The following is a 135326-nucleotide window of genomic DNA, read 5'->3' on the forward strand; positions in this document are numbered from 1 at the left end:
AGAACATATTATGAAAAATTCAATAAAATAAGGGCATGTTTTTCATTCAGAAAGTATTTGAAGAGTGGGAATATTATCTGCTTTCATTTTTGTGATGAGCATAGGGCCTGGTGTGAACAGATGTACAATGAAGATCCATCTTAGATCAGGCCATGGCTGTATTTTAGCATTTGAGGGGCAAGTGTAAGAAAAAGGAGAACATGAACACTAATTTTGGTAAATGAAATTGTTAACACTTTCTTTTTTACATCCCGGACAATAGAAAATCTCTGAGGAATTTTTCTGTAATGCAGAAAACTTCACATTTTTTCTTCAAGTAACAGACATTATACATGAAGAGATTTATCATGCAGAGAAATCCATAAGTGGTCAGAGAAAACATGATTATGGAGTGCCCACCCCACCTGGTACATGCACAGTGTGACCTCTCCACCTAAAGATCAGAAAAAATCCTTAGAGGGGAAGAGTCAGAGTCAGATGGATTATGGGATATTATGGCTTCTTATGTGAGGGAAACTGAACCCATGAAATCTTAACAACTTGATTGCCTAAATGAGTCTTGAAAGAATGAAAACATACACTGACAGACCAGCATGTGTGGGGATTTTTCCAGGCCTTACACTCAGATGAAGAGCCACAGGAAATGAATGCTTGTGGAGAGAGGGAGATTCTGTGATCTTCAGGGATGAGCTCTTGAGGGGTTATCCATGTCAGTGGATTGGATACACAAATGAGCAACAATAAACAGGCTTAGAGATGTTTGTATGCTTATACATATAGCAAAAATAACTAAAGAAGAAAAGCTAATGTGTTTATGAGGAATGGAGTGGACATGGAAAGTATCTGGGGAGACAGAGAGAAGGAATGACAATGATATAAACCATTACTCATATAAAATTCTAAATAAACAATGCTTCCCACAAGTTAAATTTAATTCCTGTTGCCAAATCTTCCTTACACTTTGGACAAAGGATTCTGAGGATTTGAATTGTATCTGACATTAAAACATCCTCTATTCAGAATAGTAGTTCTTAGCCTGTGGATTGGGACCTCTTTGGTGGTTGATAACCCTTCCAGAAAAGTTGTCTAAGACCATCAGAAACATTTACATTATGATTCTTAGCAGTAGAAAAATTAGAGTTAGGAAGAAGAAATCAAAATAAATTCATTGTTGGGGTCAGTACAACATAAGGAACTGTATTAAAGGGTTGCAGCATTTAGAAAGTTGAGATACACTGGTGTAGACTTTTTATAGTACTAAATACATTCAATAGTTCACTCAGCCTAAGGCCTATGAACCACACTGATGACCAGCATGGTGGGATATATGTAAGGCTGCCATAGTAGCACTTAGATCGTGGTGGTACCCAATGACTGTCTAATTGGAAGGAAGGTCTGGAAAGCATGAGGGAAAATGTACCTGATACTGTAAACTTAGCCAACTCCACAGTAATGTGGTCATGGATACCAGAGGAAGGCATACTGCTACCGTTTCCTAAACTAAACTAACTCCAACTGAATTGTAACAGTCATCTCTCCATCCACAGAGAAGTGTAGATCTCAGCATCGTCAGAGATGCTTCCTCTGCAGGAGCAGGAAGTCTTCTAATTAGTCAATGGGAAGGACAACTGACTGTGCGAGCTCAGAACCAATCAATCCACCTGCAGCACAGCTCCTCTGCCCAGGCTCGTGGGAAATTGTGGAAGAAGAAGGGGAAAGATTGTAAGACCCAGATAACCATGAATACTGATGTGGGGGTGTGGGGGTGTTTTCTGTCTATAAGATTACACCCAGGAAATCATAGCAACATGGCTACCTAATATGAACTCAACAGTTGACATGCCAATGTGAATCTAGGAAATCTCACCACTGTGTGAAGAGACACAAGCAATGAAACACTTTCAGGAGTTATTAGTTTTCCCCATGGGCGAGACATCCGACTGCCTGTGCAATACAAGGGGTCAGTCCTAGAACCATATATAAGCAGGCAACATTGAAGTGGAGAAGCAGATCATATTTATATGTTTATTCATTTGTATGCATATGTAACAAAAATGGCTAAAAAAGAGAAGGCCCTTCATTTGGGAGGGGGACTGACACCTGGATGTGTAGAAGAGAGGAATAGGAGGAGGGAATGATATAATTATATTTTAATTAAATAAAAACATTTTAAAAACCAATTACCAATTACAAAAACAAATTACCAAAAAGGTCTTTTTATCATATACGTGGAGTAGAGACAAGTGTAAATATGTCTTAGATGTTTGTAAGAACATCACATAGGATACATACTTTAAGGCTATTTAATCTTAATATTAAGCAATGAAAACAGTTTATGGTTACAAATATGAACTCAGTCTATCCTCACACTCACCTAGAATTGGGCATGGCGCTTCTTCCTGCCCAGAGGATAACACAGCTGGTAATCTTCCTCTGCATTCTGGGAGAAAAAAGGACAAGAGTCACAAAGAATCTGTTACAGGAGACACTTGAAGTGCACACTTCCTTTCCATTTCTGCATCTCTAAATCTAGAAAATATTGTGGCCAGCAGGCAGGATTCTCCTATAAGAGTTGGCTGCCAATGTGAGGTAAAAGTGTTCAGTTCAGAGGCCTCTGTCCTGTCCGTGAGTCTGCAGAAACACTAAGGACCCTGCTTTCTTCTTCCTGAGGACACAGATCTGAGGAGCCACAAAGCAATATGGCTGTCACTATTTTTTTGACACGATGAATTAAAAAAAAAAAACCCACTTTATTCCTAAGGAAGAAAAAAGCATCCCAAGGCCCCTGTCACTTACTTTACTGTGTTCTTTGGATAACACTGATCTTTGCTATCACATGTCCATGCTTAGACAAATTATTGCCCATGAGCCACACTTGTACCAGGATTATCATGGCTGAGTTAAGTTGCTGTGGGACAATAGTCTTTTATCCTGTCACTTGTATTATTTTTTAATAAAACACTGATTGGCCAGTAGACAGGCAGGAAGTATAGGTGGCATCACCAGGAGGAAGTAGAGGCAGGGCAACGAGAACAGGAGAATTCTGGGAAGAAGAAAGGTCAGTCTGGAGTCATCACCCCAATACATGGGAACAAGATGAAACTGCCTCACTGATGAAAGGTACCAAGCCACATGGCTAAAACAGACAAGAATTATGGGCTAATATAAGTATAAGCGTTCCAAGAAGCCTGAGCTAATAAGGCAACCAGTTTATAATTAATATGACCTCTGTGTGCTTCTTTGGGGCTAAACAGCTGTGGGACTGGGTGGGACAGAAACTTCTGTCAACAATTGGTGCCAACATGGACAGTTAAATCCACTTAAAACCTGAGAGAGTTTGGGAAATAATTCTAGACAAAAAAGAACAGAGTTAAGCATGGCTTCTCGGTAGCATTTTCTAAGGTGAGCTCTGTTTGCCAGAGGCAAGTATGTATCATTTAAGAGAGACTTCCTGACTCAACTTTAGAAGCAAAAATCTTGCAGCTCTTTTAAGAGGCCCCAGAACCAAACAGTTCAATGATGTTTATGAGTAGCCAATAGCAGGCTTCTTAGTGGTGGCAGGGACCTTGAAACACCATAGAGTTGTGTCAATAAACTTGGCTCTGGCCAGTACCTCCATCATGAGGCTAGACTCTCAGAAAGCTTAGGAATGGGATGGATCCAACCGTCAAAGCCATGGCTTTAAATCTAGCCATATCACTTAGCAAATTAAAGGCTCATATGGTCAGAAAAAGAGACATATACAGTAAAGATATATTCAAAGATGAAGAAAATCTCTAAACAGTTTACTGTGTGTTTAAAAATATATGTAGGCTTGGGAGAGAAAATATAAATGATAAAGTCATTAAAATATGAAAGAAAGAGAGTAGTTGGCACATACCTTTATTCCCAATATTTGGGAGGCAGATCCCTGTGAGTTCAAGGTGTAATAAGTAATTTTAGAACTCCTACAGTATCCCAAAGTTGCACTTTGACCGAAGCTTGCCTTTGGGATCCATCCCCATCACCACAACCACCCATACTGCCATTCTTGGTCCTTGATTTTGAAGCTGGTTGCTTGTTATTGGCACTGGGGGCAGACCCTCTTAGTGCATACTCTGCCAGCCTTCCCTAGACTCAGCTGAGTTTTGGGGCGCTTTTCTCTTTGGAGACTTTGATGAGCCCATAATGAATTTAAGTTCTCCCTCCTCCCCCTTCCTCTCTCCCCTTCCCTGATACACAGCAAAACCCATAGTGAAACTGGACACTCTGCAAGCCAGTGCTGCCTGAGAATCCATTTTCCCTTCTTGAGAGAAGCTGGAGGAGAGAAGTAACATTTTGACTTTTCTGTCTGGGAGAGTCCCTCACTGCTTTAACAAATTTGCCTGTCCTAGGACATCTTAAAGCTAGAGTAGGGAAGCCGGGAGGTGGTGGCGCACGCCTTTAATCCCAGTACTTGGGAGGCAGAGGCAGGCGGATCTCTGTGAGTTCGAGGCCAGCCTGGTCTACAAGAGCTAGTTCCAGGACAGGCACCAAAGCTACAGAGAAACCCTGTCTTGAAAAACCAAAAAAAAAAAAAAAAAAAAAAAAAAAAAAAAAAAAAAAAGCTAATCAATCCAATTATAAAATGGGGCACTGAGCTGAACAGAGAATTCTCAACAGAAGAAGTTCAAATGGCCAAAAGATATTTAAGGTCATGCTCAACCTCCTTAACAATAAGGGAAATGCAAATTAAAACAACTTTGAGATACCATCTTACACCTGTCAGAATGGCTAAAATCAAAAACACCAATGATAGCCTTTGCTGGAGAGGTTGTGGAGTAAGGGGCACACTCATCCATTGCTGGTGGGAATGCAAACTTGTGCAACCACTTTGGAAATCAGTGTGGTGATTTCTCAGGAAATTTGGGATCAACTTACCCCAAGATCCAATAATACCACTCTTGGGAATATACCCAAGAGATGCCCTATCATATGACAAAAGTATTTGTTCAACTATGTTCATAGCAGCATTGTTTGTAATAGCCAGAACCTAGAAACAACCTAGATGCCCTTCCATGGAAGAATGAATGAAGAAAGTGTGGAATATATACATATTAGAGTACTACTCAGCGGTAAAAAACAATGACTTCTCGAATTTTGCATGCAAATGAATGGAAATAGAAAACACTATCCTGAGTGAGGTATCCCAGACCCAAAAAGAGGAACATGGGATGTACTCACTCATAATTGGTTTCTAGCCATAAATAAAGGACATTGAGCATATAATTTGTGATCCTAGAGAAGCTAAATAAGAAAGTGAACCCAAAGAAAGACGTATAGTCATCCGCCTGGATAGGGGAAATAGACAAGATTGCCGGGCAAAAACTGGGAACTTGGGGGTGAGGTGGCATGGGGCTAAGGGGAAATGGGGTGAGAAACGTGAGAAGGGGAGGATGGGTGGAGCTTGGGGGAATGGAATGGTTGGGATAAAGGAAGGTGGATATGGGAGCAGAGAAGTATATATCCTAATTAAGGGGGCCATCTTAGGGTTGGCAAGAGACTTGACTCTAGAGGGGCTCGCAGGTGTCCAGGGAGATGTCCCCAGCTAGTACCTTGGGCAACTGAGGAGAGGAAACCTGAAATGGCCTTATTTTATAGCCATACTGATGAATATCTTGCTTATCACCTTAGAACCTTCATCTGGCGATGGATGGAGATAGAGACCGAGACCCACATTAGAGCACTGGACTGAGCTCCCAAGGTCCAAATGAGGAGCAGAAGGAGGGAGAACATGAGCAAGGAAGTCAGGACCACGAGGGGTGCACCCACCCACTATGACAGTGGAGCTGATCTATTGGGAGCTCACCAAGGCCAGCTGGACTGGGACTGAATAAGCATGGGTTGAAACCTGACTCTCTGAACATGGCGGAAATGAAGGCTGATGAGAAGCCAAGGACAATGGCACTAGGTTTCGATCTTACTGCATGAACTGGCTTTGTGGGAGCCTAGCCTGTTTGGATGCTCACCTTCCTGGACCTAGATAGAAGTGGGAGGACCTTGGTCTTCTTGCAGGGCAGGGAATTTGGACTGCTCTTCAGTATCAAGAGGGAGGGGGAATGGAGTGGGGGGGGGAGGGGGAGAGGTGTGGGTGGAGGGGGCAATGTGTGGGAGGAGAGGAGGGGAAATGGGAAACGGGGAGGAGGCGGAAATTTTAATTAAAAAAGAATAAAATTTTAAAAAAGCTAGAGTAAGGAATTCCCTTTCTCTGCAGACAACAAGCAGGCAGAGGTTTTCTCAATTTCCTCTTACTGCGTAGACACCACTCTCAGGCAGTCCTTGCTCCTTTTTTTTTTCTTTTGCATTGGCTTGGACCCTCCCTAACACTGTGCTGATGCTGACTCTCCTATTTACACAAACTAAATAGAAGACCCAAATTCTGTTATCATGCCAAAACAAATGTGTCCTCAAAGCTCCCACTTTCCAGCCAACAAAGGAGAGAAAGAAGAAACACACACACACACACGATGTACTGATGTCATTGCCCCCCCCAAAAAAGAGGGAACCCTAGCTCATTCACTTTCAGCTCTCAAATCCTCTTCAGCCAGAGAAGGGTACAATATTTTTAAGAAATTAAGATCAGGACCCTTCTACAATAAAAGCCACAATTGCCAACACATAGCCACTGTCTTCTTAATTCCTGAAATCAGTTCCTTTATTCTTCATGTCTAGGATATTGTCTTTTTATGAATGCTATAAAATCATGAGGAGTTTTGGGTTTTTATTCCATTCCATATGGCATAGAGTTGACTGGGTTAGGAGATGGGGAGATTCTGGTGGAGTTGAAGGAGGTAAAATTGTGATCACAATATATTGTATTAATGAATTTTTTTAAGAAAAAATAAAAAGCCAGGCATATAAATAGAGACTGTTTTTTTCTTTTTATTTATTTATTTATTTTCATTTATTTTTTTGTTGTTGTTGAAAAAAAATTTCCGCCTCCTCCCCGTTTCCCATTTCCCTCCCCCTCCTCCCATTTCCCTCTTCCTCTCCCCTTCTCCTCGCTCCTCTCCCCCTCCCCCCCCACTCCATTCCCCCTCCCTCTCAAGACTGAAGAGCAGTCCAGATTCCCTGCCCTGCGGGAAGTCCAAGGTCCTCCCACTTCTATCCAGGTCCAGGAAGGTGAGCATCCAAACAGGCTAAGCTCCCACAAAGCCAGTTCATGCAGTAGGATCGAAACCTAGTGCCATTGTCCTTGGCTTCTCATCAGCCTTCATTTCCGCCATGTTCAGAGAGTCCGGTTCAACCCATGCTTATTCAGTCCCAGTCCAGCTGGCCTTGGTGAACTTCCAATAGATCAGCTCCACTGTCATAGTGGGTGGGTGCACCCCTCGTGGTCCTGACTTCCTTGCTCATGTTCTCCCTCCTTCTGCTCCTCATTTGGACCTTGGGAGCTCAGTCCAGTGCTCTAATGTGGGTCTCGGTCTCTATCTCCATCCATCGCCAGATGAAGGTTCTAAGGTGATAAGCAAGATATTCATCAGTATGGCTATAAAATAAGGCCATTTCAGGTTTCCTCTCCTCAGTTGCCCAAGGTACTAGCTGGGGACATCTCCCTGGACACCTGCGAGCCCCTCTAGAGTCAAGTCTCTTGCCAACCCTAAGATGGCCCCCTTAATTAGGATATATACTTCTCTGCTCCCATATCCACCTTCCTTTATCCCAACCATTCCATTCCCCCAAGCTCCACCCATCCTCCCCTTCTCACGTTTCTCACCCCATTTCCCCTACCCCCATTCCACCCCAGCCCCAAGTTTAGGTTAGCTTTTGCCCATGGCTGTGAGGTACTATCATGGTTGGGTTAATAGAAGTGGTAATATCTACCCCAAATTCTTAGCATCCACACCCTGGGCATGGGCCCTGGACTCCTAACAACAGAAGAAGTTACCTGAGTACAAACATTCATCTTCTTCTTTACGCAATGAGATCAGCTTCCTCAAGATCCTACCACCAGATGTCTCTGACATGATGGACTATCCTGAGACTATGAGCCAAGTGCATCATTCTCTAGTTATTTTTACTTAATCAAAGAACTATGACAGCAGTCTTTTTAAATGGTCACCCAAAGAGCCTATTAAAGGGGAGTGAGTGAAGAATGCCAACGATGCTGAGACTGCCTTGAGTTGGAGTTGTCAGCTATGACACATTCCAAACAACAGCTCCCCATAATGATAGAGCCCCCCTTTTGTAGATAGTTGGTCTTTGTTGTCTTTCAAGACCTCTGTGATTCTCTACAAACTTGGTCTTGGGAGATGAACTCTAACCAGAAGACTTTAGAAAAACTGAAGTGAGCAGAAGACTGAAAGCAATGAGTTATCCTGCGTCTGGGATCACTTCCTCTCTCACACAGGGAAAGCTGGGCCATTACGTTGTGTCAGCAGGAAGAAATGATGACAGGATCCAACCGACACACATGTAAGTGACTCTGACTTGAGCTGCTAGGGGAGGCCAGAGAAACTGTCAAACATTGCATCCTTCAAAGACCCAGTGTGAGTCAAGAACACATTCGAGACTGTAAAATCAAACTATGGAAAGAAATCCAATATAAAATAAATAAATGTGCTATACAATGTAAAATATAATAAAGGTAAGACATGAAAAACTATAATATAATATGGTAAGATTGGAAAGACAGAAGATACGTTTTGTAATAATATTTTTCTAGAATATAGAAAGTGGAAGGAAGAAGGGTACACTCAAATGGAACTAACTGGAACCTCAATGGTGCTCACACAAGGCTCGAGTCAAATCGCTAGCCTAAAAGCATCACCTCAGATCCCTGTCTTGGTTCATAGTGGCTGTGTTCAATCTCTTGTTGAAGAATTCTCTTATTTCTGGACAAAACCAGAAAGCTGAAACAAAATTTGTTAAATTCTGTAAGTGGTTTTGGATAAAGGTTTTCAGTAGAATAATGGAGAAAAATGGGAAAGAGAAGTCAGACATAGTTCTGTGGATTCTGGTCTCCAGTTCCTGAGAAGATTATAGGCAGGAAAACTAGTTTGCCAAGTCCAGATATAGCTTCAGGAATCATCCTCCAGTAGTCCGTTATGTAGGACACTGCGATGCTTCATGGTATTTGCTCAGGAGGGTGTTCTGGACTCACTGCTGGATGAAACATAAATATGCCATCTTTATATAAACGTTCTTAAATTATAGCTTTATCTCAATTCAGGTAACTGGGAACAATGAAGGAAAAGATTATCAAGCCAAGGAATGTTAAGAATATAAATCTTTGTTGATTAAGCGTGTCGTAGCCTCTTTTGTTATTTTTCACCTATTTGTGGCTATGAATCCTGTTCTTTTTAATCCATTTGCTAATGCTAATCTTTTGATAAAACTGTATCCATTATTTAGACTTAAAGACAATAATGCTATTGTAGAACTAACTGCACGGTAATAATACAGCTTCTAGAAAGTGGAGCATGGCTTTGTCCTCCAGAGGCCTTGGTGTTAAGTCATTGTTTTTAATGATCCTAAGAAAGAAAGCAAAAGGAAGGAAGGCAGTCATTCAGGCATAATCCAGCACACATATGCTTGTATGCAAGCCTACAGAAACACACACACACACTCATGCATGCACACATGCATATGCACACACACACACGAGGGGGGAGGGAGGGAGAGATAGAGAGAAAGAGAGAGGGGGTGAAAGAGGCAGGTCCAGGCTTCTGACCTCAGGGTCCTATTTATACCTAACTACACAAAAGTGATACTTAGACAAAATTAGTTATATTACATCACACACCAATCACTGTTTACTCTGGAGTTCCCCTGACATCCAGTGTCTGTCATTTTGTGATGATTCATATAGGCCCTTGAATGTCAGGTGTCAGCCATATCTTAGCTGACTCATACTGGATAGCCATATCAATGCCTTGTTGTCTAAACAAAAATATCAGGGGTACTTCGAATAAAAATAGCCCCCATAGGCCCACAGGGAGTGACACTATTAGGAGGTGTGGCACCTACTCCACACCTTGTTGGGGTAGGTGTGGCACTGATGGAGGAAGTGAGTCACTGGGAATGGGTTTTGAGGTCTCAGATGCTCAAGCCAGGCCCAGTTTCATGCGCTTTTCCTGCTGCTTGCTCATCCAGATGTAGAACTCTCAGCTTGTCTAGCACCGCATCTGGCTGCTTCCGTGCTTCCTGCCATGACAATGGAGTAAACTTCTGAAACTCTAAGCCAGTCTCTGTTAAATGTTTTCCTTTATGGAGTTGCTGTGGTCACGGTGTCTCTTCCCAGCAATAGAAACCCTAACTAGGACAACGGCATACCTTTTTAGAATATTTATAGTCAGTGCATTGTTGCAGGTGGATCTCTGTGAGTTGGAGAGCAGCCTAGTCTACATAGTGAGTTTCAGGCCAGGCCAGTAAAAGCTATATAGTTAGTTCCTGACTTTAAAAAGGTGTATGTATGGTGTGTGTGTGTGTGTGTGTGTGTGTGTATTCCTGAGTGTATTTATTACATCACATGTGTGCAGGAGTCCACAGAGGTCAGAAGAGAGCACCAGATCTCGAGGTACAAAAAGTGAGTTGTCTTGGACTGCCCACAGGGCAGGGAACCCTGACTGCTCTTTGGACTGGAGAGGGAGGGGGGACGGGAGGGGGAGGTGGAGGGGAGTGGGGCGGGGGAGTGGGGGGAGGGGAAGGGAAAAGGGAGGCGGGGAGGAGGCGGAAATTTTTAATTAAAAAAAATTTAATAAAAAAAAAAGTTGTGAGTTGCCTTGTAGGTGCTGGAAACTGAACTCAGTTCCTCTGCAAGAGCAGTAGGTGCTCTTAACAGCTGGGCCATCTCTCTAGTCCATAGCATACCTTTAAACCAACACAAAAATGTATACACACACTTGGCAAAGACTGTATGTTTTTGTGGCAGAATCTTAATATGTATCCCTGGCTGACCTGGCACTCACTCTGTAGACCAGATTGAGCTCAGATTCACAGAGATCAGCCTGCATCTCACTTCTGAGTGCTGGGATTAAAGGCGTGCGCCACCACACCTGACTGTTTTAATATTTATTTACCTATTTTGTTATTTGCATATGCCATGTGCAGAAAGGAGCCCTCAGAAGTCAAAGGAGGGCATCAGGTCCCCGAGAATTGGAGTCACAGGGGCTTTGAGATGTCACATGGATGCTGGGAACTAAACTTGGGTATTCTGCAAGAGCAGCAAATGTTTCTAACTAAAGAACCACCTCTTCATCCCCTTTAAAGAAAGTTTTAAATGTCTGCTGAGCAGACCCTTCTACTGTGCTTGTGGGAGTTTATGCTCTGTTGAGCCCACAAAATGAAACTGTATTTAAAAGTTTAAAAAGCTTGTGGCCAATTCTGACATCACAACTGGGGACTTATGACTAGAAGTAAATAGGGAGTGTCTACCTTGAGATGAACGAGTTCCTCGCTTTTCACAGGATGTGTTGAGAATTACCTAAATCTCGTAGGGAGAAGTAATGACCTCTGGGGTGGCAGCTGTGGGCCATCTGAGGCAGTCACGTGGGTGGTTCCTGTTGTGTGGAAGGATGAGGTGATTTACTCTTTTGTGCCAATGAAGAGCACAGACTCACAGCCTGGGAAGACTCACAATGTACCTGCCCCCAAAGGCCTCCTGATCCAAGGAGTGAGAATGCAGAGGGCAAAGTCTTGCCACCGACCTGTGAGGATACACTGCACCTGTCTCTACAGTGGTCTTTGTAATGCTGCTGATGACTGGACTTCTAAACACTGAGTGGAATGTTCCAGGGTGTGATGGCATAGGTTTTGAACTGCAGGAGTTGGGAAGCCAAGACAGGCCGATCTCTATGAGTTTGAGGCCAAGCAGGGATACAAAACAAGATCTTATTTCATGGCCTTTTCTGCTCTGTTAAAGCTTTAAATGCACTATCCCAGGCTCTTGGGGCACTGGACAGGAACTAGAGCAAGGCAGGGAAGCAGTTCTGGAAAATAGGAGCACATGTTAGTTATTACTGGCATGTAACTGCGGGTGGGAAAATTCAAAGAGATGTGCTGTTTTAACTTGTCAGACAAGGCTCAGTTGAAAAACAAAAACAAAACAGTTCATGAGATTGTCTGAGGCATAACGAAGAAGGAGGCTCCTTTGGTACTGACCTGTTCTTTGTTACCTCCTGGGCCCCAAGTATTGCTGGCCTTGGGGAAAATATCCCAATCTCCCCATCCCTGGTACAACTTTCTGTCGTTCTATATGCTGTGCTCTCATGTTCACAGCTCTGTGCCCAAGATACCCTTTGTGTTTAAGGAGCTGAGCAATTGTCTGGACGCTCAGGGGCAAGATGTTAATCCTATGTGACTAGGCAGCAGCTCCTATGGACTAATAACAGTGGGAATGATAGGGACACTGTATATTCTGTATTATTAGGGTTTGGATGTCTTAGCATTCTTTATCATTGGAGAGCAGGCACGCATAATACGGCACACTTACGGAAGTCAGAAGACAGCTTGTGAGAATCAGTTCTCTCTAGCATGTGGGTCTCAGGGATCTGACTCAGGTCATTGGGACTGACACTCCCTAAGCCACCTCCTTGGCTCCATATTCTGTAAGAGCGCATTTTACTAACTTTTGTAGAGAGGAACAGGAGTACTTTATAAGACCACACTTGGGATTGAGGAGATGATTCAGTGAGTAAGCGTGCAAGCTCTAAAAACATGAGGCAGGGAGTTTAATCCCCAGCACCCATGTGGTGGGCATGGCTGTGCATGTCTGTAACCTCATCATTGGTCAAGAGTCAGAAGGCAGGTGGGTCCTAAGAGCTCAGTGTGGAAGAACCTTAACACATACACACTGCTATTTGCTCTGAGTTAACATTAACCTAGATATTCTCCAACTGGCACTGAGAAGGAATACAATACTTGGTGGTGTGACCACTTCCCCCTATTGTACAACGGTGGAGGAGGCTTTGATAATGGAGGAATACAAGACCAAAGGGACAAGACTAAACTTTGAAGGCAGATTTTTGCCCTGCTTCCCAGATGGAGCACACTGAGTAAAATGCACTGTAAGCATATTTAATGTTCTTACGTAAAGTTCTGGGATGGTCAGGATGGGATCTTTTCAAATTCAGTGCTAAAACATTGGGGAAGGCCATGTTTGCCACAGGTATCCTGGATGCTAGCGTCTCATGCTGCCCACACAAGCCTACATGAGGCCAGCCATGGCTTCTTTCCTAACAGTACACAGCACCCCTAGCTTGGCCTCTCTGCTGAGGTTTGATCTCTGCCTCCAAGGCCATTTTCTCCCTGGGTGCCACTTGGCTATGCTGTCCCTGAAGAGAAGGGTTCCCTGGCTTCTGTCTCTCCTCCCTTACACTCATTCTCTAACAGAAACCTCTGTGGCTTCTGTTGTGGTGTGGGTCTTCTGAGCTTCAGACATTCTGTGCCTTCATTTTGTCTATGTCCGTTGAGGCACATTGACAGTTACAGTGGCCCCCACTGTAGTGCACCTCAGTACTGCTGGCCAAAGAAGTGAGGTCTCCTGAAGCAGAGGCCTCAGATCTATTCAAGTTTTCCATCTTTGGGGGCTGAAGAGATGGGCTCGGTGTTTAAAAGCACTGAGTGCTCTTCCTGAGGACCTGGTTTGATTCCCAGCACCCACCTGGTGGCTCACAGTTGTCTGTAACTCCAGTTCCAGACAACCTCTTGGCCTCCTCTGACACTACACACAAGTGGTACACACATGTGCAGGCAAAATGCTCATACACATAAAACAAATAAAATTTCCATCTTTAAAATGATTTACACTTTAAGCCGGGGAGTAGTGGTGCACGCCTTTAATCCCAGCACTCGGGAGGCAGAGGCAGGCAGATCTCTGTGAGTTCGAGACCAGCCTGGTCTACAAGAGCTAGTTCCAGGATAGGCTCCAAAGCTATAGAGAAACCTTGTCTCAAAAAACAAAAAACAAAAAACAAAAATTACACTTTATTGTTGGTGGGAGGAATTCACATCACATATGTGGAGGTCAGAAGAGAATTTATAAGAGTTGGTTCTCTCCTTTACCACACGGGGGGCCTGGGGTTCAAATTCAAGCTATTAGGCTTGGCGGTGAGTGCCTTTATCATGCAAGTGCCATCTTGCCATTCCAGATTTGCCTGCCTTGCTTCTTAATCCTAGAAGCCAGCCCTTCCTCTCCACTCCTGTGCCAAGGCTCTAGTGCAGTCCCTACTCTCTCCAGTCCCGGACTATTTCTCCAGCTGGCACTGAAAATGTCATACTGCTCCATGTGACTGACAGAGTGCCAGAAATGCAAGTCATCCCCTACTGTCACCTAGGAAAAATTTAACTTCTTGTATGTCTGTCGAGGCCAGCCCTGCTCTGCTACCCCTCAACCCTTCTCTGACTCCTCCCCAGGACTAGCCTTCTTCTCTTGGACAGGTGAACTAACCTCAGCCCTCCCCGTTTATACCACCTGGGCTAACATTCCTCTCATCCACCACACCAAATCTTGAGGGCATTCAACCCTAGCATAAAGTAAGTTTGATGAACGAATAAGTAAAGGGGTCTGTGGAGGTAGCTCGCGTAGCTCGGGGATGCACGAAGTCCTGGGTTCAATCTCTAACACCGAAAACCATAGTTTAAAAGATTTGTGTGTGTGTGTGTGTGCGCGCGTGCGTGTGTGTTTTGACAGGGTCTTATGCAGCCTAGATGGGCCTCGAACTCGCTTCTGATCCCTGTTTCCATCTTTCACGGACTGATTACAGACAGGCACCCCTAATTCCCAGCCTTATCTTTTCTGTAAAACTATTTATTTTAAATTTTTAATTTAAAATGTTTTACAGGGCTGGAAAGATGGCTTTGTAGTTAAGAGCACTTGCTGCTGTGGCAGAAGACCTGATTAGTTCCCATCATCCACATAACCATCTATAGGTCCAGTCTGGGGGATCAGACTCCCTCTTCTGGCCTCTGCATATGGTCTGCATATATACATGTACTCATACACATAAAATAAACACATATTTAAAATGTTTTATTGTATTTGCTTGTTTATTGTGCCTTTGTATGTAGGAGCACACGCCATAATTCACCCAGAGGTCACAGGACAATGTGGGGAAGTCAGTACTGCTTCCATAATGTGGATCCACAAGCTTGAACTCGAGACCCTGGGCTTGGTGGGAAGTGCCTTTACCCACTGAGTCATCTCACTGGCCATGAAATGACCTAGATGTCAAGCGCCCCAGCACTACCCCTTCTCCCCCCCACCCCACCCCCGACTCTCACCTAGATTGTAAACAATACTTTGTCTTTTGGAGGAAAGAAAGAAAGAAAGAAAGAAAGAGAGAGAGAGAGGGAGGGAGGGAGGGAGGGAGGGAGGGAGGGAGGGAGGGAGGGAGGGAGGAAGGAAGGAAGGAAGGAAGGAAGGAAGGAAGGAAGGAAGGGGAAGGAAGGAGGAGGAGGGAGGGAGAGAGGAAGGGAGGGAGGAAAGGAGGGAAGGAAGGAGGAAGAGTGAAAGAAAGAGAAAAAGAAAAAGGATTCCCTTTTCCCTGATGGAAAAGTATCTTGGATATATACAAAAGGTTCCTCTAGAAAAATGAACTTATATGATTAAACGGCAGTTCCTTTCCTGTTGTGAAACAGCATATTGTAAAAACAAACAACAACAAAAAAAGAACAAACAAAACAAACTCCTCCCCCCAAAAAACCCCACCCCATGCTTACCCGCCCCTGGTGTATTGTGATTTCTTCCTTTTGACTTAAAAAACCCTACCCTAGCTCTGTGGTGGTGGTGGTGGTGGTGGTGGTGGTGGTGGTGGTGGTGGTGGTGGTGCATGCCTTTAATCCCAGCGGGAGCAGAGGCAGGGATCTCTATGAATTAGAGGTCAGCCTGGTCAGCAAACCAGAAACCCTGCCTAAATACAAACAAACAAACAACAAAAACCAAAAACCCCTACTCTGCCCTGCTTCTGTACCAAGAGTCTCTGAGGCTGAGTCTCAATCAGTCTGCTAATCAAAGGACTCACTGTATACCCTTCATTGACTTGGTAATGATCTGCAGCTTTCTCACGTGGATTATTTCATAACTACTAACCTTCTTCTGCCGGGCTGACTAACCCAGGGCCCAGCTCTCAGTCCACAAAGTTTGCCCTGGGTGAGGAGAGATAGATACTTTCGGGGTCCCCATGAATGCGCCTTTGAGAAAAGGCTTTCCGAGCTCCAGGCTTAACTTTGGTCAATATGGGGCCACAGTCAGGCTTGAGCTGTTAAACTGGCAGTGGTACGCCACTCCGGTAAAAACTTCTAGCTAATGAACTTAGGGAGATGAGCTGACCAACTGACCGGGGCGTGGCAGTCCTCTGAGACCTTCCAAGTTCTGCTAGAACTTCCGTGTAACTAACCCAGCTTGTATGGTTGACTGCAGATCGGATCCACTGTAAAAGCTTTTCCAGGGCAGCTGGGTGTTGTCTCTGTTAAACTGATCTTCAGCCCTGAATACAGCACGAATGCACAGCAGGAAAAGGAGTTTGGGGGTTTTAGAACCCTGGGAGAGGCTGATTGGAAGCTAATGGCAGCTCTTAACGAAATCTGGATTGGTTGTCACACACTTAAACCAGAACAGTAAATGGCAAATGGTGATTAACGGGCTGACTCAAATGTGTTTTTCAGGAAACGTGGCCCGAGTCTTCCCTACAACACCCTACCCATTGCCCCCCACTTCCACCCTGGGCGATTGCGGCGTCCCCTGGCACAGGTTAGCTCTGTTCCTCAACCCCAGCAAAATCCGCTGCACCTGCCACCTACCTGCGCCCAGCTGCAGGAACTGCCTCCCTCTGCAAAACCCAGGTCTGATTTATGAGGTCACATTCGGGGAATGTTAGGGTTCATCCACCCAAGGCCACAGGCAGTTTAAGGCCGCCCGGAGGCCGTCCTTGTGGGGCGCCCGGCTGCGCGGGGGCAGCGGGCGGGCGGGCGCGCGCAGCACGGGCGCGTGGCCGATCGGCATGGCGTGGCCCTGCATCAGTCGGCTGTGCTGCCTGGCCAGGCGCTGGAATCAGCTGGACCGCTCGGACGTAGCGGTGCCGCTGACTCTGCACGGCTACTCGGACCCCGAGAGCGAGGGGCCGGCCGCGGACTGCACCGCCTCGCGTGGGAGCCCGTCTGTCGCAGGCGCGCGGGAGCCCAGTCGCGCCGTGCCGCTCACCCAGTACCAGCGCGACTTCGGCGTGCGAACCGCGCGCGCGGGGACCCGGGATGAGCGCGTGCCCGGGTCGGGCGGCCGCAGGGGCCAGTCTTCGGCGACCCCAGCCCGGGCGGTCTACGTACTACCCGTCGGGGACGCGGACGCAGCTACTGTAGCGACCACGTCTTATAGGTGGGTATCTGGCTGTGACAGGGGAAGGCTTAGAATCTCGACCCGTGTGGTGGGAGGAAACTGAGTCCCAAAGCGGGGTGGCGGAAGGGATGACATGGAGCCTGAATACCTATCACAGGATCTAAAGAGTGGCAGGGGAGCCTCTTGGTTATCTCTTTGGTCTTTTTACACTGCCAGCATGGCCTTGCCTTCTCAGCTGCTCCCTATCCTGGGATCCAAGGTGAATGGCACCTCAAAAGGGAGTCCCACCCCCACCCTCCACCCTACCCCCATTGATCCTCCTTCCCTCCCAGATTGCTGCCCTTTAACTTGGGTGGGATGAGCGCAGAGGGCTGCACACAGGTCAACCCCACAGAGCCCAAGGCCAGTGCACACTCCACGTAGGTCCTTTGCCCCCTTAGCAGCTCGGCTTTGGATAACTAAGGACTTCCTGCATCCTCTTTCTACTCAGAAGAGTAATGCATGCTCATAGTGGGAAAATTAGAAATGACAAAAATAACAGATACCGTCCTTAACACCCTCACGCCACCCCTCCCAAACAGATGGATCTTTTCTAATTCTTAATGTATAAATGCATACACTCGGTTTCTTCCGTGGTGCCATTCTTACTGGCACTTTGTTCAAAAGTCTTTGATATGTGTGTGTGTGTGTGTGTGTGTATAGACAGACAGACAGACAGACAGACAGAGACTCTCTAGAGATGGAGGCAGAGACAAAGAGTAGATCAGAGGACAACTTTAGGATTCCAGGGATCTAACTTGGGTGCCAGGTTGTGTCAGGCCTTCATCCTCTGAGCCATCTCTGGCACACATTACTGTTTTTTTTTTTTTTTTTTAACCAGGTATGATATTAGACCATGAAAAGATATTCTGAATGTTAATAACTGTGCTGTATGTTAGCCTTTTCTTACGTACACTATATGTTCCAATTTTTTTTACTCATTTGGTATTCCTAGTTTAGGACTAAACATTACAGTTACAGGTGTTTAAATACTTTTAGGAATTTTGTCATTTACATTCCTTAAAAGTGGGATGGAAACTTGTGACTAAGATGCACATGGGGGCTGAAGAGGTCTCTCGCTGATTAAGAGAGCACACTGCTCTTACAGAGGATAGGGGTTCAGTTCCAACCCTCCACTCCAGCTTCAAGGAGTACCAACACCTGGGGCATCCACACTCACGGCACACACCCACACATGGATGCATGCACATATGCATACGTAAAAATAAATTTTACAACAGAATGCAAATGGCACTGGTTATGGGACTGTCATAGGATAGGACCCAGTGAAGCTCTCCAAGTACAGATCTTAAATGTGTACATGCCAAAGAAGCAAAGTTAAGGACAGGCTCCCCATAAAGGCCGCGCTCTTTAAGGTACTTAGTGGGCTTGTGTGGTGCAGGGCAGGCCGTGTGCTCTCAGCCCTAGCTGAGCTGTTAGAAGTTGGATGACACCGCTAGAGGCAAGGCAGAAAGTGCCTTATGCTCTCAGCCCTAGCTGGAGTCTCCGACTGCTGAATCCACAGAGGAGAGGTCTCACTGGCTCATTTTTCTTCCAGTGGTCCTGAGTGTGCAGCACCTTGCAATTGTAGTGGTCAAACAATTGGTGAGGCTTGCAGAGGAAGAAAGGAAGCCATCCTTTAATACCATTGAGAAGCTTGGAAATACTGGTGCAAGCCCCTCTTTGTGGGGAATATTCCAGGAAAGGATGGTTAGGAGAAGCTGGCTAATCCACATGGAGGGCATGTGAGGCCCGAATGTCTTGCAGGCCTCTCAGCTCTGTTGAGGGCAAGGTGCTAGCTATTGCTCTCCTGTCAGCATACATGGCTCCACTCTGAGGCCTGTGTTACTGCTGTCCCTCTACAAATGAGGGATTGAGCTGGGATGCAAGACGACGTGACTCTGAACGGCATGGAAAGGCGTGGGACTCAGGCACCAATTTTGTAGTCCCCTCGGACTCTCATTCTTTAACATGGTTTAGACAGCTGGTCTTGGGCCACCTCTTTGGAGCCAGTTTCTCAAAGCCAGCAGTGGAAAAGCATTGACAGATGGGGGCTGGCCTTACCAAGTGTAAATGCTGTCTTTGGAACCCTTTCTTCCCCTGGAGTCGTGGAATAGCAAGATCCTGGCTACCAATCCTCACTCCTTACAAAGCCCAGGAGCACTACTGGCTTTCCCCAGCACCAAGTCATCTGGCCTCTGGGACTGCCAAAGGTAGTCTCTAAGACCAAGCTGGAATAATCACATCCTATATTCCATCTTGTAAGGTGTATTTCATTCAAGCAAATTGCTATAGGCACTCAGAAAACACATCCAGGGATCCTAAAGATACCAGAACAGATCTGTGGTCACTCCTGATCATAAATGCCATGGACCCTCTAGGCCTCCATCTCTCCCTGCTAACAGGTCCTGTTTCACTTGGCTGTTGGTCTCCCTGGAAGGACCGATCTGCCTTGTTTGTCTGACTACATGGGAATAGAAGTCCTATACAGTCTCTGCTCTATTATGTCAGAAGCACTCTGTGGAAACACCTCCTGCCACCACCCCAGGGACTACTCTAGGTCTTCCTGCTTTGAGCCCCTTGCTGCCACCCCAGGGCAGCTGACTTAGGCTGCTTGGCACAGAACTCAGAAATAATTGGGGACATTAGGGCATGCTCAGGGGGAGGTCCTGCCTTCCCAGGAGAAAGAAAACAGCATATGTTCTTAGACAGCTGGTCTTTGGAACCTTGATGCTTCAGAAGCAAAAATTATCTGACAGCCCTGGCTCAGCTCTTCCTTATACCCAAGACTCTTCAGGGTTGGCCACACAGACACCAGCTTCCCTTGCCCATGCCATCTGCCTGCCCAGCGAGGCGAGGTTCTGATGCTGCCAAGAAAAGACTCCTTTGTTGACTTCACAGCAATAACTGGGCCAGCGTAGGGGGAGGACCTGGCACAGCCAGGCACTGGCCCTGGCTGGGTGAGCCCTATGACTATGGTTAGGGGATGCGGGGGGGGGGGGGGGGGGAGACTGCTTTCCTGAGTTTATCATTTAGTAGAGACACTGACAAAATTAAGAGGTCTGGATGACTCCAGGGCTAGAGAAATCGAGCCTTTTCAGTGAGAGGTATTACGGAGCTAGATTAGCCTGTCCTTTCCCTCCAGGGAAATGACTCATGGGAGCTCACACTACAGACCTGCTTGGAGGGTTTTTGTTTGTTTGTTTAGATTGTTACTGTAATTCTTTTAAAAAGTACATTTTATAAGATTTTGGTTTACTCTTAAAAATCATGTATATTTGTATCTGTGCGGGTATCTGTCTGGCCAGAAGAGGTGCGACAGGTCCCCTGGAGCTTGAGTGCCTGGTGGTTGTGAGACTCCCGATGTGGGAGCTGGGCACTGACCTACCATCCTTTGCCAGAGGAACATACGCATAACTAAGTCATTCATCCAGCCCCAGATTTACCTTCGTTTTTTACAACACATTTGTTGATATGTGGAAGTCAGAAGACCTGTGGGAGACAGTTCTTTACTTCCACCATGTGGGTCCTGGGAATTGAACTCAGGTCATCAGATATGGTTGAGTCTTTTCCTCCAATTTGTAAGTGGATGTACCTTTACTGTGCTGGGCACTGTCTAAGATGGCATTTCTTTTGCACCTAAGTGGGCATGAAGGAGGCGATAGCCTTTACTGGTTCTGGGTCCCCTCAGTGGCCTGGCATCCAGGATAGGCTCAGGTCTCAGGAGGGCTTTGAGAACTAGGGCTTGTCTGTCTCTAAGGTGTGTATGTGTGCACGCGCGCGCGCGTGTGGCAAATACTGCCTGATGTTCACCTGCATGACAATTTTCTGCCGCTGCTTTCCCCAGCCTACATGGCTGAGGTTTCTTGGTGGAACACTCAGAATGGTAGGGCAGGCTAGCCCCGAGCTACCTTACTGAGTTGGTCCATCTGCCTGGAGCACCTGGTATTCTGGTCCTGCTTGTGTAGGAGGATAAAGGATCATTAGGAACTGAAGCAGGCCCAGGAATGACACAGGGCTTGGTCTTTCAAGAAGCTGGGGCCTGGGGAACAACTGACCCTGCGCAAGGTTATTGTAGGAATTGTCTGTTGCAGGCAGGAATTCCAAGCTTGGACTGGAGTGAAGCCCTCAAGATCCACAAAGGCCAGATCGGCCAGAGTCATCACAACGCACAGCTCTGGATGGGACCCCAATCCTGGGGCCAAGTTCCAGGTCAGCCTGAGGGTGGCACTTCTGGGGCTGTTCACCAGGTCAGGGGTCAGAAGACAGATTCTGGTAGCATCAAATGGCATGGTGGTTAAGGACAACAGTGCCCAAACAACTGTTCCTAGCAATAGAGAGGCTACTCAGCTGCTGGCTAGGTGGCTTCTCTGGCACTCACCAGAGAGTGCCAGAGTTCAATTCCTGAGTTCAATTCCCAGGACTCACTCTACCCTCTCTGGTGAGCAGCATCTGTCTGCCTCCTAAACCCCAGCATGTCCCCTGACGAATAGAGCTAAAGACTTTCAAGGGTGGGATTGTAGCTCAGTGGTAGACTGCATGCTTAGCACCCACAAAGCCCCAGAGTTCCAGCCTTAGCACAGCCCTGCTCCCTGCAAAAATACTAAAACCTAAGTGTCTTAGGCATAGCTCTGTGGTACAGGAAGACCATGCCACATGTGAGGCTTGGGGTCCCTTGCTGTGACTACAGGACCAGTTAGCATCTTCTCTCCAGCTAAAGGTCAAAGGGAGCTTACGTGACCCACCATAGTAGTGACAGCTCACTTTGCTAACTTTCATTGCCAGCTCCTGCAAGGGACAAGGAATTCTTTTCTCAGAGCCAAGGGTTGGGGCAACTGGAGTTAAGAGTCCACTGATGTGGCCACGCTTTTATTTTAGGTTCCAGAAGTGAGAAAATTCACACCCAACCCCTCAGCCATCTTTCAGACATCGGCTCCCCGGACTCTCAATGTGTGACCAGTGGAAACCGGTGGAAACCGTGGCTGCTGGGAAAGCTGCGGACCTCCAGATCTCCAGAAGGGGAACTGGCTTGGTCCTTCGCTGACTGGAGCAGCATGGCTGCCGGCTCTGCCTGTGGTGTGGAGTGGAGGCAGACGGCACACCAGCAGAACACCACCAGCTGCACATGGCCTCTTCCCCCCTCCTCCTCAAGCAGTGTATGGGGAAAACTTGATCTTTTAAATTGCCATTTGGCGCCTTTCAATTTTTAAATATGAGGTTCAATTCGGCTGTGACCTGAACTGCTCCAGACTGAAAAGTATGCATATATCAAGTCCTTGGTAGACCAGTTACCAACTTTGGGTGGTTTTCCCAAGATGCATGTTAATTTATTTGATAGCCTATGGTAGTCCCAGGCAGTTTTCTCATCTCTTTCTACAGTGCCCCACATGCTTACATTAAGAAATCTTAGCCAGGCAGTGGTGGCACATATCTTTAATCCCAGTGGAGACAGAGGTGGGGAGATCTCTGTGATCTTGAGGCCAGCCTGGTCTACAGAGTGAATCCCAGGACAGTCAGGGCTACACAGAGAAAACTTGTCTCAAAACACATACACACACATGGGGTAAAAAAAAAAAATCAATCTTAAGTTATCAGGAGTGATGCCTTTAATCCCAGCACTCTAGAGGCAGAGGTAAGAGGATCTCTATGAGCTCAATGCCAGCCTGATCTACATAGCAAGTTCCGGGAGGGTCGGGGCTACATAGAGGGGCTGTGTTTCAAAAGAACAACAACAATATCTTAAGTTCTTAAAAAATGCATATAACCACCTGCACATGAGTCTCATGGTGGTAATATATACCCAGGCAGAAATTTCATTCATTCATATATATATATAAAACACAGAGATGGAAATATATCTGTATATATATGGAATACACATAGTGGTGAAATACATCCAGGGAGATCATCCACACGTTTTCACTTTTCAGATGTAATTTTTTATAGCCAAGATGATCATGTTTCCAGGATGAGTGAAATGTTGAAAGCATGAATGGCATTCGCCCCATATTTCTAGAGGCTGAGCCCTGTCCTACTAATTTCAGCTATCTCCCCTCAACTCAAGGACTAGAAGGGACTACCATGCACATCTGTGAGGAGCTGGGAGCATGTCTGGAGAGCATCCCCTACAGGCACCTTGACCCTCCAGCCTGGTGACTCCTCACCTCTGGTTAGGTACTCACTTCCCCATTGTGGGGAACAACTCCTGCCTTTGGAAAACTCGTCTTCATAGGTTTCAGTCAGAATGGCTGTGTGGAACAAGCCCAGTCTCTTTTGCACAACCGTCTCTCGAACACTAGAAAAAGAGAATATCTCAAAGACTTGGCAGTGTTTGGTAAGAACTGTAAGGGTTCGCTTCAAAGCCAAGGCAGGGGCGGCAGCCCAGGCCTCCCACACAGCATCCCCTGCCTCCCTCTTGCCAGCCCAGGAAATGCTGAGTCATTCTGAAGGGAAAATTGAAACCACATGCATATACCAAAGGTCCCATTACTCTAGATTTGTCACTTTGCATGCTCAGTGTACCTGAGAGGGAAGAGACAGCCTGCTGGGTAGCTAAATGTAGGCAATGAGCAGATTAACAATTTACTAAAATGCAAAAATGTGCTGGTTTTAAGCTATAAACTCAAGTATATTTTTTCCAGTCATCTGGTCTCTCAATAGCGACTTTAATGTAGTGTGACTATGCTAATATCCGTGACGCCCTTCTTTTGAGGGCTGTCGCTGGCTCATGTTGCGTGTGGCACACACCTTCACCCCACTTCAGCTCTTGCACCCGTAAGTGGGAAAAGGGACCATCTGTGCCACTGCTGCTTCTGCACTAGCTGGGACAACGGGAGCTTCCATTTCTGCATCTGAAAGTGAGGTTGCTACTGCCTACACCTTGCCGGGCTTGCTAGAAATATCCAGTTCTTAGCACAGTCAAGCCAGCCAAGCATTGGTCCTGAATTGTCCTTTCCTGCTTAACTCTCTTCCAGGTGCTTCTTGGTCCCAACTAAGAGCCTCTGGCTGTACTCTGCCAGTGACCATACGCCATGCCCAGCAACCCTCACCCCCCGACTCGCACTCCATGCATTCATTCTCTTGGTGTGAAATGCATAACCCTGCAGCATCTGGCAAGCATAAAACACACTTGTCCCTTTCTGACACTGTAGCACTGCAGTGGCCATGGAGTGAGGCTGACCTCTGCTAGGTCACAGGTTGTTTAGAATCTCAGCAATGTGCCACATAGCTCTGCCCACCAGCCCTCATTTAAGGATGAAAACCTACTCATTCCAGATGGGAATTAAAACACAAAGCTGCATGGGTAACCCAAGAAGCAAATAAGACCAATATCAGTCATGTTCTCTTAGTCTTGAGTCCATCCCATACATACAATGTGCACAAAGACCAGCGAGATGCACTGGAGGATCAGCAGGGATCATCTCTGACGAGTGTGTTCCCATATATGCAGGTACATATATATATTCCAGAATGCAAGGATGCATGTGTGTTCCTGTGTGTGTAGGGTACACATGTAGAGAACAGGACACCCAAAGTGTTTTTCAGGTATCTTTCCCTTTTCTCATTAGTCTGGAGGTCACCAAGTAGGCTAGGCTGGGTCTATAGCAGGCTCTAGGGATCTGCCTCTCTCTGTCTCTCCAGTACTGGGATTCTGAGTGTGCACCATCATGCCTACCTTTTTTATGTGGGTTCTAATGATTGAACTCAGGTACTGCACACACTTCATCAACTGAGCCACCTCTCCAGCCCTAATTTTTAAAAATACTTTATCATACCTAAAATTACTATAAAATTTAATGATTTTTATATTCTGTAAGTTTTTGAAAAATAAAGAGCAGTTTAATCTGTTAATGTAAGCAAAGAGTGTTCAATATTAATTATCCCATAACCACAGTGACCAATTTGAAAACTGCCTCAATCAGATGTCTGTACATTATGAGGCCGACTAAACCGAAAGTCCTCAAAGTTCTTTCACATGCTGAAGTCTTCCCTCACTGTGCTGTACGGGACAGAACTCCAAGACTCCAGGCTTCTGTTGGATGGAATATGCCACTCACCTGAGGCCCAGGGAGGGGCTGTCAGCACCCATCCTGACCTATGCCCCAGCTAACCTTAGTCTCTGGGGTTCTGCGTTTTCACTGGCTCTCTGTGAAGTTGCTTCCCAGCAGGCTACCTCTGTGGACTGTATTCCTGGCCTCCTTGTAGAAATTCCCTTCATACGCCACAGATTTCAGAGCCTTTAGTTTTGTAGTGTCTTCACCTTTCCGCAATTTTTTAAAAGCCACAATACCAGATGACAATAAAAGGACCGTCACAGGAGTGGCTTTCAGACCCCAGCACAGACCACCTTTAACTCAGCAGATAAACCAGTTTATTCGACTGTCTCTGTTTTTTTTTTGTGAAATTGAACCCATTTACGAATCTTCCTTAAATTGCTTGTATGAAATAATTATGTCCACGGTCAGCAAGCAAAGTGTCTTCTGTTTTGTATGTGACCTAAATGTCTGTGATCCTTTTATATTACATGGTTGCAGAACTTTTTTGAAGTAAGGAGATAGTAATTTAAATTCACAAAGACCCATACCATGGCCACATCCCAATGAGCCCTACAAGTATGGCGCTTCCAGCTCAGAAAACATCACAAATACTAAAAGTTTTATTGTAGACAAAATGATACACAATTATGTTACACATTATAATAGAAAAACACTTGAAACATTAACATACACAGAGACTCTTAAATCATTTTATATTTCTTTAGCAAAAAGCAAATTCTTTAGGTTTTCATCACAACAAATGAATCTGCTCTCATCTGAATAACCTACCATGTAGGTCTCCGTCCACTTCTAAAGAAATCTGTGTGTGGGCCTATCAATCTGCTGGGTGGTCTCCAGACCAAATTCTTAAGGCTTATATACCAACTATTCCGTTAAGCCATGCTCGTCCTACTCCTGCTGGAAAGATCCCTTCTGTACCTGTAGCTCTTAGTCATATTTTATCCAGCTACCTTCCCGCTGATTCCTGACTCACACACCAACCTACAGGACCTGGGAGAACAGATTTTCTGTTGCTGACCTAAGTGTCTTTGACTCTGACTCAGACCTTTTAAGTTTGCTTTGAGCAGAGTAAGAGAATGTTTCCAACTGAAACTAAGGTCTTTCCTTTGCCCCCACGAGAGTGAATAGGACTGGAGAGGCCCTAGTGTCTGCAGACTCTGTGCTGATATACCAACCTCCAATCTGCCCCTCACAGAGCGACTCTAGTACTGGCACACTGGCTTAGAGCAGTTCTTGCCCACGGTAAGGCACTCACAGGTGTTTCAACCCTTTTCATCTCAATAAGACTCTTTGGCAGAGAAGGACAGGACCCTAGGTCCACCAAGGGGACAATCCCAGGAAAGTTTGCCCTGAGGCTGCCTCCCCAGCCCCTAGACTCATGAGGCAGCAGGAAAAGCTTCTGCAGCCATCATGGATATGAGGACCAGTGCTCATATTACCACAGGCCAAGTGCCGGACTCTGTAGATGATGCTTACACCAACAGTGATAGTTTCCTGGGTTTCATGAGCACAGGCTTGATGCCTTCTGATCTCTGCTGGGATTCTCAACACTGTTTTGACACTGGCTGTCACAGAAGCACTGGCATCGGGGTTCCATGAGAAAGTCTCAGTCTGAAGCCGCCTTGGTCTCTGACTTTCCACATGGTATATTACCCCTTTAATAGCTGACTCACACTGGCCAAGAGTGCAGCCAAGGTAGGAGAAGGTACGTCCTTGCTGTTCTTCTTTAGAGTACCCTAGGCCAACGTCAGATTTATCTCCGCCTTCTGGAAAGCGGGCCCCATGTGAACCCAAGCACACAAAGAGGGAGCACCTTGTGTATACGCCTTGTCTCACATGATAAAGAAACACAAGCTGACAAAGCCGTGTCCATTCAGCTTCCCTCCAGAATTGGGAAACAACTCAGTCTTCAAAGGGCCGCACCTGGGACTCAATGCCCTTGTGATACACGCAGTTACACAGAAGGAATGCTATGGTAGCCATGGCATTCTAATGCACAGAAAACCACCTTTCCCCAAACACAAGCGTCACCACAGTCTTCATACTTCAGACACAGCTTCCCGTCCTGCTTTTCGGGGACCATCTTCACTGTATTCACTGATCCTCGTTCAGTCTCCCCATGTGTTTGTTTGTGAGAAAATCCAGAAAAGGAATGTTGCAAATGGCCTGGTGAATATTACTCACTGTGATTTCTTTGGGAACCCTAGTCCAAAAGACCCAAAAGTATAATTAGGTATAATGTGTCAAATGTATTCAATAATCATTTAGTCAGTTAATTCACTAAAAGGACCATTCTCATAGCAGGATGTGACGACAAAGGTCATGCTCTCTCCCACATTTTATGAATTCTTCTCCTTTCTGATCAAAGATATAACTCCAATTACAGTCCTACCCAGGGTTCAAATCTTACCACCGGTTACAGGAACAACAACTTCATGTTGGCTCAATGACTAGCCGACAGAGAAGAAACAGTAGAAGACAATGTTCCTAAGTCTTCTTCTAAATGTTTCTAAGTCTTCGCAGACTCGTTTGCTTCCAAACAGCATGAACATATGGGCTACCTCTCTCATCTTAGAAGACGGGAGGTGAGTCCTGGCTAGCCAAGTGTGAGGTTACAGGCTCTCATTCAAACTACCGAGGGTGCCACATCTCCAGTCAGGAACATGGAGAAAAAGCATGGCTCCTCCTAATTCACAAGCAAGGCAACAGAGAGCAGGCCTGAAAATGTTTATCCCCACTTAAAAAAAAAAAAAAAAAATCAAGACCTCTATGTTGTCTCTGCATTTCTGACCTAATATCCTCGGGTACTGCAATACCTGTCAGGATTCTATGATGGCCTTCAGTGGGACAGGAAGGAAGAGAGGACGTGGACTATTGCCCTTTTAAGGCCCGGGAGCTCTGCATTCCACTCAGAGACGAATGCATCAGAAAAGAAGTGGCAGTGAGCCCAAGGGTGCCCAGCCAGTGAGATGAGTCTAAATGTGGGGCCTGTGGTCTGGGACACTGCAGACGACTCCCTTTCGGAGCTTGGCTTTCCAGTTTCTGAGAGGAATAATGTGTCTGCAATGACAAAAACCTTAGGTAATATTTATCAAACTCGACCCTAAAGTCTCCCGTTGAGAGGTTCCTGTCTCTAATGGAAGAACCTGCTGCCTGCTCTAGCCTGTGACACTACAGACCTGGGTGTCTATGAAGTAACGGCTGGGAGGGTACAGCTAGGCTTTCTACAGAGGCTCTCTCAGAACCACAGGATGAACCCTCTGTCTGCTTCTAATGTCCCAAGCACAGCAACTCTATCTCCTCCTATATTTAAGACAGAACATCTTCAAGAGTAACTAAATTGCAAAGCCTGTGCTATCAGCTGTGAAACAGTACCTGTTGGGAGATGCCGTCTGGTATCCAACTGCCAGTGCCTGTCTCAGGATGTCACTTACCAGCTGCTCCGTGGCCTACAACAGAAGACTGGTATTGACAAAATAGTCACCCGCTTGCTAGTGGAAAGGGTGCAATCGACCTCATCTTTTACTGAAACCTTTGAAATAACTGTCAATTAAATATTACAAAGGTCTCAGGAAAAACTGAATTTTTGTTTAGAGGCCATGATGTAGAGAAATTATAAACTGGATGAAGTGGTTTTCATTAACCAGACATGGTTTTCTAGGGAAAAGTGTTGAGTGAGGGCTGCTACTGAAGCCTCCTTTTGCAGGGGATGCAGAATGGAGAAGAACTGGTGAGGTGAGGACCAGGCAGGCGAAGGAGCTGCTGCTGCTTTTCTAACCCTTTGCCCATGGACAAACAGTTGTGGCTGCTTCTCTGTTGTCAGACAGGGAAAACCTAAGGCTCTGGTTCCCCCCCCCCCCCCTCTAAAATGGTAAGAGCAAAGATACTTCTCATAATAGGATACTTCTTCTTAGTCATTTAAAAAAAAAATCTATTTTATGTATATAGTGCTTTATCTGCATATACAACTTTATGCCAGAAGAGGGCATGAGATCCCATTATAGATGGTTATGAGCAATCCCATGTGGTTGCTGGGAATTGAACTCAGGATCTCTGAAAGAGCAGCCAGTCCTCTTAACTTCTGAGACATCTCTCCAGTCGCTGGGATACTTCTTTTTTTTTTTTTTTTTTTTTTGGTTTTTCGAGACAGGGTTCTCTGTGGTTTTGGAGCCTGTCCTGGAACTAGCTCTTGTAGACCAGGCTGGTCTCGAACTCACAGAGATCCGCCTGCCTCTGCCTCCCAAGTGCTGGGATTAAAGGCGTGCGCCACCACCGCCCGGCTAAAGCTGGGATACTTCTTAATGAGAATACAAAACAGCACTAACAAAGCACTGACATCTGTTGGAGCTCGGGGACTCTGGGGAAGACCAGCTGCCTGGCAAGCATGAGGCCTGGGGTCCACCCTCAACACAACAACAAACCTCAGCTCTTAGAGGGACATGACTTCGTTTACTCAACAGAAAAGAAACTTAAAGCCTAAATATGACAAGGGACTTAAAAGCTGTCCTCTCTGCTCCCCTCGGGCCTAGAATCTAACCTGGTCAGCAGTTAAAGTCCCTCTGCTGGCAGCAGGCACCCACCTTTAAGATCATGTCCTCTACCACTGATGCGTACATGTTCCTGTGCAGTGCCACGGGCTGCAGGGTGATCCCAATCTGGAAGAGCGGAGGTAAGTCATGTGTTCCATCAATATTAGCAGACCTCTTCCTGAGCGAGCAGAAGGGCTCTCTAACCACTCGGGATAACATGGAATCATGTTTTCACCCCAAAGCTCTCATTGTGAAACACGATTGGAGTCTCTGAAGAACTCAAAATGGTGCAAACAATAGTTAAAAGCTGCTAGGTGCCATGGGTCGTGAGCTCTTTCCCAGGTAACAAGGGTGTGCCCTGCAACTGCAGCAAGCTGGGAGGAGACTTCCCTCCCCAGGAACTGCAATGTGATATACCTTGTGAAGGAGAAACGCTTCTCCTGAGGCAGAGGAGCAAAGAACCCAGGACAAAGCCCGTGTCTAGCCCTCGGCATTGCAGCCATGTTCAACACGAAACCTTTCCCCATGCACTTACAGCTCTCGCAGAAGGCTCCGATATGAGAAAGTTATGTGCAGGAGTCAATCACAATCACCCTAGCAGACTGGTGTTTGAGTCTGGACTCTGCACCTGGTCCATGATTGGACAGCTCCACAGCCTTAGTGTCCTACCTTCTGTGTAATGTCACCAACAAATCCCGAGCCTGGAGTCGGCGGTAGGTAGAATCTCATTTCTTCCTGCTTTTCTTCTTGCTCCTTTTTAATGTTCGTCTTCAACGGCTCTGAGAGGCTGAGGACATCCACTTCTTCCTCGTTCTCAGGCTCCCTTTTCTGAAACTGCTGCAGATCCTCCAGCTTCCGGCAGAGGTCGTCAGCAGTAGAGAAGGACGACAGGCACTCTAAAGAAGAGGAAGCAGTCTGGGCTCCGACTCTCTGAGGAGGGCAGAGGCTGCTGGCAGCCAATCTTGTCCAGTTCAACTTCTATAGCTCTCTCATGAGAACCAGAGCCTCATGAAGTAGACATGCAGACAGTCATCCTATTCTGAATGAACTCTATCTGCCAGTAAGGCCAAAAACAATACATAATTCACCACACTGAAAAGAAGGCCACTGCCCTACTTCCTGAATCAATAAATTAATTTTCTTCATTTATTAAAATCTGGAAAACATAGAAATGTGCAGTGAAGAACATAAAGTCATTCCTATTCAGGCTGGGGACGTGGCTCAGTTGGTTAGAGCACCGGCCTGGCATGTAGGAGGTCTTGGGATTAGGAAGTCCCAAGTCTGATTACCAGTACTGCACTGAGTGTGGTGGCACATGCTATAAATCCACAGCTTGGGGAGGTAGAGGCAGGAGGATCAGAAGTACAAATTCATCTTAGCTACACAGTGAGTTCAGGGCCAGCCTGGACTATCTGAGAATTCTGGCTTAAATCATCCCTGTCTCCCTGCTCTGAGGGAAGTGCTGTTGACAGGGTAATGTGCACAGCCTTCAATAGGCTGTGTACCAGGAGTATCAGGACAATAAAGTCAGGTACATACTCCTTTACAACAGAGGATGTGAGGTCCAGGCCAGGTACAAGGTGGGCTTTTATGAGCAACACAATGGTGGTGGCTCACCAGCTCCTGGCTCCCTGTTTTACTGACTCAAGTGTTGGTGACGTGCCATGAAACTTGGGTTATCATGTGGTCTCTGCTCACCAAGGCCACAGACCTAGAAGCTGACAGACTCTGAGCACAGACACTACATGCCACAGCAGATGAGACAAACAACCATTGAGCATCAGGCTCCCAGGAAGTTTTCTGCAGAGAGTAAAACTTACCTAGATGGGGTAGGGACCTACCCACTTGTCTCCAGGTTCCCTCAGATGGATAGGGGACTTGGCTGAACTTATTCTTTAAGGCACAATCAGATGCTGCTCTGATCCTAATGTTATCCTTCAGCAGTTGTCTGTTCCTTTACTATATACAGTTTATATACATGTGTATCACATAACATATACACCATATATATGCATATATACTGATACAAACTGTAGCAGTATATATATTGTTTCTTTCCTACAACTGTTGATTATTCTCACGTACCTCCAATACCCTCCCCCGGGGTTCAAAAACACCCAAGATACTGGCCTTTCTTCATGGGAAAAGGCAGACTTGCCTTTTGGGGGTTCCCTAAGGTCACAAAGAAAGGGAAGTCGCTTCTATCTGAGGGAGAGTGTAAGTTAGGAATCTTTAGAGTAATGCTGAGGAGGAGACTCATGGGAGCAGTGCATGCCTACCAGATGGCATGAAGTAAACATTCCTGGCTGGAAATGCTTAAAACACTTGGGTATAAACATTTCTGAAGGGCCATGTTATCTGGGGTGTCACGGTAAGAAAAACGGTCTTGTCATCTAAAGCAGCTTCCCTGCACCCCTAACTGAAGGGAGGCAAGCACACTTAACACTGAAGCAGCCTACTAAGGCCTACCTGGCTCACTGTCAATTTGGGTCAGCACATCTTCAATGGAGTCCCCATCATGGCGCAGGCTCTCAGGGTCTGGTGGGGTGTAACCGTGGCAGCGGCACCAGTGAGCAATGTGCTTGGTTTTTAGGGGTGTCAGGTGGTGGAATCTTGGATTCTTCTCCAGTATCTCTTGTAACACTTTTCGTACTGTCATTGCTCTTTGCCACTTAAAAAGATTTTGAACCAAAATTAAATCATTAAATTTTAAAATCAATTGCTAGTCACGAAAATAAACCAAGCAATTAAAAAGTCAGATTCTATCATTCTATACCAACAAACGGAGAACATACAGAAGAGCTTCTCTGCGGACCAGTAAGATGCTCAGGAAAGATGCCCGCCAAGTCGGGTGAGCCCACCTTGGTCCCCGGAACCCGAACGGCAGAAGACAACTGACCCCACCTATCCCGTAGCCTTCAGCAGTGTGCGTGCAAACGCACACACACAATGAAACTTAAATGCAATACAAAGAATCTCCACTGGTCTAATGTTTACAAAATAAAAGATAAGCTCCTCGGTTTCTATTTACAACTTTTTATTGGGTCATGAGCTAACTTTTTATTCTCTCCAGACAACCACACTGACGCTACTTTCGCATATGCTGTCCTGTCTTTTCTCATGATTCAACTGCATCTGGCAACACTGTTGTAAGTACTCCATAAAAATCTGGATTTATTATTATTTTGAAATTTACAAGCTTAAAAAATTTAATTTTATGTGCACGTGTGTGCCACTTGCATGCCTAATGTCTGAAGTCTAGAGAAGGATACTGATCTCTTGGAAATGGGGTTATAGACCACTGTGAGCTGCCATGATGATGCTGGAAATGAACCCAAGTCCCCTGTGAGAGCAGCCATCTTGCTGCTGAACCATCTCTCCAACCCCAGAATATATACATTTCTCAAAGAAAGCATCAGATACTTCCTCTGGTGCAGGAAGGAGAGTAGGCCTTTTCAAAGCTCTCTGAGATCCAGAGAATGACATCTGTGATTGAAAAATATATCCATCACCAAGTACCTTAAAGAAATAGATTGCAAATTTGTCTCATTTTTCCTTACAGGTAGAGCACATACAGATGTTGACCCCGCTTTGCTGCCTGGCTTTCGGTGGTGGGCTGAAAATCCAGGCGGCAAACAGCCTTACCTCAGCAGCTCTCCGTTTCCCAATGTTCCAGCCATAATACTGCTCCATGGACTTGGCAGAAAAACAGCTGGCATCTTCACCTAGAAGAAAGATTGTTGTGGTTTAGACAGATTTTGTTTATTGGAGATTGTTGTGAAATATTAGTTGAAGATAATTACATTTGTTTATGCTATGGATGATGCAAAGATGTGTTACATTCTTTTATGTTGCATTTATTTAACTCCAGGAAGCTGTGTTACTCTGCGCCTAAAACACCTGATCGGTCTAAGGGAGGGGTTAGGGTAAAGTAGCTGAGAAGTGAGGCATCTGCTTAGCATGCACAGGGCTCTTGGTTTCTTGGTTACAAGTTTAAAAAAATTAATTTTATGTGCATGTGTGTGCCACTTGCATGCCTAATGTCTGCACCCAAGTCTAACCAGATGTGACCAAGATCCTGTGACTCCCAGACCCCTGCAAGTGGCTGGCTAAGTCACAATCACTGCATCATTCCAAGTACTTTACAGTTTAACAAAATGTACGTGCAGGTTGAGACAACTCTCTTACCTTTTGCAGTAATTAACGGAATCTTCTTGACTACTGCTGTCAAGAGCTGCTGGATAGTCTCCAAATGGTCTACCCTGAGAAGTGTAAACAATGACACTAAATTGTATAGGCTTGTCGAACACACACACACACACACACCCCGACTGTTCCCTCTGCTAATAAAAAGCTTCCTTTCCTTTCTTTGTTTTTAAAGACAGGTTCTCATGTAGCCCTGGCTGGCCTCAAATTTGCAGATGATCTTGAGTATCTGATCTTCCTATCTCTGCACCCCAACCCTGCCCAATGTTAGAATTATGGGTGTGAACCACCATGTAAGGTTCTAGGTCTTCTTTATAAAACATTTTATACTTAAAAAGAAATGTTAAGAACAAACAGATTTTGACAAATTATAAAACCATCTCAGACATTTTATCTACATTTGAAAATTAGAGTAAGAATCTCTGCAAGGTGACTACACATTTGCCTTAGTGTTATTGATTTGATGTCTCCATCTGTCATGTTAAGAGACACAATGTTTCTATTGTTTCTAGAAGCTCCTGGCAACTCAAAGGGAGGTTCCTAATTTGGAAACCAGAAATCTAATGAAGAGGTTTTTTAGAGGAAGCAAGATGACATGGCTAGCAGAGGCAGCTGTGAAGCACAGGCAGGGTTTGTGAATACCCAGGAACAAGATGCTACACGGGGTGATTACATTTGGGTATGCTATTCCCATTCAACAGAGGCTGTACATCAGCAAGCTCAAGGGAGTGCTGGGGCTTCCATGATTACTGGTCAAGTGCTACCCCTAAGATATACCACTGGCTAAAATAAACTCTTTGGAGGCTGGAAAGATGGCTCTGTGGTTAATTAAGAGCACTGATTGTTTTTCCCCAGGACCCACATTCAATTCCCAGTATTGACAGGGTGGTTCACAACTATCTGAAATTCTAGTCCCAGGGGATCTGACACTTTCTTCTGGCCTCCTTGGATACCAGGTACACAAGAAGTGTACAGACATACAACCATACAAAATACCCATACACATAAAAAATAAACTCTTCAGCCCTGAAAGACAATGCCCCTACCCCCAGAGGACTAACTCTCTACGTCCACACACACTCAGCTATCACAATGATTTTGAAAAAGCGTCACAGAGACACCAAAAGCAGAACCCCCCTTAGAAGAAACTAGAACACTTACTTAATGACGTAGGTGCCCAGTTCAGAGCTCTCTTCAGCTTTCACTGCTGTCTGGCCCTCCTGGGAGAGGCAGTTTGGCCCAGGGGTTTCTGGTTCAGTCTTCACTACAAAGGAAGATCAACAAAAAGAACTGCCAGGAGCTAATTGTGCCAGCAAAACAACTGTACTCAACTGAGGGCACTGCCAGCTAAGGTGTGTGGACATAACAAGAGACGCAGATGGCTCCTGTTCTGAGTCTCAGCAAAGACAATTGTAAGCTTAGGTCTCAGGGTAGCCAACTATATTCCACACCACACTGCTCTGTACCGGTAGCTCTCAGCTCCGCCCCAGGACTGAGATTAGCACACGATACGTCTACTCTGGTGTCATCTTTCCAGCCAAGCTTACCGACCTGAGGTCTTACTCTAGTACTCAGAGACACAGGACAGAGAGTGAAAGGCAGATCTGTTGTGCATGGCAATTTTCAAGGTGATTTTATCTGGCTTTCAATACCATAGGCCAAGAATCCTCAATCTGAACTGAAGTACTTCAACAATCACAGTTTCTCAAATGCCAACATGCAACTGCACAGGTAAAACTGTTCATGTATTCAAAATTATTTCTATTATACTGTTTTAGGTATTTTGAGACAGGGTCTTATCAGCCAGGTTGGCCTCGAGTTTCCTCTGTGGTCCAGCTGGCCTGAAACTCACAGAACGCCTCCCAAGTACTGGAATTACAGATGTGAGCCACTATACCTGGCTACCATGTATATACAATTAGTTAAAAATGTATGAAATTATCTTCAGGTTACATGTCTAAGGTGCACATAAAGCATAAATTCTTTATATTTGAGTTTCATTCCCAAAATATTTTATTTCATACATACTTATTTACATGTATGTTTATATATTTATGTAAATGCTGAAAAATTGAAAAACACTTCTGTCCTGACAGATGTATTAACTCTAATGATATAAACATTAATGTCTCAGGAGATATGCCTTTCTTTCCTTAGAGTTTTCTTTTTTTTTTTTTTTTAATATTTATTTATTATGTATACCTGCAGGCCAGAAGAGGGCACCAGACCTCATTACAGATGGTTGTGAGCCACCATGTGGTTGCCGGAAATTGAACTCAGGACCTTTGGAAGAGCAGGCAATGCTCTTAACCTCTGAGCCATCTCTCCAGCCCCTGGAACTAGCTCTTGTAGATCAGGCTGGCCTCGAACTCACAGAGACTTGCCTGCCTCTGCTTCCCGAGTGCTGGGATTAAAGGCCTGAGCCTTTAATCTCTGTAACCAAGGCCAGCCTGGTCTACAGAGTGAGTTCCAGGATAGTCAGGGCTATTCCACAGACAAACCTTGTCTTGAACCCCACCCCCAAAAGAACAGTCCTTTGAATTTGGCTTTTAACAAATTAAAAATATTGAGTATTTTGCCTGCATGCATGTGTATCACACGCATGTACCCGCAGAGACCAGCAGAGGGCACTGGATCCCCTGGTCCTGGAGTTTTACAGAGACAGCTGTTAAAGTGCCATGTAAGTGCTGAGACTTGAACCTAAGGCCTCTGAAAGAATAGCATGTTCTCTTACTACTGAACCATCGCTCCAACTTCACAGATTCGTCATTTGAATAATTAGAGAAATACATAACTACAGCTTTTAGAATCTTCTTATTTTATTTTTTTTTTATTTTTATTTTTTTCGAGACAGGGTTTCTCCGTAGCTTTTTTGGTTCCTGTCCTGGAACTAGCTCTTGTAGACCAGGCTGGCCTCAAACTCACAGAGATCCGCCTGCCTCTGCCTCCCGAGTGCTGGGATTAAAGGCATGTGCCACCACCACCCAGCTGAATCTTTTTATTTTTGAATGAAGGCATCATGCACCCCAGGCTGGCCTTAAACTTGCTAAATAGCTGAGGAAGATCCTGAACCCCTGGCTTTATTTATTATTTATGCATTCATTCACTTGTATCTTATTACATGGATATTTTGCCTGTTCATTTACTTATTTGGATTTTATGTGCATGGATATTTTGCTTGTGAGTAGTCTGTGCAGTCATGTGTAAGTTCCTGAGAGGCCAGAAGAAGGCACTGGATCCTCTAGAACTGGAGTTTCAGGCAGTTGTGAGCTGCCATGTGGGCGTGGGGAACTGAACCTGGGTCCTCTGGAAGAACAAGCCCTCTTAAGCACTGAGCATCTCACTGGCCCCATGGTTTTTCTGCTTCTACCTCATAAATGTTGGGATTACTGGTGTGTGCCACCACACTTGATAACCAATCAAAACATTTTTAGGTTAGGGAAACTGTTGTACAACAGAAATGAAAATGTGTTCTTTAAGATTTATTACCAAACAAACAAACAAACCAATAATTTATTGCTAGCTGGAAGACACCAAATGTTCTCAATGAAGAAAACAAAAATTACAATATATGCCTTCAATGTAAAACCACTGCTAGGCGGTTTACACAAATATGAACAAACCTAAAAAGCAATGAACAAAATCAAGCACAAAAAAAGTGTATGCTTTCATTTTCTCAATCTCAAAATAGAAATAATCTATGATGACAGAAGTTACAATATTGGTTGGCTACAGAGGCTGGAAACTGGATAAGGGTTAAAAAAAAGGGGGGGGGCGGGCGGTGGTGTGCGCCTTTAATCCCAGTACTTGGGAGGCAGAGACAGGCGGATCTTTGTGAGTTTGAGGCCCGCCTGGTCTACAAGAGCTAGTTCCAGGACAGGCTCCAAAGCTACAGAGAAATCCTTTCTCAAAACAAAACAACAACAACAACAACAAAAAAACCACAGAAATTTTCTTATCTTGGATGGTACATCAAGTGGTTATGTTTATTATCTCTTTACCTCACTGCATGTTTTACTTTGCTTAAAATCAAAATAGAGGGCTGGTGAAGTGGCTCAGTGGGCAAAGGTGCTTGCTGCCAAGTTCAGCCCCTGGGATTCACATGGTGGAAGCACAGAAATGACCCCCTACAAGCTGTCCTATAGTGTGTGTATGCCAGTATGCACACATGCAATTAATGTAATAAAAAACAAAACCAAAAGATGCTCTGCCCTAGTCCGAGATTAAATGAATCAGTCTGGTGCAGAGTGGTATCAATGCTTTCACAGCTATATTTTGCTCAAAGGCAGACAAATGCTTCCCTACGCAGGATAATCCATAAACACTGGAGGCTTTATATGGTCTCTACAGGAACCAAACCCAGACCAATAAAGATTTACTAACAAAACCATAACTAGGTCCCTGTCAGTTATACTCTTCTTTGAAGAGGCATTTAGCAAATTACAAATTCACCTCCCAAGACAATGGGAACCAGAACGCCTGAGAGGCAGTCCAGCACAAATTTCAGCTTCCCTGTTTGCTGTATTTGGGAAGTGTATACAGCTCCAAACCCAGTCTCTAGGGTGTGACAGGTATGCTGAAGGACTACCATAAGAATTAGTGTCAGAATTACATACACACAGCAGGAGGTACTGGGGCCTGAGCATATGGAGTCTGTCACTGCTAGAGTTGCTACAGATAAAGGCTTGCTCTGATCCACTGTACTCCACCTTCTAGCCATCTATTCTTACTGCCAGGAATGTTCTGCTGGTGCAGTCTGCTCCCCACTACAGCTCCTTCCTCACAACTATGTTGCCCCAAACTGGTCAATTTCCATAAATAAGCCCTTCAAGTCTTGTCTCTCCTGTTCCCTTAATCCATAACCCTTGACAGCTATACAGATGAAGGGCTCTCTATTCTTTAAAAAAAAAAAAAAAAAAAGTCTGGTTTATAAATGCCCATGAAAGTCTGTCCCCAGTAGGGTGGTGGTGGTGGTACATGCCTTTAGTCCCAGCACTCGAGAGGCAGAAGCAGGCCTATCTCTGTGAGTTTGAGGACAGCCTGACCTACACAGTGAGTTCCATAATAGTCTGGGTGATACAGAGAAACCTGTCTCAAAAACCCAACTGACCAAACAAACAAAACAACAAAAGCCCCACAAAGTCCTGTCCCCAGGAGCTCTGACCAGACATTCTGAACTGCAGTACGTTAGTAATCGCTGTCCAGATCACTTGTCCTGCACTTACCAAGCAGTTTGCTATTTGTGCAACTTGTCTCAACCCAGTTAAAACTGGAGGGCAAAATGATGCCTGATGCCCCTCAACGTCTAATTCCCTTAGTCTATGACATTAAGTATTTATTTATTTGTCATATAGCTGTCAAGTGGCTAACTGACAGATGCTGGAATTTCAAACATTAAGACTACAGGAAGTCCTGTATGCAATTTGGGGACAAAGACTCTGTGAAGTACTACATACCTTTTGCAATAGCTACTGGAGCAGAGAGAGGGGCAGCTGGATTTGGGACACCAATAGGCAGGACGGTAGGCAATTTGCTGGTGGAAAATGACTGAACCACTAAGGCAGAAAGAAAGGAGACAAAATAGTGACAGAAGTTAGTATTTATTCTTCAACAATTTTACACATGCATAATTATTCCGGCCACACTCATTCCACCTTCTCCTATCCCTTTACATCCCCTTTTACCAGCTCCTCTTTCTTCCAACAAGCCCCTCACACTATGGTCTTTTTGTTTTGAGACTTAGTTTAACCAGCAAGCACTGCACACAGACATTGGTATGGCGCTATCTACTGGAGCACCGGCAACTTGCCATTGGTTGAACCACTGAAGACACAACTCCCCCTCTCAGTAGCCATCTGCTGCCAATAGGTGCCCCCAGTGCAGGGTTTGGGCTTGTGAGGCACTCACCCATCCATGACTGAGCACTGACAGAGCCAGTCCCGTCTAGGCAACCACAGCGGCTGCAAGGTCTTGAGTGCAATGGCCATGGTGTGTCAGAGTGTCATGGCCCTACTCCCCAACCTGGGGCTCTTACATTCTTTCTACTCCATCTTCCTTGAGAGACAATTCACTTTATTTGCTGGTGGCAGGGTAACTGAGCTACACTATGGTCATGGGGGCATGTCAGAAAACTAAGAAAATAAAAACCAAATAAACTCAACTCTCACACATGCTCAAAGTGTTCCTTTTTCACTTATCTTTACAAATTGGTAGCTAGGGCCAGCAAGATGGCTCAGGTGATGTGGGATGACCCTCTGTATGCTGGGAATATGTTTTATTATTACTGGTTAATAAAGAAGCTACTGTGGCCTACAGCAGGGCAGAATACAGCAAGGTGGGAAATCCAAGAAGAGATAGAAGAGGAAAGAAGGTGGAGTCATGGAGATGCCAGGACCTTACCGGTAAGTCACACCTTCGTGACAATGTACATATTAATAGAAACGGGTTAATATAAGATGTAAGAGCTAGGTAGGAATATGCCTAAGCCATTGGGCAAGCAGTGCTGTAATTAATATAGCTTCTGTGTGATTATTTGGGTCTGGGTGGCTGGGAAACAAAGACTCTTCGTCTACACTCAGGGGGCATAGACGGTTGCCACCAGGCATCATAATAGCCTGGGTGCGTGTGCGCGTGCACACACCCCCACACACACTATAAATGAAAAGCTAAGAGGCATCAGCACCTGACAGAAGAGTCCCCCGAGTTGGAACTGTGTGAGGACAAGGGTGGGACGCACCTTTATTCACAGGCATCAGGACAGTCTGCACGCCACCGGAGGTGTTGATGCTTAGTGGCTTGAGTTGACTGGGAATTGTCAGGACAGCCTGTTGGGGATTGGACTGACCAGAATGAATCTTCAACAATCCTACAGTAGTTGGGAAGACAAGGCCAAGTAAAGGTCAGACACTTCCTTCACGCTTCTGCCCTCTCTGCCACTCTTAGTTTCTCCCACAAGGAGTTCCTAGGACAATCACCCTTTAAAAATAAAAAGTCGGGTACAGGAGGCAATGGATAATGAAGATTTTACAATGAAACTCTGATATAATAATTTTTCAAGTATCCTTGCCCTAAAATAAATTAAAAAAAAAAAAACGAAAAATAGGACAGAAAATTCTGCAAACACATAAAACAGAACAGAGGAAATTCTGCAAATCTAACAGAAAGGTGCAGAGCGAGGCAAAGGGCCACTCTGCAAACAGCAACTACTGCTGAGACAGGTCCCGGAGACAACAATGATCTGGTCACTTTGTAGTTTTCAAATTCCTATTTTCATGAAAACATTGTATAATAAGCGTTGAAAAGCAAAAAGAGGACAAAGTTTCTGACCAAATACTCCAACGCTGTCCTCATCCAGTGCCTGCTGTCATTGCTTGATTAATTACCTCAACAATTTGTTTTTCATTATTTCAGCGTTTATATAAATAGAGAGAATGTGTGCACTGCAGGCTTGGCTTCTTGGGCCAAAGCTAGGGAGAAAAGTCTGTTTTTGAGCCAGGACTCGGAGTGTAGGAAAAAAGAAAAGGAAGTGCCTCAAAAAGGCTTGTCTCAGTAATGGGAATGGTGGCACACACCTTTAATCCCACCTATCAGGAAACAGAGGCAAGAGGATTTCTTTTGAGTTTGGGCCAACCTGGTCTACATAACGAGTTCCAAGACAGCCAGGGCTACACAGTAAGGGGCACCTGCTGCCAAGCCTGATGACCTGAGAAGCAACTCCTTCAAGCTGCCCACTCACTCTCTCACCCCCTCACACTAAATGTAGCTATTTGGAAAATATTTCTAGATTTAATAATATTTAATAGAAAATATGAATACTTTCTATACACACTGTGGTCTAGTGAAAGAAAGAGAAGGAACATCATGGTACTTACCTGACACTGTGGCTTTCCCAGGGATGGAGCTTGGTGTGGATACCAGGGATGCTGCACTGACAGAGGGAGCTGTGCCTTTGCAAGTGCCCATGGTGGCCTGGCTCACACACACTTGAGGCTGCCCAGGAGTTTTGATTATAGAACCGACAGAGGATGACACAGGGGCTGATGCTTCAGGCTGTTCAGTCACGGAGACAAAAGAGGAATGAGCAGTATAACTTACACAGCGCAGTGGCTCACATACGGCACACTAACAAACAGCAGCTCTCAGTTATCATTATTATTTTAAAAATGCCTGCTTACATATGCAGGCGCGTGCACCGCAGCACTCATGTGAAGGTACGAGAGGGCAACTTGTAGGGGTCAGTTCTCTCCTCCCACCACGTGGGTCCTGAGAATTAAATTCAGGTTGCCAGCAGACACCTTTATAAACTAAACCACCCCTCCTAGCCCATGTTTTTTAAAAAATAGTTCCTTTAAAATTTTTTTTAAGATTTAGTTTTATTTGTGTGTACATGTGTGTTATGTTTGTTCAGGTGCCTGTCTGCAGAATCCAAGAGAAGGCATCAGATCCCTTAGAGCTAGAGTTACAGGAGGCTGTGAGCCACCTTACATAGGTGAAGGAAACTGAACTCAGGTCACCTGGAAGAGCAGCAAGTGTTCTCAACTGCTGAGCCATCTCTTCAAGCCATAAAATGATGATTTCTCGGGGCTGGGGATGTAGATCACCAGGTAGAATACTTTTACCTATTGTGCATAAAACCCTGGTTTTGATTGCTCCCATGACATAAATTGGGCGTGGCACATACCTGTAATCTCACTCACAGGTGAAAAGGATGGTTTCTCTAATTTAGTAGTTCCTGTATTTTTACATTTCACAGACCAGGAAAGTTATTTTTTCAGTTATTAAAGAAAAAAAGGTCCACTAGATAGATAAGATATACTTTTTTTAAATTAAAAAATTATTATTAGTGTGTGTGCGTGTGTGAGAGAGAGAGTCTGAACATGTGGAGAACATTACCTCGGGATCCAACTCAGGCTTCCAGCCTTGCTAACCCACACGCTTTACCTGCTGAGCCATATAGCCAGCCTTATGTAACTTTATAAAAAGCCATTCAATACCAAAAGAGAGAACATATTTTCAGAATGTATAAATGGAATAAAATGACCTTTATTAAAACAACTGAGAGGAAAGGTAACAGTACCATGAAGACTTGAAAGGGACATCACTGCAGAAAGCTTCGACCAGAACAACTGTACGCTGCAGGACCCTCAAGAGTCACAGCAGACAAAATACTTGGATCAGAGAGCATGTAGAAAGAAAGCAGCATGGGTGAAAATGCCCTACAAAGGCTGCAAGGCACAGCAGCACGACCGTGATCAGGCACAAGAGGTGGTCACAGGCTTGAGAAATAGTTTAAAGGGAAAAACAAATTTCTCCAACAAATGATGTTAGGTCAGCTAGGTATTTATACAGACGGAACGAAGCTTGGTTCTAAAATCTGACACCACAAACTAGAGCCAACTCAAGATGGACCAAATTAAAAGAGAAGGACCACGGATTAGCCACAGCTTCTTAGACATGGCATCAAATAAGCAATGAAAGCAAACCAAGTAAACAGAACTTCATCCAAATAAGTGCTGTCTGTGGTTCAGAGGATGCTACCAAGAGAGAGTGGGCTGCTGAGATGGCTGGGTGGGTAAAGGTGCTTGCCACACAAGTCTGCTGACTTGAGTTCAATTCCAAGAACCCGAAGTGGAAGCAGAGAATCAATCTGTATACAGCAGAATGCACTCACCTACACATTACACATAAAGGATTTAGAAAGTGGAACACATCTACTTTGTCAGTTCCTCAAAATATTAGGAGGTACTATAAGAGCCAGCTATTCCACTCCTACCTCTGTAAATAAGAAAAATGAAATGTGTGCATACATGTTTCTAGAAGCATTCCTAACAGTAAAAAAGTAGGAAACACAGATGTTCCATTAAGTGGTAGACAAAAACAAAAAAAAAAACCCCAACTAGATATCCATAAATCTAAGTATTATTCATATACAGAAAAAATAGAAGATTGATAAATGTTAGAATGTAGATAAACCTTGAAAATGTTATGTAAATGCCTGTAACTCCATGAGGCAGAGGCAAGGGCCAGCCTGAGCTACTGTCAAAACAAGACAAAAAACACTAATTAGAACTAGGAAGACATAAAAGGCCATGTGTGTAGCTGCATTTATAAAATTATAAAATTCTTCAAACAGGAAAATCCATTTAGAAAGATCTGAGCAGTTAAGATGGCTCATGAGTAACAGTTGGAGTTTAATGTCAAGATCCCACAGTGAAGGGAAAGAACAGACTCCTCCAAGTTGCTTCTGATCCCTAACATCCTCCCCACCTCCCAACCCTTACCCACAAACACACACCTAAAGTAAAAACAAAAACACAGAAAAGGAAGCTTGGTGTTTTGCATAGGGCTGGAGGGAAAGGGGACTGGTATGAGATAGCTTTGGGGGACGATGACAATGATGTGGAAACAGCTGATGAGAGGAGTTAGCCAGCCCTGTAAATAGAATAAAAACCACTGAACTACATTTTGGAATGGTACATTTCATGCTATGTGAATTCTATACTTCAATTTAAAAAAGAACCAGCATCTCAGGGGTTCTAAAAAGCCCCACTGTTGTGCCTGGGGATGTCCTGTTTGCCCATTCTCATTTTCACAGCAGGCTCTCACCTGATGTGCAGCTCCATTTGCTGAGAAGGTCACAGCAGGGGAGGGAGCAGCCGTGATCACTCCTCCTGACACCCGCAGCATCGTGGTCCCAGGCTTGGCAAGTTGTGAAGCTGCAGGCACAGACTTCAGGGTGTTGTCGGGTAACTTCACCAGTGAGGCCTGCCCAGCAGTAGCTGCCTGCAGCAATCAAAAGGCCAAGTGACAAAGCTGTACAACTTGTTCCTCATCCGCATTTGAAACATATTTAAGCAATCAGGACTGTGGGATGCAGGAGTCTTTCCAACAGGCTGAATTCTACAACCACTGAGGTTCCCTTACACTAAAGTGGAAGAAATAAACAAATGCATTTGCAAATCACCATTTGTAATCTGGATCTTCAAAGCCATCAGGCCCTGCTTTCAAAATAACTGAGTCAAAGTTTCCTTAAATGCCATGGAGTATTTCTGTGATTTCTGTGTGTGTGCATATCTGTGAGCATGTGCACATGTGTGTGCACATGAAAAAGGCTGCAGGAGGCCTTCAGGTGCTCTGCTCTATTAGGTCTTTGCTCATTTCCTAGAGACAGGGTCTCTCACTGACCCTAGGCTAGTGGCCAGTACCCCGTGATTCTCCAGTGTCTGCCCCTTAAAGCACTGGGGTTATGTCAGCATGGCTGCACCCAATGTAAGAAAAAATTTTAATTACTATTATCTTGGGTGGGTGCAGTTGTGCACAAGCCAGTTGGTTCTTTCTTTCCATCTTTTCATGGGCTATGAGGACTGAACAGGTTGCTACACTAAGTGCCTCTACCTCTTTTTACATGGATACCGAGAATCTGAACTCGAGTCTTCCTCCTTGAGTGCTCTTACCTGCCTTTCCAGCCCCACATGGAGGCTTCAAACAGGAAAAATTAAACCTGGGTAGGGTGAGATTCACTCTATTGGTACTCTGGGACAGATACAGAGTCAGAATTTATTTTTTATCTTCTTTATCATTTCAGGAAAGTTAATGGTGCTTCATGACAGATATAGGGCCAACACTTATCTGTTTGTTTGGCTACCTGTCCAACTATTCATCTATCCATCCACCCACCCATCCATTTATTTATTTGATTGTCCGTCCGTCCACATGCCTATCCATCCATCCATCCATCCATCCATCCATCCATCCATCCATCCACCCACCCACCCACCCACCCACCCACCCATTTATTGGGGGGGGGGCAGGGTCTCTCTATGTAGCACTGGCTGGATTCAAACTCATGAAGATCTGCCTGCCTTTCCTTTCCAAATGCTGCGATTAAACATGTCATCATATCCAGTCCAACAATACCTCTGTGTCTACAAATTTCACTCTTTGAATTCCTTAAAACAAGAATATGAAGACCACTGACTCAATCACGTTTGTGTGACTAAACATCTGGTACCTTAACTTCTTATTGAAAAGGTGCAATAAAAACACTACTATATGCCACTCAAACCAGGTTTTTTTTTTTTTTTTTTTTGGAGAAAGTGGTTAATTATGTATGGTTAGTCAGTTTTGAGCTCACTATCCTCCTGCCTTAATCTCCCACGTGTCAGCACTACAGAAATGCAACAGCACACCTAGCTCACTCAACCCCTAAGTAAGTACTATTACTTGCTATTACCATTAGGTTTGGTGCTGAGGATCAAACCCAGGTTCTCAGGAATGCTAGGAAGCTTCTACCATTGAGCCACATATAATCTCAGCACCTCAAACTATAGTAAGATTTATCGAAATGATCACCTAAATTCTGAGACATCTTTAACAAGTTCCCCCTAAAACTAGGCCTTTAATCCCAGGACTGGGGAGGCAGAAGCACTCCTGCTTCTGTGAGTTCAAGGTTAGCCTAGTATACATAGAGAGAACCTGTCTCAAAAAACAAAGTTTCCTCTTCTATAATTCTAAGTTCCCTTTATTTTATTGTTTTTATTTATGTATCTGAATGTTCCTCCTGTCATATGCAGATGTGCCCACAGAAGACAGAAGAGGACACTGGACTCTGAACTGGGATTAGAGACAGTTGTAATCTGTCCTGCGCATGCTGGAAACAAAGCCCAGGTCCTCTGGAAGAACAGCCCAAACTCTTAACTGCTGAGCCATCTCTGCAGCCCCTTTAAGTGTCCTTTATATTGCTATTGGTCTTTGTGCCTTACACATTTTTGCCATCACATAGTTTGATGAATAAATAATTATGCTATTCAATTTTCATTGCAGATCTTTGCTTTGATCCCCCCAAAGTTTATGTTTCATAATGTTGAAAATCTTGATTGTCAACTTAACAGGATTTAGAGTTACCATGGAAACAATCCTCTGAGGAGGTTTATGACGGATTTAAGCAATGGTAACTGAGGTGAGATAACCTACTCTAAATGTGGTTGACACCATCCCTTCATCTAGAGTCCCAGGCTGCTTCCCGACTGGGGAGGCAACATGCCCAGCTGCCTTCTTTCTGGCTGCCATGACTTCCTACCAAGGTGAACTGTAATCTAGAACTGTGAGCTGTAATAAACCCTTTCTCCCTCTTTCCCTCCCTGAGGTTGTGTCTGTCAGCCAGTTTGTCACAGAAATAAAAGTACACAAATTAAGAATTGTGAACTAAACACATCCCACCATAGTTTTCCATTCTTCCCAGTACCAAAATTATAACAATGATAGAAAAAAGTTGGGCAGTGGTGGCGTATACCTTTAATCCCAACACTCAGGAGGCAGAGGTTGGTGGATGAGTTTGAGGCCAACCTGATCTACAGAGTGAGTTCCAGGACAGGCTCCAAAGCTACACAGAGAAACCCTGTCTCAATACTCGTCCCCACCCCCAAAAAAGACAGAAAATAAACACCGTCAACTGACTGTGTTCAAAAGCTCCTCAGTGAACAAGTGATTATGTATGACAACCAAACAAAAACAACCCTAAAACTTCAAGAAGAAACAACCTAAACTGCCGAGCTATTAAATAAGTTAGAAAAATAGTTGAGCAAATCAGACAGATAACTACTACTGATCAATATCTCTTGAAAAATGCTAAACAAAGTCTATTAAATTGAGCCCTGCAAATATACTGATAACGGATAAAATATGAAAACGAAGTGTGGCTTGCTCCAGAATTATACAAATGGTGTAACAGTAAAAAGCAATGTGACAAACTTAAAAAGCTGAAAATCTCATTATTGGCATAAAGGACAAAAAATGTGTCTATCTGTCAAAACAAAAACAGAACCAAGGACCCAGTACCCATGTTCTGAGACGGGGCCTCCAGGCTGCTCTCCACGTCTCTGCTCCTGTGATTTACATCTTCTCACGGAAGACCACAATGTCCCGACCCAGTCAAAATCCTGTGACTGCTTCTTTGGTTTAAAGAATGCTGTGGAAAATGTGTTCCCAATCCTAATCTGCCACAGCATTTACTATGTGGCGTGACGGCTGACGTCATATAGTTTACGAACTGGGGTCTCTCACATGAAATCCCTTCCACAGAAACTTTAAAGCTAAGTGTCGAGGAATCTGTGCCTTCTATGGAAGCAGATGGCCATCCTCTCCATCAGCTGCACCAGGTTGTACCACTCCCATATCTCAACAACCCTTGGCCTTTTTTCCTCATTCTAATTATATGTTCCTAAACCTGAGGTTTATACTCATTCTTCTGAACTGTTTCGTTTAGTTTCTTACATAATCTTAGCTTCATTAGGATTTCCTCCAGTTTGTACAAAGAAAAACAGATTAACGGCATAATAGCCATGCATTAGGTGTGTTAAGTGTGTATGCACTTACCTGTGTAAACAAAGTGGTTTTCTGTCCAGAGATGACTTTCAATGTCTGTTGTCCCTGTGCAGAGGATGAGCTCACTCCCAGTGTTCCTTGAACAACTGATGCAGTAGTCAATTGTTTTCCAGGTGTCTGGGGTGATGGCTGGCCAACTAAGAATGTACCCTAAGTTGGGGGAAAGAATTCATGGAAATACAATGAATCTGATCACTTTCGACTACAGTCTGTAATGACTCAGCTGCCTTCTACAACTCTGAAGTACCTGAAGTGAAAGCCAATTGAGTGTCACCAGGAAGCCTACCCTATGCACTGCAGTTGCAGAATAGGTTTCAACGTGCACCTGAACTCATTCCCATCCTTCTCAAGGAGAATGTCTGGACCAAATCTGACTACACCTTTGGAGGATAAACACTTCAGTGACAAGGAAAAAGAAGGAACGGAGCTTTTCCTTATTAAATCCAACCCAAACACCACAGCCTGATGCTGCCTCTGGTTTTCCTTAAGAGCCGAATTTCAATTGTACATTAATACTATTTATTAATTCATGGATGAATGGGGGCAATTAGCATAGCATAAGCTTTCTCTGGAGAAGCAAGATGTGGATTCAAATGCAAACTCTACCATTAGCTTAGCAGGAAGGTCTTTTTTTTTTTTTTTTTTAAAAAGATTTATTTATTTATTATGTATACAACATTCCTTCCATGTATGCTTGCATGCCAGAAGAGGGCACCAGATCTCATTATAAATGGCTGTGAGCCACCATGTGGTTGCTGGGAATTGAACTCAGGACCTCTGGAAGGGCAGCCAGTGCTCTTAACCTCTGAGCCATCTCTCCAGCCTCCAGGAAGGTCTTACATCAATTATTTAAGTATTTTTGAATCTATCTTTTCACCTCTCAAAACAAAGCAAGCTCAAAATACAGATTTATAACATGGCTAAAAATGTTAGTATTGACCCCTGATCCTAGAATGGTAAAGGGAAATCAACAGTAATTAAAGGCATTTATCAGGTAATTAAATAATTTACAAGATCAGGTAAACTTCCCAGACCTGGGGAGTTTGCTTGAGGATGTAGGATGTGTAAGTCAGGTGCTGGGACACCCCTCCTGGGCCAGTGGTGCTTGGGGTCCCTCCTGCTCCGCTGCCACGGCCGCCACCTCCACTGCCTCCCCCTCCTGCGCCACCACTGCTGCTGCCACTGCCACCAGCAGCAGTCGAGCCAGACTGGAGGTCTGCAAGCACAATGAGTGACAGGAACATCACAGAAAGTAGCTCGACAGAAGAAACAGTTGAGCAGATGCTTTGTCCACACCACCATTCCTCTATAATCTGCTTATCCTATGATGAGCGAGGAAAACTCCCCCAAAGTTTAGAGACGAGACTGAATCTACTTACACCGTGAACACTTGTAGTCTGGAAATCTTAAATTCAAAAACTCTGGGAGACTTAAGTAACACTCAAAGTTCTGGATTATGGAGCACATTAGATTTCAGATTTCTTCTGGATTACAGATGATTACTCAATAAATCTATATAAATATTCCAAAAACTGCAAACTCTGGTCCCAAGCATTCTAGACAGAGGACATTTAATTTGTACTTCCAAAAGGATCGCAGCCAACTGTATCTTAACTCTGACTACAATGACAAACGTCCTTGACAGCATTTTGACTTAATGCTGTGAGATGAGCGTCTGATGCTAACGTTTAAGAGATAAGTGGTTTTAAATCAAATTATCTGTCTTTGGCTCTAAGTTCCCAAGTCTTTTTCAGATCTCACTCCAAAGCTGATGGACTTTTCTCTTCCTTCCGAGTTGGTGAGTAACAGGTAAGATCTCCCTGGACTGTAAGCGTATGTTCAATCTTCCCCAGCTTGGTTACAGTGAGCACAACCCTTCTCAGTAGTCTGTGACCCCAAGGACACTAAACCAGAGGTTCCCCTGCTTCAGCTGTGGAGTACTGAGGCTGGCCTCTCCTTATGCAGTCACTACACTACTTGGGGGCGAGGAGACGAGACCAGACTAAGCGGTAAAGGCCCACTACAGAAATGGCAGTGGCTTATACAGTGCACTGAGTCATTCTTTTCTCCCATCTAAGCATTTACCAGGCCTGATAAAATGGTGCACATTGGAGATAATTTGTCAACAGACTAGGGAGCCTGGCTACTGTAACATTACACTTTAATGCAGAGGAAAATATGTATTTTCAACACCACTCACACTGCCATTGTCAAAGCAATGTTTTACGTAACTAAATAAACTACCTGGTTTCCTTGGGGCTTTAGACACACACTTAGCTTGAACCCAGAATTCTCAAACCTAACAATACAACTAAAAACTAGCCACAGAGACAACTGGCTCCTACCCTTGCACATCTGCTTTAGAAAACAACCCAGCCACTGCAAGCAGATGAACCCTTCCCCAGTTCTTCGCTAACACAGCCTGGGTAGCCAGGCCTCTCCACAACCCATCTGATCCAATCTCCAAAGAGAACAACCCAACTGTCCCTCAGCTGGACGAGATGAACGAGATCCAGGGACCAAGTGATGGAAACATGGACTAACTGGCATTGTTGGTAGCTCGCAGGATGGCTCCTTGAGGAATTAGCAGCAGCTTCCCTTTTCCTGAGGGGTTCTTGCTGTTTGTGGTAAGGTACAGTTTAGTGCCTGGAGGCAAATTTGCCAAGTTGGCCAAATTAGTGGCTGGTAGCTGCAATGTTGCCATTACTAAAACGATAAGAAGGGGGAGGGGGGACAAGAAGATAAGATCAACTATGGATAATACTCTAAAATTAAAACATGGAACAATTAACATACATATTTAAAAAAACACTAACAAAGAGTAAATTTAGTTCATTTTCTAAATGTCTTAAACTAAAAATAATTTACATACTAAAAAAGCCTTCCACAAGTTAATGCTGTATACAAACAGGCTGAGCCTACATCTTAATTTTGCATGCCAATGAGCCTATCTCCCCAGTCCTGACGATTTCTTCTATCTTTTGTCTCCTCCCCTGCTTTGTAAAGAGACTCACTACAGAGATCAGGCTAGATTCGAACTCATGCTTTCCCCACACACCAAGGTTGTTAAGTATGAACCAACAAGTCAGACTCTCACACACTTGCCAATTTTTTTTTTTCTTTTTTGAAGATTCATTATAGGGGCTAGAGAAGTGCATTGGCAGTTAAGAGCACCAACTGTTCTTCCCAGGTTTAGTTCTCAGCACCCACACAGTGGCTCATAATCATCTCTAGCTTCTGGTCCAAAGGATTTGTCTCCCTCTTCTGGCTCCTGAGGGCACTTCACACACAGAGTTTACAGACATTTATGTCAGCAAAACACTCATACACATAAAATAAAAATAATTCCCCAGCTTCTTTTCTCTCTCTCTCTTTTTTTTTTAAACTGAGAACAATAATTTTCCCGGAGAGACTTGGGAGAGTAGATGACACCCTTTTACTGTCACTATGGTACTGTGCATGATTCCTATGGGAACAGCAAAAGGAACCAGCAGAGAGCAGCTACCACCAACGCCAGCAGGAACAGACCCAAACGTCACAGTTAGAGAATTTGTAGACAATATTCAACAAATACTTACTGAAGCTAACTAATTGCTAGGTACTGTGGCCACACGAGGAAAACAAAGTTTCTTTACTGACTGTACAAAGCTTTCAGGTATCAGATTTACACATAAAATAAAAATAAATAAACCTCAAAAACAAAAGCTCTTAGGCATTTTGTGTTCATGCTCTCAGAAACAATGAGGGCGATAGCTTATTCATGTTGTTCAAACTTCTGCTTGGTAGAGTGTTTACTAGTTATACATTTCAAATGTAGCTGAAGCACATCTCAAAGTGGACTAGAATGGCTGAAAATGACTTCAGACCTGCATCATACAATCTTTGATTTTTATTTTACTTGAACAGACATCTACAGTGCATACATAAAATAAAACTTAAACTACTTATAGATCTCTATATAAAACAGTCCAGGTGTAGCGGCTAACAAGCACTTTCCTAATAGTCTGGATTCGATTCTCCTCACCCACACAGTAGATCTCTATGAGTTCAAGGCCAGCATAATCTACAGAGCGGGTGCCAGGACAGTTAAGGCTACCCTACTGAGAGAAACCCTGTCTCAACCCCATCCACCCCCCCAAAAAAATCCATGGAAAGAAACCAACGTTACACTTTTCTAGTTAGAACCTGACAGCAAATTGAATCATAGTTAATTCCATATAGTGAGGCAATTAATTCCCAGTTACCTGAGCCCTGGGAGCCACTCTTCGGCGGCCCAGCAGCTGTGACCTGAGTCTTGGTTAAGGTCTGCACTGGTTGAGCAACAATGGTCCCTCCACCTCCACTCACGATTGCTTTGGCAACTCCTTGGGTGACCACTTGCTTTGGACCAACTGCCTTGGTGACAGAAGAACTGGCCTTGGCGACAAGGATTTGGCCACTGCTGATTGCCACAGCCTGCTTCACTGTGGAAGGTAAGGTAGAGCCGACAGGCACGCCAACAACCTATTCAAAACAAAAGACTATTATTATTTTGCATAGCCCTGTTAAGTTCTCTGGGGTCAAAGCAGGCTCTCTCTGCTCCAGTAAAAACAAAGCAATAGCAGGGGTTGGGGTTGGGTGGTGTCACACAAAAATCTAACTGTCGCAAACAAAGGTGCCAGGACACACAAGAAAAATATCTCATATGGTTTAAGTATTGCCATAAAACAAAAGTTTAGTGACAGTCCCAAAATTTCCACTAGAATAGGAAAGCATTATACATACACAAACTTAGAAAAGATACATACAAAACCCAATTCTCAAAAATATTCCTAATGTAGCTGGGCAGTGATGGCACACGCCTTTAATCCCAGTACTCAGGGAGGCAGAGGCAGGGGGATCTATCTCCCTGAGTTCAAGGCCAGCCCGATCTACAGAGTGAGTTCCAGGACAGCCAGAGATACACAGAGAAACTGTCAGGAAAAGTCAAAAAGAAAAAAAAATTCCTAATGTTTTTATTTCCAATACCTTTCAATGTTCTCTGTAATTAGAACTGGGATCACACTACACATAGTTTTACAACATTAATAAGTAACAGAAGCGTTTTCCAGTGTTATATTTCAAACCATCTTCAGTTGACCAGGTATAGTATAGCACAGGAATACATAAAAACATCTACATAAGCATCCTGTGCTGCTGGAAAGGCAGGGGCTTCAAACTTCATATCATGAAAACTGCAAACCCCACCCCACCCCACCCAGATTGTTCTGTAAATTCTGTAAATTCTGTAAATTCTGTAGTCTGCCCATCTGAGTGACCCTTTCTTTCCTCACCATGTGACAGCTTTCCACCCGATACTAGGGAAAAGAACCTTTTTATTTACCGTCCCTCATCTCTCCCTCCTTGAGGACAAACACGGTTTAAAAAAAAAAGAAAAAGAAAGAAAGAAGAAAAAAAGGAAACATTTTAAATAAAAATACTGAATTGAAAAAAATTTACTCTGGGTTCCATGTATTCCAGGTCAGCCTCAAACTTGCTATATAGTTGAGGGTGAGCCGGAAATTCTGTAAACCAAGTGCCACCAAGTCCAATATATCTGATTCTAGGTACTGAACTCAGGGTTTTGTGAGTGGTGGTGAGCACGCTGCCACTTGAGCTATATCTCCAGCCCTACTTTAAAAAAAAAATCCAGAACCCAATTAAATTGTAACTGTTTCTAAAAGTAACTTCTTTTTAATTAAAAAAATTTAAGCAGCTTATTCTAAGAGAATAAGCAGGAAAATGTTAAATTAGAAAAGATAATTAGGGCTAGTGAGAGGATCCAGTGGGTAAAGGGCTTAACTCATAATCCCGACAACCTGAGTTTGACCCCTGGAGCCCATACAGCTGGAAGCAGAGAGGCAATTTCATAGTTGCTCTCTGGATACACATGCACGCCCTGCCACATACGTGCCCATAAACACACAAATAATAATAACTGAAGAAGGAAACAATATTAACTGAGTCACAAGAAATATAAGCCACCTCCCTTTATTTAACTTATTGTATGTTGAGGTCAGAAGGCTGGAAGACAACTGTGGGGGTTAGCTCTCCCACATGTGGGTCCTATGAGGCTTGGGGTCTAACATCTCTACCTAAGTATCACAATGCCCTCCACTTTCTAAGGCAAACTTGTTTGATGTGGGGTTCCCCTCTGTGTGCTATGAATATGTTTTATTACCATTGGTTACTAAAGAAACTGTTTCAGCTAATGGCTTAGCAGAGTAAAACCAGGTCAGAAATAGAACAGAGATAGAGAGTAGGCAGAGTCAAGAAGACATCCTGTAGCTGCACAAGGAGACAAAACCTGGAACTTAGCTGGTAAGCCACAGCATTGCGGCGATACACAGATTAAAAGAAATGGGTTAATTTTAGATGTAAGAGCTAGCTAGGAAAATGCCTGGACTATTGGCCAAACAGTGCTGTAATTAATACAGTTTCTGTGTGATTACTCAGGTCTTGACAGTCCCTGCCTACAGGCTGTGTGTGCTGGTGCTCATCTACACCTCCAGCACTTGGAAGGTGGAGGTCAGTCTGGACCACATGAGACCCTGTCTTCAAGCAATGGCTGGCCAGATGACCCCTGCTAAGCGTGCATTTACTCAGCCAGAGGACCTGAGTTCACTTTCCAGCACCCACATTGGGCAGCTCACATCCTTGTAACTCTAGCTTCAGGAATTGTGACTCCTTCTAGTCTCTGTTATGGTTTAAAATAAAAACGCTGCAGGTCCCCGAGGGGCACAGCGGCAGAAATTCTGCAGGTCCCCAAGTGGCGGCAATGGGCAGCAGGCATGAGACCACGGTGGGCCACAAAGGCAGCTGGGTACCAAGCCGGGAGCTGGGCAGCGGGTGAAGACAGAGACGAATAGGCATGCCATGCAGTGTGAGATTGGATTATGGAGGAGAAATGGGGGAAGGGAAGAAGGGAGAAGAGCAGAGAGAGAGGCAGAAAGAGAGAGAGAGAAAAAGAGAGAACCAGAGAAGGGAAGGAGCCATGCAGCAGCTACCTCCTTGAGAGAAAGGAAAAAGAGCTCAGAATGGAAGAAGATCCGCCCACATCAGCAGTGGAGGGGGGAGTGGGTGGGGCTTGTCTCTTAAAGGGACAGGACAGACCATTACAGTCTCCAAGCACAGGCAAGCATATGCTACACACACAGGCGACAAAACATCTAAACACATAAAACAAAATAAAGATTTTTCAAAAGGTATGGATGGAATTATTTCTAGAAAGAACAAAACAGACTTCATCTGGAGGAGAAAAAGACCACACTCACGCTAAAGCAAATATGCATATGCTAATATAGGAGAAGGTATCTATTTTATGTGATATATATATATAAAGAGTTAGATAGTGATTAATTATTTTCAATATTTTAGTGAAATATTTGAATTATTAAAAAGTCAGAGGTGCTGGGAAGACAGCTCAGAGACTAAGAACAAGTACTATTCACTCAGAGGACCCAAGTTCAATTCACTGTACCTGTGCAGGCAGCTCATAACTGCCAGTGACACCAGGTCCAGGGGCATTCAAGGCCTCTGGCCTCCAACGGCACCTGTACTCACTTGGACATAACTACACACACACAAAATTTAAGAAAATAAGAGTGGTAAGCAGGGTGTCAGGATGGCTGAGCAGTGTAAAGCACCAGACTAAAGTATCAAGGGAACAAAAAATAAAAAATTGCCGGTTTGCCGGTGGTGGGTGGCACACTCCTTTAATCCTAGCACTTGGGAGGCAGAGGCAGGTGGATCTTTGTGAGTTCAAGCCTAGCCTGGTCTACAGAGTGATATCCAGGACAGCCAGGGATACAAAGAAAAGCCCTGTCACAAAAAAAAACTTAAAAAATAAAGTATCAAGGATGGGGGAGAGGGGGTAGAACACAGTGTTATAAAGGATTAAATGGGAATAATGGAACGAAGGGTTAATTTGGGATGGAGGATGTGAGGGTGGGGGTAGAGAAGAAACTATGGGAAAGGATAACTAACACTAAAGGCCTTCCCCATCAACCCTACAATGGGGGCACAAAATCTCAAATAGACACCTCATACTAGCTAATAAAAAACCCCACTAGCAGGAAAGAATTACCTTTTTGAGTTGTTGAGTGGTGCAGGAGAATTGTCTGTATTCTGTCAATCATGTTTTAAATAAACGCTGATTGGCCAGGCAAGGAAGTATAGGCGGGAAGACCAGACAGGAAGTAGAAATGATGTAATGAGAACAGGAGAATTCTGGGAAGGAAGAAGTTGATTCCTCCCACTCCTGCCCAGACCACCAAAGCAGCAGGATGTAATCTGCCCCACTGAAAAAAGGTACTGAGCCACATGGCTAACAAAGATCAGAAAAATGGGTTAATCAAGATGTGAGAGTTAGCCATTGAGAGGCTAGAGCTAATGAGCCAATCAGCTTATAATTTATGGAGACCTATGTGTGATTTTTTTGGGGGGGCTAAACAGTTGAGGGGTACTGGGTGGGACAGAAATCCAAACAAACAGGCCCAGCCATCATGTTACAGTTGAGCAACTTTGGGGCTTCACTCCCAAAGCTAGCTGGACAACACAAACTGGACTCAATGGTAGGAGATGACACCCTACTCCAAGTTGGGTGGTATGGTGGTTAGCATGAGAATGACACTCACAGGTTCCTATATTTGAACACACGGTTTCCAGTTGGTAAAAGTGGTAAGGATTAGGAGGTGTGGGCTTTGAGGTTTCAAAAGCCAGCTCTATTTCTAGTTAGCATTCTCTGCCTTATGCTTATGATCACATGTAAGCTCTCGGCCACTGCTCCATACTCAAGTCTGCTTGCCTACTGCCATGCTCCCTACCATGGTGATCATGTCATCTTATCATAGCAATAAAAAAATAACTAAAACAGATGGGTAACAAAGGGAATGTGGATATATTGCATAAGAAAAATCATCCACCACGACCATGTAGGCTTCATCCCAGAGATGCAGGGATAGTTCAACATATGAAAATCTGTCAATGTAATCTGTCATATAAACAAATTGAAAGGAAAAAAAAACTACACATGATTATCTCATTAGATGCTGAAAAAGCCTTCAACAAAATACAACACCCCTTCATGATAAAGGTCTTGGAGACAGCAGGGATACATGGAACATACCTAAACATAACAAAGGCAATATACAACAAGCCAACAGCCAACATCAAACTAAATGGAGAGAAACTCCCAGTGATTCCACTGAAATCAGGAACAAGACAAGGTTGTCCACTCTCTCCATATCTATTCAATATAGTTCTTGAGGTCCTAGCTAGAGCAGTAAGACAACAGAAAGGAGATCAAGGGGATACAAATAGGAAAAGAAGTCAAATTCTCACTATTTGTTGATGATATGATAGTTTACATAAGTGACCCCAAAAACTTTACCAAGGAATTTCTACAACTCATAAACACCTTCAGTAATTGTAGCAGGATATAAGACTAACTCAAAAACATCAGTAGCCCTCCTGTACACAGATGATAAATGGGCTGAGAAAGAAAACAGAGAATCAACATCCCTCACAGACAACATAAAATACCTTGGAGTAACTCTAAGCAAACAAGTATGATGAGAGATTTTCAATGATAAACTTTATGAGATGAGAACTAAAACTTTCTGAAGAAGGAAAATGAACACACCAGAAAATGAAATGCTCAAAGTCTTAATAAAAACACTTTATTTTATATGTACAGGCGTGGAGGTCAGAGGGAACCCTTGAGAATGATGCTTTCTTCCCATCATGTGTTCTCCATACCTATGTGGTGAATACCTCTGAGGGGCAATCAAAGAGCTTCTATGAAAAGAAATTCTTAATGCATAGAAAACTGAAGAAGGGGATACAGCAAGACTGTTATTTGAGTCTAAGATTTAATGCCAATACCCACTGCCCTTTTTGTGAGACAGGTTTTACTATGGAGCTTGACCAGCATGAGAAGTTATATAACCCAGGTCCTTGGAGGATGGGCTCAGTGGGTGGCTAGGGAAGGCAAGGTTAGCCCTAACTGGCCTCTAGGCAGCAATCTATGAATAAATGGTTGGATTTCAACTGGATTTTTGTTTCTTACTCAGGGTCCTTATTGAAATGTTAACTAAAGCAGTTAGACAAAGGGAACAAAATAAAAGGGATAAAAATAGGAAAGGAAGAGGCCAAATCTTCCATTTGTAGACAACACAGTACCATAAAAAGACCTTCAAAATGCCACCAGAAAACTCTTCAGATCTGTTAAATACCCTAAGCTAAGCAGTGGGATACAAATCAGCAGCTTTTCTATATACCAGTAACAAACCAACCTGTTAACAAAAAACAAGAACAAAACAAAACAAAAAAACTGGATGGTGGGAATCTTAATTCACAATAGCTTAAAAAAAATCAATTTAACCAAAGAGCTCTACAATGAAAACTTAAAAAGAAAAGCACATACTGTTCTTGCAGACGTCCCAAGTTGGGTTCTCAGTATCTATATCTGCCTGTAATACTAGTTTTACATTATATTCTTGAAGTCATGGATACTGCGTAAGACTGGACTTCTCAATGTCTTATTGGGGCATAAAGGCCTATTCGTCCCTGAGGATCCATAGGCAGTTGGTGGTTGCTGGGGAAGAGAAAAAGATTTTCTTTCTTTTACAGTCACTAGTGAGGTACCCATTCTCCTGTTGATAATACATCACCCTAATTAAACTAAGTTCTCCTGTAAACAATACTAATGAAGCTTAATGAATCAATCACACACATACACACACAGAGAATCATCAGGAGTGAGAAGAGGAAGGTAATGAGTAGGTAAATATAACCAAAATATATGCATGAAAATATAACAAAGCCATTATGTATACTTAGTATATGCTAATAAAAAAATTGGGGCTGGATGGATGGCTCTACAGTTAAAAAACATAGGCTGTTCTTCCAGAGGACCCATACTCACTTCCTGGCACCTACATGGTAGCTCACAATACCTGAAACTCCAGACCCAGAGGATCTGACACCCTCTTCTGGCCTCCATGGGTACCAAGTTCACATGTGGTACACAGACATAAAAAACACTAATACACATTTAAAACAAAAAAAGATAGGAAGGAAGGGGGAGGGAGGGAGAGGGAGAGGGGGAGGGGAGGGAGAGGGAGAGAGGGAGAGGGAGAGGGAGAGGGAGAGGGAGAGAGAGAGAGAGAGAGAGAGAGAGAGAGAGAGAGAGAGAGATCAAACATCCAGGGTCAGTAGTGTACACCTTTAATCCCAGGACTCAGGAGGCAGAGGCAAGCAGACCTCTTTAAGTTTAAGTACATAGTGAGACCATATATAAGGAAAAAAATAAGATTACATTTTAACCTAGCCAGAACGGCTATCATCAAGGTAACAATTCACAACTATTGGCAATACATGGACGTGTCCATTCTTCTGATGCTTTAACTCAACGTTATCATCTACAATGTTCCTGTTCATCAGCCCCAAAATCAAGTTAAGAAGAATTTGCAAAAAGTCTCATGCTAATTTAATTAACTTCACAAGTTCAGATGCAGGCTGCATGCACAGTTATCCGGGTGCACACTTGTTTGGGAGCTGAAGGTTGGACATGCTTAATAGATGCTCAAAGCTATAGCCCCTTACGCCCGATATGTGTGTATGCATGCCACATACAAGATCCATTAGATACTGTTTACTGGTCTCACTATTGCTAATTCTTATTTAGTCCTGAAAGACAGGAGTTATTATTCCTTCCTGGAATATCACATAACCTGGCTGGGTTATAAAAGCAATGAGCCCAGGCCGGGCGGTGGTGGCGCATGCCTTTAATCCCAGCACTCGGGAGGCAGAGACAGGCGGATCTCTGTGAGTTCGAGACCAGCCTGGTCTACAAGAGCTAGTTCCAGGACAGGCTCCAAAACCACAGAGAAACCCTGTCTCAAAAAACCAAAAAAAAAAAAAAAAAAAAAACCAAAAAAAAAAAAAAAAAAAAAGCAATGAGCCCTTAAATTTGAGAATTTCAACAAAAAAGTCTCGACACTCACGTCTGGTTACACCTTACTGCATCTGTCCTATTAAACCTGCTGAGTCCTCAACTCTTTTGTTTAAGGGTAGTACCTCTTCCTATCATTAAACACAAAAACCCTGGTGACAGATAAATCAATTTCTATTGTTCTAAAGTTGTATGGAGTAAAGCTAACCCTTTTGAACCCTCCTGTTTGAGTAGCTTTGAGGGAAGCATTTCAGCAGTCACATGTGCAGAAAGCTCCTCATCTTGAGTCTGATGCATGTATAAACTACTCACACAGGGATGTTTTCGCCCATGCTCTCCCAAGTCTCTGCAGTTCTTCCTCTTGCTTTTCTTTCTCAGGCACCTTTAAGTATTATTCACAGCATCCTTACACAAACCCACCCACTTTCTCAGAGTGGACTGGCTGGATGCAAAAAGGTGGTTAAAAACAGAGGCTAACCTACTGCAGATCTTCTGGGCACCATTGACAATGTGTTAAAAGCCTACACTGGGGCCAGCTGGGCTCAATCAGAAAAGGCAACTTTTACCAAGTCTGGCAACCTGACTTTGATCCCTGGGTCCAAATGTCAGGAGGAGAGAAATGAATCCTACAAATTGTCCTCTGATTTCTACAAGCATGTTGTGACATTCTCTTACCCCACATAAATAAATGCAAAATAAACAAATGAATACAACCTTTTTTTTTTTAACTGGTAAAACCATATATTTCCTTGGTCCAGTGAGACTGCTGACTGGGTAAAGGCACTTGTTACTAAGCCTGATCATCTGAGTTTGATCCCTGGGACCCACAAGATGGAGAGAACTAACTCCATCAAGTAGTCCTCTAACTGTCTCACATCTGTGTCCCTATACACATGGATAAATGTAAAAAAAAGGACAAGGGAAAAAAAACCCTTTTCCCCTATATATAGCACAATATTTTAAATAATGAGTAAGAAGCTGGAGTGATGTCTCAGTGGCTAAAAGCACAGGGCTTGATTCCCCTCCCTCCATCTTGGCTCATAGCTCTCTGCAACTCCAGTCTTAGAGGAATTTGATACCCTCATCTGGTCTCTGGAGCACTGCATGCACATGGTGCACAGAACACACTTAGGCAAAAGACATGCACACATAAAACAAACAAACAAACAAGAGGTTTTAAAAAGTAGCACGTGTAAGACAGCCTGAATAGAAGTTAAGCCACAGAGGCCATCTGAGCAACTCCAGAGGCTAAGGCAGGACTGCAGGCCAGTCTGGGTTACAAGGTTGACCTAACCTCAAAATACAAAGTAAAAAGAAGCTGAGCTCAGTTGCAGAATACTTATCTAACACATGTGAGGTCCCAGGTTCTACTCTGTTGTTGGCAAGCACAGAACAACAGTTACAAACAGCAAATGATTCACTGAAGGGGTGGCAGAGCTCACCTGAAGCCAAAGCAATGCTGCGGCATTTTCTAGCTGCCCAGGGCATCTGAGGCAGCAGGCAGCTTATGAAAAACTAATTCCCACGCCCTTGGGGGAAATTGTGACGCAGTAAATTTGGGACAGATAAGGAATTGCTATGTTTTAAATCAGAAGATGAACTGTCTGCTGAGGTAAGTTTTGGAAACATTACAGATTCTTACAGATTTAAAAACAACCTGTAACACTGAATTTTCATCTTTACCCCAGAGAGACCTACTTATCTAAACTAACGCAATTTATGTAATACCATCTTCCATTTTAGAGCATTCTTCTCAAAACAATTCACTCTCCTAGACAGTCTGGGCTTTGAAGCTGAAATATAAACACCCACAAAACATTCCCAATAGCTTCAGAACATACCGCCAAAACACCAGAATAAGTTAACCATGTGTTCCAAAAGCAAGCTTAGAGAAGACAGCTTATAAATCTCACCAGTCCTGGCGTGGTGCATTTGGAGCCAAAAGACATAAGTTTCAAGTCTCTTGTCACTCCCTAGCTATATGCTGTATGTTCATACATTCTCCAGGAAGGTTCCAAGCCCCTCAAACTCATGGTTTTCACATCATAAAATGGGAATGAAAAATACGTGCTTGAACATGTAGTCTGAGAACTACAAGAAACGTATAAATATGAGCATGGCATAAAAGCAGGCGATAGATTTAATATGTGACTGACGTGGTAGAATATGGATTGTGTACTATTTCAAAGTTCCCTATATGCTTATTCTCTGGTACTTCTAAGTTATTAATAAAATGAACCAAATGGCACACACTTGCAATCCTAGCATTTTGGGATATTGAGATACTAGGGTTGCCTTGAAGCTAAGGTCATCTCAAAACAAAACGAATCACACAGCCTGGACAAATGAACAGGTCAAAACAATGCACCCACTTAGACTGAAGTCAAGTAGAAAGCCGATAGGCCCTGCTATTTTTAAGCTGGAGAGAGACTTAAATATCCCTATGCCCCTTAGATTAGTCCTGGGGCTGTTTAAACACGCCCACTCTTGTCAGGGACAGACAGTACAGGGCACGTGTTACTGAGTCTTTTCTGAATAACCTACATTTGTACCTTGGCACCCCACCCCACCCCAAAAACCATACAAACCTTGGAGGGTGGAATCTTTGGAGACTGAGTCGTCCCTTCTCCAGCACTTATGACCTGTTTTTGAGGGGATACAGCTATCATGTGACCCCCTTTCACAGTCACATACTGAGGGAATGGTGACTGGTTGGCAGCTCCTGTGGTGGACACATGAGGGGCTTCCCCAGGTTCCTGTTTGATGATCACCTTGCAACAAAAAATGACACTGAATAAGTACCCGATGGGGGAGTAGGAGGAAGAACCTGTTAACATTTGAATCTCGTCTCTCTGCAATAATATTAATAATAAAGCTTGGTATTCCAGGATGGCTTCATGAGAAAGGAAAAAATACTGCTTTAATAGTCCTTAAGAGGTAGTAAAGGGGCCAAATAGGCTCTCGACTCGATTCCGTGACTCTTCTGTCACTTGTCACAAGGCTGGAAAGCGGTAGAGAGACACAACCCAGTCTGTGACCTCTGAACTCCCGTTTCACTGTACTCCCAGGATGTGGCCCGCACTAAGTGGAGGCATACCTCAGAACTAAGGCCTAGTTCAGAACAGTGGAAACGGCCCCTGGCCCCGAGGCAACGCTGTGGCACACACTCACCTTTGTGAAAGCTCCGAGTCCTCCAGTCACAGCTTTGGGGCTTTGCACTTTAGGGTGACTACCGATTGGGCAAAGAGGTGGCATAGATGCAAATAAAGAATCCTCCTGCTGTGTGTAAAATCATTTATTACACAATAGGCCAAAACAAATTATTTCAGATATTCCAGTCACTTACACAAAGACAAAAGAAAACAAAAACCCACAATGCTCGTGGATCTTCCAAGTTTCTATAAAGCCACTGTAATTCCCTGCTCAAAGCAAATAAAGAGTGAGGTATACATTCCCACCTGAGCTCCTGTAACACCTCAGCACTCAGGAGGCTGACAAAGGAGGACTGCTAGTTCACATCTAGCCTGTACAACATGGTGAGACCCTGCCTCAAAATACAAAAACAAGGAAACCAAATGCTAAAAGTTTTAACTTATCTATGTCCTGATGAATGTTAGAGTTCTATTTAAATTTTCACTGATTAACTTTATTGTTTTATGACAGGGTGTCATGTAGCCAAGGCTGGTCTCACTATCTAGTCAAAGACAAACTTGAACTTCTGATCCTGGTGCCTCTACTTCCTGAGTGCTGTGATTACATGTGTACACCATCACACTTGGTTTTATGTGGCACTGGGGATTAAATCCAAGGCCTTGTGAAAATTAGGCAAGTATTATACCAGTGTTGTATAGCAGTTTCCTGAAGAATACAACATTCTATCTCCCAGGGAAGCTCTGTTAAATACAAGATAAACAACTCAAAATAGCTTCCGAAGTCCCTGAAACTGAGCAGATTCACCAGGGTCCTTCCTCGTAAGAATAAGTAAAAAGGACTGTAGAAATTCCCTCTCAGATAAGGGAAACTGCAAAGACTCTGAGACCAGACCAGCCTGAAGAAGCAGAAATCAGCCCAGTTGTCGACAAGAGAGTGTGTGTATGTGTGCGTGTGCGTGTGCGTGTGTGTGTGCGCGCACAGAGGCTAGAAGCGGATACTGGAACCCTTGAAGCTGGAGTAACAGAGAGTTGTGGGCTGCCGGGTAGGTGCTGGTCCTCTGCAAGAACAACAAGCAATCTGAATGGCTGAGTCATTTTTTCACCCTCTATAGAAGTAATTTTAATACAACTGTCCCCTCCACAAAATAAGTAAGGCCGCCTCTTTCCCCACATTGAGCTTTCAAATTGATACTGGGTGATCACTTGATAGACATACTGAGAACTGTCTTCTACCCCAGGAAGAAACTAAGTGAGGAAATAATCTTCAAGATAACTGTCATTAGCTGGTACGCCTTCTGAGTCTGCACAGAGCAGGGAGAGCTTACCTTGACTGTAGATGTTAAGAAACTACTTCCATGAATTTTAGGAACAGGGGACCCTGTTCCTTGGGAAACCTGAGAGGCCACTGGGAGCTTGCTTGTAGGACTTCCTGATATGCAAAACAGATTCAACAATTATGTATCAATAAAATAAAGTTTAAAATATATTTCAAAATCATTTTCTACCACCCTTCCCGCTTTCAATTACTAAGGGTTAAAAATTCAGAACTCTAAAAGTCTAAACACACGAGCATACCTACACACAGGCAGACACACAAACACACACACAAAAAAAACCACACTTCAACCCTACAAACAGATCACATTCCCAGCCTGGAAAACAGTGAGAAGCTCCTAAGGACAAAATGAAGACGCGGTGACATGTATACAACATACTCTGCTCCCTATACAAGAAGCGACAGTATGACACAAGGGTGTAGGTCATTTAACAAAGGAGCCAACATGCATACATCCAGGGAATGCCAGCTTCTGATGCACCTGTCTCCAATTGCTACCCTATGGCAAGTTATCCCAACTGCACAATTATCACAGTAAATATTAACTGAAGCTCTAAAGTGACATTCAGCAACTTATTTCACCTACCAAATTTGCCTCTTCAGAGTTGTGGCTGATTATTAAAACTAATATGTAGCCCTAAAATGCTCAGCATAACCAAATATGCTCAAAGCAGTACTTCTCAAATCAGTTCTACATGTAAACAACTCTAAAACTGCTAAGTTCAAAACAAAACACCTAGTTGAAAAAGCCCAGTATATATAGTAATGTGTTAATTCTAATACATGGGGTACAGAAATCATCCCCATTACCTTAATATCATTCATTTTATTTTATTTCTCTTTTCACTATTTCCCTTAATAGGGGAAGATTACACTTTGAGAGCATGTGTATAAACATAAATTAAATAAAAGAAATGGATACAAAGTTAGTAAAAGAATAAAAACCAAACCCAGAAACCCTGACAGGCCCCAGGCAGCTGCACCAGACTACAGAGCAGTGTGGTGACTGCAGACAGGCTCCATGCAGCTGTACTGGACTACAGGGCAGTGTGGTGACTGCAGACAGGATCCATGCAGCTGTGCCGGACTACAGGGCAGTGTGGTGACTGCAGACAGGATCCATGCAGCTGTGCCGGACTACAGGGCAGTGTGGTGACTGCAGACAGGCTCCATGCAGCTGCACCAGACTACAGAGCAGTGTGGTGACTGCAGACAGGCTCCATGCAGCTGTGCCGGACTACAGGGCAGTGTGGTGACTGCAGACAGGCTCCATGCAGCTGTGCTGGACTACAGGGCAGTGTGGTGACTGCAGACAGGCTCCATGCAACTGTGCCAGACTACAGGGACAGTGTGGTGTCTGCAGACAGGATCCATGCAGCTGTGCTGGACTACAGGGCAGTGTGGTGACTGCAGACAGGATCCATGCAGCTGTGCCGGACTACAGGGCAGTGTGGTGACTGCAGACAGGATCCATGCAGCTGTGCCAGACTACAGGGACAGTGTGGTGTCTGTAGAAAAGGCTTCTAATTAAACTAAACTTTGAACTTTCATACACAGAGAATCTTCCTCAGAGAAACAGTATGGCTTCCTTTTCATACACATTTACTTATGGATGGAGGGTTGGTTCATGGTAGGATTTTATCATTAGTAAAAGATCAAACCTTTAGATTGCATGAATATTGCTTATACATACCTGCACTCGGAGCGGAGGCTCCAATAACCTGTGCAGGCTTATCCACAATAACATGAGGGTTATTTATACCAGAGTTGGTAGTACCTTGCTTCACATGAACTGGAGTGGAAGTTGGGGTGCGAGGCAATGGTGATGGACTTGGAGTTGATATTGGAGAACCTTTGTTAATTAAGGAAAGGAGAGAAAAAAGTACACATATAATTTAAGGGCATCAGAGAACAGGAATTTCAGATACTGAGCCAGGCTCAGTCAGCGTAGCTGGGTTCAGGTCCAGCTATCATGTACTTGGAATCAGCCCAGAACAGCAAATTGAGCACCCAATTAGAAACAGATTTTGGGGCTGGAGAGATGGCTCAGAAGTTAAGAGCACTTGGTGCTCTTCTAGAGGAAGTGGGTTTATTTCCCAGTACCCGCATGGCAGTTCACAATGCCTGTAGCTTCAGTTCCAGGGTATTAAAAGCCCTCTTCTGACCTCTACTAGCACTGCTTACGTGTGGTTCACAGACATGTATGCAGGCGAAACACTTCTAACACATAAAAACTTAGAAAGAAAAAGAGAAATAGATTCTCAGACCAGGTGTGGTAGCACAGGCCTTGATGACAGCACTCAGGAGGCAGAGGCAGACAGATCTTTTAATTTAAATCTAGCTTGCTCTACATATTGAGTTCCAGGCTAGTCAGAAACACATGAAACTTTGTCTGAGAGACAGAGAGAGAGAGAGAGAGAGACAGACAGACAGACAGACAGACACACCATCTTTAATGCCTACAGAAAATAAACCCACATTTCAACAAGACCCTCTGGCATGCACATAAGTCTAAAAAGCAGGCCAGGCACATGCTGTTAATCTAAGCACTCAGGAATCACAAGGATTTCCGTGAGCCAGAGGAAAAGAAATCTAGAAAACATTCTCCCTTGTGTCACCGACTGCAAGGCAGTCCAGACTGGCTGGCTCTACTGTGTCCTTTCAGTCTTCACTGTCTGTCTGCTGGATGAGTCTGAATCTGCCCCTGTCTGTCTGCTGGATGAGTCTGAATCTGCCCCTGTCTGTCTGCTGGACGAGTCTGAATCTGCCCCTGTCTGTCTGCTGGATGAGTCTGAATCTGCCCCTGTCTGTCTGCTGGATGAGTCTGAATCTGCCCCTGTCTGTCTGCTGGATGAGTCTGAATCTGCCCCTGTCTTTTTTCTCTCATTCCTGAACAGAAAGCATCATGTGGGGAAGGAATGAAGGATTCTTTATAGAAACCTTCAAGTTTTTCTTTATTTTATGAGACAGAGTTTGTCTTTGTAGCCCTGGCTGTCCTGGAACTCACTCTGTAGACCAGGCTGGCCTAGAACTCAGAGAGATCTGCCTACTTCTGCCTCCCAAGTGCTAGAATTAAAGGTGTGCATCACCACAGCTGGCATAAATCTTCAAGTTTTATAGGGGATTAAGTCACTGACTCCAACTGACTGACAGAACAAATAATACCAAGAAAGATTCAGATATTTTGTTCAGGCATTTATGATGGATACTCATTTTATGTTATTATTTTCAACTAATATTTTGTTTTTGGTAAATGATCATAACATGCACACAAACAACAAACATAGAAACACACATCCAATACTGGTTCAGAGACATGAAAAATACATAATTTAAGATTTCAGTTAGTCATTAGCTTAGGTTGCAAAATTTCAATAGCACGGCTACTTAAACAAGACCTGAAAAAGATAAACAGTTTATATGCCAACACAGGTGGGAAGATCTGCACAGGGCTTCGCCCTAGATGAAGAGCTACAGGCCATTAAAGACTGTCAAGAGAGGGAAGAACTGGTTTTCCCCAGAGATGAGCACCTAAATTGTTCTCTAATCTCAAGTGGTCAGCCCGAAACATACACACAAACAATACTAAACAGACACAAGAGGTTACATTTATATATTTATTTACACATACATGCACAAAACAATAATTAAAAAATAGAAGACCATGAGTTTGAAAGGGTGGGCATGGATACACAAGAAGGTTTGGAGGAAGGGATGAGAAGGAAGACATAATGTAAATGTATTTATATTTTAAAAAAATCTGAAAAGCAATGTTTTATACTAACAATGTGGAACTGCTGTATTTTAGTATGATAAATCTCTTAATACCATAGGCTGATATTCATAATATTGAATATTCAAAGACACTAAAATTGGTAAGTGAATAGCTAGAGGAATTTTGTGTTTTGATTTGGAATATATTTTGAATAGGAAAATGTGAAGCTTACTAACCAGAGACAGAAATCTCTATCAAGACATCATAGAACCCCAAAGATTAGTTCCAAATTTTACTCATGAACTGCTAAACACTCTTAATCACCTATCTCATCAAAGCTGTCACCTGTAAATTTCTGTAAACCTCAAACCAATGTATACAACCTACTTCCACCCCTGAAGCAGGAAACTTCAAAATTCTTAGTAGCAGGTCTGTTAGCCTCTGTTGATTGTAAAGATTCATATTATATTTATTTAGCTTAGCAGTCTGCGTACAGCAGCAAATATTCCCATTTTCCTTTTTAAAATTTATACTGAGGGGCTGAACAGATGGTTCAGAGATTAATAGCACTGGCTGTTCTTGGAGAAGACCCAGATTCTGTTCCCAGTACATATATGGTGTTTCACAATGGCCTGCAACTCCAATTCCAAGGCATAAATGCCTTCTCTGAGCCTCCGCTGGCACACAAAAGATGCACACAACACTCATACACATAAAATAAAAGCACACAGAAATGTATGTTCCCTACTGAGCTGTTTTCAACTGCCCCTTCCTGTCTTCCCTGAAGTACAGCCAACATAAGTATGTTCCCATTACTTTAGTTGGTATAAATGTGAAATTGTCACTAGACAAAGGAAGTCTCTCCTGTAAGATGAACCATTTTCTAGCACGGTCAAAGAAAATAAATGACAATTCAATTCTACACCAATTCAACCCTTAAAACGAAGCCAAAGGCCTCTGTTTTTCTGCTACTTGTTATTCTGGTTTCTACAGACTCTGCAAACTCAATTCCAATCTTAATCCCACTAGAAGAGCACACACTTACCAGGAAATAACTAGAATACCTTGGGCCTCGTTTCTTCCGCCTACTCAGAAATTCTTTCCATACATATAGTGAGCTGTGCTTTTCTCTGTGACAGCCTTGCCAACAAACAGGATTAACCTTTCCTTCGATACACAGGACTGTGTAGAAATACCTCTCTGAGCTGGGAATGGTGGCTTCATCTGTAACCTCAGCATTAGGTTGAGAGAGGAGGAATATTCTGAGTTCAAGGCCAGCCTGTGCTATATAGTTAGTTCCAGGCCAGTCTGGGACCCTACCTTAAAATTCCCAAAACAAACAAAAAAATATGCTAACAACCAGCCAATGTCACCCACTCTGCATACCTGAGACAATCTTACAGCTCATGGTGATGGGCTGAAAGGACTTTCCAGGTGACTCAGGATTGGGTGCCTGGTTTTGGGGCACGATTTTGCAGCTGGATGCAATTGGTTGGAAGGCAGAATTGCCATGTGAACAAAAGGTAACTTTCTGTGCTGTTGTCGCCTTGGTGGGTGTTCTTTCCAACGAAGATGGTAAGGAATAAAATGTAGGGTGTCTCTCAGCTTCTGGGTTGTCTGGGAATCCTGTTTGAAATGGAATGACAAATGATGAAATCAACTACTCTGGAACCTTCCATCTGTGGGAAGAGAACAGAACTGTTATTACATTAGTCAATGTTAGTTCAAAACCCATCTAGATCAACTGCTGGTATAAAATAAATACGGATTACTCCCTTACAAATTTTTGGTAGAAAATAAATCCTCATGTTAAACTCCCACTTAGGTAAAACATTTATCTTAGGGATGTGATAGTTGGTCTTTTTTGACAATCTATCTACATCTGAAGTCACTAAGACACATTTATAAGAATTTCAGTTTAACTGAGAAGACCCATTCTGAATGTGAGTGGTAGAGTTCCCAGGTCAGTGACAACCAACTAATACAAATAATTAGTTCCAGGAGTACCATGTACCAGGAATGCAGTCATTGTTGTGATAAACCTAAACATGTAATTCTCAAGCCTTTGGGACTAGCATTTAAGAGAAATGTGAAAACATTGGGTCTGTGGCTAGAAAAGCTCTGGTAAGCGAGTTTAAAGGGCCATTCTGGTAGACGATGGAGAACCAGAATGATGGCAGGCATAAAGACTGTGTTCACAGAGCTTCAGAGGGGACTAAAGACTGTTGAGAACTGGATTAGAAGCCATTTGTATTATACTGCAGTAAGGAAACACACACACCAAAGCTAAAACAAACTACCATCAACAAAAAACCCTGGCTGCTTGCTGTCCCTGCCCTGGTAATGAGTGAGGCTGAACTTGGTGGGGGAAACTGTAAGGCAGCACAACATTCAGACTGTTCCATAACCATCATTCACTGCTTGAACTCAGTTAAAGTTATAAACAGGGCAAACAGAACAGGAGCTCTCTGAGGCAGTGGCAATTACTAAGGAGGCTGACACCATGAAGGAGAAAGCTCACTCTTGCATTTGGATGACAGGAATGCGGCCTTGAATACAGGAGTAAACCATGGAGAGCTGAAGAAACAAATTCACTGCCAACTTTAAGACCTGAAAAGACAAAGCCTGCACGGATCCTGTTCAAGGACACAGCTGATGGAGCTGTGGCCAAAGATATCAGGCTACAAACAAGTAGGCAGTAGCCACTTGACGCTGATTTTACAACCACGCAAATGCCAAGAGGAAAAGCATCAGGAAACAGGACATAGGACAAGGATGAGACCCAAGGCTGCTGGAGCCCAGAAGACAGACATGGAGCTGCAGGATTTGGTGTTTGCTTTGGTTCAGGCTTTCCTTGCTAGACCTTTATTCCTTCCTTTTGGAATGAGAATGTTCACTTTATACGACTGTTTACTAGAAGTATACATAACTTCTTTTTTGATTATACAGGTCCAGTTAAGAGACTACCTTGAATTTTACAGGAGACTCAGAATTTGGGCTTTTGTGCAATGTTAGAACTGTTAAAATTTCAGAGATTTGGGGTTTGGAGAGATGGCTCAGAGGTAAAGAGCACTCGCTGCTCTTCCAGAGGTCCTCATTTCAATTCCCAGCACCCACATGGTGGCTCACAACCATCTGTAATAAGATCTGGTGTCCTCTTCTGTACTGCAGGATACATGCAGGAAGAACCATGTATACATAATAAATAAAAATCTTAAAAAAAAAAACAAAAAAACTTCAGAGATTTATGGGGCTGGAGAGTCAATGGGTAAGAGTATTTGCCACTTTTGCAGAAGACCAATGTTTGACTCAACACCCAGAGTGGGCAGCTCACAATTCTTGGTAACTCCAGCACTAAGGGATCTGAAACTGTCTTCTAGCCTCAGGGTGTTCCTACACAAATGGGGCAGGCACATATACACAGACATACACATAAACAATAATCCTAAAACGTACTTTGAGGATGCTTGCATTTTCATTCTGAGATGACTGCAAGTCTTTGAGGATCAGGGATATAAGGTATGGTTCAAAAATACTGTGCTGGAGCTGGAGAGGTGACTCAGCAGTTAAGAGCACTCATTGCTCTTCACATTCAGGACCCAGCACTCGCGTGCTGGTTCAAAATCACCTGTAACTTCAGTTCTGGGGGATCTGATACTCTCTTCTGAACTCCGTGGGAACCAGGCACACTTGTGGTGCACATACGAACATATACTCATATACATGAAATAAAACAATCTAAAATCGATGCATTTGGGAGTCATGTTGACCAAGATTGAACTTCTGATGGCTGATTTTCATTGATGACTACATTTGGAATCACTAGAACAAGTATTTCAGAGGTAGTCTTTGAGGGAGTTTTCAGGGGCAAGTGTGTGTGCGTGTACACGAACGTGGTCGATACGTATGCCTTCTTTGGTTGTTTTCTACCTTATTTTTTGAGAAAGTTGCTCACTAAACATGAAGCCCACCAATTTGGGTAGACTGGCTGGCCAGTGAGCTCAAAGAGCCTCCCTATCTCTGGACCCTGGTGCAGGATTACGGATGTACACCGCAGCACCTAATTTTTATATTGGTTGGGCATCTGAATTCGGGTCCTCATTTTTGCATGGAAAGCACTTTATCAACTGAGTCAGCTTTTCTACCCTCCTCAGAAAGGTTTATCTGAGCTCCCATCACCCACCCCATATGCCAGTTACACAATCTAATAGCCTGTGGTTATGGGCTGAATAAAAAGGAAAAAAGAGAAAGGCCTGGCATTTCTCACTTGTGTTTCCTGGTTGGCATGCACCAAGCTGTTCCCACCTCTATCCTTTTCCTCTTGTAATGAACTGTATTCTCTGAGCTGTGAGCCAAAATAAACTCTACCTCGTGAAAGTCAGAAGTTTGCTGGGTCACAATAATGTGAACATAATTGTGAAAAAAATGTATTAACTGGGGGTCTGGAGAGATGGCTCAGAGGTTAAGAGCACTGGCTGGGGCCAGAGGTCCTGAGTTCAATTCCCAGCAACCACGTGGTGGCTCACAATCATCTGTAATGAGATCTGGTGCCCTCTTCTGGCCTGCAGGCATACAAGGAGACTGAATACTGTGTACACAATAAATAAATAAATCTTTAAAAAAAATTGTATTAACTGGAGAACACATTAACCAAGAGCTACACAATACAAAAAATTACAAGTCCATTGTCTCATATTTTAGTATATGAATTTAAAAACCAGAGAAGAGAAAAAAACTTTAAAAAAACAAAAACCATTCTTTTAATGTAATAATATCCATAGAGGATACACTGGAAATCTAAAGACAAATTAGGTTGAAATTTTATATAAAAACTAAAATAGTATCACAATAAAATACCAGTTTGCACATAAAACAAACAACATTTAGAATCAACTTAAATATATATAGCATATATAATTACATATGCTTATATAAAAAACAACACATTTAGTCTTATTAAATGATAAAAATGCCACAGTCAAAATACATTTGTTGATGGTGAATGTCAGTTTTTTACATAGGACTAAGTCTTTGTCGTTCAAGTCTCTTATTTACATAATCAGAATTGAGCCAGAATGTCTTCAGCAAAGAATAAAAACACAGAGACTGGGAAGACGGCTCAGCTATTAAGAGCTGGCCAGAGAACCTGGGTTTGATTTCCAGCACCAACACGGTGGCTTACAACCATCTGAAACTCTAGTTTTAGGGGATCTGATGCCCTCTTTTGGCTTCCATAAGCACTGGGTATGCATGTGGTACACAGACATACATACAGTCAAAACATTCATACATATAAAATAAAGTAAAATGTTCAAAAAGAATAAAAAAAATCCAATGATTTTTGCGGCCTTTTCACCTTTATAAAACGTAAGAATTGTGGGAGGTTTGAAAGGGGAGGGGAGAGGCAGGGAGGGAAGCAGAGAAAAATGTAGAGCTCAATAAAAAAAAAATCAATAAAAAAAATGAAATATAAGAATTTATGAAAAACTTATTTCCAAGAAGAGTAGAAGATCAGCTATTTTCACATTAGAGCTGTATGCTAGAGGGAGCATGCCCATTTATGAAAATGTTTTCCGTTGACTTCAAGCTGCTGAAAGCAGCAATCTGGTGTCATCCACATGAGAAACACACCCAGAGTGACTCCCTCAAGCAAGAGTATCGCATTACCTTCTCCCACAGGGGCGGCAGACGCCGGCTCAGGGGACCGTGCCACTGGGGAAGCTTTCACTGGGGCTGGAATGGTCAAAGATGGAGGGGCGTCAGATATGTCTGACTCAGATGACTGAGGATAAATGTAGTCTTCGCCAAGAGAATGCCGATGAAGCTCAACATCCACTACCTACACAGTTGGGCAACAAGTAGGCTCATGAGTCCATCATCAGTGCTTACAGAGCTCGAGTTCCGTTTCAGAAAACGATGCCCTAAGAGATGAAACCACACCTCAACAGGTGATTTCAACCTATAGATGAGGTTCAACAGCTGGATGCCTCAGTTGAGTTCCTCCCTCCCTTTACTGCTTCTACCGCTCAACATTCTTCCCACCAGTACACGTCAAAGTCACCCTCTCGGGAAGACCTTCTTTATCCACTGCAACTTAATGTAAGACCCCGTCCACCAGCCACTCTTCCACCCAGCACCTATCTGTAGTTGAAATTGTTGTACACCTGTTTAGTGTTTATTGTCTGTGCTGGTTATTTTTGTCAACTTGACACAACCCAGGGTCATTTGTGAAGAGGTGCCTCCATCAGACTGGGCTGTGGAGCGTTTCCTTGATTAATAATTGATGTGAGAGGGCCCAGCCCACTGGAATCAGTACCACCCTGGGCTGGGGGTTCTGAGTTATGTAAGGAAACAGGCTGAGCACACGACAGAGAACAAGACAATAAGCAGCATTCCTCCACTGACTCTGCTTGAATTCCTGCTTCCAGGTTTTTGTTTGAATTCCTGCCCTGATTTTCTTCAATCATAGACTATGACTTGGGAGCTGTAAGAAGTCCTTTCTCCCCAAATCACTTTGGTCATGGTCTTTATTTAGCACAGCAACAGAAAGCAGACTAGGTCACTGTCCTTATGCTCAAAAACACAAAGAGTAGAAATTACCTTGCTCATCTCTTTTCTCCTAACATCTGGACCAGTGAAAGCATACAGGAAGGTACTTAATAGATATCTTCTGGTATCATAAAGTCCACTTCTCTGAGTCCACTTTTCTGAAGAGTGAAGATTTAGCTAGGTGATCAATTCCCAGCTCTCATCGTGTTAGTTAATGACTGTGTGTAAATTTAGTTCCAAGGGACCCAATGCCCTCTTCTGGCCTTTGTGGGCATTGTACACATGTGCTGCATATACATGAAGGCAAAACACTTACATGTATAAATAAAAATTTAAAGATCTTTAGTGGCTGGAAAGACGGCTCGGTGGCTTACAGCATACATTTACTCTTCTAGAAGACCTGAGTTTGATTCCCAGGGCCCACTAACTTCAGCTCCAGGGGTTGAAATTTTCTGGTCTCTTTGGGCACACTCACATATATGGCATACACTCTAATATAAACATATATAAGATTAAAAGTAAATCTTAAATAAACAAAAGAGCACTTATTCTTGCAGAAGACCTGGATTCAGCTCCCAGCACCTACATGGCGGCTCACAACTACCCTTTACTCCAGCTCCAGGGGATTTGACACCCTCTTCTGACTTCCATGGCTACTAGGCACACATGGGGTGGAAATATACAGATGCAGGTAAAACACTCATACAAATAAAAATATAAAAATAAACCTTACAAAGGGGGAATGGTATCCACAACATGGATGGATACTATATGCACTACAAATAGGGCAGATTTTAGGAAGCCAAATGCCGACTCTAATCATACGAAGGAGGCAAGTAGTAGGGGAACTTAACAGGTATGGACTTAGGTGAGGGGAGTTCAGGAGGTGCCAGATATCACCCTGAACATAATTCGTGTCACTGAGCTATATGCTAGATATGGTCCAGACCCTAAAATTTTCTCATGTTTTAAAGCACAATTAGAAAATAAAGAAAACACAATGGTTGGCGCAGCAGTGAAAAATCTAACTTAAAAAAGACCAATAATCATTTTTTTTCCTGTTAAATCAAAATAATAAGGATTCTGGGATGGTGGCAAATGCCAGTGATCCTAGCACTACAGAGGCTGAGGTAAGAAGTCTGGATTTGAGGCGAGCCTAGGCTACAGGGTGATACCCTATATTACACATGTAAGCTGAGCACAGTGTGTGTAAACGTCTCACAAACACACACACACACACACACACACACACGACATACCCCTTGTCCCCCCCTTACAAGGCTGAGGGAAGGTACCTACCGTCTCCGCACCCAGGGTCTGTAAGCCAGTGTAGGTTCTATCCAGCTATTCAAAAGTAAAGGGGAAACATTAGATTTCACTCTACTCAAGAACCTGAGGATACAGGTTTACCTAACACCAGTTAACTGCAAGCTGATATTCTGGAGGAAATTTGAGTAAAGGCAAATTTCCAGCTTATAATCAGAAACCATAAAGAATGTTCCAATAAATCACACCACGTCAATTTTTAAGGTATTATGCGACACCGATGTGAGTTTATAAAAAGTTGTGTGAAAATATTTCAAATGACAGGCTACAGAAATGTACATAACTGCCGGGTGGTGGTGGCGCACGCCTTTAATCCCAGCACTCGGGAGGCAGAGGCAGGCGGATCTCTGTGAGTTCGAGGCCAGCCTGGTCTACAAGAGCTAGTTCCAAGACTGGTTCCAATGTTACAGAGAAACCCTGTCTCGAAAAACCAAAGGAAAAAAAAAAGAAAAAGAAATGTACATGACTAAAAATTTAAGCATTACAGCCAACATTAAATACTTGAAATACATTAGTACCACAAAAGATTTATTTTAAGGCAAGGAACATAAACTGAGGGGATTATGTCACAAACAACAGTTTATTGTTACATGAAATTCTTATTATTGTAGCATTTCAACTTATATCCCCACAATAGAAAAATATTTTAACACCTTATCAGTACAAACACTATACAGTAAGACTAAAAGGAAAAACACTAAGTTGGGAAAAAAAAACCCAAAGAGAAATAGGAATAAGTGAGGCTGGGTAGAGCAGTAGGCAGGGGATGGGTTTTAGGGTTTCTAAGAGACAGGAGTGCAAACTGGAGAAGCTGTGTAGTAGCCCACATAGGCAAGGCAACTGCTCTGCCATATTTTGGTACTCTGACACAATGTTGGTGAGAGGCTGCAGGTGTGGCTTCAAAGGACACTGAGACACAGGTTTATCAATACGAGTTCCTAATGCCACGGACAGACTGGAGACAGGGACTGATATAAGCCCACTTCTCCTGGCAGTCTGCTAGCTAGTCAGATGTCTCAGTAGGGTGCCTATGGGCACCACAGAGAGGAAAGCAAGCACTCTACAGATTCAGTGGCCAACGCAGCACGACTGGTCTGTCTGGATCCCGGCATCTTTAATATTTTTAATATTTAATTATTAACATTTAAGGATGGGGCCAAGAATACAGGACATCTTTAGGTTAAATCCATGTCTCTGTCCTCTAAAGGTAGAAATAAATCTCTCTATAATCTGTATTGTTACATATAAACTAAGAACCAATCTAGTCACTTTCTCATAGCAACTGACAAACCATCTACTGAGGATAGGTCCGTGAATCTGTACCAGGCTCCCAGGTGCTTGGGTTCCAGGGAAGACCAGACTCACCCTTTTTCCTCAGTTGAGTCTGAGATCAGGCTAATACACAAAAAATAATAAAATCATGCTTCAAGGAAGTTACAGGTCAGAGAAGGATCTCTGTAGTATAAGACTGTATACTATTCTTGGAGAGGACCTAAATTTGATTTCCTGCACCCATGTTAGGCAGCTCCCAATCTCTTATAACTCCAGCTCCAGGGGCATCCAGCGTCCTTCAGGGACACATGCATGAATGTGCACCTCTGCTCATACATACACATTATTAAAAAATAAAGTTTTTTTTAAACATACTTTACTATCATTTTAAAGTACTGTGTTTTATGACTGGATGTAGTGAAATAAACCTTTTATCCTAGCACTCAGGAGGCAGAGGCAGGCAGAGCTATTCCTGTGAGTCATAGGTCAGCCTGATCTACATAGTGAGAACCTGCCTCAAACATGAACAAGCAAAACAACCCAAAATTTGTGTCTCAAATAATCTTCCACTGAGAACTGAAAAAAATGTAATAGGTAAGCACTATATAAATTAGGGCTGGGTCCACTCCCAAATAATACACGCAATGACCAAAAGAAAGCAAAAACTGGGGCTGGAGAGATGGCTCAATGGCTGCTCTTGGTTCTGTTCCCTGCACCTACATGGTGGCTGACAACTCTCTAGAACTCCAGGTTCAGGGGATCTGATGCCCTCTCCTGGTCTCTGTGGACACCAGGCAAGCATGTGGTACACACACATACATGCAGACAAAACACTCATTTGTGCAAAATAAAAATAAATGTTTTAAAAAAGCAAAAACTATTTTAGAGCTTTTCTCAAGAAATGGTAAGTGGCCCCTCCTGCTCTTTAATGCTGCTTTCCATTCTTCTCTAACATCAAAGAAGCATAAATAGAAACAGGCAGTGCTGTCTATCATCAACAGAAGTTAAGTTCCAACGTGTCCCAGAGCTATGAAAAAGAGAACTCTACCGAAGTATTTAACTTTATTTAGTTCACTCTTTGGAGTCACTGATGATAACCATAAAGGGAGGGTGACTTGGGGCAAGAGAAACTGTATTTATTAATTAATTTAATTAGTTTATTTAACTGGTTGGCTGTTTGGTTTTTCAAGACAGGGATCTCTGTGTAACAGTCCTGGCTGTCCTGGAACTCGCTCTATAGGGCAGTCTGGCCCACACAAAGATCCACCTGCCTCTGCCTCCCTAGTGTTACCACATCCAGTTGCCAAGAACTTTAAAAATGATTTGTTTTCCAACTGTAATAGTAACATAATTTTTTTTGCAAAAAAAAAAAAAAAGTTTAAAAACAGAAACAAAACACAAAATAAAAAGGAGCAGAAAAACTGGTCACAATGTCATTCCAATTAATCTAACATTTTGGGTTTTTTTTAAATCTTTAAATATCATGGATGATCTTTTTTTTATATGTGCTGCTAAGAATTTCTTGCACATGCTAGTCAAGTGCTCTACCACTAAGCTGCATCATAACTCTAAAAATGTATTTATTTTCAATTGGTGCTAGGGGTGAAGCCTAGGGCTTGAACCTGCTCGGCCTTTTCTGCATGCCATTTTATATTCTGCTTAACATGTACTATAAAGGTAGCTTTTCTCCTTGTAGAGAAAAAAATCAATATGAATTGTAATGGCTGTATAATAAACCACGTAAGTAGACCAGTGAAAGATATTCAATTCAAAACTATTACAACCTTATTTATTATTGTCCAAACGTTCACTCCTCTTAATCTTTATGTATTTTGTGTGATGCTTGTATTTGCAGTGTTAGGGATTGAACATCACAAAGTTTGTGCCTCACACAGAAAAACAAACAGATTCAATGAGAAAGACTACACTATCAGAGTCTCGAGTATCACACTAACAGTGTGTTTGATAAAGAAATGAAGTGCAGTGGTGGCACACGCCTTTAATCCCAGCACTCCTGAGGCACGTGGATCTCTGAGTTCGAGGCCAGCCTGGTCTACAGAATGAGTACCAAGACATCCAGGGCAACATAGAGAACAGAGAAATTCTGTCTCAAAAAACCAGAAAATCGGGAAGGAAGGATTGAGGTGTTGTTTCCTCAGACTTAGTTCACCTTTCTGAAGAGTATACATGTGATGTGGAGTAACTGCTTCCCCAGCTTTGAGGAGAAAGTGCTGTAGCAGTGAGCATCACGTACACAGGATTCCCCTGATTCCACCATCTGCAGTCACAGGCCACAGGTAATGAAAACAGACACCGAGTTTCCAGCGAGCAATGCTCTGCTACAATACCTTCAGATTGTGGATGATATCGATCCGCTTGTTCTGGCTGTCCTTAAAGTGAACTTGCACTCTCACAGGAAACTCACCCCAGCCTCTTCTAGTCAGATGAAAAGGGGGCTCTCTAGGGAGAAGCAGAAATTTACACATTTACCTTATGTTTTACACTCTTGTTCGACAAGAATGTTTCTAAGAGACAAAACAGAACTTCACGTCATCCCAAGAATCAGTTAGGTTGAGTTTCACACACACAAAATAATAAATGGTAAAACTGTAATTCAAGTCTACGTTATTAAACGATCACAGCTAAGAAGTACAGACTGCATGATTCAAGGTCATTCTCTTAAGTGGAACCAGAGTGAGAATGGTCCACTACAGAGTCAGAAACCCTGCTTGACATCTGACAGGCACAGGAGGCAAGTCATACATCCCAAAATAAATCATAATCATATTCGATCTCAAAGGGGTCATTTAATAGGGGTTATCTGCTGAAAGAACGTCATAAAAAGAAAGCAAGTTGTAACTGTGACCTCAGAGCGCAGGAGTGCATATTTGAAACTAACTGGAGTAAAGAAAAGTCAGTCACACTAGGCGGTGCTGGCGCACGCCTTTAATCCCAGCACTGGGGCAGAGAGAGGCAGGTGGATTTCTTTGACTTCAAGGCCAGCCTGATCTACCAGAGTGGGTTCAGGGCTGTTAAACAGAGAAACACTGTCTCTAAAAACCAAAAAAAAAAAAAAAAAAAAAAAAAAAAGAAAGGAAGGAAGGAAGGAGAATAAAATTCTTCAGTTCAGTTACAATATAACTTATGAATAAAGAATAAAAGGAAGTGGGTACGTGAAGGTTAATCCCATTCTTTGCTTTTGTGTATGTGTGAAATGTTCCATAATAAAAAAAAATTTAGACACTTAATTAAGAGATCTTGAAGTATTCCGGCTATATAGCTTAAGGTAACAGACAGGAGAAAGAATGTTTTAAAATTGGAAGTGTCTGAATCTCTGAGTTAGAATTACTGTAGCAAGGTGCTGATTAGACAGGAAAAGGCATTCTCTCTGGGATATACTCTGGAAAACTGAGACAAGAATTCAGTTAGGTCAGAGTCTCAGAACACAGCCCGAGAGGAGTCCAACATGGAAATTAACAAGTAGATCCAGAAACTAAGTGTCCAAGACAGGAACCATCCTGAATTTAAGAGCAGCATGAAAGGTAGAGAAAATGTCCCACACTAATACAGTAAGGCCAGAGACTATGAATCAGAGAAACTCCACTTTGTAGCAGGCTACTACAGAGCTTCTCCACGTGCTAGACGACAGCAAAAGTAGCCGTCCACCAGGCTTGGATGGTGTTTGCCCCAACCAGCAGAATCTCTAAGGGCAAAGATGGAGTACACACAGACAACTTTCCAAGTTTTACATTTATTCTCTTAGCCTTCAGTCACCTCTATGGATGTAACATTAGACACTACAGGTTTACAACCATTCTGTTAAAAACCACAAGCAGCGGCCAGTCTTTCAGTTCCTTCCAGTGACACAGAATGCACTGCTTACTGAAGGCTTCAGCTGGACGTGGCTCACACCTGTAAATAAAGCACTGGGAAGGCTGAGGGAAGGATGGGTTCAATGCCAGTAGGTCTGTCTGCTGCATTAAAGTTCTAAATATGGAATTACAAAGAATAAATAAATCATTCTCCTACATGGAAGGCCTTCAAAAGAACTAAAATGTTTCTCCAAGGTCTTCCTAAAACGGACACTTCTGATTTCCATGGAGACAGTGGCAAATGCTCAGAGTATTTCCATAACACAAATGCTGTTCTAAACACTTTAGATCTATTAACTAAGCCAGTGTTTACAGTCTCACTAAGTATCATCTGGAGGCACAGTTCAACTGCATAACTAACTTGCAAGGCCACACAGCAGCAAGCAGTAAAAACCAGGATTCAAACTCAATCTGGGCTACAGAGCCAGCTCTCACCACCATGCTAGCACAGGTGCTCACGGCACAGATCTCCCCATTACCCAGTCCTCCTCCAGTGCTGCGGTCAGGCTGGTGCCACACTAACCCACTTCAGTCCCACATGCACCAAGGCTAGGGAGGCCACTTAACTCCTCAAGGGCAGGGGCCACATGTTCACTTTTTGTACTCTCCGCGCCGAGTCCAGAATCCAGCGCACTTAGTCACTGGCTGATAAAGTTTACTATCACGGTTCTTAGAAAGTTGGTTGAGATTAATCATGACAAGTGAACCAAGTATGAAAAAGATGGTTTCTATAGAAGAAAATAACTGTATTCTTCATCAGGTAATGTGCAACAATGAGGAGGTTCAGTGATCATGAGAAATACATTTGCGCTTTGATTTAAAAAAAAAATTAAACCGAAGTTCCTTAATAGCTGTTATCAAATTACATCAAAGTAATATGCATCAAGTTAACCCTGACACCAGGCACAAGCAAGCTTTGGAGTACCACAGAGAACATACTAAGGCCAAGACACAGGCTAACTATTTTAACCCACTTTACACAATACCATATCTGGAATGGTATGTTAGGTCTCAGAAGAATATTTTAATAGGATACAGAAATAGGAGTGTGCCAGGGACCATAGCCTAGTGACAGGGGACACAACACAGCTCCATAAAGGACAGCTAAGCTGGAGTGTGCCAGGGACCAAATCCTAGTGACCTGGGGCATAACACAGTTGAATAAATGGACAGCTAGGCTGGAGTGTGTCAGGGACTATAATCTAGTGACCAGGGGCACAACACAGCTCCATAAAGGACAGCTGGCTGGAGTGTGTCAGGGACCATAGCCTAGTGACAAGGAGTACAACACAGTCGCACAAATGACATCTGGAGTAATTGTATCCTGGAGGTCTCAGGACCAGACTCACGAGCCTCTCTCAAATACCCGAACTGCTAGAGAAACACTATGATTACGTCCTATCCAAGGCACAGAAGAATTTACTTTCAGCAGTTAAGAGTGCACACCTGCAATATCAGCATTGGCAGGTTGAGACAAGAGGACTAAATCACATGACAGGCCAATTTGATCTACACAGTAAGACTCTGTCTCAACCCTACCTCCTGAAAAAAACTCACGAAACTAATTTAAAATTTTTGGGCAAGCAGAGTTACTTACAATGTAAGAGCCCACCCCACAAACTCAGCAGCTCATTCTCCATCAAACATGAAATGAGTACTGACTAGTTCCAGAAACCATGTCAGACTTTGGGGATGTTCCTACCAGTAAGAGGTCACAAACAGCAAGGAGCTCAAGCCAAGACCGGGTGGTCTTTAATCTCAGCACTCCAGAGGCAGAAGCAGGTGGTTCTCTGAGTTCTATAGTGAATCTATGTCTCAAAAAATAAAAAGCAGCAGCAGCAGCAGCAGCCTGAATTCAGGACTCAGATGGGGCTCTATGGGCACAGTGTTTGTTCAGCATGCACGAAACCCTGTGCTTGACCCCTAGCACCACACAGACCAGAAATGGAAGTGCTGCCAGTCATCTCAACAGTTGGGAGAAAGAAGTAAAAAGAACATAAAACCCCACCGCCAAAAAAAGTTGGAAAAAAAAAAAAGAAGAAAGCTCAAATTCAAATAAGGGTGACACACACACACACACACATATATCATTAGGTGTAATAACAAACTTGTATACTAGGACTAATCACAGCAAATGGTTTCTCCAGCTACTTTATTTTTGAGACAGGGACTCTACATAGCTCTGGCTATCCTGCAACTTTCTCTGTAGACCAGGCTGGCCTCAAACTCAGAGATCCATATGCCCCAGCCTTTCAAGCTGGACACCTGAGTTCCCTCCTCAGGATTCATAGGGTGGAAATAGAGGATTTTTCCAATTGTAAACTCCAGAAGCATATAGCATTCAGAAGGCACAGTCCTGCAAATCTCTGTGAGTTCAAGGTCAGCCTGGTCTACAGAGTGAGTCCCAGGACAGCCAGAGCTACACAGAGAAACCCCGTCTCAAACAAAAGAGTTGCCATGGTCATGGTGTCTCTTCATAGCAATAGAAACCCAAACTAGCATAACCCCTAAGAAAACAGAAACAGTTATCAAAAGTCTCCCAACCAAAAAAAAGTCCAGGGCCAGATAGTTTTAATGCAGAATTCTACCAGAATGAGAAAAGCTAATGCCAATACTCCTCAACCAATTCAACAAAATAAAAACAGAATGAACACTGCTAAATTCATTTTATGAGCCCAGTCACCCTGATACCTAAGGAACACAAAGAACCAACAAAGAAAGAGAATTACAGACCAATTTCCTGTATGAACAAAGATGCAAAAATATTCAACAAAATACTGGCAAACCGAACCCAAGAACACATCATATCATCCACATGACCAAGTAGGCTTCATCCCAGAGATGCAGGGATGGTTCAACATAGGAAAGAAAATCAGTCAATCTAATCCACCTATAAAAAAAAAAAACCTGAAAGAAAAAAACCATATGATCATCTCATTAGATGCTTCTGACAAAATCTAGCACCCCTTCATGAAAAGTCTTGGAGAGATTAGGGTTAAAATGAACATACCTAAACATAATAAAGATAATGGATAGCAAATCTATAGCCAACATCAAATTAAATGAAGAAAATTCAAACTAATTCCACTAAATCAGGAACAAGACAAGGAACACTCTCTCCACATCTATTCAATGTAGTACTTCAAGTTCTAGCTAGAGCAATAAGACAACTGAAGGAGATCAAGGGGGATAGAAATTGGAAAAGAAGTCAAAGTATCATTATTTGCGGATAATATGATAGTCTACATAAGTGATCCCAAAAATTCTATGAGGGAAGTCCTACAGGTGATAAGCACCTTAAGCAAACTGGCTGGAAACAAAGTTAAGTCAAAAAATATCAGTAGGTCTCCTATATACAAATGAAAAATGAGATGAGAAAAAAAAAATCAGAGAATCAATACCCTTCATAATAGCCAGAAATAATATAAAGTATCTTGGGGTAACTCTAGTCAAGCAAGTTAAAGACCTGTATGACAAACCTTTCGAGTCTCTGAAGAAAGAAATTGTAGAAGATATCAGAAGACGGAAAGATTGCCCAGGCTTATGAATCGGTAGGATTAACATAGTAAAAATGGCCATCCTAGCAAAAGCAATCTACAGAGTCAATGCAATTCCCATCAAAAGTCCAACACAATTCTTCACAGAACTTGAAAGGACAATATCCAACCTCATACGGAAAAACAAAAAACCCAGGAGAACAAAAACAACCCTGAACAATAATAGAACTTCCAAAGGAATCACTATCCCTGATTTCAAGTTAGACTACAGAGCTGTAGTAATAAAAGCCACATGGTATTGGCATAAAAATAGACATGTTGTTCACTAGACTAGAATGAAGGCCCAGACATAAATCCACATCCCTATAGACACCTGAATTTTGATAAAGGAGCCAGAAACATATAATAGATAAAAAAGAAAGCATCGTCAACACATAGTGCTGGTCTAACTGGATGTTTACATGTAGAAGAATGCAAATTAGATCCATATTTATCACCCTAAACAGAATTCAAGTCCAAGTGGACCAAAGACCTCATCATAAAATCAAATACTCTGAGCCTGATAGAAGAGAAAGTGGTGAACGGCCTTGAACACATTGGCACAGAAGACAACTTCCTGAACAGAACAATGATAGCAAAGGCACTAAGACCAACAATTAATAAATGGGACCTTATGAAACTGAAAAGTTTTAGTAAGGCAAAGGACACTATCAACAGGACAAAGAGGCAGCCTACAGAATGGGAAAAGATTTTTACCAACTCCACATCCCATAGAGTATACCAAAAATGAATGAACTCAAGAAACCAGACATCAACAAACCAAATAATCCCATTAAAAATGGGATACAGATCTAAACAGAATTCTCCATAGAGGAAACTCGAATGGCTGAGAAACGGCTAAAGAAATGTTCAACATCCTTGCCACCAAGGAAATGCAAATCAAAACTACTTTGAGATACCATCTTACATCTGTCAGAATGGCTAAGATCAAAAATACCAGCCAACAGCTCATGCTGATGAGAGTGTGGAAAAAGGGAACACTCCTTCACTGCTGATAGGAGTACAAACTTGTACAGTTACTATGAAAATTAATATGGTTTCTCAGAAAATTGGGAATCAATCTACCTCAAAACCCAGTTATACCATTCTTAGGCATAGATCTAACGGAATCTCCATCATACCATAAGAACATTTGCTCAACTACATTCATTGAAGCTTTATTCATAATACCCAGAAACTGGAAACAACCCAGATTTCCCTCAGCCTACAAATGGATGAAGAAAATGTGGTACATTTATACGATGGAGTATTACTAAGTGGCTTTAAAAACAAAAAACAATGACATCATGAAATTTGCAGGCAAATGGTTGCAACTAGAAAAAAAAAACTATCCTGAGTAAAATAACCCAGATCCAGAAAGACAAACCTGGATGTACTCATTTATAAGTGGATATTAGCTGTTAAGTAAATGATAATCATGCTACAATCCAGAGACCCAGAGATGTTAAATAACAAGGAAGGTTTTGGGGAATATTTTCCCAGAAAAGGAGAAATAGAATTAATTTTGCAGGTAAGATCTGGGGAGTGCACAGGGATGGAAATAAGGGTGATTAGGTGTGGGGGAGGTAGAGAGAGAGAGAGAGAGACAGACAGACAGACAGACAGACAAACAACTGGAATTGGGGGCATACAGGGAGTGATGTGGAAATATGGTGCAGTGTTAACATCCTGGAACCTATGAGGGTACCCCTAAGTAGCCAGGCAAGGTTCCCAGTGGTGTAACTGAAGCACCAACTCAGCCATAAAACCTTCGGTCTACAATGTACCCTACTTGCAAGATGCGCTTAGTGGCACAGAACTTGTGGTAATGGCAGTGACTGGTTTAATTTGAGGCCCATGCCACCACAGGACCCCACGACCAACACTGCCAGAGACCTAGAGTAAAAGGAAACACTACTGGCCACAAAAAAGAAAGAGAGAGAGAATAAATAAATCAATGAATTGATTCCTAATGATATTCTGCTATATCCATAGATCAGTTCTGCCTTATCCAGTCATCAGAGAGGCTTCGTCCAGCAGCAGATGGGAACAGATGGAGAGACCAACAGCCTGATATTAGGCAGAGAGACAATTGGAGGTCTCCACTGGGTCTTTCCTCTTGTTAGAGCCCGTGTGGCCCCAACACAGATAACTATTTTCCGTAACTGGGCTGGTACGGAACCGCAAGGGATAATTAGACACAGCTTACACGGTCATCATGGAAGAGCATCTCTCAGAGTTCGGGGAACCCTGAGGAAGAAAGGAAGGAGGAACTGTGAGAGCCAGAGGGGTTGAAGACATTATGGGGGCTCACAGAGACAGAAGCAGCAATCTTGAAGCCTGCATGGGTCTGTGGTAGGTCCCCTGCATATATACTATGGTTGTTGGCTTGGTGTTTTGGGGGGACTCCTGACAGTGGAAGGAGGGTGTCTCTGACACTTGCCTGCCCTTGGAGCCGTTTTTCTCCTACTGAGTTGTCTCACCCAACCTTGATGTGAGGGTTTCTGCCTGGTCTCCATGAAACACACAGGTCATGTCTGGTTAATGTCCCTGGGAGTCCTGCTCTTTTCTGCAGAGAGATGGGGGTGGGGGTGGATCTTGGGGAAGGGAAAGCTGCAGTTGGGGTGTACTCTATGAGAAAAGAACAAATATAAGTTTTTTTTTAAAGGTTCTGCTTATGTAAAGAGCAGCATCAGTAAAACGGGTTCTAAAGCTCAAAGAGGTACTGATATGAGAAATTAACAGATAACCACACTAAGGGGGATGGCAGGCCATGAGGGGCTGCAACAGAACTGAGGTGTTTAAGGCTTTGTTTTTGGTTTTGATTTTTGGTTTGTCGAGACAGATTTTCTCTGAGTAGCCCTGGCCGTCCTGGAACTTACTCTGTATATCTAGCTGGCCTTAAAATCAGAGATCGCCTGCCTCTGTCTCCTGTTTCTGAGTGCTGGGATTAAAGGCATGCGCCACCAGCTGACTCTGGATTGAGGCGCTTTAAAGGAAGTAGGAAAGATGATCCAGAAAGTATAGATATGAAAAAGAAGACACTCCTTTACCGGGAATTATGGTGGTCAGACACTTAAAAGAAATCCCACACTAGCTCAGAAATAAGAAATCTGCATTTATTAAGGGGTAAACTCACAAATCAGAATTCTCCGCTTGACAGGTTGAACCACACAACCCAAAGGAGCAGCCAACCGGGCACGAAGCAAAGGGGAACAAGTGAGAAGGGGTGCACAAAAGCTATTTATTTACCGTAAATAGTAAGAGAGGCCATGCCCCAGTAGGCGGGCTAATACAAGCTGTAATACTTCCTACAGCACCTCCCCTTTTTCTTTAAATAAGAGTTCTAAGCCTAATACAAAATCATATACAAGAAGAACAAATATCCTATTCTAACTAGCTTAAGTCTTGTATAATAAATAACTTGGCTAAGTCATGAGAGGAAAGTAACTACACTTATTTAGTCTTCAACCCCATGGAAGATCCGAGAAGGGAAATAATGTTACTTGAGGGAGTAGGAAGTGCAATCAAGCAACTTCCAAAACGTGTAACAAATGACAGAGACAACTGGCTACCTGGACAATCACCCAAAGTCTCATTTGCAATGTTGAAGCAACCAACTTTGGCTAAGGCCTAAGGTAACTGACATACCATTTTCAAAGGCAAGAAACTTTTAAAAACTATCTTACCCTGTCTTGGCAGGATTTGACAGTCCTGTTTCATCCATTTACGGATACTCTGTATCTCTGTCAGTGGTTGAGGTATGGGCATTTCTTTGCCCAAAGGCCAGTTCTGCCAAGAAGAAAACAACCTCCCAGTGGAGTGTCTTTGGTGTTCAACATTCTCTCGGGAATAGATGGGTGTTGCCAGGAGCAATTGTGTCTCACTACCACAGAACTCAAAGTTAAATTAAATGCCATTTTCTACAGCTCTTTGAAGAGGTTGAAGATTATCTATCTATACAGAATATAATCTCTATGTATCTAAAGAACCCGATTAGTTTAACTATAAATATGAAAACATAGACGACTATTGATCTATAATTCTTAATACCTATATAACTTAAAGACTAAGACAATAAACAACTGTGTAATAAATGAGAACGATGACCTCCAAATGTAAAAACAATGTATGTATCTTGATCAGAGGTAGAAATGTACACTGCAATAGGTTAAAAAAAAAAAAAATATATATATATATATCAATGTATAAGCAATGTCTTAAACAGAGGTAGACGCATACACACAGCACTTCTTCCTAGACCCAATACCACAAAGTAAGGGGAGGGGGAGTAGGGAGAAGGGAGAGAGACACAGAGAGAGAGGGAGAGGGAGGGAGAGAGAGAGGGAGAAAGTGATGTGGGAGTGTCATATATCAATCTGTTGATTTCATTGGTTAAGTAATAAAGAAACTGCTTGGCCCTCATAGGTTAAAACATAGGTGGATAGAGTAAACAGAACAGAATGCTGGGAGGAAGAGGAAGTGAGCTCAGACTCGACAGCTCTGCTCTCTGGAGCAGACACCATGCTCTCCTCTCCAGAGCAGATGCAATGAAGCTCTGACCCAGGATGGATGTAGGCTAGAATCTTCCCGGTAAGTGCACCTTGGGATGCTACACACATGAATAGAAATGGGCCAAGCAGTGTTTAAATGAATACAATCTGTGTGTTGTTATTTCTGGTGTAAAGCTAGCCGTGCAGGAGCCGGGCAGGACGAAAAGCAGGCCCGCAGCTCCTACTACAGAGAATTTGTCACTTAAGTTCAACAGGGCCACGTTTTAGGAGTCAGGAATAAATACAATGTTTTGTAGCACACAGGGATTTCACTGACAATAAACCACAAGAGGATAGTAAAGGTTCTTAGGAGATAGTAACATCATATAAAGATGTCCAAAATGCATCAAAATAACTGTATTTAATAATGCATCTAAATAATTTCACATAACTACCTACCTATTCCATCTTTCTGAAAATAAAAACTGTACTAGGTAAGTCTACATACAGAAGAGTTATCACTGGGATTACATCTGAGACAGTAAAATTATGAGGAACTTTAAACATTTCTGTAATGTTAAACTGATGTATTTAATTATCAGTAACATTTTATATGCACCAGTGCTTCAAGGCTACTAACACAGTACAGTGACAATGACAGGAGCTGACAGGTCCAGTTAGTGAAACCCTGCAGAGGAAGCCACAGCTAAAGCTGCTTGATAACCAAGAGCAGGTACTGAGCAGCTTATTAACAGTAGAAACATCCCTAAGGTGTGCTCACCTAACCTCCACAAGGTCGTTTGGTTTATAGCTCGGATGAAGAAAAAACCAAACTTTCTTGACAAAGTGATTAATGCTGGGTTCTCTCCGGGACCCTCGGACATACACCATCCACTTATGGGTTGACTGGTCATTTTCTTCCCGCTTATCTGGAGGTATGTACCTGGAGAAAAAAAAAGACACAAATTTCTTCCTTCAAAGGTCTAATCATTTGTGCTTGTGAGATGGTTCAGTGGATGAAGGATTTTGCCACAAAATTCTGATGATCTATCTGAATATGATCCCAAGATTCCTTAAAAAGGTGTCCTGAGGCCAGGCGGTGGGGTGTATGCCTTTAATCCCAGCACTCCGCTCTCTATGAGTTCGAGGGCCAGTCTGGTCTACAGGGTGAGTTCCAGAACAGCCAGGGCTACACGAAGAATTCTGTTTCGAAAAACCAAAATAAAAAAAGTTTCCTGACTTCCATGTATGTGCCATGGTGTGCAAGTTCATAATACACAAACGATGCACATGTACATACAATAATGATTAATAATAATGATAAATTTACAACAACCTCAAAACTAGTAATTGGGGCTAGAATGACAGCTCAGTAATTAAGGTCAATGACTGCTCTTCCAGAAGGTCCAAGCTTGATTCCTAGCACCCACAGAGTAGCTCATAGCTGTCTGTTCTGAGCCCTCTTCTGATCTCTGTGGGCATCAGGCACACATGCGGCACACATACATACATGAAGGCAAGACAAACATACACATTAAAAAAAAATCTTAACCACTATTACTAATGAGCTACTGATTAAAACAAGATTAAAACCCCGGGAGTAACAGTGGTCACACCTAGCCAGACTCAGTCTTTACTTTTTCTAAACCTTCCCTAGTCCCCATGCCTACTTATTTCCTGTAATTTTCTGATTATCAATCCCAAGTTAAAAGAGATCAATCACTTGTCTTTTTATTTATTTACTTATTTATTTATTTTACTAAAGATAGCTGTAGCTGTCTGGCTGTCCTAGAACTCACTCTGTAGACCAGACTGGCCTTGAACTCAGAGATTCACCCTCTGCCTCCCGAATGCTGGGATCCAAAGACTTGCATCAGCACTGCCCAGTCACACTTGCTTTCTTATATCAAGTAGGCACCTGAGGAAGAAATAAACTAGCATTTAGGGAGCTTCAGGCTTCCAGTCAGGTTTCAGGTAGGCAGTGTGGGATCCTCTGGTGCCTAATCACTGCAGGTAGCATCCACTGTCATCTCCCTGAACATTCAAACCATTCCATGGAGCATGTAGCAGTGAAAGGAGAGAATGATTCCACAAGGTATTCACACACAGAGTTTTTAAAAAGGTTTCGCCAAGGTTGGCAGTGGTGGTGCACGCCTTAGATCCCAGCACTTCAGAGGCAGGCTAACCTCTGAGTTCAAGGCCAGCCTGATCTACAGAATGAGTTCCAGGATAGCTAGGGCTACAAAGAGAACCCTGTCTGGAAAGAACAAAAACAAACAACAACAAAAATATAAGTTTCCCCAAACTTATATACTTGGCAAAAAATATTTATGCAATAGATCATATTAGAAATTTTTGCCCAGTACAATTTTACTCTAAATCAAAGACTGATTGACACATAAAGGTAAAGTCTTGTACCTTAGGAACATGATTTTTCTTTTGAAGTAACTGGAAGGTTTAGGAAAACTGTTCCTGGAGTCCTCTCCCAACTGTGATACCAGGTTAAGTAAAAAGTATTTATGGCAAACAGGCTTTGGCAGAAGCTGCCATTTTCCTCGGTCTGTATGGCTGGCTTTGATCAGGCCAAGGGATGCTGAGCCTTCTCCACAAACATTCCCACCCAGAGACAGATGTAAGCAGGTACACCCTTTCTTGTTCCTCATCAGCTTCTGGACAATTTCAGAGATTACAATGGGGTTGCTAAGTAGACTCTCGGGCTTCCGCAGTTTGAGTAAGGAGGGTCATGTTTTCTGTCTTGGGCTTGAAAACTAACTAAACAACAAAGGTGAACAAACTTACACCTTCAAATGCTCTCTCCAGAATACAGTTTCAGGACTAAGATCCAACACAGAGAATTCAAACATCCAGTTCATTTTCACAGCTAGGTCAGGTCAAGGAAGACCCAGAAATCTCTGGGAACACTGCTACAATGATGGACAAGTCACTGATTTTGTCACTGCAGTAGTGACAGACTGAGAAGGACCTGGATGTTAAGCTCTATCACACTGCAGTCCTAACCTTTGAACACAAAGGAGAACTTGTGAGATGTAGTGACAGTGTTATGTAAAGTCTTCAGTGATACTAGAGGACAAAGACAAACAGATCACAGTGACACTATGGAAGGACTGCCAAGTGTAGACTCCTGTAGGATCAGACCCAGGCAGGTTCTGGAAACCCAAGAAATACATATGAGGTTAAAAGTTAAACTGAGGGGGCTGCAAAGATGGCTCTGCAGTTAAGAGCACCCACTGCTCTTCCAGAGAACCCGGGTTCAATTCTCAGCACCCACATGCAGCTCAGACTACCTGCAACTCCAGTTTCAGGGGTCTGACAACCTCACAGAGACACACAAAGGCAAACAATACATAAACAACAAACACTTTAAAAAGTTAAACTGAATGTTTTAAAATTTTAAAGATGTATGCACATACAAGAATATTTCAGAACATTCAACTTCCGTTTGTTGACCGAGTCAGTCACTCACAGGGAGCACATATGCCGGGGAGTGCTTGTGGAGGTCAGAGGATGACCTCCGTATACTCAGGTCTGTTGACTTTTATGTGTGTTCCAGGGTGGAGTTCAGGTCACCAGTTCTGCTTGGCAAGTACTTCTACCCACTGAACCACCTTGTCAGCCCTCAAAGTATGCCCCTCTTCCATTTTTAAAGGATGTTTTCAAAGCTATGTACCAATTCCAGCACTGAGAGGTTGAGGTGGGTGATCTCTGTGAGTTCCTAGTCAACCACGGCTACACAGTGAGGCCCTTTCTCAAAACAAAACAAAACAAAAATACATACACACTAAAATTTTCTAAATTTTAGAAATTTAGAGACACTGAAAATAACGCTATGATTAAAACAAAAACTGACTTTAAAGTATTTATGCTGGGCTGCAGAGATGGCTCAGCAGTCAGGAGCACTGACTGTTGTTCCAGACCTGGGTTTGAATCCCAGCATCCACAAGTCTGCACACCCTTACACAGACATACAAGAAGGCAAAACACCAAGGCACATGAAGTAAAAATAAACTATTTTTAAAGAAAGTATTTCTGTTAAATGTTCATCAGGCAGCTAGAAATGAGACCTTTTTGATCTGATGATAAACACCAGTGACTTTATTATAAGTCAAATCTCTTTGGCTCACCTTTCAGAGTCACTAAAATCTTAATATTGCTTTTTGTTTGTTTTTTTGTTTAGTTCTGAGATGGGAGTCTCACTACATAGCCAAAGTTGTAACTCATAGACAGCCTGAGTGTTGGAACTGGGGGATGGGTGAGCAAATCACAAAATGCCATCACACATAAATCACTGAATCTTTAAATTTTATTATTTTTGTGTATGCTTGTTTTGACTTCATGTATGTCTGTGCATCACATGTGTGCAGTACTTGCAGAAGAAAGAGAACCAGAGTTACAAAGAGCCCTGAAGGGACGCTGGGCATTGAACCTGGGTCCTCTGGAAAAGCATCCAGTGTTCTTAACCACTGAGCTATCTCTTTAGCCCCCTAAATCATTCCATTTCACAAAAGAAATAAATGGGCTTTCAGAAAAAAGAATTTGGTTTCAGTTTTGGTGGAGACAATGGCGGATAAACATGAAATGCTGAGACCATGGAAGTGGAGGAGAACGTGTCGAGCAGAGTAGAAGGCAGCGATGAAACCTTACTGCCTTACTGGCTCTCGGAGAACGGCAGTGCACACCCTTCCGCCCAGCATTCCAGACCCAGACACAAGCAGATATCTAGAGTTCTAGCCCTAGTTTTGTTTTCAAAAAGAAAACAAAACAATATATAAAAGCAAAACCAAACAAACACCTAAAAAATACCTTTACAAATTTCACAAGACAGTGTAAGAAGCAACTGGGCATGGTGGTGTGTGTTCAATTGAGTATGAACTATACAGTAAGTTGAGGCCAGCTTGGCAAAACAGCGAGACATTGGCTAAAAAATAAATAAGCAGGGGATGAAAGACAGCTCACGGTTAAAAGCACAGGCTGCTTTTCTAGAGAAGCCAGGCTGGTTCTCAGCACCCACATGGAAGCTCATAACTCTCTGTGGCTCCAGTCTTGGGGAGCTGATAACTTTTCTGGCTTCTGCAGGCACCAGGCATTCATGTGGAACACATACACACAGGCAACTCATGTAAAGTAAAAATAAGTAAGTAAAGCTACGTGTAAAATGTATACTACCCTGTTTCTTTAGTGACATTCAAAATTAAACACTTTACTGATTACCAGGGATAGTCATGGATATGGTCCAAGACAGAGTATCACAAGATCAGGGAAGTTGTAAGATGGAAAGTTCTCATCCGGGCAGTGGTGGCGCACGCCTTTAATCCCAGCACTCATGAGGCAGAGGCAGGTGGATCTCTGTGAGTTCGAGGCCAGCCAGGTCTACAGAGCAAATTTCAGGACAGGTTCTAAAGCTACAGAGAAACCTTGTTTCAAAAAACCAAAAAAAGGGGGGAAATTCTCAGTTCTATTTCTAATTTTGCTAAGTAAGTTGCAATATTACCCTCAGAATGCCTCTGGACCATCACTTACTTTTAAAACAAGAGCTTAGAAGAATCCCCAAGCCTTCCTCCCACTGTAATACCACAATAAAGAGGTAGTGAAGGCAGAATATTAGTGTTTAAGTGGCTAACTGACAGGAGACATTTCATATATACTCACTTGGACACGTTGCCTACTACTATAGTTTTCTTTACAAAAAGCCGAGAAGTCTCATCTCCCGTGAGGTCAGCATTCCGTAGTTCCCTTTTGTGGGAGCCACTAACACTAGAAGTGTCCTGAAAGACATGACAACCAACATTTGTATTCATGTAAACAACATTCAATAGGTCATTGACATAATGAAAGGTAAGAATGAATAACTCAACGTTTTGTCTTTTGTAGCCCAGCAGGCCTGGGGCCCACTATGTAGCTCTCCTCTGCTCTCCCAAGTGCTGGGAATATGGGCATCAGTCACACCTGGCAGGAGGCTGTTTTAGATTATTGTTAAATTTATGTTTTAGATTACTGAAGTTTGTGCTCACACGGATGTTTATTCACCATGTGTGTGCCTGGTGCCCTGCCCGTGGAGTCCACAAGAGGGTGTGGGATCCCTGGTAACTAGGGTTATGATAGCTGTGAGCTGTCATGTGTATTCTGGGAACCAAACTCAGGTCCTCAGGAAAAGTAGTCAGTACTCTAAAGCACTGAGCCATCTCTCCAGCCTGTTTTTCTTTTTGTAAGAAAAAGAATTTAGTGAGTCTAGGGATTTAGCTCAGTTGGTAGAGTGCTTCGCTGGCTTGTAAAAAGCCTTAGGTTCTGTCTCCAGCACCATACAAACATGGTATGGTGCACATGCCTGTAATCTTAGCACTTAAAGAGGAAGAATACTGGTCAAACACAAATAAATTCAAATGTTAGGAGCTCTGATTATGAGGTATCAAACTATGTGTTAATTTAGAAAAGGCCTCTTATTTTTTTCAATGATGGACAAATAAGCTTATAATAAAAACATTTTTATGAATTTTTATGAAAAATTAATCAACTATCAATGACTAAATATATGGGAAATGATTGAAAGTTAACTCTACCACAGAAGCAGTGGCTGTGAAATCAGTGGTCTAACTTGATAAGTGACTCTACACATAAATATAAACACCAAATAACCAGGTACAGAACGGCTTCAATCTGGGCAGTCACACTATCATAGCTGGGCACAGTAGCACACATCTGTGATTCCAGCAGTCGGAGGCAGAGGCAGGGGGATCACTACAAGTGCCAGATCGGCCTGGTCTTCACAATCAGCACTTGGACAGTCAGGGTCTCATAGCCAATCCCTGACAAGAAAAGAACTGTGTATTTTATTTTTTGTATGTCAAACTGCACCAGTTACTACTTAGACCTTCAGCAAGATGTGGAACTCCAATCCTTAAGGGTTCTTTTCCATCTGTACAAATGACATCCAAGAGCTCTGCTGCACTCTGGAGCGCTCTCAAGTCAGAATATCAAAATATACACATACAGGCCAGAGCAGCAGGGGCTTAACTCCCAGCTGTGATAACCACATTCTATCAGCTGGGTATAATGGTTTACACCTATAACCCGGCACTCACAAGGCCAAGGAAGGAGGGCTCAGCTAGCTTGAGACAAGCCTGGTTATGGCACAAGATGCCAAAAAAAGACTCAGTCCAGCCTATACAATGGTTCAATCCTGTTAGTATTACTACTTGGGAGCCAAGGCAAGAGATGCCTCAAGTTTTAGGCCAGCCTGACCCAGGTCAGCTACAGACCGAGAACCTGTCTCAAAGGATCAAAGATTCAGTTCTCTGCTGTTTAAAATATTTATATATCAAACAACTCATTCCTAGAGTCCCCGGAAAATAGAAAATCATGAGAATGCCCACACTTAGTAAACAGTGGGTCCTTTCTCCCCTGGAGCCCATCCTGCTCCCATCCAGCACTATACCCTTCCAGGATTCCGGCTAGATCTCTGCTCTACGGAGCTTGAGAGTCTTTCCTCCACATCCGTGTTGCTGTTATTGTCTTTGTCAGACAGGAAGTCATTGTGTTGAGATAGTGAGTCACTTTCAGAATGATTGGCAGAGGGTGTTTCTGATCTCTGATTGGTAGGAGATGATGACCTAGAAGGTGATTCCAAAAATTTCTTGATAGCAGGGTGATTAAAAGCCATTGTATCAAATGTCTTTAATCCCTAGAAAAAATGAAATAGACAAACTTAATCAAATCCACCAAAACTGATGAAAAACTGAACTCCTGAAAACTTGAAGTTATGTTAAAGTCATGTTAACAGTTCTTCAAAAATCTCTCTGAATCCAAGCTGGAGAGATGACTCAGTCATTAAAGGCTACTAGGCTCACAACACCACCCACACACACACAAAAAAACCTCTCTACACCCATAAATTCTTTTTTTTTTTTTTTTTTTTTTTGGTTTTTCGAGACAGGGTTTCTCTGTAGCTTTGGAGCCTGTCCTGGAACTAGCTCTTGTAGACCAGGCTGGTCTCGAACTCACAGAGATCCGCCTGCCTCTGCCTCCCAAGTGCTGGGATTAAAGGCGTGCGCCACCACTGCCCGGCTTACCCATAAATTCTTTTTTTTTTTTTTTTTTTTTGTTTTTTCGAGACAGGGTTTCTCTGTGGCTTTGGAGCCTGTCCTGGAACTAGCTCTGTAGACCAGGCTGGTCTCGAACTCACAGAGATCCGCCTGCCTCTGCCTCCCAAGTGCTGGGATTAAAGGCGTGCGCCACCATCGCCCGGCCCATAAATTCTTATAAGTAGCCTACATCAAACAAAAACTAGAATGACAAATAATGATCGGGTGTGGTGGCACATACCGGTGAGTGCATCACTCGGCGGCTGAGGCAGGAAAATCTGAAGTTCTGGACCACCCCAGGCTACATGACAAGAAAACATCTGAAAGAGCAAAGTAAGGGCTTTAAAGTAGCTCAGCTGATGGAGTCTAGCATGCACGAAGTCAGTAGCACATAAATGCAGCATTGCAGAACATGCCTGCGATCCTGAGAGCCAAGCCAGTGACACATACATGTAACATGGTAGAACATGCCTGTAATCCTAGCACCCAGAAGGTAGAAGCAAGGTCAGGAGTTCAAGATATGTGCCACTAACCCAAGATTTAGTTTAAAACGTACAAGTCAAGCAGTAGTGGCACATGCCTTTAATCACAGCACTTGGGAGGCAGAAGCAGGCAGATTTCTGTGAGTTCAAGGCCAACCTGGTCTACAGAGCCCTGGTCTAACAGAGAAAACCAAAAGAAAAAGACATACTCTGTTACACAGAGAAAACCAAAAGAAAAAGACATACTAATAACAGTTTTAAAAATTAAAAAAAATAATAAGATTAAAAAGTACACAAAGCCAGGCATTGTGACTTATATCTACAATTGCAAGAGCTCTGGAATCTAAGTAGGGAACTTAGTTAAAGGTCAGTTTGGTTTATGTAGTGAGACTCCAGCTCAAAACAAAAACAGAAGTATACAGTATAAAAAGTGACACCACACAGGAGTAAAAAAAATAGCAATAGAAGCTTTAGAATCAGTAGCATAAAATGTTTTCCCACAGGTTAGTATAGAGGCCTAAGTTTAGTTGTCTTTAAAACGGTATTGGCTGCTCTTCCAGCACTCATGTCAGACAGCTCACACTCCAGCTCCGAGGAAACTAATCAGAGGGATACCAGCTGGCCTCCACTGACACCTGCACTCATGTGTGCATACCCAGACACAAACACACGTTTACAAAATCTCTTAAAAGCAAAACAAAACAAACAACAACAAATATTATTATTGACTGTGCATGGTGCCCTACCTATAACCCCAGTACTTGGGAGAGAGAGGCAGGAGGATTGCAATTTCTAAACCTTCTATAAAGCGAGATTTCAATCTAATACACACACACACACACACACCAGTTACACAGTTATCAAAATAAAAACCCTGTATTATTTAAAGAAAAAAACAACTGGTCTGTTTAATTAATTAATTCAGTAACAAGGCTCTTCAGAGCTGTAAATGTGTGCTCCAAACTTAAGATCCCCTAAAATGAAGTTACTGACAGCTGCAAGCCAGCTGGGAACTGAACCCAATAGAAACCAACTGAACCATGTCTCTAGCCCATCCCTTAGTAAATCTTAATTGGAACATCAGGAGATAAAATCTGTACATTTCTAGACTATCAAACACCAGATTCTAACTCCTAATGGTAAATCAACAAAACACGAACCAGTTTTTCAAGCCAAATAGCTATCACGGTGAGTCAATACTAAGTCATTTAATCAACGACATCAGAATTTGTGCTTGGACTAGATAGTACAACTTGCACAAATTCACATTCACCCAGAATCTGTGGCTTTATTCAGAAATAGGCCCTTGTGGGTATTGCTGAATTGTAGATTATCTACCTATCATATGTGATACCCTGGGGTCAATCACAGGCACAAGCACACACAGAGAATAGGAGGGTAAAAAAAGAGGGTCATTGGAGATGTAAATCAATTTAAAATGAGGTCATAATAGACTGAAGTCAATCCCAACCCAGGAATAAAATCCTTGCCGGGCGGTGGTGGCGCACGCCTTTAATCCCAGCACTTGGGAGGCAGAGGCAGGCGGATCTCTGTGAGTTCGAGACCAGCCTGGTCTACAAGAGCTAGTTCCAGGACAGGCTCCAAAACCACAGAGAAACCCTGTCTCGAAAAAACCAAAAAAAAAAAAAAAAAAATCCTTAAAGGAACCTTAGAAACAGAAAACTCCAGGGAAGACACCTAAGGGATAATGTTTTGCTTGACAACCTCCCCCTTTTCCCCACAGAGTTTTTCTGTATAACCCTGGCTGCCTGGAACTTGCTCTTTAGATCAGGTTGGCCTCAAAACCCAGAAACCCTCCTGCTCTGCCTCCTGAATGCTAGGATTAAAGGCATGTGGCACCACTGTCTGGTGTGGGAGGTCCTTCTGTCTGTGTGTTGCTTTTATTGGTTAATGAATAAAGAACTGCTTTCCGCCTACGGCAGGAAGAACAGAACTAGGCAGGGAAAGGCAGGCTGTATGCTGGGAGAAGGAAGGTGGAAGGAGAGATGCCATGGAGCAGCATGCGGCCAGAGTCAGACATGTTGAAACTTTGCCAGTAAGCCACTGCCACGTGGCGAAACAGATTAATGGAGATGGGTTAAATTAATATGTAAGAGTTAGCCAATGAAAAGCTAGAGCTAACGGGCCAAGCAGTGATTTAATTAATATAGTTTTTGTGTGATTATTTCAGGTCCAGCTAGCTAAGTGGCCGGGAACTAACTAGCGGCCTCCTTGCAAAAACTGTCCGTCTGATTTGGACATTTTTTTCTTACTGATATTTCCTTGTAGATTGTGGTATCCAATTTTGTGTGAGTATGGGTTGTGTGTGTGTGTGTGTGTGTGTGTGTGTGTCTGTGTTTCACTGGCACTCTGGGCTTAATACACCGCTGCCAGGGGGGGAAAAAGGAATAAAAATGTTTTATACCTAGCACTGAAATGTTACGATATCTAGAACTTACTTTTAAATGTTTTAGAGAAAAGAAAACAGTTTTAAATTGATGAATCTACATGGTATACAAATATATTAACTATCATAAAGTGGCATTTGGAAAGCATGGTAAGGCAAACAAAGCAAAAGAGGAAGAACTAGGGCGAGCTGCAGTGAGGTCTCCCTCCTGGATATGAATAGCCTAGTATAACAGTACTAGCGGTCAGTAGGGAAAGGGCAGGGTAACGGCTAACACTATACCTGATGATCTATGTTCCTCAGAAAGGCAGGCAGGCTTACTAAATTCTATTGGACTATGCAAGAAATGTCTCAATGGTAGGGAATCCACACTGGCTTGACTTCTCCCCAGAGAAGGAAAATGGAGGCTTAGAAAAGACTGGGCTATGAATACTTACCTCAGAAACCTTCAGAAGACCGGCAGAAGCGTAGTAGTTTGCTACAATGCAGGCACGGAGCTTATCCATCATCCTTCTGGCTTCAATCAGTCGCTAAAACAAGTGAGAGTTTAAATGTTGCTTAAATATGACAAATAATGACGACATCAATCCACAGAATAAACTCAAACAAGAACTCAGTTCTTGAATCATATCAATAAATAACTTTCACCTAACCAAACTGGCAAAGATAGCAGGTGAAGACACAGTTCAGTGACTGAGAGCTAATGTGTATAAACAAATCCCTGGAGCCCATGCTTCTATCCCAGAGCACAATGGGGATGGGAGTAGTGGGCACACTTCCCTGATCAGTAACATCTTAAAAGAGTAACAACAAGCCGGGTGGTGGTGGCACACGCCTTTAATCCCAGCACTCAGGAGGCAGAGGCAGGCAGATCTCTGTGAGTTCGAGACCAGCCTGGTCTACAAGAGCTAGTTCCAGGACAGGCTCCAAAACCACAGAGAAACCCTGTCTCGAAAAACCAAAAAAAAAAAAAAAAAAAAAAAAAAACTGATACACATGGTGTGTATGTGCTTACTTATCAATATATTCATTAACAATAAAATACTGAGAACAGTATCAAAAAGAATTATTTTAGGGTTGGAAGTTGGTATAGAACATTTTATATTTTCTCCAATTTCATTTATTTATTTTGTTTTTATTTTGTTTTGCTTTTTGAGAAAAAGACTCATGTATCCCAGGCTGGCTTCAAGCTCCCTATGTAGTGCAGGATAACCTTAAACTTCAGGTCCTACTGTCTCCACCTCCCAAGTCCTATCCCTTAGCAGGGTAATTCTTTGCTTGTTTTGAGATAGGGTCTCAACTATGTAGTCTTGGCTGCCCTGGAACTCTTATGGAGACCCAGTTGTCCTAGAACTCAAGAGTTTCATTTGCCTCTGCCTCTGGAGTGCCGTTATGCCCCGCACAGGAAATTTTTTCAAACCCCATCAAACCTATTCTTTTCCCTCCATGGATGTAGTGTTTTCAATTTATCAGTATTATACCTGGTCAATGACGTCGATCTCATGTTCCTTATTCTTCATTTCAAGAGCAAACTGCTCCTTAATAATCGTCTCGATTTTCTGCACAGCTGCATCTCGAGCTACATAAAGAACACAAAGCACACCCCATTAATCATCATTCATCATTAATCATTAACTACCTTGATTTAAATCAGCAGTCAAAGAAACCCAAGGAACAGAAATTACTTTGGGATCATGGGACAATATTCTTAGAAAACACACAGAAGTACACACTTGTATAATCTATTCTTGACTGGTTCCAAGAGAAAAGTATATTCTTTTTCATCTGCACGAAACTATATAGGATGGAGAAGAAAGAGATAAGCTCGCTCTCTCTGGAGGCCAGAAGAGGGTGTCAGACACTCCAGAGCTGGACTTATATGAAGTTGTGAGTCGCCCACTAAATGCTTGAAACAGACATTAGGTCCTCTGGAAGAGCAGTAAATGCTCTTAACTGCTCTCTCCAGCCTCCAAAATACATACAATTTTTGTGTCAGATTAAAAAAAGAGAGATAAATCATCAGTCAAAATGTTAATAATAGTTGACGATTTGATTTTCAACAGATTACATGATAATACATCTGAACCTTCAATCTCCACTAGCAGCCATGAGCAGGGTTAGACTTAATCAATGTTTTCCAAATTCCCATGATTCATGTATGACCCTTAAGACTGCTATTAGATCTAGTCTGAAAGTGTGTTTTCAAATGTTCATGTGCTCAAAGCTTGGTCCTCAGCTGACTGTGCTACTGGAATGTCTTCTTAAGTCTAGGTGTAGCCTGGTTGGAGGAAGGAAGTCCATGCCTTGAGAGATATATCTTATCCTACGCCCCTGTGGCTCACTCTTCCTCCTTCAGCTTCTGGACTGTTGCACAGTAAACAGCCTCCACTACTATAAGAATGATGTCATGATACCCTGCCTCACGACAGGCCCACAGCAATGAAGTCAGCCACCCTCCGACTGAAACCTCTCCTCCTTTGACAGCTAATACACAAGTGAAACACTGAGCACAATTAATATTTTAAAGTAATATCTTATCCTATTTAAGAAACAGTACCCATGAAATAACCTGATAAGGTCATTCTTATTTATACACACATGAAAATAATATGAAACTATTAAAACCTCCATCTATGTATCACCTACAATCACCTCACGTGATTATCCCATAACAGACATCAAAAAAACTTTGATTTTATATATTATTTTTAAAGACTTATTTTCTTTTTAATCATGTGTTATGTGCATGAGTGCAGGTGCCCATGGAGGCCAAAGACAGCATCAACTTCCCTGAGCTGGAGTTCTAGGCCACTTGACATGGATGCTGGGAAACAACCTTGAGTCCTCTGCAAGAGCTTAGGCTCAGCACTTGAGAGCACTGACTACTTTTGCAGAGGACCTGAGCTGGGTTCCTAGCACCTACAAGGGCAGCTTACAATCTCCATCTCCTGTAACTCCAGTTTCAGGGGATTCAATACCCTCCCTTTGCTCTACGCAGGAGATGCATGTGCATCATGCACAGACATACATGAAAGCAAAATACCCATATACATAAAATTTACAAAAAAAAAAAAAAAAGCCAGGAATGAGTGGGTGATGGTGTACACCTTTAATCCCAGCAACCAACACTGGGGAGGCAAGTAAGTTCAAGGCCATCCTGTTCTAAAGAGTGAGTTCCTGCAGGGCTACACAGAGAAACCCTGTCAATCAATCAATAAATATTTTGAGGTCAGGTGTGATGGTTCATGCTTTTAATCCCTTCACTTGGGAGGCAGAGGCAGGTCAATATCTGTGAGCCAGAGCTACATAACAGAGACCTTTTCTCAAAGAACCTAAAGGGGGAGAATTTTTTTTTAAAAATAGAGAGGTATGCATTTTTAACCACTAAGCCATCTCTCCAGATGCCAAAACTCTGATTTTAAGTTATATGTAACAACAGCTAAGACTCACAGCTTGCTTTCCCTCTAAACTACTTGATATGCTCCACATGGCATACTGCAGAGCACTTTGGCTTGTGTGCAAAGACAGATATTCATGTAGATGCTGTAAATCCTGTACATAGGCAACATCAGCGAAGTTGAGTCTAAAAGCAACTCATTGTCTACCTGAACTCTCAATCGCTTTATGCCGCTTATTTGGAAGGGCCACAGACACATCCTCATAATCAGGGTCGGTTTCTTTAATCGTTCGCTTGATTCCAGACATGGTGACATTCAATTCTTCACTGTGAAGCAATAACAAACACATGAATAGTACTATGAAATACTGGCATGTATAAATGTTTATGCACACACACAAAGGTAATCAATAAACACTACAAATACTGGAACTTATAAGCCTGTGCACACACAGGACAAATATAACTGCTCGAAAAGCTTGAATCCAGAAATGCTTCAACCTCAGGAATTTTAGATTTTCTGGTTGGAGATGCTCCACTCTAGATGTCTGTGTATACTTAGCCAACATTAAGTCTACCATTAAGTTTCCAGAAATATTATCAGCATGGCTATTTGTTAAAAAGACCAGATCTCCCTTCCAAGGAAAAATTCTTTAATTGCATATTTCTCCATTGCTCACATTTTCTTTCTTCCTTTTTTATTTTTGATTTTTTTGTTTGTTTGTTTTATTTTGTTTTGAAACAGGGTCTCTCTATGTATCCCTAGCTGTCCTGAAGCCCAGTGTAGACCAGGCTGACCTTGAACTCCAGGGATCCTCTATCCTCTACCACTGTCTCCCAAGTACTGGGATTAAAAGCATATGCCATCATGACTGGTCCTGTTGACACTTTTCAGAAAGAGTCTAGCTTCCGTGTGTGTGTGTGTGTGTGTGAGAGAGAGAGAGAGAGAGAGAGAGAGAGAGAGAGAGAGAGAGAGAGAATAAACCAGACTTTGATATAAGCATATTTCAAAGCATGAACAGTATAGTTCAGGCTCATTCCAATATGCAAACCCTTTGTACTTCTACAGTGCTTGCTACAGCAGTTACTCAATGAAATAATCCCTGATCTTTTAGTATTTTCTATAATAAACACAACTGTGTACTTAAACTACTGGATAACTTTGCAGTATGGTAAATAAGTCAGCCTTACATATAAATGCTTGAATAAAACAATCCCACAAATTCTCTAATTTCAGAATGTTTCATATATTAGCCATTAACTACACATGGCCACTTAAAACTAAATTGATTAAAATTACATAAAGTGGGGCTGGAGAAAGCTCAGCAGTTAAGAGCACTGGCTGCTCTTCTGAGGGACCTAGGTTGGCTTAGCACTCACATGGCAGCTAACAACCAGTAACTACAGTTTCAAAGGATCTGATTCCCCCTTCTAATTTTCACAGAACCAGGCGTGCATGTGGTTCACAGACATACATGCAGGCAAAACACCTACCCATACACAACAAAATTAAGTACAATCATGAATAAATAAAATTAAATAAAATACAAAATTTAATTCATTTTCTTTGGGCCACAGTGCAGTTTTGACATTGCCTGTGCTCAACAGCCATTAGAAGTTAGACACTGCTGAACTGGGCAGCACAGACAGGGATGTTTCTATCACTGTATAACATCTGCCGGACACTGTTCCTCTTCTAAAATGTTTCGTAACATGAGCCAGCTTAAGAATAAAAACAATAACAGCAATAGAAATGTAATAGCAGCCACATAAAGATTTTTTTTGTTGTTGTTTTTTTTTTTTTTTTTTCGAGACAGGGTTTCTCTGTGGTTTTGGAGCCTGTCCTGGAACTAGCTCTTGTAGACCAGGCTGGTCTCGAACTCACAGAGATTCGCCTGCCTCTGCCTCCCAAGTGCTGGGATTAAAGGCGTGTGCCACCACCGCCCGGCTCACATAAAGATTTTTAAGATTTTTAGCAGCAACATATGAAGAGAAATAGGTAAAAGTAGTTGATCTTATTTACCTAGCATATCCAAAATACTGCCATCTCACTAATCTAACAAATATGAACAAGTCAGTATTGAGATTTTACATTACTGCACTTTTACCAGGTCTTTAGGTTTTGTACATACACAGCACATCTTAATTTTCACTAGATGTTTCAAAGACTCGATTAATGGCCTGAGGCTAGTGGGCTCCCTTAGTGGGCAGTCTGAATCACTAAGGAGCAGATAAAGAAAACAGGTGGGGGGAGGGGGGAGAAGGAGCTCAGTGGCAAAGCAAGGCAAAGGGAGACAAGGAGTGCAGAACAAGCAGATCCCTACACTGATGACTTAACACCGAAGACTGCTTCATGAGTCCCAAACCTGTGCTCTACCTCTAAGATAAACTAACCCAAACACACATTAGCCATTTCTTGGGGTGCTTATTTTAAATGAAGGCAGGTGTGGTGGGAGATATCCATATACCTAACACTAAAAAAGTGGATCATCAGATTAAGAACAGCCCGAGCAACATAGTAAGATCCTGAATTGAAAATGAAAAAAAAGGGTGCGGTCCCGTAAAAACATCAATGATCTTAAGAATGTAACATCAGAATCTAGCCTTGCTCAGGTCTCACAGATACTGACTGGTACCCAACTGAGACACTGTTGCATCCCAGCTGGCAGACTCACCTGGGAAGTGAGTTTACATCAGGTCCCCGCCTCTGTTGTCCACCCTGTCCTTTGCTTCCTGCCTGAGAATCAGAGAGCCTGCCATGAACTGATATGTATGCTCACAAGTGTAAGATGGCGCAGGGGACAAGCCCGGTGACCAAAAGTGTTAGCTCTTCTTCCAAAAGACCAGGGTTTAATCCCCAGCACTTGCACCCACATGGTGGCCAGCCAGTCCATAACTCCTGTTCCAGAGGAGTCAATGTCCTCTTCTGGCCTCCACAGACACCGCACAAACATACATACATGCAGGCAAAACACCCACATGCACAAAAAAAGAAAAAGAAATCTAAAAAAAAAAAAAATGGTCCTAGTGTCTCCTTTCTTTATCATGTGGGAGACTCTCAGATGCTGGGGCCTGAACTCCTCTCTTGGAAGGCCCCCACTCCGTCTGTCTGTCTGTTCATGATGCTAAAAATCTTTCAAATAAACTCATTATTCCCCCAAAATCCCTCTCAGTGTCCTCTTAAACTGTCCACCCCGATCTAAGACCTAGCTACTTATTTTATATGGAAATGCCTTAAAACACAAGATAGTAAAATTTACCCAGTTCATTTTTTCACTCAAAAAATATTTTTTAAATGTTGTGTTTATTGAAATGAAAGATAAAAACATCAATTTAAAAGCACCTCAGCTCTTCATTTAGTCCTTACACTAAGAAAAAGAAAACATAGAAAGCCTGCTGTGGGGCTGCTAATCACAGCACTTGAGAAGCCAGGAATGCAGTCTGCTACTGATCAGAATGGAGGCCGACCTAAGATGTAGCAGATCTTGTTTCAAACACTATGCGGGCCGGGCGATGGTGGCGCACGCCTTTAATCCCAGCACTCGGGAGGCAGAGGCAGGCGGATCTCTGTGAGTTCGAGACCAGCCTGGTCTACAAGAGCTAGTTCCAGGACAGGCTCCAAAACCACAGAGAAACCCTGTCTCAAAAAACCAAAAAAAAAAAAAAAAAAAAAACACTATGCGGGGCCAGACAGCTGGCTCTGCACACAAGAGCACCGCTTGCTCTTCCTGAGGACTTCAGTCTGGTTCCCAGTGCCCACATGGTGGCCTGCAGCCGACTGCAGCTCCAGCTCCAGAGGATCTGAGGCCTCTTCTGACCCCTGCTGTCACCAGGCACCCAAATAGTACAGAGACACGCAAACAACACACACACACACAAAATAACAATAAAAATAAAACAGAAAACAAAGAGGGCACTCAAGAGCACTGAATTAGCTTAGGCCAGAGACAGTCACCTGATTCAGGCAAGAGTGAATCATTATATGATAGATACATAAATCCTGGATAACAATTTGTTTTTTTATAAAGTTGCTGTTTTGGGTAATAACACTAAATTTTGAAATATTCCAAAAAGCAAGCAGCATTTATGAGTGTCCTATCATGCAAAGTTTGTTCATAACTATGAGTTATCTGCTGTAATTTAGAACATAAGTACTTTTGGAAGTCTGGGATCTATTATTTTTTTAAAGTTAGTAAAAAAGAGGGGCTAAGTAGGGATGTAGCTCAGCTGGTAGGATGCTGGCTCAGTGGGCATAAAGTTCTGGGTTCAATCCCTAGCACTACATTCAAACAAACCAGCTGACGGCAGATACTTGCAATCACAACACTCAGGTGAAGGAGGGGCCAGCCTGGGTTACACAGTGAGTTCAAAGCCAGCCTGGACTCTCAGAGACCCTGCCTCAAAAGACAGATATACAGTCAGAAAGACTGTTTTGTCTTTGGTTTTGTAATTAAGTTTTGTCAATCTGGGAGTATTTTGGTGATACACAGAAAAAAAAAAAAAAACAAACCTTAAAAAAAGTAAAAAAGAAATAATACAGATTTTTTAAAAAAAACAAGATGCCTAATTTATTTTTACTACATATAAATGTGTTTGGGAGGGGGTGTATATCCACATGAGTGCAGATGCCTACAGAGGCTTTGGATCCTCTGGAGTTGGAGTTAACTATGTGGATGCTGGAAATTGAACCCAGGGCCCCTAGACAATCAGCAGTACTCTTAACTGTTGAACAATCTCTCCAGTCCCTAACCAAACAACAAGACACAAAAATCTACTCGCAGGGTCAATAAATCCCAGCAGCTCTTTAAACCCATTCCTGAACCATACCATTTCCTCAATGGTCACCTAACTTTTGGAAAGTGTGCCATAAAGCATATGGCATTCTTGTAAAGACAAGTCCAGACGGGAAGATTACTTTCACCTATCTATGGAATTCATAATGGGTAGTGTCCTCCTCCCACTTCCCAAACAATCACAAAAAAAAAGAAAGATGGATGAGGACAGGCAAGTTCACTGAAAACAAAGTATGGCTGTTTTATTCTCCAAGGATAAAGCAAACTATGCCCTTGCTGTACAAAACTGAGGTCGAGAAGGGAGAAGTGAACCATGGAAGAGGGGAGTGGTAAGGAAGAAACCCACCACTGGGTTAATTTAAACAGAGGTAATTTATTACATTAAGAACTTGGAAAAAGCTGGACGATAGTAGTGCACACCTTTAATCCCAGCACTCAGGAGATTGATGCAGGCAGATCTGAGTTTGAGGCCAGCCTGGTCTACAGAGCAAGTTCTAGGACAGTCAGGGCTACACAGAGAAACCCTGTCTCAAAAAACAACAAAATCCCCAAAACCTTGGAATGAAGCTTCCCACTGTCATTTTAAAGTATATTTAAGTTTCAGCTAAACATATTAAGGAGTTAGCAATTATCCTGCAATTTTTGGAATAATTCAGGCTCAGAAACAATAAATACTGTAGTAAATTACAGCTAAGGCTAGGCACATCTGCAGAGGCATATTCCCTTACATGGGAGTATAACTGTGTAATTAAGCATAGTTATTATATTACATTTTGAATTTATGGAAGGGACATTCAAGCAAGTTTTTGCTTTGTTTTGTTTTGGAACCAGGTCTCAGTATGTAGCCCTGGCTGGCCTGGGACTCTGAAATTTGCCTGCCTTAGCCACCTGAGTACTGGGATTAAAGGCACAAAACCCACGGTTCTTAGATGAGCCAGTTCAATTGGAAACAAAGTGTTTACTAATCCCAAACTTTCAATCAGCGGAAACTGGAACAAGCACTGAGATAGAGATGTAAATCTTTTATACTCAGTTTGTCTGTGGGAGTGAATTTACTAAACCCAAATCAAATACAGAGAAATGAAATGATGAGACTAAAATAAAACCATTTCTCTCATCAATACCTCCAACTTAATTTCTCCCACAATACCTCTGGAGAGTCAACCCCAGTGCCTCACTTGGAAGGCTAAGTGTGTTACCACACATCTCTGGCCTCCAACTTAGTTTTTATCTCACTAAAACAACATCATCATAGAAAACAAATGTTGCCAATTTAAACTTTAAAAATAAATATAAAAATAACTCTTTTCATAAACAATATAATGAAACAAATGTTACTACTTAAACCTATCCTGTTCATTCAAACAGCAGAAAACAAGTGGGTTTTGACAATGGTAACATTTATTTAGGGGTCTATACTTTGGAAACAAAAAGTGCCGGGTATCTGAGCATGCCTGCAGTCCTACACGTAGAAGGCAGGGCGACTGCTGCAAGTTCATGGACAGTTCCATCTGTAGTGTGAGCTCTAGGCCATGAAGAGACACACAGCAAACCTGTGTCAAAACCCAAAGCTAAACAAACTAAAATAAAAATGTATTAATTACACAATACTGCCACGGAGGTTTGCTTATTTATTTGTCGAGATAGGAACTGTCTATGTAGACCAGGCTGGCCTTAAATTCTTAGCTGCCTGCCTCCCAAGTGCTGGGATTAAAGCATGTGCCACCACACCAAGCCCATTACTGGAATGTTGGGGAATATTATTTTAAGATGTGTTACTTTTGTTTAAGCTGCATTTTATTAACTCTGTGAAGCTGTGTTACTGTGCCTGTCTAAAACATCTGATGAATGGCCAACAGCGACGCAGAGCAAGGATAGGCGGGGCTAGCAGGCAGAGTATAAACAGAAGGAGAACCAAGGAAAAGGAGCAACAGAAGAAACAGAGGACATCAGGGGCCAGGCACCCAGCTACACAGCGTGTTACAGAGAAAGAAAGTAAAGAAAGTAAATCTAGAAGCAAAAGATAGTCAAGGTAATTTAAGAAAAGCTGGCAAAAAAAAAAAAAGCTAAGAATAAGCCTTTGTGTGATTTTTTTTTTTTTGGAAGCTGGGTGGTAGGCACCCTAAAAGTCAAAAGAGTAAAATATCCCAACACTGGCAACTTTGTCTTGTTTTGTTTTTGTCTCTTGAGACAGGCTCTCTCTGTGTAACATCCCTGCCTGTCCTGGAACTCACTTTGTAGAGTAGGCTGGCCTCAGACTCACAGAGATCTACCTGTCTCTGCCTTCAGAGCACGGGAATTAAAGACGTGGGTCATCACTGCTAGACTTGGAAACACTGACTAAAAGGTCTCAGTTCTCGGATTCTCGATTTTTAGCAAAAAAGAAAACAGAAAGGCACATAGTTTTAAATTTTCTCATTTTGTGCAATATAATCTAAATAAACAGACCATTGCATTAAAAAAAAAAAGTCTCAGTTCTCATTTCAGGGAAGACCTAGAAGCCTAGAACCCATACAGAATCCAGCCATCTCACATGAAATGCAGCCAATTTTCAAGGCAAGAAGTAAAATCTGATACATTAAGGCTCTTGGGGAGATCTGCCACAGACTACACCAAGTATCTTGTCAATAATTTTATCTTCGTTAGGGCATGTGAATTTTGGAACTAATGAGATCTGTGCACTCTGTTTGGCAGTGGGGATGTGGTGGGACACAGAACAAACCGCACCCCTAGCAAGCAGGACGTTCCTAAAGATCCAGGCAGCGATTCAATGCTCCTTCGTCCTCCCTTCCAAATTCTTCAACTCAGACAAAACTTTCTGCCGTGTGAACAAGACAACCAGCATTCAGGTAGTAAGTATCAGAACAAGAAATCTATAACCCAATTCAGAAATCTGCACAGAACGTAAAACTTCTACCCTTACTCAATAGTCACTCAAGCAATAAAGATGAATCTCGGTCTTTAAGGCAAGAGAAAGGAACCAAACAAGGGTACATCCTGAAGGATTCTATTTCCTAAATCCCTCAACAGACAAATAAACGCATGGTCAGAGGAACAACTTCTTTTTTGCTTTGTTTTTCAAGACAGAGTTTCTCTGTGTAGCCCTGGCTGTCCTGAAACTTGAAAGTAGCTGGTGGTGACTAACTAGGGAGAGAATAAAGGCTCTTTCAGGTGACCGTGTCTTAGTTAGAGTGTGAATTAAAAGAAAAGTCAGCCCATTGTACATTTAAGAATCTGTTTCACTGTATGCAAACCATACCTGTTAAGCATTATAAAAGATTCTTCTTATCATGTCATTACCTGTTTGCTGTGACATGGTCTGCAAACTTCCATACCCTGGCCCCTTTCTAGTCTTGATCTCAGATCCAGGTACATTGCCCTTCTCTGTCCCTCAAATATTCTCGAATGTTCTGCACTTCTGTGTTTCTGGTTTCTTCTGCCTTAAAAGTTCATCCTCTGGGTTAGCATTCATCAGATCCAAGCTCAAACACCCACTTCATCTGAGAAGGTCTTCCTTGAGCACCTCACCCAACATTTCTTCTCCACACCCTTCCTCCAAAGTGTCTGAAAATATTCACTAAACTGTTCAAAAGTAGCTAAAAGACCAGCCAAGGTAGAAATTCCCACAGCAAACATAACTACTAGCATTCACAGTTCCCTTCGTCACATTTGCAAATCTATATTATGTTCCACCTTAAACACACAACTACTACAGGAGAGCCTGGAGGCACAAGTCTTTAATCCTAGTACTTCAAAGGCAGGGACAGACCAGAGCTCTATGAGTTCAAGGTTAACCTGGTCTAAGCAGTAAGTCAGGATAGCAAGGAATACACAGTGTGGTCGCGTCTTTAAAAGAAAAAAAAACATCAAAATAGCAACAAAATTGAGAGGTATGCTCCCGCCCCCATGAGAAGTCCCAGTCCTGGCCTTTCTAAGTGCTGAGAGTACAGGTGTTGGCATTTTTTACCACCATGTAACTAATAGGTTCCCTTCTTCACTCCTCCGACCAGAAGAATTGCACAGTCCTTGCCTACTGAAAGCGAATTCTACCTCTGCAGAATTAAAGTTCCCATGCCTAACACACAATCCACCTTCCAATGGACTCAGATTTTACTTTGACCTTTCCATATTACAACACTCTTCATCCTTCAAGAATCAAAGAAAAATCCAACTCACCCATGTTGTAAACCCCAACCTTAGAAACTCCTCTGTAGCTTAGGCAGACCTTGAACTTACACAATCCTCTTGTTTTAACTTAAACAGCTAAAGTTACAGGTGTGTAATGCCCAGCCAGAACCTGGGTGAATGCTTCCGCAATCCCAAGACAAGCCAATCAAGTGTTTAAGGTTATACGTTGACTAGTGGCATACGACTCTAAGCCTAGCACTGGGAGGAATAGGGCAGGCTGATTGTGAGGATCCTGAGTTCAAAGCCAGGCTGAGCTGCATATCCAGACCCCTCTTTCTTCCCTAGAGCCAGGCATGGGGACTCACAACGGTAACCTCAGCACTGGGGAGGCGGAGAGAAAAAGGAGAATTGCCAAGAGTTTGTCATACTCAGGGAACTCTAGGCCAGCCAGAGCTACAGAGTATCGGCCTGCCCCACCTCCAACCCCTCCCTCAAAATTCATAAATACGAATTTATAAGCCTACACAAACTCACCAACAACAACAAACAGCAACTTTTGTCTCTTGTACTGCTGCAAAGGGAACCCAGGCCCTTGCACAGTGCTTCACTGAGCTCCACCTCCAGTATTTCCCTCGCCACACAGACCAAAGGATATGAAAACAACCCATTACACATTCTTGTTTTTCTGCGAGGGAAAAGTTCACTGGCCTGATCTTCCAACAGGCAGTAGCATACAGACTGACAAGAGGAGTGGATTAAAGTCACAGTGGCCGATTTAAAGAAGAGGCAACCAAGAGTAAAGATAAAATCTAAAATCCACAGTTGAGGGCTGGAGAGCTGTTTCAGGGGTTAAGAGCGCTTGCTCCTGCGTAAGTCCCAGGATCGAGGAGTCCCAAAACCCACATGGTGACTCACACCACGCTTAAGTACAATTGCAAGGGGTCCTCTTCTGACCTCCATAGGCACCAGGAACTCATGTGGTACACATACATACATACAAACAAAATGCTCATACGCATAAAAAAAAAGCCGGGCGGTGGTGGCGCACGCCTTTAATCCCAGCACTCGGGAGGCAGAGGCAGACGGATCTCTGTGAGTTCGAGACCAGCCTGGTCTACAAGAGCTAGTTCCAGGATAGGCTCCAAAACCACAGAGAAACCCTGTCTCAAAAAAAAAAAAAAAAAAAAAAAAAAAACTTCAAAAAAAAGAATCAAGAAAAGAAAAATCCATGATGGCAGGCTAGAGAGATGGATCCAGGATCCGTGGATCATTTCCTGCATAGCCATTAGGATCAGAAGTCAGATTTGGACCCCAGCAATCATAGAACCTAGGTGTACCACAAATGCCTCTAATTCTAGCTCTGAGGGATTTGATGCACAGGTGTGCACCCGCATGCATATACATTCACACAGACAATATAGAAAATAAATAGTTCTTTAAATGCATGGTTGAATGAGACTAGTCATTCCAAGTGCTTCTGAGACTATACCAAACAGAGGAATGAAATATTCCCAAATGAGGGTAAGGTACAGCCTAGGTGGGCTGTATTCACAGAGCTATGATGTAAATCTTAGTTCTCCACACGTGCACACACATCAGGCATGTACATGACCTAGAGCTTCTCACATGCTATGTAACTGCTGTACCACAGAGCTGTATCTCCCCCATCCCTCCCTCCACCTGGACTTCGTACTTTATTCTGAGACGTGGCTTTGCTAAGTTGCTCAGGCTGACCTTGAACTTACTCACTAGTTTGAGCTACTGATTTTCTGCTTTAAAAAAAAAATTTATCTACACCTAGACTCTTTTAAGCTTTTTTGCTTGTTTGTTTTTTAATATGTATTCATGGTTTGCCTATATGTACATAAGTGTAATGCATATGTGCCTCATTCCCACAGAAGACAAAAGAGGCCACTGGGTCCCTTCAACCTAGAGTTAAGGGTTGGTTGTAAGCAACCATGTGGGTGCTGGGAAGCGAACCCGGATCCCCTGCAAGAACAGCACTGTTCTTAACCACTGAGGCATGTCTCCAAATTAAAGAGACTTATTTTTATTTAAGTGTACACATATAAGCCGTGTGTATGCATATGCATTCAGGAGCCCTTGGAAGTCAGAAAGTGTATAGGATCCTTTGGAGCTGGAATTACAGACAGTTGTGAGCAGCCTGACAAGGGTGCTGGGAACTAATCTTGGGACCTCCAAGTGCTCTTAAATTGCTCGATTGCTGTGCCAACTCTCCAGCTCCGTGACCCTTCTGCTTTCATCATGCAAGTACCTGAGGTTACAGACCTGCACCACCAAGCCTCGCTCTTCTTACAGAAATAAAAAGGTATTCTAGCTGGGCATGGTGATGTCATTTAATCCCATCACATATGCAGAAGCACCAAGTGTTTGCGGCTACCCTTGGCTGTGTGAATTCAAGGCTCCTGTTCCAAGTAACTAAATTAATTTACCAACCCAAAATAGTGTACAGCAAACTACAGCATGCCAAACAATACACAGCAGGCAGCAGTTAAAACTGTATATTTTACAGAGAAGCTTTGACATGCTATTCTCAAGTCAGTCATGTTTAATAGCAAAGAACATTTACCAATGAATCAGAAAACAAAAAAGTAAAAAATAAAAAATAATAAAAAAGTAAAAAATAAAAAGTCACAACTTCAGCGTTGTGACTGCCTAGCATACAAAAGGCCCTGGGTTTAATTTCCAAGCACTCAAAACAAGGTCTTCACGACAGAACAGAAATGTTGGAAAGATGGCTCAGTGGTTAAGGGCATTATTGACTGCTTTCACAGAACTCATCCAGGTCCGAATCCCAGGACCCATGATGGCTCACAACAGTCTGTAACTCCAGTTCCAGAGGCTCTGACACTCTCTTTGGGCCTCTGTAGATGCCTCATGATTGTGGTGTATGATACATGCAGGCAAAACACTCATACACATAAAATTAAAATTCTTAAAACTGTTGAAAAAAATGTTAAAATATGCCAGTAGCCAAAAAGGGCTAGGGATAAGCCTCAGGGGAAGTGTGTGTGCAGACACGTATGGGTAAGTGGCACACAAAGGGAGGTCAGAGAACAATTTAAGCGAGTGGGCTATTTCTTTCTAGCATGTGGGTCATGCGGATGGAACTAAGACCACTTTGCCAGTCCAAAAGAATCAATTCCTACTCTTGGTACTTAAAAAGCCCTCTTGGTTTCCAGAGAGGAAATTCAATTTTGTTTCTTCTCTGTCCTTTGATTAAACTTTTAATTCTGAGTTTTATGCTGTCACATGTAACTGTTTTCTCAACATATTGACCTTGTAACAAATAAGTACTTAGCATTTATTTCATTCAAAATAGAGTTCAAGATTCCCCATCTCAATATACAACACAGTTATCTACCTATTAAGTCGCTCGTACCTATTAAGTTGCTCAAAACAGGAATTAAAGAAGCAATGCAAGGTATGTTGGGAAAAGCCTATAATCTCAGCTCTCAGGAGGTGAGGACAGAAGGATCGGAGTTCAAAGCCAACCTTGGCTACATATTGAGTTTGAAGCCTGCTTAAGCTAAATGAGACCCTATTTCAAAACAAATCCAAAATACACAAAACAAACACACCCACTCTAAAAAGAAACAAATCAAAAAGCATCCCTCAACGTGTGGTGCCTCAAGTTCAGGCTCCCAGCAGCTGAAAAGACAAAGTTCAAGGCCAACATGGGCTACACAAACACCACCCCGCTTTACCAATCCATTTCCAAGTCTTGCTAATTCTATCTCCAAAATATCTTCTTGTGTTTTCACTCTGTGCATTTCCATGGACTTAGTCCAGGCTCCCATGGGCGGCTGCATCCTTGACTCTCCAGTTAGCACTGTTGACTTCTTCAATGTAGTGGTTGGATTACGCTACAACCTTCCAAAACCTTTACACAAGCATCGCACAAAAAGTAAGTCAGTCAGGTGTGGTGGTACATGCCTTTAATCCCAGCATTTGGGAGGCAGAGGCGAGTGAATCTCTGAGCTCAAGGCCAGCCTGGTTTACGCAGCGAGTTCCCGAGAAAATCAGGGCTACACAGAGAAACCTTGTCTCAAAGAAAAAGTATAACATTTAAGACATCCACCCCCTCACGTGTTCTGTTTCGGTCTTACCTTTGCAAAAGTCTACACAAACAAATATATACACCCACAGTAATTATTTGTGAACATTAAAATTTTTTTCCCTGTCTTCATTTTTAAGATGAATACTTGTTACTTTTTAAGAGCAACGATACTGCTGAATATATGTAATTTTATGTTATAGTTTACATTAATGAGAAAATGGCATTTTAAAAGTGAGTTGTTTCAGTAATTAACAAGTGCGCCTAAATGAAAACACTAGCAATATCAAAACCAGTAAGATGTGAGTGAGCTGCAGGCAGGACATAGTATTTTCTGTTTAACATAAATACATGCATAATGGAGATGAGCTCTAAGCCTTATTGTCCTCTGCAATCTTGCTACAGCCCACCGAGCCGTCTTTCTGGTCAAGTCCTCACTTTTCGAAGCTTCCTTCGGGACCCAGCACCGTCGCACGCCCTCAGGCAGACTCCTCTCAACCTTCCCCAGCCTCGGCAGATTTTTTTTTTTTGGCAAATCCAAACTTGCAGAGGCCACCTCGTCTCAGGACCACCCGCAGGTCATCGCGCAGGCTCAGCTGCCGCGCCTGCAAGGAGCCTCGTCTGAGGCTGCGCGGCGGGAAGGACCCTCCCCACGCCGGACCTCGCACCCCGCGGACCAGGGCGCCCACCCGTCCGCGCCGCTGAGTTGTCCACGCGACCGCGGTGGGGGAGGGGTGCACGTGCACGTGCCCGCGCCAGACAATGCCCCGCACGCGACGCGCGCCCGCGCGGACACTCACCCTTCCTGTGCGTCCGGCTGCAGCGCGACCCCGCCGGGACCCGGAACCCACACGCGGAGGGAAGGAGCGAAGGGGCCGAGCTCGTGGAAACGCCGCGCGAGGCCCGGGACCCGCCCGCGCGGAAGCTCACGACACACAAGCCCGCCCGCCGTGCGGCTCCGCCCCGCACGTCATCTCGGGGGCGGTGCGGCGCGGGCGCGCGCGGCGGGGGCGGGGCCGGGACCGGCGCGGCCCGGGTAGCGGGAGCAGCCCCTGAACTCTGACCCCGGGCTTCGGGCTACTTCGCACCGTGAGGGGGTTCGACCTCTCGTGAGCTCGTCGTCCGTCGTCCGTCGTCCGCTGTCTTTACACGGAACGTTTGAGAGAATACTGGTTCACTCGTAGTCATGGCAATAGTAACTATGGTGACTGTACTGCTGAGCGTGCCATCTTGCGTCAACTCTGCTAAGTGATAGGGGTGTACATAGCAGCAGTAACCTGGCATGGTGCAGTAATACTTGGAGTCTGGGGGCTGAGGCAGGAGCATCACAAGTACAAAGCCTGCCTAGCAACATTGTGAATTCAAAGTAAAAATTGCTTAGAGCAATGCCGCGGGTCTAACCTCCAGCACCATAAAACATTTAAAAAAAAAAAACAAAAAACAAAACCAAAAAGGAAGTAAGGAAAGACAGGAGGAAGGAATTAATCATTATAAACCCATTTTACTAGATGCAAAAACTGACTGGAATGCAGTGATTTCCCTTCCCCTGGCCCCAGATGTTGGATAGGCTGAAATCTACAAGGAAAGAAAACCAATGAGGAAGGAAGTTTGGAAATGTTAAAAACAGTGACAATCCATCAAGCCTGGGCTTTCCTTTTAAAATCACTTGAGACCAGCCATCTTCTATACCAGCCACCCAAGTCTTTGTAGCCTCCAGGCTGTCCCAGTGTTAGGTATATTTCTTAAGACAAGTCTCTCCTGCCGACACTAATAATTCCAATCAGACCAAATTAGACCGAATTAAAAATGCCCATGTTCAATAAATGCAGCGCTGCCTGGTGGCCATGAGCATGGCAAGGAAAAGAGAGAGAGGGGAGACCAAATGAAATCCAGAGACTGCAAGGTCCCTTTCTGGGCAGCATCCTAAATGGCCTGTGGGAGTGGTCACCGCTTGGAGACAGAGGCGGGTGGAGTTCAAGGCCAGCCTGCTCTACTTAGTGTAAGCCCGTGACTCTGTTGGAAAGGGATCCTGGCACTCGAGAGCCAAGGAATACTGAGTGTTACAGCTTGGGTGAAAAAGTATTCTGGCAGTCGGGGGACAGGGAATATTGAGTGTTACAGCTCAGGTGGAGGAGTGTTCTGGCAGTTGTGAACCAGGGAATAGCAGCTTACAGCCCTGCTCTTGGGAAAGCTTTCACCAATATAACAGCTGTGCTCCAGCAGGAGAGGGCTTCTGCAGCAAAGTTGTTACAGTTAGGCTCCAGTACCCCAGAGTTTAACAACTCATCTCTGCTAGGGTAAAGTTTTCCCAGAGAAAGTATTACTGGCCCGATCCCCTCTGTCTCTGCTCTGGCAGAAGAAGGTCTCACCCAAACCTCGTTCAAGAGATTTATTGGGAAGGAAGAATCCAGGAGAGTGGCAGCCTCTACCAGGGTGGAGGAGGAGCAGTAAACTGAACAGATGCAGGGCTTATATAGGGTTCCTTAGGGGTGGATTTTCCCAGGGAGAAAAGGGGTTGGTTAGTTTTCCCTGCTCAGGGATTGGTTAGTTTAGTTGGTCAGGGGCAGAGATGGCTCTGATTTCAGGACCAAAGTGTGTTTCTTTCACTGGCCTTTTTTAGCTTTTGGCTCTAGTTCTGAGGCAAGGGCATATTTCTTTCACTGACTCTGATTGTAGAGCCAAAGTGTGTTTCTTTGGCACTGGTTTCAGAGTCAGGGTGTATTTCTTTGGTTCTGGGTTCAGGACTAAAGCATTTCTTTCAATGGCTCAGGTCTTTGAACCTGAGTGTGTTTCTTTCACTGGCTTTGTTTTCAGAGCCAGGGTGGGTTTCTTTGGCTGGCCCTTTTACCCTACATATAGTAAGTTCCAGGACAGACAAAGCTGAATTATGAGACCTGCCTTAAAAGAAAAAAAGTTCACTCATGACATATAGTATTGATTCAAAAACTCTGAACACCAGGCAGTGGTAGTACACACTTTTAATCCCAGCACTCAGAGGCAGGTAGATCTCTGTGAGTTCAAAGCTAGCCTGGTATACAAAGTAAGTTCCGGGACAGCGAGGACTGTTACACAGAGAAACCTTGTCTCAAAAAACAAAGAAACAAACAAAACAAAACAAAACAAAAACCAAAAAACTGTGTGAACAATCACAAAATACTAGAGACATTTTATCTTGCCTCTTGCCTTCTGACTTTTAGGTTTATCAGAAGTAAGATGCATTTATTTTCTCAAGAACATTTATTGCTTTTCTATTTTTCTGAAACTCTGTTCCATTAGTTATGTACTGAGGATATAGAAGCACACAAAGCAGAATCAGGCCTGAAAAATTTGCACCCTAATAATTATTATTTTATCCTTTTGATAAAATAATTTTTATCAAGTTTTTATCCTATTTGAGAGAGAATCTTGCTTTGTAGCCACATTGGCCTTGAGCTCACACTCATGCTGTCTAACCCCCTAAATACTAGGGATATTGGCACATGCAGCAGCCTCAGCAGAACTATCACTTGACAGGGAATCTGGATCTAATCTAAATTTAGGTCAATAAATGCTTCCTTGAGAAGGAAATGAAAATTCAGAGAATAGGAGTTTGGAAGATAAAAATTGAGTTCATGGGGATAGGTGTATGTAACTCAGTACATGTGTGAGACCCTGGGTTCCATCCCTAGCACCTATGACATCAATTAATTCCATGAAATTGAAGGAGACTGGCTCCCAGTGGTTCATATTGAAATGTTTGGTCACTAACTAGTTGGTGGAACTGTTTTGGAAAGGATTAGGAGGTGTGGCCTTGTTTGGAGGAGGTGTGTTACTGGGTGTGGGCTTTGAGATTTGAAAATTCCATGCCAGGCTCAGTCCCTTTCTCTCTGCTTTCAACTTTTGGATAAGATGTAAACTCTCGCCGGGTGGTGGTGGCACACGCCTTTAATCCCAGCACTCGGGAGGCAGAGGCAGGCGGATCTCTGTGAGTTCGAGACCAGCCTGGTCTACAAGAGCTAGTTCCAGGACAGGCTCCAAAACCACAGAGAAACCCTGTCTCGAAAAACAAAAAAAAAAAAAAAAAAAAAAAAAAGATGTAAGCTCTCAGCTACTGCTCCAGTGCCATGCCTGCCCTGCTGTTTGCTTTGCTCCTCACCATGATGGTCACGAACTTACCCTCTGAAACTGGACTTGCTTACAAGTAAGCAAGCAAGTCCATGGTTTTCTTTTTAGCCGAGGACTGAACCCTTGCACTTGCTAAGCAGGCACTCTACCACTGAGCTAAATCCCCAACCCTGCAATCCATAATTAAATGCATTCTTTTATAAGCTGCTTGGTTATGGTATTTCTTCACAGCAACAGAACAGCGAGACATGGGGGAAAAGGTTAAGGTGAGGTCAGGATAAGTATTTTGGAGGTAATTCACAGTTTACATTTTGGTCAAACTCCAAGGCAAGCACATAGAAATATCTAAGTGCCCGGGAAGCTAGAAGCCCTCTTCCTTTGGTCTAGTTGGAAACTGCCTAGAATAGAAGTCACAACAGTGGCATTGAAAGAAGGGGTAGTCTGTGATGGAGCTGCTGCTCTCAACTGCTTGCAGATGGCATTCCAGAAACCCAGATTTTGGGTAGAATATGGTAGTGCATCCCTATAATCCCAGCACTTGGAGGGCAGAGGCAGTAGGATCAGGATTCAAGATAATTCAGATACATGGTGGTTTTAGGACTCAAACAACTATAGACATTCATATTTTTCTGAAGAGATCATTGCACAGCCCTTTTCCCGGTCTTCTGGCTGCTTCATTCTTTGGTGATGCTACCTGAGCTGTAGAGGAGGTGTTGCAAATGTCCGCTTTGGACTCGGTGCTCAGTCATCAGTTACTCTCAGCACCTTGAACAGCCACAATTCTGTATTCACCACTGTTCTCTGCAAGAAAAGTTTCTCGGATGAGGCCTGTGTCATCTGTCTGTGAGTATAAACGTAAACATTTAGAAGGCAGTTTGGTGCCATGTCAGTTCAACTACACAACAGTCAGTTCCCCTTCAGTACTCATATCCTCACCAACCACGGCTTTTTGACTGGCTTTACCGTACCAGGCACATGTTTCCTTCTGCCGATCCAAGAAGAGTTGGCTACCCCTGTGATGGCAAACCTTGGTTGTCATCTTGACCACATCTGGAATCAACTAAAACCCAAACAGCTGGCCATCCAGATAAGGGATTCTTTTAAATTGGATTGAGATGGGAAGGCCCACCCTAAATCTAGACTGTACACGGTGGCAAACCACAGAAAAGGACGCAGAAGAAGGAAGCTTTTGTTTTTTGCTACTTGCCTTCACTCTCACTGGCAAGTTCACTTGTCCTATTATGGAGGCATTCCTTCACTGGTATTTGAGCCTACTTCTTTGAGATTCTAGTGTAGTCTGAGGACCCTCAGCCCTTTAAGAATCCTCTGGATCCAGCACCAGATTGGGTTTGCTAAAATATCCATTCTGTGGCCTGAACAACCACCAGATTCTTGGCCTTTCTGTCAGGAGACAGCCACTGTTGAGATACCCACACCACAGATTAAAAGGTATTCTAATGATCTAATGAATCTCCCTCTCTGTCTCTGTCTGTCTGTCTGTCTGTCTGTCTCTCTCTCTCTCTCTCTCTCTCTCTCTCTCTCTCTCTCTCACACACACACACACACACACACACACGTGCGGGCGCACACACACACATTCCTCGGTTCTGTTCCTTTATCAAACCCTGACTAACACATTCTGTAACAGCTGTGGCTCTGTTGCACCAGCAGGCACATCTCTCCTGGCCCAGTTTGTGCTGTGATTCTCAAGGTTTGTAGAAGAGTACACTATGAAAACCTGTCAACTGGGAGGAAACATTCAACTCAGTTAAACCTTGATTTCTCTATCCCTAGTATCCAAAGTGTACAGTGTATTCAGCAATAGTGTCTGGTCATCTGGTTCTATATAGTGGGAAACCAAAAAGAATGCAAGAGACTGTATTATTTTGGGTGTTTCTGTATGTCCCTAACAACATATAGGGAGGTATCTCATTTCTTGAATTTCTGTTTAATGTACAGCTGCTTCTAGGAGCAGCAGCATCCAGCCACATCTCCCTTCTAGCTGCTTTTGTAAGCATGCACACTTGCACATGCATACTTCTTCTCTTTTTAAATTGACTTACAAAGTAGTAATCTCTTCATATATATTGGTTAGCCCCTATATCTGCCCTCTCATCTCCCCAGTCCCTCCACTCCAATCCCTACTTAATCCCCTCCACTCCCAGCTGATCAATGGTGGCTCACAACTTTAATCTCAGCACTCAGGAGGCAGAATCAGGTTATGTATTGAGGTCCTTAATCCATTTGGAGTTGATTTTTTTGTTTGTTTGTTTTTTCGAGACAGGGTTTCTCTGTGGTTTTGGAGCCTGTCCTGGAACTAGCTCTTGTAGACCAGGCTGGTCTCGAACTCACAGAGATCCGCCTGCCTCTGCCTCCCAAGTGCTGGGATTAAAGGCGTGCGCCACCACCGCCCAGCTTGGAGTTGATTTTTTTTGCAGACTGAAAAACAAGATCTAGTTTCATTTTGTACATGTGTACACCCAGTTAAGTACCATTCATTGAAGATGGTGTCTTCTCCAGTATGTGCTTTTGCCTTTTGGTAAAGAACCAGGTAGCTGTAGTTGCATAGCCATTTATATGGATCTTCTAGTCTATTTCATTAACCTAAGTACCTATTTTTATACCAGTACCATACTATTTTTATTACTATAGCTCTACCATATTACTTTAAATCAGTTATGATGATGCCTTCATATTGCCCAGTATTCCTTGGGATCTGAGGAGTCTTTTGTGCATCCATATAAATTTAATTTTTTTTCTGTTTCTTTTAAGAAGGTCACTGGAATTTTTATTGGCATTGAGCTTGTTTTTGGTAGGATGGTGTGCTGGTTTTAAGTCTACTTGATGCAAGCTAGAGTCGTTTTAGAAGAGGGATCCTTAATTGAAAAGAATGTTCCTACCACACTGATCTGTGGGCAAGCCTCTCATGCATTTTCTTGATGATTGATATGGGAGGGCCCCGATCACTGTGCCACTCCTAGACAGATGGTTCTGTTAGGTGATATAAGAGGCAGGCTGGGGAAGTAGAAAAAGACAAGATCTCTTGAGTAAATTGGGAGCACTGGGACCTTGGGAGAGGGTTGAAGGGGAGGGGAGAGGCAGGGAGGAAAGCAGAGAAAAATGTAGAGCTCAATAAAAATCAAAGAAGAGTAAGAGAAAGAAGAGGAAGAAAAGAAGAAGAAGAGGAGGAGGAGGAGGAGGAGGAGGAGGAGGAGGAGGAGGCTGAAAAAAATCATTGGGAGTAAACCAGAAAGCAGCGCCAGCTTCTTGGCCTCTGCATTAGTTCCTACCTCTGGGTACCTGTCCTGTCATTTATTTATTTTTAAGAGAAGGTCTCTCAATTTAGTTCTGGCAGTTTTTGAACTCAATATGTAGGCCAGGCTGGCGCCTGACTCATAAAGATCCTCTGTTTCTGCTACTACAGTGTTGAAATTAAAGGCCTTCACCACCATGATTGGCTCAGGTACCTTGCCACGGACCGGCTCAGGGGAGCCACTCAGACTGTGGGAGAAGCAGGGTCTTGGTAACAGGAAGGCACAAGTTCGGCGAATGACAGACAGACACAACACACAAGAGAGTGGTTGGAATCTGCTGCGATTTTACTGAATTCATGTTTTCATTATATAGTATTCAAACAAAGAACAAATCAGAAAAACAAAGGTCATGTATCATTGGTTGGCACAGTATGAAAGCTTCTTTTAGTCACATCAGTGATATTATAAGAAAAGTACATTATCAGGGACAGGTGTTAGACATAAAGCATCCTTAGAAGAGGAAATCTTGTCCTTGGGAATGTAAACCTCAAACAAGTGGTTTCATCTTATGAATAGAAAGTTTCTGTCTCATTATCACTATCATGGCCCTTCCACTTTCTAACCCTTTCTTCATTTCATCTAGTAACCAAATATACCTAATCAGTTCTCTGCACCTGCTGAACTATACTTTTTAGTACCTTCTTATGCAGCAGACATCATGGGGGTTGGGATCTAGCAAGCCTATCCATAAAGTTCAAAGTATAATATAACAGTCTTTGTCCATCAACATTAACCCATCTATTCCCTTGCTCAGCATACACCCCGTGTATGACAAAGGTTCTGCTGTAGTCTTATACATTCCATACTGTGCTTCCCTATCCCAGAGCTGTTCCTGAAGAGATAATCTTTGTCTTGTAGATATATAAAGACTATCGTTATTATGAAATTGTGCAAAGCCCATATCCCGCATAGCCAGCTACTCGAGAAACCCGTCTATGCCCCAAGGGCGGCCAATATCAGGCCGTCTGCTATTGACCTCCAGGAAGCCTGGTCCCATGGGACAACTAGCTCCCGTCCGGCATAATGACATATGTCGTGTCACACAGACGACACTGGAGTTGGTGTGGCAGTACCTGCCTTCAGTTCCTGCTCTGACTTCTCTCAGTGATGGACTATGATGTGGTATAAGCTAAAATAAACCCTTTCTTCCCCAATTTCCTTTTAGTCATTGTGTTTTATCACAGCAATAAACCCCTAAGATAGATGACCATTTCCACAATATCAATTTTTCTGATAGATAGCATAGTAGGGCTTTATGCCCTGTGCCCTTCCCATCAATCACTAATTAAGAAAGAAAATGTGTGTGCATTTGTGTGAAAGGAGAGAACTTGCTGATTTTTAAAAGGCACCCCTGACACATACAGCATCTTGAGAGATGCCAGAGAGCTGGCTCAGGGGTGAAGAGCACTTGCTGCTCTTGCAGAGGATCTTAGTTCACTTACAGCACCACAGAGTTGCCCATAACCATCCACAATTCCAGTTTCAGGGGATTCAACATACTCACCTAGTGTCTATGACACCAGACACACATGTGGCACACAGACATACATGCAGGTCAAAAGGCTTGTATACATAAAAAAAAATAAATAAACTATCCAAAGGCAGTGACAACTAGGGTGAGACTGGGGACGAAAAAGAACCTGGAGGCAGGAACTGAAGCAGAAGTCATGGAGGAAAACTGATTACTTGGCTTCCTCCTCCATGGCTTGCATGGTCTGCTTTCCTATACAACGCAGGATCACCAGCCCAGGAGTCACACCAACGTTTGTGGGACAGGCCCATCCACACCAATCAAGAAAATGCCCTATAGACTTACCTACAAGCAATCTGATAGAAGCATGTTCTCGGTTGTGATTCTCTCTTCCCACATATGTCTCCAAGGTGACAGAAGCCAACCAGTACACCTTTTTATTGCGATGAAAAATACCATACCATGTTCAAACCAACTTGGAGAGGGAAGAGTTTGTCCTACGGGTTCCAGTCCGTCATCAGGGGAGCCAAGGCAGGAAGGAACTTAACCTGGAGGCAGGAACTGAAGCGGAAACCAGGGAAGAATGCTGCTTACTTGCTGGCTCCTTGTGGCTTGTGCAGCTTGCTTTCTTTTACATTCCAGGACATCTGCCCAGGCCTCCCTCCTACATCAATCATGAATCAAGAAAATGTCTCATACTTGCCCGAAGGCCAGTCTGATGGAAGCATTTTCTCAATTGAGGGTCCCTCTTCCCAGATGACCCTGGATTGTGTCAAGTTGACCAAAACCCAACAAGCAAGCTCACATACTTTTCCTTTTGTTTTCTGTTAAGAGCTCGCCCTCCTTTGCAACCCTAAATTCTCAATCATTGGGCTCTCTTATTGCCATGAAGATAATTACCACAGACAATATTCTCTCTCCTTCACTCTTCCCTCCCTCCCTCCCTCCCTCCCTCCCTCCCTCCCTCCCTCCCTCCCTCCCTCCCTCCCTCTCTCCCTCCCTCCCTCCCTCTCTCCTTCCCTCCCTCCCTTTCTGTAATACATACATGGCACAAAAGTGTTTTTTTTTTTTTTTTTTTTTTTTTTGGTTTTTCGAGACAGGGTTTCTCTGTGGCTTTGGAGCCTGTCCTGGAACTAGCTCTGTAGACCAGGCTGGTCTCGAACTCACAGAGATCTGCCTGCCTCTGCCTCCCGAGTGCTGGGATTAAAGGCGTGCGCCACCATTGCCTGGCTGGCACAAAAGGTTTTTAATTTTTTTACCATCATACAAAAATGACTTTCTTTTGGGAAAATCTACTTCTAATTTATGGCAAGCTTTACTTTCAGGGCTAAATCCATAGAACAATATGTTCTATTTCACTCTTAATGACTGGTGTGCAGAGCAGGAACATTCTTATTCTTTGCAGGAGTTTCTTCTTACACTGTCAGGTATCAGGACTCTGCCTTTTGAGATGATTTCAGCCACCAAGTCAAGAGGAACGTGTTCTAGTCCTTTTTCTTTCATTGCTTTTACACTGTGCTGTCAACTGATCCCACCGTACTCAGTTTGCTTAGTTCTCAGCTACTGTTTGGGGTTTTCTCCATTTTCTATGAACATTTGGTCCATCACCGCTTTCATGTGCACATCTTCATTCTTCTTGCTCACCACCATCACAGGGCTGTCCCTTCCCAGAGACAATGACCCCTGTGCTGATGACTGCCACCACCGCCCTCTTTGGGGACTCAGACTCTCAGTAGCTCCTTAGATATATTTTGCCTACATGTTTTGTCTGCACACCACCTGTATACCTGCTGCCTTCAGAAGTCTGAAGAGGGCATCAGATCCTTTGAAACTGGAGTTAAAAACAGTTGTTAGTTACCAGGAGGGTGTTGCGAATTAAATCTGGACACTCTGCAAAAGCAGCCAGTGCTCTTAACCACTGAGCCATTTCTCCAGCCTCTAACCTGCTTTTATAGCACTGTTTATAGGTGTTTGACACCTCTAAAAAGCTAAGTGTTCTAGATCCATATATACCAGACTGGGGGCATATCTCAATTAATAGATTGCTTTCCTAACAGGCACAAGATCCTGGGTTCAATGCCTAGCACACTGCACAGAACTGAGTATGGTAGCTGATGCTAGAATCACAGCATATGGGAGCTGGAGGCAGAAAGCATTCAAAGTCATCTTTGGTTACATAAAACCCTATCTCAAAAAAGATAAAGATCAAATGCCATCTTCTACAAATTTCTGTTGTTTGGTTATTTTTAACAGATGTGTGTGTGCACGCACATGTGTGTGTGTGTGTGTGTGTGTGTGTGTGTACAACTGTAGGAATCTGTTCTTTCCTTCTACCATGTAGGGCCTAGGGATTGAATTCATATTGTAAAGCTTGGTAGTTTTACTCACTGTACTGTCTAATCAGCCTCATCTTTTCCCTTTTAAAACCATTTTATATTTTATAGGCATGGGAGTTTTTTGCCTGCATGTCTGTACATGTACATGTACCAAAAGAGGGCACTGGGTCGCCTGGAACTGGAGTTACAGATGGCTTAAGCTGCCATGTAAGTGCTGGGAATTGAACCCAGGTCCTCTGGAAAAGCTGCCTTGCCGGGCGGTGGTGGCGCACGCCTTTAATCCCAGCACTTGGGAGGCAGAGGCAGGCGGATCTCTGTGAGTTCGAGACCAGCCTGGTCTACAAGAGCTAGTTCCAGGACAGGCTCCAAAACCACAGAGAAACCCTGTCTCGAAAAACAAAAAAAAAAAAAAAAAAAAAAAAGCTGCCAGTGTGCTTACCAGCTGAGCCATCTCTAGCCCCAGTCTCATTTTGTCTGTCTACCTCCCTACTCTCTTTCCATCATCCTTACCAGTTCAGGTCTTTATCACCTCTTATGTGGGCGAGTTCCTAAGTGGGGGGCCTGAGGGCAAAGCTCCTTATTGAAATGCAACTGAAAACAACTCTCATAAGGAACTTATCAAAAGATAACAGGTCTCTGGACTTGATGAAAGAGCCAAATATCAGTTACACAGTTAGACGGTCACCCCTGGCTGAGGGGAGGACAGGAAATTCAGTGAACTTTATAGGCAAAGAGAAAGGGTTGGGGAGCTGGTCAGTTCTTATTACCGTGCACGAACTCGAGTCAATGGGAAAAGAGGAACCCTCAACCAAGGACGTGGCCTGTGGGCATGTCTGTGGGGCACGTTCTGGATTGCAGATTGATGCGGGAGGATGAGTACACTGTGGGCAATGCCATCCTTGGGTAGGAGCTTCTAGACTGTATAAAAGGGTAGCTAGCTGAGCAAGCCAGTAAGCAGCATTCCTTTGTGGATCTGCTTCAGTTACTGCCTTCTGGTTCCTGCCCTGATTTTGCTCAATGACTGACTATAGCCTATAAGCTGAAATAAACCCTTTCCTTCCCAAGTTGCTTCTGGTTAGTGTTTTTATCACAGTAACAGCGAAGCAAGACAGTTGGGAATGGGTGTTAACCTTGCCATATCTAAAAGAAAAAAAAAGCCAAACAGGGAGAACGAACAAACAAAGGGCAGAGACGGGGCTTCTTACCCTATACTGACATATACATCTTTTATAAAACTACAGATGTCATCATCTGAAAAGATGATCATAAGATCTCTCTTCTAATCTCCCAAAAGACTTCAACTTAGACAGAAGCAAACTGCCTTGTACCAGTTAACAGTAGAGAAGCAGAAGAGGGTATATTACATTTCCTCTTCATTTCACTGAGAAAATAGGTGATTCAAAAAAAAAAAGATTTCATTTTTACGTGTATGGATGTTTTGCCTTGCACACCTCTACCAATGCATTCCTGGTGGCCCTGGAGACCAGAAGAGGGCACTGTATCCCACTGCATTGTAGTTACTGGTGGTTGTGAACTGCCACGCGGGTGCTGAGAATCTAATTTGGGTCTTCTGCAAGAGTAGTCAGTGCTTTTAACCTTTGAGCCATCTCTCCAACCTCAATTAAAAATTTTGTGAGAAGGCCTCCTGGAGTTGGGGAGAAACAGAAAGCGGCAAAAAATACCCAGGGCCAAGAAGACAGCCTCTTCAGGGCCAAACTGGCATGCTCCCCCAACCCCAGCGTGTGAGACTCTTCTCTCATACACTGCACCAAAGCCAACTCCAAATGGATTCAGGACCTGAACATAAAACCCGAAACTTTGAAACCATTAAAGGAAAAAAATAGGAAATGAGCTTTAAGACAAAGGCACAGAAGGGAACTTTCCAGATAGGACCCTAGTCACGCAGGAAATAAAACCCAAATCAACAAATGGGACCCAATGAAATGACCGAGCTTCAATACTGTGTCTGATGAGACCACTGACAAGATGGGACAAAATATTGGCCACATGTACATCTGACAGAAGATTAGTGCCAATAATACACAAAGACAAAAAAAAAACCTAAATAATAGAATCTGGTTCAAAAATGGGCTAAGGAACTCAGCAGTGACCAAAACAAGACATACAAATGAGAATAAATATTGAAAACACTCTTCCACATACATAGTCACCAGAAAGCACACAAACTCCTTTGCTGTCCCATGTAATTCCCGTGAGAACGAATATTAGAAGAAACAGATGACAAATGCAGGTGAGGATGGGGGAGGGGAACTTTCACTCCTCACTGATGGGAATGGAAATTGGTACAGACACTAAGAAAATGTGGAATTTTCTTTAAAAACTAAAATACAAAAATCACACTAGATGTCCTAATCAAGATGCCCTGGAAGAGAAGTAGAAAAAGCAAATATTCCTCACATTCCATGAACCTTCAGGACCAGAACAGGCCACAGTGGAGTTCAAGAGTCTGAGGGAATTCTCACCAAACTTCCGTCCTCATAAGCCAGAACCCCACCGGACACTGGAGCTGCACAGACCATCACTCCCACTCACCTCTTCCCTACACAGCACCAAGTGGAGCCTGCTAAAAGCAGAAGGATCTGAGAACTTTACCTTTTAACTCTGAGCCGCTGTGCCAGCAATCCACTCCATACAACGCTGTTCATCTCTTATTCTCCACTAGTCAATCTCCACCCCGTGCCCATTATCTCATGAGAGTTTGCTTTTCTTTTCTTTTTATGGTTTTTCGAGACAGGGTTTCTCTGTGGTTTTGGAGCCTGTCCTGGAACTAGCTCTTGTAGACCAGGCTGGTCTTGAACTCACAGAGATCTGCCTGCCTCTGCCTCCCGAGTGCTGGGATTAAAGGCGTGCGCCACCACCGCCTGGCTGGAACTAGCTCTTGTAGACCAGGCTGGTCTCGAACTCACAGCACCTGCCTCTGCCTCCCGAGTGCTGGGATTAAAGGCGTGCGCCACCACCGCCCGGCGAGAGTTTGCTTTTCATCACTGCTGTTATGTGTCTTTTGATCTAAACTCATTCTTTACTGCTAACCTGGATCTCATTTACTTCTTCCTACTTTTCTGTTCTCATCCTTATCTCTTCCCGACCACAACCCTTTTTTTGAGAAAGAGCCTCAGTAAGTAGCCCTGACCTGGAACTCACTATGTAAATAAGGTTGGCCTGAAACTCACAGGTCTCCATGCCTACCAAGTGCTGCGATGAAAGGTATGTGCCATGGTTTTCAGCCAAGTATTTTTAATGTAAAGTCACACAATAACCCCAGTACAACAGCGGGGGGTGTGTGTGTGTGTGACTTCAATACTATACTCTCACCAATTAATATGCTTTCCCAACAAAATCCAGAAATAAACTAATTGAAAGCACAGATCTAACAGGCTTGACTAGACAACATTCCACCCAAACACTGCAGACCTTTATTTTAAAGATAGGGTCTCATCACATAGCTCTGGCTGGTTTAGAAATAGCTATGTAGACCAGCCTGGCCTTGAAGTCACAGAGATTTGCCTGGCTCTGCCTCCCAAGTGCTAGGACTACCATGCCTGGCACCACCAGCTTTTGACCAGAATTAAAGCATCGCATGTGTATTCTCTCCATCAAGGTGGACCTCGGAGCCAACCAGGCAGCAGCCATCACTCCTGGAATAGTCATGCTACTGTCACAGGCGCACCTTGCTCGGCAGGTCAGTATCCGGGGCCCAATGCTGTGTTCGATAATATTCTCTGTGTCTGCCTGCAGGCCAGAAGAGGGCACCAGCCTCCATTACAGATGGTTGTGAACCACCATGTGGTTGCTGGGAATTGAACTCAGGACCTTTGGAAGAGCAGGCAATGCTCTTAACTTCTGAGCCATCTCTCCAACCCCATGTGTTCAATTTTTGATGTCTCCTTCCTGATGACCTTCCTCCATCACCTTCCAACCCTGATTTTTGTATAGAGCTGCAATGAACATGGATGTATGAGTATTTGTGGCAGGGTAGAGTCCTTTGGGTGTATGCTTAGGAGTGGTATAGCTGGGCCATGACATAGGTCTAGTTTTATTTATTTTTCTGCCCGGAACACATAGAAATCTGCCTGCCTCTGCCTCTGGGTGTTGGGATTAAAGCTGCACCTCCACACTCAGCTCTTATTGGATACTAGATAGGTAATTTATTAATTGGCTGGGTAGCTTATACAGAGTCAGTCTGATTCTGCTCACAGCTTTCATAAAGGTTGAAGACAACCAATTAGCCCTTGTGTGTGTGTCTCTGTCTTGATTTCAGCACAGACGGCATCATGGTGGGGAATGCATGAGGGCTGAGGGTCACAGAAAGTCAGAGGAGGAGCTGAGAGGGTTAAGCATCAATCTGTTCTTGTGAGAACTGACCTACTCAATCCCTTACAAGGCAGGAATACATAATTATCTGGCTTCATTTAAAAAAAAAAGATTCAAAACTTTATTTTTTAACAACTGCCTTTGTTACAACTTAAAGAATCTGGGAAAGTTTCTTTCACCACATCCAAACAGTTAACAAACATGTACAGAAGAGCAAACTAACTTAGCAACATTAAAAAAGCAGAAGCTATCTTTCCCATTTATCCAGCTTCTAAGAGACAGTGTTGTCCTGAGACACCTGGTATCAAGTTACTAAGGGTGCTTTAACCCAAATTTCTGAAGCTGTCCTCCACTTAGGAGGAGCAAGTGTTCCTGACTCACTCCCTGGCTGGACTCCTAGTTCTGCACAAGATGTTTTTGTCAGTGGTCCTTGGTTTCCCCACATGAACTACCATTTTCTCCTTTTTTGCCCTATAAAAGGTGAATCTAAGCTTTCAAACAGAACATGATTTTGGGACAACCACTGATATTCAAAACTCACTAACATGTATATTACACACATATTCATAGGTAAGCTGTATTAACATCTTTATTAAACCCGAGCTGTTTCTTCTGAACAGTTCCTCCTCAACACCGCTACACTGCACACCGTGCTCAACACACATCAACTTTAGCACTGTTGGCCACCATTTCCCTTCTTCAAATCACTATTTTAGTTTCTTGTTTATATCATGACTTATTTTATGGCGATTCTGGTAAATATAAAAATCTGATTTTACCCTTGTCCCTTTTTACACAATCACTTGGGTGTATTAAAACAAAACTAAAACTCATCAGATTTTTGGTAAACAAAATTTAATGCAATCATATAGTCAAGTAATATTTAAAAGACATTAGATACAACTTTTTAAAACTTTCAACTATGGAAGAAGTGCCATTAAACAAACACATAAGCATTACTGTACTACGACTGAACTGAGAACAAGGACAAAGAAAACATCCTTTTTCATTGTGAAGATTCAAAGTGAGAGCAATGGGTGTGTAGCAGTTACAGCAAGGTACATTACAGTTCAGTTCTGAGCCTTACCTCAGCTAGACTCTAGAAACTTACACACTTCAGGAGGGTGATAAGGAAGAGGAAGTGCTTTCTCAAGAAAGTCAAAAGAAAAAGCCTAGAGCAGAACTAATTACTAATGTAAGGATGTAACAGATATAACTACCCAGCGTTTTCACTATTAGATATTTCAATTGACCTTTACGAGAGCCCAATGAGGGTTTATCTGAGAATTTTAAAAGCACCTAGGTACCAAGAGTTAATGTAAACCAAGCAACAACCTCAGTTAACGTTCTCTTTCTGCCAAGCAACTACAGAGTTGAAATTCACAAAGAATTTCCGGTCAGCTGGGTATGATGGCCCAAGCCTATATTCCTAGCACACATGGACAGAGGCAGGACTGCCATTGCTCAAGGCCAGCCTGGCCATGTCCTGAGTTCCAGGTTAGCCAGGGCAACATTAAATCAACCAACCCACAAACAAGAACAGCCAGGTATGGTGGCACATGCTACCATCCAAGCATTTGGGAGATACAGAAAGAACAACTGGAGTTCAAGATCATCTACAGCAAGAGTTCTAGGCCAGTCTGAGCTATATATGACCCTGACTCAAAAGATAAAACCAACCCAGTTTCCAAAACAAAAATAAAAAGTAAAAGCCGGGCCAGGAAAAAAAGTGTATAAACTGCACAGGAGGCAAATCTGCAGTTTATGCATGCTGAGTTTTATCTGACTGAAATGGCACTGGGGAGGCTTAAGGCACAAAAATTAAAACAAAACTTCTTTGGAACGATATATAAAGTTATGACTTCACTATTCAAAAACTTAGGATCACCTTTAGCCCTATGTCAGTTTAATATCTTATTAATATTATTAATTACACACATGTAAAAAGTTTCATATACAATATCTTAATGATATTTTCATTTATTTTGATGTGTATGTTTTGCCTGTACTATGAGTGTTTGCACATGTATGTGCACCGTATGTGTGCCTGCGGCGGTATTGCAATGCCAGGAACTGAGTTACAGACACGTGAGCCACCAGGAAAAGTACTTGGACCCCTACTCCAGATTGTTTCCAAGAGAAATACTAGTGCTCCTAACTGCTGAACCATCTCTCCAACCTGCTTACAAATAAACACTTTAAAACATTTATAATGTTTTGAAAACAACTCTGGAATCATTAGTTTACATTCTTGGGAGTGGTGTCTGATGCCTAGCATTAGGTGTGGCTATAAGTATATTTAGTGACTCAAATCTACTGCCTTACAGGTCAGCCAGACAGCTTCATTCAGTTATGTAGTATTGTGAGTTGCTTGCTTACCCAACACAATAAATGGGTGAAGTGATATAATTCTAGCTTTCTACAGAATGTTAAACAATTCCATTATTATTTTGACATGAGATTTAACGTGGCTAAATCTGGCCTCAAACTGACTATGTAGCCATGGCTGTCCTTGAACTCTGATCCTCGAGCCCCACCTCCTCAGGGCTGGAATTATAGGCTCTGACACCGTACTCAGGTGTGTAAAACTAAGTCTAGCAAGGCCAAGTCCTGTTAACTAGTAGTGTCTTGGATTGACTATGAAACAAGGCAGTCCACAG

The 135326-nt window shown here is 43.2% G+C and overlaps 2 protein-coding genes across 4 annotated transcripts; one reads left to right on the top strand and one right to left on the bottom strand.

The window, feature by feature from the left end:
• Window positions 1–16918: 16918 nt before the first annotated feature.
• Window positions 16919–23973, top strand: Map6d1 (MAP6 domain containing 1). Its single transcript, XM_057764793.1, has 3 exons — window positions 16919–17329; window positions 21424–21541; window positions 22208–23973. Exons 1-3 carry the CDS (start codon window positions 16959–16961, stop codon window positions 22283–22285), a joined length of 567 nt encoding a protein of 188 aa, XP_057620776.1. The 5' UTR covers window positions 16919–16958; the 3' UTR covers window positions 22286–23973.
• Window positions 23974–25957: 1984 nt separating this feature from the next.
• Yeats2 (YEATS domain containing 2) lies at window positions 25958–118053 on the bottom strand. 3 transcript variants are annotated; one of them, XM_057764271.1, is made up of 31 exons: window positions 117910–118053; window positions 104319–104437; window positions 102195–102292; window positions 101151–101243; window positions 97179–97424; window positions 95396–95511; window positions 90510–90671; window positions 80176–80287; window positions 76525–76573; window positions 74348–74515; window positions 70067–70306; window positions 66659–66817; window positions 64955–65058; window positions 63649–63756; window positions 63066–63248; window positions 52748–53006; window positions 51048–51209; window positions 49538–49719; window positions 48495–48653; window positions 44727–44903; window positions 41993–42170; window positions 40858–40986; window positions 39578–39676; window positions 35283–35385; window positions 34104–34177; window positions 33561–33640; window positions 32385–32586; window positions 30585–30811; window positions 29967–30041; window positions 28762–28835; window positions 25958–27589 (listed from the first exon to the last, which is right to left on the bottom strand). In XM_057764271.1, exons 2-31 carry the CDS (start codon window positions 104416–104418, stop codon window positions 27481–27483), a joined length of 4227 nt encoding a protein of 1408 aa, XP_057620254.1. In that variant the 5' UTR covers window positions 104419–104437; window positions 117910–118053; the 3' UTR covers window positions 25958–27480. The 3 variants fall into 3 exon arrangements, with proteins under 3 accessions (XP_057620254.1, XP_057620255.1, XP_057620257.1); XM_057764272.1 differs by lacking the exon at window positions 117910–118053 and adding an exon at window positions 117548–117581; XM_057764274.1 differs by lacking the exon at window positions 104319–104437.
• Between the last annotated feature and the right edge of the window lie 17273 nt (window positions 118054–135326).

Source organism: Chionomys nivalis, chromosome 3 (genome assembly GCF_950005125.1).
Source record: "Chionomys nivalis chromosome 3, mChiNiv1.1, whole genome shotgun sequence".
NCBI classification, from domain to species: Eukaryota; Metazoa; Chordata; class Mammalia; order Rodentia; family Cricetidae; genus Chionomys; species Chionomys nivalis.

Coding starts and splice junctions, on each gene's coding strand:
- Map6d1 (XM_057764793.1), top strand. CDS start 16,959: ATGGCGTGGCCCTGCATCAGTCGGCTGTGCTGCCTGGCCAGGCGCTGG. Junction 17,330..21,423: donor GTAGCGACCACGTCTTATAG/GTGGGTATCTGG, acceptor TGTCTGTTGCAG/GCAGGAATTCCAAGCTTGGA. Junction 21,542..22,207: donor ATCCTGGGGCCAAGTTCCAG/GTCAGCCTGAGG, acceptor CTTTTATTTTAG/GTTCCAGAAGTGAGAAAATT.
- Yeats2 (XM_057764271.1), bottom strand. CDS start 104,418: ATGTCTGGAATCAAGCGAACGATTAAAGAAACCGACCCTGATTATGAG. Junction 49,720..51,047: donor GCGAGCTACCAACAATGCCA/GTTAGTCCATGT, acceptor TTGTGCTTGCAG/ACCTCCAGTCTGGCTCGACT. Junction 39,677..40,857: donor CCTGATGCCTGTGAATAAAG/GTGCGTCCCACC, acceptor TTTCTGCCTTAG/TGGTTCAGTCATTTTCCACC.